The following is a 144,179-nucleotide window of genomic DNA, read 5'->3' as shown; positions in this document are numbered from 1 at the left end:
ATGTATGTAAAAACTTCCAGGCAAAGATCCTAAATCTTCTAGACTTTGTTGCATATTTGTGAGATATACATATATCCCCCCATTGTCTCTTTGTGAATTGCTTATCCAGTCTCTCTTCCCAAGCCTTCCTAAGCTCCTCTGATTCTTATAATTATCATGCAATATTTTATATGCTTTACTAATTATTCCTTTTTAATGGCAGCTTCTGTTCTAGATTCTATTAAAAACTCTACCAATGCTGGTCTTTCATTTAGAACCCCCCCCCCCAAATTTCTTTCTCTTTGTCTGATATCAATCCTTGATATGGAAGGCAATCTCTAACTTGTAGTCCAAATAAATTATTTGCCTCTTCCCATTCTATTACCTTTCCCTTTCTAGTTATTTGCTCCCAGTACCTTGGATCCTTTGCCAGTTTTCACCAATAAATTCCAGCCCCCTCTTGCCTATTATCTGTATCCCTAACCACAGTCATCCCTATCAGCAGAATCTCTTTTCTCCATTCTAGTGCTGGTTTATTTCTTAGAATACTCCCTGCTATTTTATGAATATAAAGTCTGCATCCAAAATCCCAGTCTCTCCTTATTTCTTGAGCTTCCTGCCTGCATCATCATCATCATTCCTTTCCATTTTGAATTATAGTTTTCTGCATCTGCTATGTATAAGAGCTTTAACTGTGTTGCTCTAAAATACCCTGTCAAATTGGGTAATTTTAGTCTGCCTTGTTCTACTGGAAGAATCATCTTATCCCACTTGACCCTTGCTGTCTTCCATTCCCAGATAAAATCCTTCAACTCTTTTAATTGCTATCCCCAGCTTCTCCTCTGGTTGATAAAAATGTCTGAACTGTGTATAAGACTAAAGGGGCTAAAAACATTTTAAATGCTTGTGTAATAGTATCCATATTCATATGACAAAGCTTCAAGTTTCTCAATTGTTGCATTATCTTCTGTTTAGTCTCTTCCCACATATCCTTAGCTGCCACAATAGAATCATTTCTAATCCATACTCCTAAATACTTCATTTTATCATGTACCTATAAATATGGATATTGTTGGACCAATTTGTGTGTGGGTACATAATTTACCGCTATTGCCTTTGTTTTAGCTTCATTAATTTTGTATCATGAGAAGATCTGAAACTGTCTTAAAATGTTCCAAAACATTATAATGTCCCTTTCTGGTTTTGTCATGTATAAAATTATATCATCTGCAAATAGCCCCAGCTTTTCCTGACTACCATAAAAAGCTATATCCTTGAATTTCTGAGTGTCTTATTTTCTTTAACGATGGTTCTAAACATAATGCAAACAACAAAGGGGAAAGCAGACAACCCTGCCTTTTTTTCTACTCAAGCAGAAGTTATCAGAGAGGACCCCACCCACTTTATTTTTCACCGACAGTCCTCATATATACTTCTAATCAACCATATAATTGTATCAGGGAAAGCAAATGCTTCTATTGCCCTGCTTATGACGTCCAAGTCTACTCTGCCAAATGCTTTCTCTGCATCAAGACCCAACAATAAAAGTGGTATTTTATTACTTTCTGCTTTCCTTTAGCTCAGTGTTCTGTTAATATTGTCAAATGTTTGCCCCACTCCACAAAACCACACTGATCCATATCTATCAGTTTTGGTGTCACTTTGGCCATTTTTTAGCCATTATAGACATAAAACTTTATAATCATGGTTTAGTATAGAAATGGGCCTGTATGAGGCTGGATCCAATGGATCTTTACCCTCTTTAGGTATTACCATTACCACTATCACCATCTTCTTCCAGGATGCTGGTATTTTCTTCCTCTTAAAATACTGTCAAACAAAGCCTTCAAGATCTCTATAAGTTTTTTCCCTTCAAACTTCCACAGGAATACCATCTATTCCTGGGGACTTTCCTGTAGATTGGTTATACATAGCCATTTTTATCTCACCTCTTCCTATCCTAACTGTTAGTAATTGAGCCTCTTCTACCTTTAACCTTGGCATATTTAATTATTCCATAAACATTTCTATTTGTACCTTTTCTTGATTACCATATTTCTCTGCTTTATAAAAACTTTCATAAAATTTCCAAAATATTTTTAATACTTCTACAGGATCTCTTGTAATCTTCCTTGTTATATGCTCCCTAAGCTTGGTGACAGCCCTTTCTACTTTCTGTTGCCCGAGTCATTGTGCTAAACATTTTTGTGCTCTAGTATTATCAAAAAACAGTTGCTTAACAGCAATCTTTCTAAACTCATGCATATTATCAAGGTAATCCTTTATTTTCTGTTTAGCGTTCTGCAGTTGCTCATTTTCTTGTTCTGAGAGATTCCCCCTATTTTGCAATACTTTAACACTTGTCAGTCCTTATAAATAATTATTGTTACTTCTTAACCATATCTCTTTCCTTTATTTCCACCCTAGTTTTAAATGCTACTTTAATTTTATCCCACTCCTTAGCTATATTTTCAGAAGCAATTCTATCTTCTGTAGTAGCTCCTGAATTAATTCCAAAGCCCATTCCTTAAATTCCTCTCTTTTCAACTGATAGGATGGCATAGGCGCCGGAAGTTGTTAAAGACTCGGGGGGGTGGAGGGTGACAGGGGCACTGGGTGAACTAAAAAGGGTAATTTTTTATAACTACTTGCTACCGCAACATAGATTCACTTGGAGGACATTTTAAGCTTAGCCAATTCCCTTTTGGTGCTTGAATTAACATTTTCTGATTGGTCTTAGCTATCCCCATGGCTGATAATTGTATATTAGCCCTAGTGAGAATAACTGTGATCATACCATAGATAATTTGAGGGGACCATGTAAGGGATACAGCATTTAGGAACTGCCTCAATCCATTAGTGGCATGAGGGGAAATCCTGGAGTACATTTTCTATTACTCATCCTTAGATCCAAGTTGCATTTGAATATGGATGGATGAGCTTTGCTTTATTTTTATGGATAGTCTGTTCCGGAACAGTGGTAGCCTCTGTGATATATATCCATCTCTCCACAACATTCAGTTTAGATACCTGAACTGAGTATTTCTGATGCCATTTGACTTGCTGATGTTCAGTAGGTCCACCTGTATTATGCTGGAGCATGCTTTGTATGTCAGACATGTCACCTCTAAGCACTCTGTAGGATACTGAGTATAGTAATAAATCTTTGAGGTGGTCCATGCAAGAACTATTGTTTAGGACTTGTATCCTTTTAGTAAGGTATCTCTGAAGGTATTCCAGTTGTTGCATGGGGTTGGACAGATACATGCCAAAGTGGGCATTATACAAAATGATTGACATAGTGAGAGCTTTGTAAAGGGGGACAACAACATCTCTAGATCTAGTCACAATCAATTTGTTTATAAGCTGTGCAATATAGAAAGGCTTTCTTATGACTCTGGGCACGTTAGTCAAAAGTTAGGTCACTGTACAAAAGTTCCCAAATGCCAAACAATTGGATCAGTTCTCAGAGGGCATTGTCATGATTTTGACACCAGTTATTTGGGACAAACTGTCCTGCATGATGGTTAATTTGTTTGGGGATTCAATAACTACTCCTAGCTTGCAGTCATCTCAGACTTAGCTGGCCAAAGCTCTTTGGTATTTCCTTTTACTTTTGAAATGTATATGCCAAACAGAAAAAGTCTCAGCACCGAACCCTGGGGGACTCCATTGGTGACTGGTCTCTTCCCCTGTTTTGATCTCCTGCAGCCTGTGAGCCAAGTTGGCAATGCATCTGGTGATATAAGTGTTTGCTCCTACATTATTCATCTTTTGTACTATACTTGAGAAGGGGATTGTGTCAAAATGCTTGGCCAGGTCAAGGTAATGTTGTGTGAACTTTTTTACCTTCATCCATTGCTTTGGTAACAAGAGTAAAGCTTAAAATTTGCCCATGATTTTGAGCCTTTCACACTTTCCTCTGGGCTGTTTTCAAACACATTTTTAGGGCCATGCATACATGTATGCATTCCTTGATTCACCTTCCTGATTGTATTAAATTATATTCCTTGTATAATACAGCACACTTGTTAGACTTAAGTTAGAGCACATTTTAAATTTATTGTTTAACCATTTTTCCAGTAGGCAATGAAACAAAAATGCATTAACCAATAATGACAAAACTGCCCTATTCAGAACATTTCCATGATAACAGTCTACTTCTACACACAATATATAAATACAGAATCACAGTAGTGTAAGCCATAGGCATGTTGCACAGCTTCTTGAACTCATTTTCAATTGGGGTGGGGGAGGGGGGGGCAAAAGGCCAAAAACCAGGGACACATTTTTAAACATTGCTTGTATAATTTTGGAAAGTTGCTTGCATAAAATGTTGTGTTACCACCATGCATTTCACTGCCAAGTCCTGAACCCAGAACTCTGTGCACTACAGTCAGAGCAACATACCACTAAGCTAAACCAGCAGTTTCTTGAAAGACAGGAAGACAAACTTAAATGGCTATCATATCATTTAGTGAATTCAGTTCTCACTTCTCACCATAGCTCTCAACCTCTTAGCACAAAAACAACAAAGCCAATAATGGGGGCATACAGCCACAAAATAGGGACACATTTCAAATACTGATTTTATAACCTTAGAAAATTGCTAGAATAAAAGGTTTTGTTTTCCCACCGAGGCATACATTCACAAGTGTTGGTGGCTAGCAACTTTAGGCTCTTTTTACCTGTACCCAAGGTACAGGGTTTGAGCCTGAGTACCTCTCGCCACCAGATGTATTCTGTTGGGGGCATTTTGACACAAACACACCTTACTTTGTACATCCCAACAGCCACTCCAGACTCCAATAATAATTAGAATGGGACAGTTGGGAGGTGATCTGCAAAAGTGGGGGGCTCCACTCCCCCCTCGCTCCATAGTTCCGGCATCCATGTAGGAGGGACAGTGCCAGAGTCTCATTTTTATTTCATTACCTTGCATTTTTACTTTAGTTATTATTGGTGCATGATCCGAAATAGTTATTGGGTGCATTTCAAGACCTTCAATTAAATCCACATGTTCATGTGAGATATAAAATCTATCTAGCCTAGCCCAGTTTTTGTATCTCAGTGAATAATATGTAAATTCACTCTGAACTCCTAGTACTGAATTTACATACATCTTCCATGCCAAACATTTTCTTAAATTTCTTCAAAAATCTAACCTCCTTTGTTATATTTTCCCTTCTAGGCCCCCCAGACACATCTTCACTGTTGCAATCCAAATTCCAATCTCCACCTAAAAGTAGTATTCCTTGCTGAAAGATGATTATTTCTCCCAGAATTTCCTTAAGCTCCATTATAGCAGTTTTAGGTAGAATATAAATGCATGCCAGTGTAATCCTCCTCCCAAGCCAGTAGGACCTTAGAACTATGTATCGTCCATTATTATCTTTTTTTCCCTTTTCTATCACTATTGTAGCTCCTCTTGCAATTAATACAAGTACTCCTCTTTTCCTCTGCCCCAGATATTCTGCTGTATAACCATCCTGAAAGCCTTTCTTTATCATATTAAATTCACATGCTCAGTTCTTTCCAGGTGTGTCTCCTTTAGCATAGCTATTTGCACTCTACATTTTTTAATATAGTTCACTACTCTTTCTTTTTATATTTATCTGTAAGACCATTCATATTGAAAGACATTACAGAAAGCATCATTTTCTTATATAGTTATTATTACTACCAGTTATGTATAACTTTTTTGTTAAATGTCTAGTTCCGACTTTTATGTTACATGCATATACTGTTCGGAGGGTTGGTCTTTTATACAGTTGTTTCTTGTCATATCCATTTCTGCCTATGCCATGTCTTGCATGACTGTTTATTTTTTGAAAGCCCTCAAACAGAACAAACAACCCCCCCTAAAAACTATTAACTTAATAAAAACACACAAAACTATGTACATCTTCAAATATTGAAGTTTTTACTTCCTAATAAGAACAAAAGTTCTAAGTTGATAGCCACACAGACAGGCTAGAATTAACTAACAAGAAAGATTAGTCAAGCTAAGCTGCATGGTACAACCTGTGCTATTAGTAAGTGCTATTTGATTATGTCTATCATTATAGCTCTACCAGCTGAGAAAACACTTGAATGTTTCCAAAAAACACTTTCTCCAAGCCATTTCTCTTTATCAAATTGTCTTCTAGTGACATGTAAACCAGACACAAAACTGCTAAGGGTACCTTGTATACCAGAAAAAAGTCTTATAATATTCAATATTCTTTTTCATTTGCATGCTTTGTAATAAACTTGGTACTGGATAATGCCTAGGGGTTTTAACCAAATCATTTCTCTATGCAAGCCTGGGAAAAGCACACTGATTTTTCTTTTTCACACTCTCTTAAACAGACCCTTCCTCTCTCCCCACTCTCTTCCTCTTTTTTATTACAGTGCCTATGTTTCTTAAAACTGAACAAAGAAGAAGAGAAAAGAAGGGAGAAAAAGAAAAAAAAGCACATGTTAATATTAGTATCCCCATTGCATTAAAAAAAATGAGAAAACTTTATTTCAAATCAAATTGGTTTTGTGTTATCATTAAAGCTCTCACAGCTGGGAAAACCCCTGATTGTTTTCAGAGGCCATTATGTCGTAGCCAATTTCTCTGTTCTTTTTTTCTTTTCTCTCAGGCAATCCCCTTCCACCAAACTGTCTCTGGTTTCTCTTTATCAGATTGCCTCCATAGAGACATAAAAACCAGCTGCAGAATTGCTATGTAGTATACATGCATTTGCTATTAACAAAGCCTAATTATATTTAATATTCTTTTTCACTTACATGCTCTTTCTTAAAACTAAATCTAAGGTCCTTAAGCCAGTCATTTCCCCATGCAAGAATGAAAAAAGCACATTAATTTTAACTTTGATGCACCTTTTTAATCACACTCCTTTTTTATGGCATTGACTATATTTCTCAAAACTGTACAAGAAGAAAGAGAGAAGTGGGGAGAAAAAGGAAAACAACAACAACAATACCTGTTTACAATCCCCGTTACACTTAAAAATATGCAAAGAAAACCATGCACCACAAATACAGTACTATTAAGGATACTGATTGGGTAGGTGATTGAATTAGCAGCCAGTTTGAGGTAGTGTGGTGGAAGATTATCAGCTGAGGTAGACCAGGATTTTAGTTTATGTACCAGTTTCTTAATGGTGTCAGTAGGTATGGGTTGAAGTGAGAATCGGGTTTGTATGACATTTTGTTGTAGGGGGGTTAGTAATGACAGGGTTAGAAGTAGTTGATGGTCTGGGGTTGATGTTTGAATAGGTTGAAGGGTGGGGGGGGTCCAGCATTAGGGGTGTTAGTTAGTAGGTCCGATATTGACTTTATGAAGTGCTTGATAACATTTTTGGCTATTTGTGATGGAGGGGTATCAGGTGATAGGGTGTGGTCTCTATTTGTTCCAGGGTTAAGTAGAGAAGATATGGAGTACCAACATGTATTGGTTGAAGCTGAGAATAATATGACTTCTTATATATCTTGTGTTTTGAAATTAACATGATTTTGTTCATTTTTATTCTGTTTCCAGGTTATCCAGGCTAGGTCCTTTGCTTCATCAGGTGTTTACATTCCTTAGAGAGCCATGGAGCTGAGTTCTTTTTGATTCTTTTCATATGAATGGGAGCTAGGGTATTAAGTATGTGAAGGGAGGAAGGTGTTATTAAAGTATAGTACTGCATCATTAAGGGGTAGTTCCTTAAGGGGTGTCCAGTCTATTTCATGTAGGAGATTGTTGAATTTATGCTGACAAAAATTAATTGAGTTCCTAACTGATTTTACAGTGAGTACCCTTAGTTTTTGGGAGTTCGTTCTAAGGGAATACGCTGGCAGATGATCGCTGAGTGAGCTAGACAGCATACCCGGAAGAGGGGTAATTGGTGGGGTGGGATACTAGGATCCAGTTTAGGGTGGATTGGCAGGTAATATCTTTGCTGTATCTTGTTGGAGTATTGATAAGCTGAGAAAAGCCATACAGATTTATACTACTGGGGGGAGGGGTTAAGCTATGGTTTGCCAATCTCTATTTACGTCTCCTAAGATTATTGTTTTGAGGTTTATTGTTTGTGATGTGCAGGACAAAATATTTTCCAACACTGGTATATTGTTACTTGGTGGGATATATATTACCATTATGCAAATTCTTTTTGATATGTTGAGGTTCAAGAAAGAGATTAGTACCTCGGCATTGGAAAAGGTGGATATATTACTGGTGCAGGGTGTGATGTTGAGCACAGAGGGATATAGAAGAGCTATCCCCCCCCCTTTTTTTAGATCTATCTCTTCTGGTTATTGCAAAGTTTGGAGGTATTATTTCTGAGTATTTTACACCAGGGTGTAGCCATGTTTCTGTAAGGGCTAGTATGTCAGATTTAATTTGATCCGTAACAAAAGTAAATAAAAAGTTCCTAGAACACACGAAGTGCAAATAAAATGAATTAGAAATAAAAAAGATAAAAAGCACTTCGACACAGCGGAAAAAGGCAACTAATTTAATCACAACAGGTTAGCGCTTTCACGGTCACTCAAACAACCGCTTCATCAGACAAATATTTCATAAAACAGTCAATATTTAAAAAAACTATGCACCAGTGAGAATGCCATACTAATTAACTATCTTATAAAATTTAAAGCAAAACAACATATATAAAAAAGCATATAAAAAACATATATAAAAAAATATTAATCAATAAGTTAATGTTAAATACATCTCTGACATAAAAATGGTTTCAAAGAAACCATATAATTGATACCTGGCTATGTATCAGCTTTAAAAAGGATAATCCATTTTTGCTCAATGGCTTCAGTCTTATTACAAATATCACCACCTCTCTTGCCTTCATTTATTAGTTCCAATACAAAAAACTTAAATTCATGACTTATGCCATTACATTCTACATGTTTAGCTATTGCATTAGTAGTCTTCCTATTACTGACATCCCTAAGATGCTCTACCACACGTTCTCTAAGGGACCTGTTGGTCTTACCAACATAGAAAACATAACAAACTGTACAGAAACAGTAATAAACTAAATTACGACTAGTGCAATCAGCATAAAAAGGAAACTCGACAAAGCAGTCATGAAAGGGATGTCTAAACTGGGAGGTACTATATAGAAATTTACAGACATGGCAATGTCTACATGGATATGTACCCTTACGTTGTGATTCTAGTACTACATCATCATCTTTACTATAAGAAAGTTGTTTCTTTAAAGACAAGGTATTCTTAAAAGACAACAGTGGAGTCTGAGAAATACATTTTCTCAGCTTATTATCTGAGTATAGAATATTCCAATGTTTCCTGATAACATCACAGAATATATTGACATCACTTGTATAGGTTAACAAAAACCTCATATTCATATTGTTACTATCAGATGACTCAACCACATCTGGATACGATTTTTCCGAAAAATAAGGTTTACCTATGCTGTGCCTTTCTTTCATAACTTGATCTATGTAGTTATTAACTTCTCTCTCAGAATATCCCCTGCTGAGAAAGTCTATTTTCAAAATATTAAAAGCTTGTAACAAATCATGTTCATCACTATGTATTCTCATCGTCCTAAGGAATTGACCTTTAAGCACATTCCTGGACACATGCCGTGGATGCATACTACCTTTATGTAGTAAAGTATTTTTTCTAATCTTTTTCCTATATAGAGATGTTTTAAAGCCACCTATGTCTTTCCTCTTAATATAAACATCTAAAAAGCTTACCTTTTCCACTGAATATTCATAGGTAAATCTCAAAAACGAAGTGGTAGAATGCAACCACTCTATAAATTCAGATAGACTAGTTCCATCACCTTCCCATAACAAAAAACAACATTGCCAACAAAACATCTATACCAAAGCACCCTAGGATGAGCTAAAATCCCTATTTCGGACTCCCATTGAGTTAAAGCTAAGTTGGCGTAGCTATTGGCACAAGACGTACCCATAGCCACGCCAACTTTCTGCAAGTAATAGTCATTACCAAACATAAATACATTGTTATCAAGGATGATATCAAGTAAGTCACAAATAAGAAAAACTTTATCATTCGAGTAACATTTCATACCATTAAGCATAGTCCTAATATTCTCAATACCCCACTCATTGCGGATGACCGTAAACAATGAGCCTATGTCCAGGGTAACAAGTAATAGCTCTCTAGTGCTATCCAATCCTGCAGTCCCCCTATACAGTTCTTCTAGAAATTTTTTTGTGTCCCTTAAAATAATAGGTTGTTGATCAACAATAGGTCGTAGCAGCTTCTCTACAAAAATAGAGAGAGGTTCAGTGACCCAGCCTCTCCCAGACACAATCAGATGCATTGGTGGATCCACCAGACTTTTGTGTAGTTTAGGCAAACCATATATTAAGGGGATATTTGGATTATCTACACTAAAATATTTAAACAAATCCTCATTAATGACTCTAGAAATCAACAAATCAAAAATGAGAAACAAAACGTTCTCAATAAGTGCTCTAACCGTAACTTTAGAAATAGTAACAAAAGTATCAGAATCACTCAAGAGCTGAAGCGTGCTCTCAACATATTTATCTCTACTCCCCCTCCTTTATCTGCAGGATGAAAAGATATTGTTTTCAAATGTTTAAGTTCCATTAACGCATCATTTTCATCTCTAGTTAAATTAAAAAAATTACATTTACTTTCATTATCAAAGCATTTCCTAATATCCTCTTCACAAACATTACTGAAAACAACAAAATATGAAAAAAAATATATAAAACTCAGCAAAATGTGCATAATCATAACACAGTAAATGATATAATACATTCTATTCAGTCGGTTTAACAGCACATTATTAACATTTACTTCTGTATGTAATTTCTAGGTAATCAACACACAGGAAAATATCCATAACAAGACATATGCAAATGAGTAGATTGGAAAATGCTTTACTCATTAAATTATCAAGACAATGATTTCTAGCTACACATTTTATCTTTTAGCAGTGAAATTGGATACCAGACATTCATTAGTACTGGTTAATGCATATAAAGCATTTATCTCAAAACCAGACACTAAAGAATGTACCAATATAACCAAAACCTAAAAACATTAGGTCAGTCCACCGAGAATGTTGAAAAATTGAATTATTTAGTGCTTTTGTCCACTCATGGAATGTAGACTTCTTTAGAATGTTAAAGCAATTAACTCAGCCATGGTCAGTTAACTTTGTCTAATTCATAAGCCCAATAAGGCTCTCTAGTGATGTGTCATACGCAGTTTTGATGAATGGCTTGGGAGATTGGACTCAACTTTCCAGTGGCATTTTTACCTTATATTTTCCACTCAGACCATACACCTCAGTCTAATGCATAACCTGTTATGTTTTTTTTAACTGACTGAAAATTAGATGGAAAAGGTAAATGTTCTGATTTCCAAAAATGACATTGCAGGAAACAAATACACTGTTTTAGCATGGAGTTATAAGGTAAATATGCCACTACTAAGAAGGCAGTCCAGATCTTACATATGTATTTTCCCAGACGACTCAGTTTTTTTACAAGTGCTGTAAAAACCAAGTTTAACACACAAACATGTTCTTTCCCACAGAAGGCTTTCTTTATCAAATTATTGGACTTGAAAACTAGTCTCCATCTGAGAAGCCAGTGAAATTCCATTAAGAATACAGATAGTGTCATATAATTAAATGTTTCTTGTAACTAATCCCTTTAATTTTGAACCAGTTCTGTCTTTCATTAATTGCTAGTAACAGACCAGTTTTGTTCAGATGTGACAAAAGGATGCATTATGTTAACCTGGTCCTTATGACAGTGCAAATGCACAACATTCCTGAGAATAAAACCTGAAACTATAGAACTGGTTGTTGAAGAATCAAGCCATTGTTTTTATAATGAAATCAGAGTATTTTGCCCAGCTTAGTGCTTCACTGCCTAGCATCAAATTTTAAACTGTGAAAAACAGTACAAGTGTCCTCAACGGTTAGTTTTCATTTCATTTTCAGACATATAAATTGGAATATCTTGCAAAAGTTTTTTGATTATATGAAGAAAGTTAGGGATGTATATCAAACAGATTTAAATGGAATAAGTGCAATAATGAAAGGTTACACCATATTTGTAATAAAGTTGCCTCATACAAGTATAAAACAGCCACCTATTCTCTCAGTGTTTTGCTTTCTGTTAGTGGCTTTGGTGCCAGGGAGGCATTTGTGAATGACTTTTCTTCCATTATGACATGGGTGAAGACTTACCTAGCAATAGCTGTAAGTGTCTCCATAGAGAATGAGAGAGGTCACCATACAATTGAAACCCTGCAGGAGGGTGAGATCTCCAATAAATGAATGGGGTACATCACTGAGGGTGAAGTAGTTGCTGAGGTACATCACACCACTCACTTTTTGGGAATGCATGTTTAAAAGCTAGAGAAACCAAAACATACAAGCCTTCTGTGTGATGGCACCAGGATACTGCTGCCCAATTTTCACTGTCATTAATAGGAGTGGATGAGCATGTGAGTAATATATATGATCCCAGTGTGCTTGAGTTTATTGAAGCGGGACCAAAGAGAGAGAAAATAAAAGTAGTGACACAAAGTGATAGCGTGCGTGTGTGTGTGTGTGTGTGTGTGTGTGTGTGTGTGTGTGTGTGTGTGTGTGTGTGTGTGTATATATATATATATATATATATATCTATAGATATATATATGTGTGTGTGTGTGTGTGTGTGTGTGTGTGTGTGTGTATATATATCTATATCTATAGATATATATATATTTTTTTACACACAACAGCACTGACTAACTTGAGCAGGAGAATGTTTTCATTTGTGACAGTGGTAACCTGAATTTATCCTAGTGGCCCCAGTATGCCACAACAGGACAACTGGCTGGGAATGGATCCATTGGCCAAAGATTAACATTCCTAATGAAGTAAGGGTTAGGGTTTTAATGATGTTTACAACCTCTTTGTGGAGACCATTGTAGGCTACAATAGGAAAAGACAATGAAGGTCAATGCTGGCAGACATGTACAGTAGGAACGTGTGTGTATATTCTGACACCACTGCTTGTCATGTATTTTATGGGGCTAACTTGGTCACACATAATTAAAAAAATGCCATAAACCTGCAGTGTGATAGCATCATGACCCACTGCCTATAACCTGACCTCACTAAGAGCATGACTATGAGAGTTGGACAATGGGGAAGGGGTCCCAAAAATCTTGCAGTAAATGGAGTGGGAAGTATAAAAAAAATGTATAAAAAAAATTACAAAGTTCTATTGTTGTTGTGTCTTTTGGCTTTTCCCGGTTAGGGGTCGCCACAGCGGAACTCCGGTCTGCTAATGATTGGCAGTAGATTTTTACGTGCCGAGTTGCCAGCTTTGACGCACAACCATCAAGGAAGGTACGCCCATTCACGCATGTCTCCACAAAGAAGACGCTCTGGCTGAGAATCGAACAGGACAACGTCTTACTGTGAGGCGACAATGCTACCGCAGCACCACCACCGCAGTATTATACAAAATCAAAAAATGGGATGGTTTCGTGGTAGACCAGGTCAGAGAAAAAAGCAAAGCAAATCCAAGAAAAACTCTGTCCTTAGAAATGCCAAATTATTTTATTAAAACAAAACAAAAGATGCAAAGCTTTCAGGCAAAAGCCTTCCACAGTGATTTAGCACTGAGGAAGGGTTTTACCAAAAGCTTTACATCTTTTGTTTTGTTTTAATAAAAGAATTTGGTGTTTCTAAGGATGGAGTTTTTCTTCTATAAAATTCTATTGTACCCACATTTTACTGTTTTGGGATCCTTAAGACTCTCCAGACTTTAACAATTTCTGAACAGTTCCACTTTATCACACCTAGTTTGGAGTGTTTTATTAAAATGTCATGGTCTGCAATATCAAATCCTTCTGTCTGTTCATGAAAACTAAGAATAATGCAGTCTCCTATTTTAGGTAAGATGGATAAAGGATGTAATCAACATAGAAATATGAAGTTACAAGAAGAAAGCAACACCTGATTCAGAAATCGCAAGAAAATAAAACTATCTAAACATGTATTAAACACTGAAACAAAGATGACAACATCAAATAAGGACTAGAACACTGAAACAAAGATGATGACCTTACACAGGACTAGGTATCTAACTTAGTTCACATGCTTTCCAACCTGCTGAATAAACTGCAGATCGCAGGTACCCTGCAGTATCTTTCTGCTTAGCTTTAGGTATAATTTAGTTATGACTGTCCAGTACATTCTTCAAGTTAATACTAGCTGATACTAAATTATATTAGACAAGGCTGCTTTATCAACATTACTGGTACAATAAGTCTGAGCTCTACTTCAAAATTAAACCAGTTTCCTCCACTATAAGCTAAAACCAAAGTTGTTATAGAAGAAAATAGAGGCATTAACTTTTCCTACTGGCAAAGTAGCTAAAACCATAGATATGTTTAAATATCTATGTCTATTTAAGTTACAGATGTCACGTCTAAGTGGCCTCTAAAGAATGACCCTATATCTATGTGATCTCTTTAAATATTTTATTTATTTATTAGTCCCTCTAGGCCAGTGTCCTTTATTCAGAGGACAACCAAGGTGGTATTCATGCTTACTAGGGGAAAATTTGTCCATGCCACCAGGTAACTTCCCTTCTTTTTTTTTTTTTTTTTTTTTTTTTTTTACAAGTGTCATGGGATCTTTTACATCCACCTAAGCTACCACTATTTCAGACAGATGGGACTATTGTATAACATCTCGTCTGAACTGCAGATTTGAGAGCAGCACCATCTTATGTTGCACTGCAGTGTCAGAAGTGGAAAATGAATCCAAGTACTTGGCATGGGAGTAGACAGCATCAAATACAAGTCGGGTACCTGTTGAGCCACTGACACTTAATACACTTTTGTGTATTTATTCCTGCCTCACTCTCATTATAACATGTGACTGGAAATCTCAGATGAACAAATGTAGCAGTAATGCCAATCAGGTAAAAGAAAGCATAAAATCTATTTTATCTCTGCTTAGATTTTAAAATTATTCTCTCTCTACTGATAATTGTTCATATAGAGGTTTAATAGCAGCATATAGCTGCCTGGTTTTAGCATTTCAGTACACTGCTTTATGTTACTGTGCCTTTACGACACCATGCTAGAGTTTAACAGAGTTACTTTCAATTCTTTAAACTTCTCAACAAAGAAAAATGTGTTAAATTGAACAATTTCCTCATCAAAACTGTTTACTTTCTGCATTCTGACCATCTACATTTTGTAAACCATGCTTGGTTTAACAAGCTGTGCTTTTTTCCTTAAAGACGCTTGGGGGTATTTAGACATTTTAAATGGGTACTCTTTTTATGTACTCGTGTCTAGGCAATCTTTAGGCAAAGTAAATGGTTTCCACATCTTGCACAACAGTGTGAGTGTGTGCACACAGCTATTGTGTGTGTGTGTGTCTGCCATATCTGCTTCCTGACTTGCAGGTCTGTATCACCTATGGGCAGTAGGTGCATGCCAAAATGGAGGGCACCCAGTAGAAAATTATTCATTTGGCTTGTGAATTATTACTGGTGTATCTGCCAGTGGACGTACCCACACGTGCACAGCTGCAGACAAAATTTGTCATTTAATGAGTGTATGAGCTCTGCAACAACATGTATATGTTACTGTTCATGACTTCTCTCCACTGTATCCAATTGAGTATCACCTGCAGTTACCAGTTTTAGCCACTGTGTATAATACTCTGCAGGTATATTGGATCATGGCTATCACCCTCAAAAGGAAAACACAACTGCATGTGACATGTGTGCATGTCTAGGTGCCTCTGCACCTATATGATTTCAGATGACTGTGTACTGTGCTGTGCTGAATTTGAGGTGGAATACCCCCATGTGGCCCACTTTTGCATATGTCTCAGCTACACAGACTACACACACTGACCCTCTCTCTCCCCATGAAAGGTACCACAGTCTTTCCAGGGGTGTAAAAACTATACTATTAGCCAAGTTCTCCTTCCTTGTCTCTAATGCTACAAATTCCCAGCACTGTCAGCTATTCAGTTAAATTCCATTCATTTGATTCAAAGCAATCTTGTGCAAGATGGTACTGAAGCCTTATATCATGGTAATAAAGGCTACTTAGTGTGGTAAGAATGCCAGTGAGGTCAGAATGCACCAGTGTCTGTAAACACTTAGCCTGTACACTGGATTATCCACACCTGGCACTGCAACCTATGCAGTACTACTTTGCATGAAGCATGCAACGTCTACATGCATCCAAAAGACAAAACAGAAAATGGCTGCTGAAGTGGGAGGAGATGAGAGAAACCTTGATGACTGCCATTCACTTCCTTGCAGCAGTGTCAGTCTGACCCAAAGACTTTGGCTTGCCAAGAGACACTAGGTGAGATGGAGTGGCTATACTTGAAAGTCCAGGTGGTGGTCTTGGTGGGGGGAGGGATGACGTCATGATTCTTGGCTAGGGATAATTTCTCTAAGAAATAAGTATCGGACTCCTCTAGTCTTCTTTTCTTTATTTTCTGGTCTCTATATCCTTTTACTTTTCTTTGTCTTTCATCATTTTCTTTAGGGAGATCACCTTTTAACATTTCTTTAAGGACTGCTTTGTTGCTTTGATCTAATAACATCCTTGCACTGATATTATACCTATAAAACCAGTTTGAATCCTGCAGACCAGTTCACCTAACTGGTTAACAAATGAAAAATTAAACTAAAGATCAACCTTTGAAAAAAATCACATTGCTCAGTTCATCAACACATACCTTAAATTCTATAAATGGATTAATATAGATTCCAAAAAGGAAATGAACAGTCCAGTCAACTAATGTTTGAGCAAATCATATAATACTTTCATTAGGTAGATCAGAAAAAAAGTGATGTCTTACTGAAATTTATTTTCAAATTATATTAATGGGCCTAATTTGCATAACATCAAGATCATCATGCAATGAACGTATCACAACATCCAGTGTTTGTTCAGTAACAAATTTATATTTTCTGCATAAACTACTATAGTAGATTTAAGCACAAAATGTTTGCTTATATTAACTACTATAGTAATTGACAGAGATCCTAGTATGGAACCCCTGTGGCAGACTGCATCCTTGAATACAATATATCACATGACCGACTGTACTGAAGACTTTTGGTAGTTCAATATACACAGCTAAACTATACTCTGATCTATCATTTGCCCTATAGACTTCATAAAGAAGGGCTTTGATGGAAGATAGCAGTTCTTAAAAAAGACACGTTGGAAACTGGCCCATAAATTATTGATTTCTAAATAATACATTATTCAGTTAGACTAAATAATGCTTTAAAATATTTTGACATGGGTTTGAAAGTGCTATTGGCCACCTTTTTTCACTCAAGCACTAACATAACTATTTTCCACATTCACAAGAAGGTATCAATTATGAAAGCTGAATTAAAATGTGTTTGATTGGCCAGCCTCATAAATTCAGATTTAGTTTCGTGAAGCTCAGAATAGTGCTATCCACTGTAATAACAGGTCAAGTCCTGGTATGGGAAATGGCCTTGAATACTTGCTCTTCAGATACAATAGAAAAGCAAAAAGGCTGTGATGACATGGCTTCCAGTTTTAACTCTGCTACCTTTCTATTAAAGTTTGATTTCAATTATTTACTGAACTCTAATATTCCATTAATTTTTCTTAAGGTTTTAGCAATACCTTTTATGCTGTTCATAAATGTTCCCTTGTTTTTATTCAAGTAATTCAAAATATTCCAGGCCTGTGACACATTTCTGTAAACTTTATTTTTCATATCTAAAACTTTTTTTTGCACTGCATAACTGTTTCAATAAATTTATCTGCTTCATGTATGCTTTCACTTTTATTGTGTTCTCCTTGATGTATGATTTAAAATATTTATTTTAACTAGTATGTGTGATAATATATCTAAATCCAGCCAATGAGTTTTTTCCTGTATAAATGTGTCTTTGTACATAATGTTTCCAATCTAGCTATAGTACTTGTTATAAAATTGTTATAATGGAAACATTTTCATGTACAGATTTTATGAAATGCATCATAGCCCAGCCCATGCCTTCTAGTACCTTTCATACAAATTGCTTTGTTAAACACTTGAAATTCTTTCCTATGAAAATTTTGTGAAAATACAGGGCCTGTACACAGGGGTACTTTACATAAAAGGGATACACTGCTACTCATTACATCAAACCCAGTTTTGTAGTTTGAAATTTATATTCTTTGATTAAGCCCTAATCAATAACTGAGCAGTTCCTAGAATTATTGTCAAGCTAATTTTGCAACCCACTGCTGTAATCTCAGTGTTGGAAGTTTCTCCAATAGAGTTACATCAGGTATCAATCAGCTCTGATTAAAATCTCCAGTAGTTATCCACTCTCCTTGTTCACTTGATCATAAACCTTCTTCAAATAACTTAACCCCTAATTTAGTGTACCATGAAGCAAATAAACAGCAGCCAGCACTACAGATTCCCATATCCCATATATTCTCAAAGTAAAAATATTAAATCTGTCAGCATCATGCTAAGCAATCAAAACAACAAAAAATTATATTCAGTTTCAACAATTGTAACTATAACTATCTCCAATTTAAACATGCAGAAAAGAAGTTTCAGACAAAAAACAGTGAAAAAATGCTTAAGTTTTCTTTCTTTATTTACCATTGTTGTGGTTTAAAGATCAGGAAAGCACTGTGATGAGAAAAACAGTACATGGGCTCAGTTTCTTCTAAGAGTACGTGGCAATTTTTAGGTTGAATTCTTTGTTATTGTTTAGGATTCTGAAAGGCTAGCCTGTAGCTCTATTCCCTTTTGCTGGTCTACTTACTATCAAAAGAGATGTTAAGGAACTCTTTCACGAACACCTTTGCATTCACAGTAGGGTTAAACAGAAGAGATACTCTGGATTTATATTTTATAAAACCCTCAATCCCATTAAAGGCATATGAATTTGTTCAGGTCATTTGTGAATGTATTCTGCACTTTCACATATGTATAGCTGTAATGGTATGGAGTCTTTAGCATTTTACTAATGCTTGTTTTCAGTCTGAGGCTCTAAATATTTCATGTGCTCTCTGGTATCAGTATCAGATAACAGCTATTATTATTCCCATTTTAATACGAAATGCTCCATTGTTCTTAACACAGAAATAACCTATTACTAAACAAAACTCTGTTTAGCAGAGTGGTGAAGATATAGTACCCAAGTGTCTTTGCATATAGAAGATTAAAGTCAGTTTTTCTTTGACCTTTGCTTTAGTGGGACAATTGCCCTTCCTGAGGTTTAGATATTTCTGATTTGGGATTACAGTAGTCAGTGTTTCTTTAAAATGGAATGCACTTCCACTAGATATAGTACATGGGCATTTTTGAGTAAACGTACATCATTGGTGATTCAATAGACATCTAACTAGTCTGGGCTCATCTTCTCTGCCAACAGAATCAACCAAGTAAAATAAAAGTCTGCAATTAGGATGTCACGTTCTAACAAAAGCTATATGTAAAAGCAATCAACCTGCCAGACATGAACTAAGAATTGCTACATTCAGTGTAAGTTCACTGAGAGGATGTAGCTTGTAAGTGGATAACATGATGGTAAGGAGGAGGCTACACATCCTATGTATCCAGGAGACAAGATGGAGGGGCAGTGCAGCAAATCTATTTGGCTTGGGATCTGGGGTCTACCACTCAGGAGGAAGACAGGTTAGAAATGGTGTGGGAATTTTGGTGAGTGAGAGGCTTCAGAAGGCAGTGAGAGATGTTATCAGCATTAGTGACAGATGCATGGCAATCAGACTCCAGCCTAATGATAGGGCAATATTCATAATCTCAGCCTATGCCCCACAGCAGGGTTGTGATCCTGCATTTCCTTAGTCTCTACTAGATAAAGCAGGGCAACATGAATTGGTGTTAATAATGGGTGAATTGAATGCACATATTGAAACATTGGTAGAATTACTGCAAGCTATGTATAGGACCTAATGACTCAAATATGAACGGTGTCCAGTATCATAGAGGGGTTTCCAATGGGATTGGGAGTGGGTGTGCACCAGGGTTCAGCTCTGAGCCCACTGCAGTTCATACTGGTGATAGACTACATTAGCAAACAGTTCAGAGAGGACAGATTAACAAAATTTCTGTATGCAGATGATGTAGCATTACAGGCAGACTCTGAGCAAGAACTTCAGCAAAGGATATGGGCACAGAATGCAAAACTGAAGGCACATGGAATAACACTGAGTACAGATAAGACCATTGTAATCCTAACAAATGGGGGAAAACAAAAGAAGCTGAGAAATGAGATAGAATGGAAAATAATGGTACAGGTTAATGACTTCAAGTATCTGGGAGGGGTGGTTGAGGATAGGTTAATGGCTTCAAGTATCTGGGAGGAGCAGTTGAGGAGAAGGGAAGTCTGAATGAGGATATCAAAGCTAGAAACAGAAGGGCTGCAGCCAACTGGCACAGAGTGTCAGATGTAGTATATTTGAGAAGAATGCCAAAGAAGCTGAAAAGTAAGGTGTACAAAACAGTGATGCAACCAGTACTACTGTATGGTACAGACATTTGGGATGTAAAAGCAGAGCAGTTGAAGAAGCTAGAAGTGAAGTAGATAAAGTGTCTGATATGGATGGCAGGATGTACACTGTGATACAGATGAAGAAATGAGGATATAAGAACAGAAGCCAAACTAGCTCCAACTGTAGAAAAGATCAAAAAGAACTGACTGTGGTGGTTTGGGCACACATGCAGAAAAGCAAAAGACAATCTGATGAAGATGATTTGGGACAGACAGAAGAAGGTAAGAGGAAACCAGGGTATCCAGCAAAGAGGTGGATTGATTGTGTGGGAGAAGGCCTGCAACAGTCAGGCATAAGTGTCAAAGAAGGCAGGAAAGTGGGATTGAAAAGAGAGAGAGAGTGAGAGAGAGAGAGAGAGAGATGGCAACAGTTGATACAACCCCTGATCCCTTGTGGAAAATGGGGAAAAGGGAGTTCAGGGGTGCATGATGATGATGATGATGATGACACTGCCAGCCTAACAGCAGTGGCAAGGTAAGTCACAGAGAATCCTGTGGCAAAGACTCATTGATCTCCTATAGGACCTGTAAAGCAAACCTTATCCAGTTTGAGGAAGTTGCTTTGAAAGGTACAGTGGCTGAAGGGCAGGACACAGAGGGCTATGGAGGCATGAATCATATTAGGAATAAAGCAGGTGACTACAGAAGTACTGCAGCTGTCAGTCCTGGGCTCTTCAGTGTTTGTTTTAGACATATCTGATAAGAGTAGAGAACAGATTCAGTTTCTTTGCTTATTAGACAAAGGTAAATGCAGCAGCAGAAGATGACTAGAAGAATCTAAGGAATGATTTGGAAAGGCTTGCCAAGAAGGAAGAAAGGTAGAAGTTTTAGTTTACAGCAGAAAATACAAAATACTTCATTTGAGTCACAAGGGAAACTGATGGCAACAGTGTAGGAAAATTATCTAGAGGTGCTGATAACCAGAATGGACCAGCTGGAGCAGGGTGAAAGAAAAACAGCAGCAGAAGAAAGAATTGTGGAGTGCATCTTTGGGGGTAGACAAAGATAATGCTCCCACTCTACTGGTTTCTAATCAGGCCACACTTTGAGGAGTCTCCATTGTCCTCAAGACTGTACAATGAGAGAGACATAAGGTTGCTATCCAGAGTCCAGAAGAGACCCAAACAGAATGGTATGAGGGGTGAAGAAGAATGATTTGATTCACAGAGATGATTTTTTTATTTTATTTGTCCTTTGTTGACCAGGTTAAGTGGTATTTATGCTACTAGGGAAATTTGGCCAGGGCCTCCAGGAACTTCCTTTACTCATTGTTACAAGTGGGACCCATTTTGGAGGACCACTTCCTGTTTCCATTCCAGGTGCAGATGTGGCCTGGAGAATCAGGAAGGCAGTTGGAGACAGAAGGAGTTGATGGTGTGGTAAAATAAATGAAGGCGAAAACAAATTTTGAGACCAGATAATATGTGCAGGATTCTGAGGAAATGTTTCAAACAAATCTGTTTGATGGAGATAAGTCAGCAAACGATGGATGTATAATTACAACCCTCCAGTCAGGAGGGTTTCAGTATGATTTACATAAAGAAATGGTGATGCAGAGTGAGCCAGATAATGAAGGAGATGTTTCCTGGGGATGGGGAACATTTTGGAGAAAATACAAAAGGAGGATGCAGAGACAATCCTGAAGAATGAAAGTGAGATGGAAAAGAAAACATACAAAGTAAAATAAGGAAAAAGTGGAGTAGCAGGAAAGGCAACAGAAGAAAATGAAAAACAGAAGTACATGCTAAGGATTCAAAGTAAGGAAGACAAAGAAACAGACAGGTATGAAGTGTGCGACAACTTAATAGCTCCTTTGGGTGTAAAAGCCCATGAGGTAAGAACATTTATTCTTATTAACAAAGACATTTTGTGACATTATATTTGAGACATTTTTTTTCAACAAAAGATTTTCTTGGAGAATATGAATAAAAGGCTGTAATCCATGGGATCTTTATGTGATAAAAGCATTCAACAAGGAAACAAAAAAGAAAAGTCATGTACAATTTCTAACAGAGGTAGAAAGAGAGACTTTGAAAGGACATTTGAAAACTTTATTTAAAGAAGTACTGGACATTAACAGTTTATGACAAAAAGGGTTTATGGACTGGTGGCTGGGACTGTAATATTGTGTTAAAAATAGAAAGAAAAAAATATATACAGATACCAAGCATGATAAATATGGAGAGGAGTAGGAGTGTCATAACTGGGGACAACCCAAAACATTTTGTGTGTTTGTGTGTGTAAAAGAAAGACATTTAATAAGCAACTGTAACAAAAGGAAATGTTATATTTGTGGGGAAATGGGACACAATGCAAAAAATCAAATCAAAGTCAAAGTAAACTTTATTGTCATACAGATCAACACAGAGGAAAAAGTGTGTATCACTGCATGAAATTTCAATATTCAGGCTTGTACCATATGAATGACAGTTTACAGAAGGAAGATAGATTAAATTAATAAAAAATGTAAATTAAATTAAATTAAAAAAATATAAAAAACCAGTAAATAAAGTAAAACAAATTTGAAAGCTAGATTTACATCAGAAATACAACAGCAGGAATAGGCTCACTTGAAATATAAGGATATGCAAAAAAAAAACAGTACTATAATAAATGAGAGGCACACATGTAAACTTACCCACTACCAATATATACCATAAACGTACAGTTCACAGTTTTCCTAGTGCATAGAGAGAGAGAGAGATATGAAGTATGCATGTAAACTGAAATGTTATAAATGTAACAAAATTGGACATTTATTGATGGATTGCAAAAAAATAAAATAACACTAAGGAAAAAAAACAGAAAGAGAAAAAAATGAGCAAAGAGAAATTTTACAAGTAGTAGAAATCGAAGAAAAAATAAATGAAAAAAAAAGAGGACATAGAAGAAGGTTCTGAAATAAGTGATGAAGACATAATGTGGGGAGGTAGTAAAAGAAAATTCTATTGGTAAAAGGGTAAAGACAGAAAAAGAAAATTTAAAGGGATAAGTATAAAAGAAAAAGAAGGGAAAGGGATGTGAAAGAATTTATACACACACACACACACACACACACACACACACACACACACACACACACACACACACACACACACACACATATGTACACAGCTTATGACTGGGGGATGATATAATGATTAAAATGTTTGACAAACAGAGACAAGGTACATGTTTGATTCTCACATGTGGGAAGAAAACTGGCTAGGCTTATTAATAAGAAATCTAGCCTAGTACTTAGCTATGAAATTAGAAACCATGAATCTAAGGAAAAGGGGAAAATTAAAATTTTAGAGTGCTTTCTGTAAATATGAATAGTATTATGAATATAGTAAGAAGAATAAGAATTTTGGAGTGATGTAATATATGTGATGTAGATGTAATTATATTAGAAGACACAAGAGCTTTAGCAAATGAAGAAAGATTACAATCAGAGAAACTATGGGAAGGAAAGATAATCTGGAATTTGGGAAACGAGAGATTTTCTGGAATAGCTATATTCTGTAGAAATACAATAAAGATAATGTAACTTTAGCAAAAATGGGAAGATTAACCATTGTAGGTTTAAAATGGAAAGAATAACTATACAGAATTATAACATTATATGCTTATACTAACTGTAAAGAAAGAGAAAGCTTATTTAATCAGATTTTAGGCTATGTAGTGATAAGTATAAATATAATAGCAGGATATTTTAATTGTGGTTTAAAAGGCAAATGTAAAAAGAATGGAAATGATATAAGAAAATGTTAGAAGTTGTAAGACTTGGTGAGTTAAACCTCTGGGACAAAAATTCATAGACTTACAAAAGGGGTATGTATAGAACTGAAATAGATTATTTTATAGTAATAGAAAGTTTAATGACAGGAGAAAGGTAGGTAGTTGAAACAGGATTTTTTGATCATCTTGTTATATAGCTAGAGATAAAGGAAAACAAGGAATATATAAAAACAGGCAAAAGAATAAAAGGGATAAATGAGAACGCACATAATGAAGAAAGAAAGAGATTAGTAATACAGTTGTGGAAAGATCATCCGCACCACACCACCATCCCCAACCAAGAAAACCACAGTGAAAAACTTTTCCATAGCAAACTTCACCTTACTTAAGACAGAGGTGGTAAGTTTCACAGCCCCCACCCTAAAGGATAACAGTGTCCAAGATGCAGGAACCTTTACAAATGCACTCTATGAGCACCTACAAGGATGCATGGATCGTGCCATCCCTAGCAAAACCAAGACTCACTCCTCTAAGAGAAGGAAACCAGTCTGGTGGACCCCTGCCATAAACAGGCTATACAATAGAAGGAGGAAACTAGTTCAGAAAAAAAAGCAAATCCCAAGAAGGAGACATATCCCTGATCAGTATCAGTAAGAAACTAAGGTCCCTCATAAAATCATCCAAGGCTAACTTCGAAAGAATAATAGCCAATGATTCAAAAGATAACCACAAAGCCTTCTTTAGATATGTCAAGAATCTAAGTGGCAACTCACAGATATGCTCTGAGCTAATGCAAAGTAGCACAAAATATACTGAACCTACTGACATTGCCAACATCCTGGCAGATAGATTCAGTGCAAACTTCACCCCCAAAAGGGCCCATAACAATACCGGAAAAGTGTAGTGTCCCAGAAATCACAGACGCACAGGTGAAAACAGCCCTTTCAAAAGTCAAAATCACAGCGTCAGTGGGGCCAGATGGTATCCCAGGCTGTGTCTTGCATGAAATACAGAACAAACTAACCCCCCACCTAAACACACTGTTCAACCTCAGACTCTCCACAGGCTATGTGCCCATAGAATGGCACACAGCAATGGTTATTCCGCTCCACAAAGGAGGGGCCACAACTGACCCTGGTAACTATCGCCCCATAAGCCTGACTAGCCTGGTCTGCAAGGCTATGGCGCGCATCATCATGGAACTCATTAACAAAGACATTGGGAACCTCCAAACACTTGACCCGACCCAGTTTGGCTTTGTTAAGGGCAGATCATGCCTACTAAACCTGGTTGACTTCTTTGAGACAGTCACCAAGGCCATAGATGAGGGGAAGGTGGCTCACACAGCCTACCTTGACCTCGCCAACGCTTTTGACACCATTCCCCACTCAGGAATTATAGAAAAGCTCATCAGCCTGAACATAAATCCCTATGTCACGAGATGGGTTGCCAACTGGCTTACAGACAGAACTCACACGGTAAGAATAGTGGGCTCCAGGTCCAACTCTAAACCAGCCACAAGTGGTGTCCCACAAGGCTCAGTCCTGGGACCCCTACTGCTCAGCATATACTTCTCAGAAGTACAGGCAAATGCAGGAGGACTATGGCTAACCAAGTTCACCGATGACTGCAAACTGGGAGCCATAACTGACTCTATGGCTGACATGGACATTCTCCAAAAGGGCCTTACTGAGATGGACACCTGGTGTCAAAGTCATGGTCTCAAGCTAAATGCCAAAAAATGCATATTCATCCCATTTTGGAAAAACAAAACACCCATGAATTACCACATAGGTGGCAGCCCCCTTAATACAGAAGAGGTAATAAGAGATCTGGGGACCCAGGTAGACAGTAATCTCTCCTTTGACAATCATATTGCCAAAGTAGTTAGAAAATCCTTCTATGTAGCCCATCTAATTACTAAAGGGTTCACATCTAGAAATAAAGAGGTTATACTGCCCCTCTACTCGTCACTCATCAGACCCATCATAGAGTACAATGCCCCATTTGGGATGTACCTCACAAGACACTTACAACAGCTGGAAAGACCACAAAAGTACCTCACCAATAGGATTACTGGCCTCAAACATATGTCCTATGCAGCCCGACTTGGAAAAACTCTGGCTGTACTCAGTGGCATATCGGTTACTCAGAGGTGATCTCTGCCTGACTTACAAAGCCATGTCCAACTCAGAATTGATGGACATACTCCACCTAAAGAAATCCAAGTCACTGCGAGCCACTCGCTCTAGTGAGCTAAACCTCGCCACAACAATAAATAGAGCATGCTGGAGGGATAGATTCCTGTTACAGAGACTCCCCATGCTTTGGAACAAAATTCCTAACTACATTAGGCACAGCCCCTCACTAACACTCTTCAAGAGAAACCTTGACGAGTGGATGTGTAACAGAAAATACACCCCTGGGATCACTTCATTGGCTCTTCTTGACAGAGGCTCAGTTAATTAATTAATGGGGCGGCAAAAGCTGACACACTCTGGCTAGGCTTATAAATGCCCTCGGGCAGATAGCCTAGTACCTACCTATGAACCTATGTTATTATGAAGATCATTTTATTTAAAAAAGTGGTCTATTGGTAGATGATATTTAAGGAAAAATATAAAAAAATGTTGTTTACAGTGGCAATAAGATATGAGAAAATTATGGAAAGAAAAATATAAAAGAACATATAATGATGTGTTGAAAGATTTAGAACATAATGATAGAAAGTACTTTGACAAAGAAAAAGAATTATATGAAAAAAACAAGAAAAAAATATAAGAATTGTTATATAAGCAAATACATTCTTTAAAAGGAAGAAGAAAAGTAGTATCAGTTTACCTAAGAAGATTAGTAAAGGAACATGGTAGTGTAATGGGAGAAATAAAAAATGCAAAAAAAGAAATACAAAGAACTCAGGAAAAGATTATGAATAGTGTAGTATAAGATTTTCAAGAAATGTTTAAAGAAAAAAGAAGGTAGTGAAAAAATGGAAAGTAAAAAAGTTAAAAGAAAAAGAGAATATAGAGATGGAAATTAAGATTTCTTTAAATGAGCAAGATAAAGTATTATGACAAGTAAATATACATCCAGCTGCAGGTCCAGATGGAATAGTGTATGAAATGTATACAAAATAAGGGATTGGCAAATAAATTATTTTTTAAAGATTTTGAATGAATGATTAAATGAAGGTTTTAAGTATAAAGAATTATGTACTGGAATACTTAAATTCATATCAAGGAAGGAAGACAGAAGACAATTAAAAAAACGGAGACCGATAGTATTGAATAATGATGATTAAGATCTTTATGAAAACAATAAAAAAACATTGAAACTAAAATGGAAAATATTATGGAAAATAGTATATATGAAGGGTTGTCAGGAATTATTAATGATAGAAAAATTGTGGATGATATTAAGAATAGAAAAGCAGCAAAAATCATGACAGGAGACCTTAATAAAGTATTTGAAACAATTGGTATAGGTAATAATGAAAGAATATAAGTGAGAAAGTTAGGAAATTATGTATGTCAGCATGTAGTAATAATAAAGTAAAAGTACTTGTAAATGGCTGGTTAAGCCAAGAGATAGATATGAAGAGTGGTGTAAGACAGGGGTGTCCAGTGAGTTGTATACTCTTTGTATTAGTTATGAATATGATAGCATGTGAAATAAATTACAAAATGATGGGGTGGGGTATATAACACATGAAGCATTAAGAATTCCAGTTCTGTTAACACATGCAGATGACATTATAATAATTGCAAAAAAACAAAATGTGGATAAAGGAAGTAATAACTTGCATAAATGAGTGTCTAGAGATGACAGGGATGGATTTAAATAAAGAGGAAAGTAAAGGTTTGGGTGATGTAGTAAAGACTGGGGGGTATATATTCTGCAATGAATTAAATTTTTGTGTTAGGTGTAAAATTTTGGAATAAATGTAGATAGAAGTAAGCAGAATTCAATCGTAAAAAAATAATAGAAGAAATAAAACAGACCTGCCTTTTCTGGAGATTATACAAATTATCATTTAGAAAAAAAGACTTATTTGATAAATTCAGTACTGATGGGGAAATAGCATATTTAGCAAGTGTATTTATGTTGCCAACAGTATTTGAAAAAGTATTATTGCAAATATTTTTTCATTTAAATGGGAGTTCTAGATTAAACCCAGTAAAAAGAGGAGTTTTGTATGTAAATAAAGATAAGGAAATCATTATTTGTTGCGCAACTTATAAACAAAGGTACGGCATCTAAGTCCAAGGAAGTCATTGTTCCACTGCATTCAGCATTCATCAGACCTATCATTAAGTACAATGCCCCCTTTGGTATGTACCTAACCAGGTATATCCAACAACTGGAACATCCACAGAGGTTCCTCACTAAAAGAATACAGGGCATAAGTAATATGTCCTATTTAGACCGCCTCAAGGCCCTATCCAAGTATTCTGTCTCCTACAGGCTTTTGAGGGGAGATATATGCCTGGCATAAAGGGCATTGTCAGACCCCACTCTGATGGACTTCCTGCATATCCACAAAACAAACAGTACCAGAATTAACCATTCTAAAGACTTAAACCTTGCCTGTGATATAAATAGGGCCTGCTGGAGAGATATGTATGTATCCCAAAGACTACCCCCCATGGAACAGGCTCCCCCATCAATGTGAAGCAGAGTTCCTCCCTAATCCAATTCAAGTGCAACTTGGACAATTGAATGGGAAACCGTAAATTCATCCCTGGTTTGGCACCTATGTCTCTGATGCAAACAGGTAACCTATAAATGGTTCACCTTCCAGGCCCATGGTTACACTTATCAAGGGTATCAGAACTTGTTAGAGATTTGGGATGCATGGCTAGTCTTAAAAAGGCCCTTATGGTCACCTATGAACCTATGAAGAAGGATGTTTAGGGTTATTCAGTGGTATATGCTGTTTTATTAAATGTGTACAAAGTGTTAAAATGAATAAATGAAAAAGATGAAAGATTAGTAGTAAATTGGTATAAATATAAGTATGATGGATTTTGGGGTATGGTGAAAAATAGTGAAAGAGAAAAAGAGTGTATAACTGAAAAAATAAAATGCTGCCAAGAAATTTTTTTTTTTGTGGAAAATAAAAATTGAAGATATAGAAAAAAGAAAAGTATGGTACAAAGTGTAATGATAAAATATTACTATGTAAAACAATGGGAAAATCTAACAGATGAAAAAAAATAGAGCTATAATATAAGAAGCAAATGGTGTAACCAGAAAGTAGAAAGCAAGATTTTTTTGTGGAGATCGGTAAAAGATAAATTGCCAATAAAAGGAAATATCCCATATCAGAAGAAATGTGACAGAATATGTTTACATTGTCAAGAAGAAGAAACTATGGAACATTTGTTTTTGAAATGTAAAAGAGTAAAAAAGTTATGTGGAAAACTATGTAAAGAAGAGTTTTTTGCAGATATAAAAGAAGTAGATACAATAAACATAGATATGATTTAATATGGATGTTACAGAAACAGAAATAAAGAATATGTTATAAGAATAGCTAAAAAGTTATTTTATGATATATGAGCTATAGGAATTGAAAGAATAAATTAAATTATGCTAAATGGTAAAATGGATTTTAGCAACAACATTAAGTAAAATCAAATGGTGGTTACAGAAAAAGGAGTGGGGATTTAATAGGGATAAAAAATTAGTATGATTGTGTAAACAGATTTGTATATCTATATTTGTACATTTGTAAATATTTTGTAAATAAGACTTATTTTCATATATATCCTACTCTTTTCTACAGGTGTCTTGGGATCTTTCACAGCCAAATGAAGTACCACCAATTCAAGCAGATGGGACCTCTGTATAACGTCTTAACTGAAGGTCAGTAAGCTCAGGAGTGGAGCACTCCCACTTATGCTGCACTACGGTATTATTAATCAATCTACCTGGTGTAGGAATAGAACCTACAGCCGTGTGCTACCTGCTGCACCACTGACACTAACAAACTAGAGAGAAGTGAGACAAAGGACATAATTGAAAAACAACATGACAGGGAAATGTGAATTTGGTCATCCTGAGCAGATAGGACACAGTGAAGCAGGAGAGAAGGGATTAGCTTATTTTTTGCTCTGAAAAAGTATTCTTATACAGAGAGGAGAGCTATACTGGGCACTGGAGAAGGAACACATAGAGACATTTAATATGGTATGAAATGTGACAAAAAGGTGTGTGGGGGGGAGACGTGTGGGGAATTGGGATGTCAAATGCACTTAAACTCCTGATTAGGTAGGCTATCTCCTTCTACCATTAAGCAAATTTCATGTAATACACAGTTGTTTCTGAGCTAATGTTTACTTAATCTTTAAATGTGCCGTTACATTTTTATTACACACAAAGATGTATGTTGTCACATATTGTACCCGTTCTCTTTTTTTGTGTTCTTTTTTTTTTTTAAACAAAGGTGGCAATTTAAAAAAAGTTATATCTTACCATAACGTTTCATCTGTGTTGTCGATCTTCACTTATCCTTAACTGTGGGTTTGGTTTCATATCTCAGAACCTACTCAGCCATTATTCCAGCTCGTGCCTTCCAACAACTCTCGTACTTAACCTTACCCATAATGCTCCTCTAAGGATTACCACAGATCGAGTTTGCTATAGATAGTAACAGACAGGAATAACAGATCAGAAACCATATCTGTAATCATAAAAAGAAAAAACAATCTATTTGGAAAAATCCATTCCACCAAGAAGCCCAAAAGGGAGGGGGAAGGAGGGTGGGAATGTCAAGGATAAGTGAACCTTGACACCACAGATGGAACGTTATGGTATGACATAACTTCTTTATCTGATGTTGTCGATCTTCATTTAATCCTTGACTGTGGGACAGAGTCCCCAGCTACCTATATCTTGGGAGGTCTCATGGAAGTATATTCCTTAATACCACTGAACCAAATGATGCTCATCCTCTAGAGACCAGATCCAGCTTGTAATGAGTAACAAAGGTATGTGGGGATGCCCAAGTAGCCACTGCACATATGTCATCATTAGAAGCTCTGAAATGAAAGACTGCAGAAGTGGCAATTACCCTAGTTTAATGTGCTTTTAAGGGTCCTGGTAGTAGTCACAATTTGTTTTTGTTATAAATGAAGGTTATACAGTCCTTGAGCCATTTAGCCAGAGTAACCTTAGAAACTGGTTTGTCCAGAGTAGCAGAAGAGAAGGAAACAAACAACTGATCAGATTTTCTGATTTATTTTGTTCTGTGAAGGTAAAAATGTAATTGTCTATGAACATTCAGCAAGTGTAGGCAATATTCACCCTTGTTTGAACATTTTGGGAAAAATAATGGAAGCTGTATAGTCTGGTTGATATTAGACTCAGAAACTATTTTTGGTAGAAAAGAAGGGTTTGCTCACAGGGGCACCCTGTCCTTATGAAAAATTAGGTAAGGAGGCTTTCAAGATAAGGCTTATAGCTCAGATATTCTCCTAACAGAAGTAATAGCAATCAAAAATAAGCTTTTCCAGGATAAATACTTCAACTCACAGTTTGCAGATAGTTCAAATGGAGAATTAATTAAAGACTGTAGCACCAGATTTAAGTCCCAAGGTTTATTTATTTATCTTTAAAAATAGGTCTGAGCATTAAAGTTTCTTTCAGAAAAGCTTTACAAAGTTTCTGGGACATTAGAGCTGTATCATTTAGACCATTATGAAAGTTTGAAATTGCAGCTAGATGCACTTGTATATATATATAGTCAAGGAAGATGCTCCTGTATCAAAAAATGATGCCAAAAACTCCACGACCCTATCAACTGGTGCAGAATAAGGGTCAGGTTACTCTCTTAGCCCATTTTGAGAATTATTGCCACTTGCCAAAGTACAGTCGTCTAGTGGAAGGTGTGTGGGAGGCTAAAACAATTTGTTGAACTGAGGAAGTGAGCGTAGCATGCCTGGAAATCACTGGAATTGGAAAAACCATGCAGTGAGCTTGAGATTTTGAAGATTCAGATTAACTAGTCCCTCCGGATGGGACAATAGGTCTGGACCTGGGTCCAATGTCCAGGGCTTCTAAATTAGGTGAGGTCAAAGAAAGGGAAACCATATTTGTTAAGGCCAGAGTGGGGCAATGATAATTATCCTGCTCTTTGACCTGTTAGCTTTCTTTAGAAACTGGGATATGAGAGGAATCAGAGGAAAGGCGTACAATAGACTGGTGGGCCAATTGTGAGTGACAGCATCTCTCTGTGACTCCCCTGGAGGGGGGATCAGGGCAAAGTAGCTGCTGCACTTGTTGTTCAGTGGGGATGCAAAGATATCGCAGCAGGACTGTCCCTATTGGTGGAATATCTCTTCTATCACCATAGGATTGACAGCACTCGTAAGGCATTAGGATGCTCCTACTCAATTTGTCCACAATCACATTGGAGCTCCCCAGAATATGTGTTGCATTTAGAAAGTGGTCAGATGAAATCACCCATTGCCAAACCCTGAGTGCTTCTCGACAAAGAGGGTAAGATCTGGTACCCCCTTGCTTGTTGATGTAACAGACCACTGACATGTCTGAATCACAATCATTCTAAAGGGTAGGATTTCCTGGAATGCTCACAATGCTAAGAGCACTGCCATCACCTCTAGAACATGGTTGTGCAAACTGGCCTCCATCTGGGACTGCCTTTCCCAGATAATGCCCTCCCTACCCTATCTGAGATGCGTCCATGGTCACTATGGCTTGGGGTTGAGGAGGGACAAAGGGTCTGCCTGACAAAATTTCGTTGAGTGAAGCCACCAACTCAGGTCTTTCTTGCATAGACTGGTGATCATTACCAGATGGGACATTGGATGATTCAGTAAGGATCACTGGGATGCTAAGAGCCATTGAAGAATCTGCATATGATATCTCACAAGGGGAACTAAAGTGGTGGAGGCTGACATTGATCCTAAAGTTTGTAACAACAGTCTTGCAGTCACCTGTTTGCTATGAATAATCTGACTGAATTGCAACTTTATTCTTTGAAGTCTTTCTGGGGGAAGAGAAGCGATGCTGGTGTTTGTATTTAGCATCACTCCTATGAATTCTAACTGCTGTGTTGGATTTAAATGGGACTTTTCATAGTTTACAGTGATCCCCAGTGAGAAGCAAGTAGTTTCTTGCCTGCAACAGCAGATACCTGGTGGGAGCAGTTGTGAGCCAGTTGTCTATGTGTGGAAACATGGGGAATCCTTGCAATCTGAAGTGAGCTACTACCACTGACATGCATTTGGTGAACACCCTGGGAGCTGTGGTGAGACCAAGTGGCAGGGCTCTGAACTGATAATGACTGGCTCCCAGCCGGAAATGCAGGAATCTTCTGGAGCTCTTCTCCACTTTTATGTGACAATATGCATCCTGAAGATCTATTCAGCACATCTAATCATCTTTTCCTAAGAACGGAAGTATAGACTGCACCATAACCATCAGGAATTTGGGTTGTTGAACTGACTTGTTCAATACACTGAGATCCAGAATGTGTCTCCAGTCCACTGTTTTCTTTGGCATTAAAAAAACCTTGAGTAAACTCTGGATCTTATCTGGTCTGGTGGGACTGCTTGGATGACTCTTTTGTCAAGCAGTTTTTGAATTTCTGAGACTGCTGCATCCTTGTGACTGTGTGGAATGTCTGGGATTATTTTTGATTATCTGGGTTTTTTTGAAAATGGGATATTGTAAACTCAGGTTATAATCCTCTGCACCCAATTGTTCGTTGTTATCTTTAGCCAGGTAGGTAGATGCAGGGATAATCATCCCCCGACAGTCTCCAGAGGACAGCAACTGGGCCTCCATTCAGGAGCACTGATAGGAGTTACCATGGAAAGAATCCCTGGAACCTTAATTTAGTGAGCCACCCCTGCCTCAACCATGGCGTCTTCCATTATAACTCCCCCCCTCTGCCCTGGGGGGAGTCGTTACCACATGAGTCATGGAAAGGTCCTTGGGACCATAGCTTCCCCCTTCTCTGGTTAGTGGACCAAGACTACTGAGAAGTGGAAAAGCATATGCCCAGGGGAGAAAGGGTCTTTGCATCCTTCTCACATCTGTATAGGGTCTCTTTAACTTTGGGGCCAAAAAGGGATGTTGCAACAAATGTTGCATAGACAAAAGAAGACTTGAATGGCTCCACAAATTCACATACGCACATCAAGGTGTGTCTCCTCATGGTTACTCCATAATCCGCTGCCCTAGTTGTCCCTTTGGCTGTGTGCAGAATGAGCCTCATGGACAAAATGCATATTGAATCAAGAGTAGGTTGCCAGATGGAAAGCTACTTTGTCCTGAACCCCCTCAGCTACTGCTCCTGTCAGAGTATCTGCTAGTTTCTTGAGCAGATCTCATTGACGTCTCGTGAAATGTGCCATGAAGTTCAAGGACCTGAGAGTGAAGCTCGATGAAGTGTATATGCACTTCCCGAATCTATCTGTCATCCTAGACTCTTTATTAGGAGGGTGGATAGTAGGACTTTCATCAGCAAGTTCCTTCTTGGTGGCTGCCATTACCACCATAGCATCTACTGGTATCCCTTTAGCCCAATGCTGCTGATCCTGAGGAGCTGACAAAATATGGTCTGGTCTCTTGGGAACTGGCTAAGGGAATCAGGTATTTTCCAAGCCCACTGCACAATCAATTTAATCAGATCATCAGCAGATGGAGAAATCCAAGAGGTAGATGGCCGGGCACGGAAAGCCTCCAGGTATACTGATTCCTCTTAGGAAAGCTGTTGGAAAGTCCAGCTACCTCTCTGTTTCAGGATCTCTAATATGTCTCCAAAGGAGATATCTTCTGGGGGTGACATTGGAGAATCTTCTCCTTCTTCAGTATCTTCTGTGTAAGACTTTTCAGAGAAGTCTAAGTGCTTCCTCTTCCATTTCCTGTTCAGAGGTACCTCCTCAGTGGGATGAGCCAGAGAGGTGTCTGAAGAGGACATGACCACCATGGTTGGATCCTGAAGATCCTGTGCCCACTGTCCTAGGACAGAAACTGGTGGGAGCTCTGGGCAAGGGGTAGGACAGGGGCTGTTGGTCCAATGAAAGTGGTATCGACTGTGACCCCACAGTGGACAAGGCCCTCTCCATGGCCTGGAAGCAGGCCCCCCACATAGAGGAATGGGAGCCAGGAACCGAAATAGACTCCTTCAGAACCATGGTCCCATCCCACACCAAGGAAGCCACCTCTGAAGCTGGAGCTGAGCTCATGTCTGCCAAAGCCCCGAGAAGCATGGACAGCTCCAACAACAGCGGAGTGGAACCATGCTCTCCGGAACTGACAATGAAGCTTCAACTTCGGGAGGTCTCCAATTCCGATAGCTTCGATGGTATTCAAATGTTTAGAAAAGGGAGAATACAGGAACTGGGTAAGTGAAGATATAGACAAAGAATAACTAATGAAAGAGATCTGAATAAAGAACACTCTACAGTTTGAAGAAAAAAGACTTGCTCGAGAGTTGGCAGGATAAACACATCTAACACTAAAAGTGGCAAATGAGATCTGAGATAATCCTTAGAGGAACATTATGGGTAAGGTTAAGCTTGAGAGTTTTTGGAAGGTGCAAGCTGGAATAACAGCCGAATTGGTTCTGAGATACAGAACCAAACCCTCAGTCAAGGATTAAGTGAAGACTGACAACATCAGATCTTCTCTTAGGGAAAAAACCCTACAGCAGTATTATAGCAAATTTATCTCAGTTCAGGATCAGTTGTTATCTGACAAAATTTTAAAAGGTAACTGCCTTTTATATTCTGTTATTATTCATCCAGCATTAATTTGTATAAGCTTTGTGTAAAAGCAGCATTATCTTTCACCATCTTCTTTTCTATTCATTGCTTTAAAATAGTTAAGCTGCTTGACTGTGCTTTCTATTTGCAGGTAATTCTGTTTGCAATTTTATTCCAATTATCAGTTGTTGAGGTATTACAAAATACTTTTTGTTTACAAAGAAAACAGGATTATACTGGTGGTGTTCTTTGATATTTTTGGAGAGTAGAGCCATTTTCATTTAAGCAAGTGAACAAGTGTCCCAAGAGAGACAAACAGCCCATAAGGTTTCCATTTGCACTGTGATGGAACTTTGTCATTGATGATTGTGAATATCATACTAGATTTAACAAAACAGCTGTGACAGGAGTTGCAAGATGGCTGCATGCTGAACAGGTTGATTGGAGCTCTCCCAGTCTGAAAATTGCAACTGCAGAAAAGAAAAGTAAAACTATCAAATATGATGCATATTAAGTTACCAGCTTATAATAACGCTACCTATACACAATCAAGGAAGACAGTTTGTAGAAAGTTAGAGAAAATCAACCAAAAGGGAGAAAAGAAAACTCTAGCAGGGTAGAATCTTGCAGCTGTTCAGCAAGGGGAACAGGTTTTGGCACAGAAGACTGTTTCCAATAATTTAGAGGACAAAAATAGATGTGTTTAATTTAAATGAAACAATAAAGGATTAAATGCAGTCAAATAACAAAATACTGGAAAAATACAAGAAGCTTTAACTACCTATTCAGAAAGTACAGAGTGAAATGAAGAAAGGGCTTCTCAACAGCAGCTTCAAAATAATAGCAGAGTTAGAGAGCACATAGAGAAAAAATGAAGTTATGTACTCACCATAATGTTCCGTGTTGTCCATTTTCATTCTTCCTCAACAAGTGGTTCACATCTGACTTAGCTGCTTTTTACTGCTTGTGGATACTGAAAACCTCATGACCTCTTCCCTTACCCACAATGCTCTAGTCCCCTACCAAAAATCAGATCTTGTTTGCTCATCCTTTAGCTTTTTAGAAACTCAGAAACAATCATAATATGAGAAACCAATATCTGGAGCTCAAAGGCAGGAACATTGGTTCCTTAGTATTTTCTCATTCTTCCAGAAGTCATAAAACAAATGGTAGGGGGTTGGGAGGGAAGGGAGCTGAGGAAGAATGAAAATGGACAACACAGATGGAATGTTATGGTGAGTACATAACTTCTTTATCTGATGTTGCCAATTTTCATTCCTTCCTCAGCAAGTGGGACCGTCCCTAACTACATGAATACCGGGAGGACTCTAAGGAAGGATATTTCTGAGCACTGTTGAGCCAAAGTTTGCTGTTCCCATCAAGACCAGATCCAATTTGTAATGTGTAATAAAGGTATGAGAATTAGCCCAAGTTACAGATGCACAGATATCATTCATGGAAAACCTGGATAAAAAAACTGATGAAGTTGCCATGGACCTCGTTAAATGGGCTGTTAAAATTTTTGACAAAGACAATGCCAATTTGATGTAGGCACAGGAAATGCAATAATTAAACCATGTGGATAATATTACATTGATGACCAGTTTGCCCAATTTTGATTCTGAAAAGAAAACAATTGATATTTTTCTCAAATTTTTTGTTCTATGCAAATAGAAATGTAACTATCAGTGAATATCCAACAAATGTAGCATATATTCTCCTTTGTTCATGACATTTAGAAAGAAAACTGTAAGATTAATAGATTGATTAATGTTCAGTTCATTTTTTTATTTTTAATCACCTTTATTGAATTATCACTTATGACATAGGCATATTTACATTTCTATAAAAGTAATCAAACTGTATTAACAAGTTAAAGTTAACAAACATTACATATTCCTATATATCATATAATTTAAGCAACACTATATAAATTATTCAATTCCTGCCCTATTTTTAAACAAAAAACATCTTTATTAAACCATCACTTATGACATAAGCAATCATACAGTTATATAAATGAAAACAAACTACACCGACACAAACCTAGTTGCAAGCATTTACATCACAAACCCTACAGACACACTCCCAGTTGCAAACATTATACATCACTTATAATCTACTCAATAATTTTCAGTAAAACATTACATAGCTTATTTAAGTCCTGCCTTCTTTTAAAACTCATTCTTCCCCTGAATGTATTGTTCCCATAGTTCCAATTTTTTCCTATGTAGTTTGCTCCTACTTTTTTCTAAAGATCTCAATTCCAAGTTGTTTTTTCTCTGTTACTATATTCACTACTTTTAATATAGTTGGTTTAGATTTTGATTTCCATTTTCTAGTAATTACTTTTTTGGCAGCCACCATAATTAGAGACAACAACGCCTTATCATGTTTAGGCAGTTCCGATTCTGTATCATAGCTCAGAAAAATCTTCCTGTCACACCAAATCTGCCCACCCAGTATCTCTGACAGTGCATCCCAAAGGGAATCCTTAAAGTCTGCCAATTCACTGCACTTCAAGAAAATACATTCTCAATTATCACTTTCTTCCCCATCACACCTCCAACATTTGCTATCTACCTGAGGAAACATTCTCTGTAGTCTACTTGAGGTATAAAAATATCTATGTAAACATTTCCAAGCAAAATTCCTAAATATTTTAGATTTTGTTGCGTATTTGGGAGACATACATATATCCTCCCATTGTTTCTTTGTGAATTGCCTATCCAGGCTCTCTTCCAAATCCCTTCTAACCTCCTCTGATTGATTCTTATAGTTATCATGCAATATTTTATATGCTCTACTAATAATTTTTTTTTAATGGCAGCTTCTGTTCTAGATTCTACTAAAAACTCTACCAGTGCTGGTCCTTCATTTAGGACTCCACTATTTCTTTCTGTTTGCCTATACTCTGATATCAATCCTTTATAGGGAAGGTAATCTCTAACCTGCAGTCCAAATAAATTCTTGGCATCTTCCCATTCTGTCATCTTTCCCTGTCTAGTTATTTGCTCCCAATACCTTGGTTCCTTTGCCAGTTTTCTCAAATAAATTCTGCCCCTTCTTGCCTGTTGTCTATATCCCTAATTGCAGTCTTCCCTATTGGCAGAATCTCCTTTCTCCATTCCCGTGTTGGCTTAGTTCTTAGAGTACTTTCTGCTACTTTATGGATATAATATTCTGTATGATTATTGTTATTCTCCTTAAAGGCCTGCATCCAAAATCCCAGTCTCTCCTTGTTTTTTGAGCTTCCCCCGTTTCAACATCATCCCTTTCTACTTTGAATTATAGTTTTCTGTTTGTGTTATGTATAGGAGCCTTAACTATGTAGCTCTGAAATACCCCTTCAAATTGGATAATCCCAATACACCCTGTTCTACTGAAATAATCAGCTTATCCCACTTGACTCTTGCCATCTTCCCCTCATAGATACAATCCTTCAACTCTTTATTAATTGCTATCCACAACTTCTCCTCTGGTTGATAAAAATATGCCTGACCTGTGTATAAGACTAAAGGGACTAAAAACATTTTGACTGCTTGTATCTTACTATCCATATCCATATAACAAAGCTTTCATTTTCTCGGTTTTTGTATTATCTTTTATTTAGTCTCTTCCCACATATCCTTAGCTGCCACACCAGAATAATTTTTAATCCATACTCCTAAATACTTCATTTTATCATGTTCCCATAAATAAGGATATTCCTGAACCAATTCATGTGTGGGTACATAATTTACCGCTATTGCCTTTGATTTGGCTTCATTAATTTTGTACCCTGATAGATTTGAAACTATCTCAAAATATTCCACAACACTGTAATGTCTCTTTCTTATATTGTCATGTGTAAAATAATATCATCTGCAAACGGAGCCAGCTTTTCTTGACTACCATATCAATTATATCCTTGAATTTCTGAGTCCCTTACTTTCTTTGCCAATGGTTCTAAATACAATATAAATAACAAAGGAGAAAGAGGAAACCACTACCTGGTTCCTCTGCTAAAGCAGAAATTATCAGAAAGGACCCCACACACTTTAATTTTTGCCTCCGATCCCTCATATATCCTCCTAATCAACCTTATACATTTTTTCAGGAAATGCAAATGTTTCCATTGCCCTGCTCATAAAGTCCCAGCTTAGTCTGTCAAATGTTTTCTTTGCATCAAGACCCACCAACAAGGTATTTTCCTATATTCTGCTTCCCTCTGGATCATCAATGTTCTATTAATGTTGTCAAATGTTTGCCTCTCTTCCACAAAACTGCATTGATCCATATTTATCAATTTTGGTATTATTTTTGTTATTCTTTTAGCCATTATAGACATGAACCCACTAGAATCATGAAAATCAGAAAAATAGTTACCACTATAATCATGGTTTACTATTGAGATGGACCTGTATAAAGCTGGGTCTGATGGATCTTTACCGTCTTTAGGCATTACAGCTACCACTGCTTTCTTCTAGGATGCTGGTATTTCTCCCCCTCCTCTTAAAATACTGTTAAACAAAATCTTCCAGATGTTTATCAGTTTTTTCCCTCCTATCTTCCAAACTTCCACAGGAATACCATCTATTCCTGGGGACTTTCCTCTAGACTGGTTATACATCATGATTTTTATCTCATCTGCATTAGTAATTGAGCCTCATATACCTCTAAACGTGGCATATTTAATTATTCCATAAACATTTCCATTTGTAGCTTTTCTTGATTTCCATATTTCTCTGCTTTATACAGACTTTCATAGAATTTCTGAAATATTTCTAAAACCGCTACAGGATCTCTTTGTACCTTCCTTGTTATAAGCTCCCTAAGCCTAGCAAACAGCCCTTTCTACTTTCTGTTGCCTGAGTCATTGTGCTAAAAGTTCTTGTGCTCTAATCTTATCAAAAAACAGTTGCTTAACAGCAATCTTTCTAAACTCATGAATATTATCAAGTTAATCCCTGATTTTCTGCTTAGCATTCTGCAGCTGATCCTTGTTCTGCGACATTCCCCCTATTCTGCAATACTTTATCATTTGTCAGTCCCTCTAAATAATTCTTGTTACTTCTTAACCATAGCTCCCTTTATTTTATTTCCACCCTATTTTTAAACTCCACCTTAATTTTATCCCACTCCCTAGCTATATTGTCAGAAGAAATTTCTATCCTCTCTAATACCTCCTGAATAATCTCCCCTACCCATTCCTTAAATTCCTCTCTTTTCAACAGATAAGTGGGAAAGCACCAGCATCTTATTTTTATTTCATTACCCTGTCTTTTTATTTTAGTTATTATTAGTGCATGATCTGAAATAGTTTTTAGGTGTGTATCAAGACCTTCAATTAAATGCACATGTTCTTGTGAAATATAAATTCTGTCTAGCCTAGCCCAGTTTTTATACCTTGGTGAATAATATGTAAATTCACTCCTAACTCCTATTACTGAATTCACATCATCCATGCCAAATATTTTCATAAATTTCTACCCTCCTTTGTTATACTTTCCCTTCTGTCCCCCCCAACACGTCTTCACTGCTGCAAATCACATTCCAGTCCCCAACTATAAGTAATATTCCTTGCTGAAAACTGATTATTTCTCCCTGAATTTTCTTAAGCTCCACTATAGCAGTTTTAGGTTGAATATAAATACATGCCAGTGTAATCCTCCTCCCTTCCCAGTAGCCCCTAGCACTACATATCTGCCATTTCACATATTATACTTATTTGACTGCCTGCACTTTTAAAAAGTAGTTTTTTCTATAAATAATTTGTTTAACTGTTGTAGGCTACATACTAAAGTGCTATAGCCTTTTCTGATCGTTTGTAGTCATTTAAAGCTGTTTTAAGTGTATTCTTTTACTGTTTTTGCCTTATCTTTTAAAAAAAAAAAAACAAAAAAATTCCTTGTTTTCCGCCTTTCTAAGCTAGTATAGTCCAGTTTTCAGGCTAGTGCTGAATTCAGGGCTGTGTCACAAGTTTCTGAGTTGCCCATACCTTACTTCTATAGAAGGGAGTTTCTTTGTTCACCTGTGAGAGAGGGGAGCTTTGAGCAGCCTATCTGTCCCTGGAGGAGTGGTTCCAGCCCAGAAGTTAGTAGTTTATTGGCCATTTTGGGCCAATTTCTATCTCTTTCATTTCCCTGCTATAAAAAAATGTGTTTGCACGGTTTTGTGCACCGGGCAGTGCCGGTTAGCTAGGGTTAAATTATTTCCAGCTCCACTAAGCCTCCTCTTCAGTTTTTCCCTTGAAGCTAGTCTAACTCTCAACCTAAGCACTCAAAAAGCATCCTACAGCCTAGCACTTGCTCAGACCTAATAGCAAGCATTAATATACCCTGACACTTGATTGCCCAGCAGGGCAAGGCTCTTTATTCACCCTTCACCAACCAAGCGACTAAGCAGCTCACCCTACTATTCAGGCATGACCAAAGGGCAATTTCAGGTGTACTCTTCAGTCCAGCTGGTGAATCTGGGTATCCTGAGGCAATGTTACAACTGCCTCATGTACACAGACAACCCTCTCCTCCTACCACAAAACACTAACATATGCGAGAGATGCAATTATACAGCCAAACTGGAAACTAAGCTGTCTCCACCCAAGACTGGAACAAACAGTCAAGAGGAGAAGGTTAACACTTGCACCACACCTCCAGCCACACATAAATCTACTAAACCAGCAATGGCAAAAAATACACATAAATACACAAAATCATACTTGGAGGCTCTAAATAAAAACCTGCAAAAGCATCAGAGACCTCCAAAGCAGATACCCAAACAACCTGCACCTCCTGTCACAAACCAGACAACACATAAAACACAAAATCAGTGTGCCGCACAATCACAGCCCTTAAGGCGAAATAACATACCTAACACACTAGTAATAGGTGACTCTATAGTCAGTCACACTGACGTCCCACTGACTAGGCTGGACAAGCAGAAGGTTACTGTAAGTTGCCTGTCGGGAGCCAGAATCCACCACATAACACAAGCACTCAGGTCACTCCAGAACAAGTACAAATATGACTCTGTCATTGTTCATGTTGGTGTGAATGACCTGAGATGTACCTTCCTGTACTACATGAAAAGAGACATGGAAGAGCTCTCTGATCATGTAGCCCAGGCTGGTATGATCCTGACCCTGAGTAGCATCCTGCCCTCACCAAGAATGATACCTCAGTATAAAGAAAAGATTAATTTCAACAATTGGCTAAGCTTCTGGTGTCATTCAAAGGGGATCCAGTGTCTGTCAGCCTGGGATGACATGCTCGACAAGCGGCGTTGCTTCGCAAGAGATGGCTTGCACCTGTTAGCCCTAGGCTTTCAAATACTGGCCAAGGCTCTTGCTGCCCCCATAGTGCCTTTTTTAGGCAAGGCTCAAAAGTCAAACCCACCTCCGTAAACAGCACAATTAACAAAAAATTGACGGTTATGCTACTCAATGGCAGGAGTTTAAATCTCAAAATGCACGCACTCGAAGCACTCCTCAGTATGGAGAACGTCGACATCTGTGCAGTAACCGAAACCTGGTTCAAGGCTCCAGAGAGCACCCCAGCACTACCAGGCTACAACCCGTACCACACGTTTCGGCCACAGAACATGGACTGAAACACAAAAGGAGTGGGTGCATCCATATTCATCAAGGATACCTACACCTCCAAGGTTAGTGGCGCAGCATGATACCTCTGAGATCATCCATGTGCAACTAACATTGGACAAATTTGCAATACAAATTGTGGCCTGCTACAGATCACCCTCCATGACCCAGAACCACCACTCCACCTTTCTGGAGACACTGAAAAACATGAAGGTCCTACCGAACACCCTGATATTGGGCGATTTCAATTACCCTACCATTAACTGGAAAAACTACTTGAGTACAAACTCCCAGGCCCAGCACTTCCTGGAATTCATCAACTCAAATGCCCTGGATCAGCTGGTAAACTCCCCTACCAGAGGTGAAAACATATTGGACCTGGTCATCACAAACATGGGTGACAGGTGTTCCACACTGGAAGTCAACCCGTCACTGGTTAGATCAGACCATAAACTAATCACTCTGGATGTCCACACCCCACCACCACCCCCAACTAAGGAAACTACAGTAAAAAACTTCTAAAGCATACTTCAACTTAAAACAGAGGCGGTAACATTCACAGCCCCCACACTAAAGGATAACGCTGCCCAAGATGCAGAAACCTTTACAAATGCACTCCATGAGCACCTACAAGGATGCATGGATCATGCCCTCCCTAGCAAAACCAAGACTCACTCCTCTAAGAGAAGGAAACCAGTCTGATGGACCCCTGCCATAAACAGGCTATACAATAGAAGGAGGAAACTAGTTCAGAAAAAAAGCAAATCCCAAGAAGGAAAGACATCCCTGATCAGTATCAGTAAGAAACTAAGGTCCCTCATAAAATCAGCCAAGGCTAACTTCAAAAGAAAAATAGCCAAGGATTCAAAAGATAACCACAAAGCCTTCTTTAGCTATGTTAATAATCTAAGTGGCAACTCACAGATATGCAATGAACTAGTGCAAAATAGCACAAAATATACTGAACCTACTGATATAACCAACATCCTGGCAGATAGATTCAGTGCAAACTTCACCCCTCCCTCTCACCCCCAAAAGGGCCCACAACAATACCGGAAAAGTGTAGTGTCCTGGAAATCACAGATGCACAGGTGAAAATAGCCCTTTCAAAAGCCAAAATCACAGCATCAATGGGGCCAGATGGTGTCCCAGGCTGCATCTTGCACGAACTACAGAACGAACTAACCCCCCACCTGAACACGCTGTTCAACCTCAGCCTCTCCACAGGCTACATGCCCATAGAATGGTGCACAGCAATGGTTATTCCACTGCACAAAGGAAGGGCCACAACTGACCCTGGTAACTATCGCCCCATAAGCCTGACTAGCCTGGTCTGCAAGAATATGGAGCGCATCATCATGGAACTCATTAACAAAGACATTGGGAACCCCCAAACACTTGACTGACCCAGTTCAGCTTTGTTAAGGGCAGAGCATGCCTACTAAACCTGGTTGACTTCTTCGAGACAGTCACCAAGTCCATAGACAAGGGAAAGTTTGTTCACACAGTCTACCTTGACCTCGTCAAGGCTTTTGACACCATTCCCAACTTGGGTATTACAGAAAAACTCACCAGCCTGAACATAAACCCCTACATCATGAGATGGCTTGCCAAATGGCTTACAAACAGAAATCGCACGGTAAGAATAGCGGGCTCCAGGTCCATCTCTGAACCAGTCATAAGTGGTGTCCCACAAGGCTCGGTCCTGGGACCCCAACTGTTTGGCATATACTTCTCAGAAGTACAGGTAAACACAGGAGGACTATGGCTAACCAAGTTCACCGATGACAGCAAACTGGGAGACATAATTGACTCTCCGGCTGACATGGACATCCTCCAAAAGGGCCTTACTGAGATGGACACCTGGTGTCAAAGTCATGGCCTCAAGCTAAATGCCAAAAAATGCATAGTCATCCCATTTGGGAAAAACAAAACACCCACGAATTACCACATAGGTGGCAGCCCCCTTAATACAGAAGAGGTAATAAGAGATCTGGGGACCCAGGTAGATAGTAATCTCTCCTTTGACAATCATATTGCCAAAGTAGTTAGGAAATCCTTCTTTATGGCCCATCTAAGGGTTTGCATCTAGAAATAAAGAGGTTGTAGTGCCCCTCTACTCATCACTCATCAGACCCATCATAGAGTACAATGCCCCATTTGGGATGTACCTCACAAGACACTTCCAACACCTGGAGAGACCACAAAAGTACCTCACCAAGAGGATTACTGGCCTCAAACATATGTCCTATGCAGCCCGACTGAAAAAACTCCGGCTGTACTCAGTGGCATATCGCTTACTCAGAGGTGATCTCTGCCTGACTTACAAAGCCATGTCCAACTCAGAATTGATGGACATGCTCCACCTAAAGAAATCCAAGTCACTGCGAGCCACACACTCTAGTGAGCTAAACCTCACCACAACAATAAATAGAACATTCTGGAGGGATAGATTCCTGTCACAGAGACTCCCCATGCTTTGGAACAAAATTCCAAACTACATTAGGCAGAGCCCCTCACTAACACTCTTCAAGAGAAACCTTGATGAGTGGATGGGTAACAGAAAATACACCCCTGGGATCACTTCATTGGCTCTGCTTGACAGAGGAACAGTTAATCAATGGGGCAGTGAAAGCCGACACACTCTGGCTAGGCTTATAAATGCCCTCAGGCAGATAGCCTAGTACCTACCTATGAATCTATTATTATCTTTTTAATCCTCTTCTATCACTATTGGAACCCCTCTTGCAATTAATATAAGTACTCCTTTTTTCCTTTGCCCCAGGTATTCTGCTGAATAACCATCCTGAAAACCTTTGTTTTTTAAATTCACATGTTCAAACCTTTCTAAGTGTATCTCCTGTAACTGTTATTTGCACTCCACATTTTTAATATAGTTCACTGCTCTTTCTTTTTTTGTAATTATCTGTAAGCCATTGACATTTTAAAGACATTACGGAATGCATCATTGCATTAAAAAGTTATTTTTCCACCTTTTATGTGTAACACCTTTTTTGTTAAATGTCTAGTTCCAGCTTTTGTGTTACATGCATTCACTGTTTGGCAAGTTGAACTTTTATGCAGTCATTTCTTGTCATATCCATTTGAGCCTATGTCACATCTTGTTTTACTGAAAACCCTCAAAAACATACCCCAACACTCCCTAAAACCTATTAATACTAATAGAAAAACTATGTGCATCTCCAAATATTGGTTTTACCCTCCTAATAGGAACAAAAGTCCCAAACTGACAACCACACTCACAGACATGAGATAACCTAAAAGAAAGACTATGCATGCTAAAACACATGGTGCACCCTGTGCTTCTACTAAGTGCTAATTGGTTTTACCTTATCTTTATAGCTCTTGTAGCTGGGAAAACCCCTGAATGCTTTCAGAGAACATTATGTCCTAGATGATTTCTCTTGTCTTTTTTTTCTCAGCCAAAGCCAATCACTCTCCACCAGACTGTAGTCAGTTTCTCTTTAACAGATTGTCTCCATGGAGACATGAAAACCAGTTTCTCTTTATCAGACTGTTTCCATGGAAACATGAAGACCAGCTGTAGAATTGCTGTTAAGCAAACATATATTTGATAGAAAAAGCCTCATAATATAATATTCAGTATTCTTTTTCATTTAATTGCTTTGTCTTAAAATTTGTTACCAAATCAAAGGTCCTTAATCCAGTCATCTCCCTATGCAAGAATGAGAAAAAGCATATCCATTTTTCTCTTGTTGTGCTTTTTGACCAAGCTTTTTATTTTACAGTGCAGTGCTTACACTTCAGGATAAAGAAAAGAAAGAAGTGAACAGCAGCACCTGTTTGCAATCCCTATTACACTTAAAATAACTGAGAAAACTTTTAATCTATAGCATGTAAAGAAAACCACAATCCACAAAAATGTTACTATTTAAGGAAAAAAATCTTAACTTACAGTTAACTTTCTCCCTCCTCTTCCCCTCTCTAAAGCAATTTTCCAAACATTAATGACATGAAGTAGGGTATATGCTTTAGAGTCCCCCACAAGTCCAACAAATTCTGAAAAAGTCCAATATTTCCAGATTTTCTTATGTCATATTTCACAAATATAATTATTGCATTGTAAACCCACATTAAGTTACTGGTTTTATTCCTGTTCATCTCCAACTCCCAAATCCTGTCTCTGCATCATTTCCAACATGCTATCTATTCTTCTAATTAACTTTTGTGCTCCCTTCCCTCTCTCCAACATTTTCCATTGAAACATTGGATAAGGTTTCACAGGTACAGCCTCTCTGTGGTCTGTATTACCAGAAGAACAAGAAGCAGAATCATCTTCTGTTTCACAGCTTACGTTTTGTTGAACAAACTTTTGTATTTCCTCCTTAGCAGGTACTTCATCAAAAAAATGATTTTGTCCCTCCAGGGAAGAATACCTTGAAGACAGCTGGGTACAGCAGTTTGAATGTCACACCTGCATCTTGACATTCCTAATAGTGGAATACATTTGCTCCTCTTCTGCCTGGTGTACAGTGAGTAATTATTCTCCACAAACCATCTGCTGTCTCCCACATTTAATACTTTGTCCTTCTGCCACAGTTTTGTCAGAATCAACTCCTTCTGCTGGTAGGATTGTATTTTTACTATTAGAGGTCTAGGCTGCATTCTTATGGCTAGATTTCGAGCATACACAAGATGTGCCCTTTCAACTAACAACTCCTGTTGTGCTTTCATAAAATTAATGTAGTCTGTTCCTACCAGCTTCTATGGTACAGCTGAAAATCTTATGTTTTGCCTACATGCTCTGTCCTCTGATTCTGTTATTTTTTAAACATCTCTTCCTGAGCAGTCTCATAGTCAGACAGTCTTTTCTTCTTTTCAACCTCTGATGTTTTAGTTTTATCACCTCATCTCTATATTTGTTTAAAGCTTCTTCCATTTTTTCCAGCCTTTTGTTGTGTTGCTATACTCCATTGGTGTTTCATTTATTTTAACCAGGTCTGTGTGCAGTTGTCTTATCTTCCTGTAGGTTACTGGAATTCATGTGTGGAGGTTGCATTGTTTTTTGCTGAACAGCTGCAGAACTTTCCCCAGTCAGTGTTTCTTCCTCAATTTTTGTAGCTGATTTTTTCCAGGTCCTCTGTAATTCTTTTTCTTGGCATCCAGGCAGTACACTACTAGCTAGTTACTGAAATTTACTCATAAACACAAGTCTACTGACCTTCTCTGCTGAGTTTCTGATTTCACACTGGGGAGCTAGAATTAAGCTGTTACTCAATGGGCAGCCATCTTGGAAGTGATTGATGTTGAATTCTGACACCACCTTAGGAAGGACAAATGGGTTGGTTTATAATGCTAACCTGTCTTTATGGAAAATTAAATAAACAGGCTTAGAAGATAGAGCTTGAGGTTCAGATACTCTTAGAGCAGATGTTATAGCAACTAAAAGATAGTTTTCCAGGTTAAAAATTTTAGTTCACACTTTGCTGATGGTTTAAATGGAGATTGACTTAAAGCTTGTAATACTAAATTCAAATCCCATCGCAGAGTTGGATCTTTAAAAGGAGGTCTAAGAAGAAAAGTTCCTCTTATAAAAGGCTTTGCAAAGTCCTGAAGATGCTAAGGAGGAATTGTTTACTCCTATGTGGAAATGAGAAATGGCAGCTAGTTGTTATTTAACAGTCAAGGAGCTAGCCAATTCATTAAACATTGCAACCAAAAACTCAAGAACTTTAGGTGCTGGTGCTGAAAAAGGACCAGTGTCTCTTTGTTGTTCCCAAAAAGCAAATCTTTTCCATTTACTTCTGTATATTTTCCTAGTGGAAGCTTTATGAGAAGACAAAAGAATGCAACGTACAGGGGAAGAGATCCTTGATTATCTGGCTATCAATGGAAATGAAGAAACCATGTGATGAATTTTAGGCCTGAAATGTCCAGGTGAATCATGCCTATTGGGTGAGACAGAAAGTCTGGAATTGGATCCAGAATCCATGGTGGGTTAACTAGATAAGGCCAAAGAAAGGGGAACCAAATCTGATGAGGCCAATAAGGTGCAATGAGGATAACTGTGCTCTTCAATTGAGATGCTTTCTGGAGACACTTAGTATTAGGGGAGTTGGGGATAAGTGTAAAGAAGACTGGGGGATCAATCATAGAGGAGAGCATCTTTCAGTGATTTCCCCAATGGGGGGATCGGAGCAAAGAACCTGCTGCACTTGTTGTTGTGGGGAGATACAAAAAGGTCACAGCAAGGTTGACCACTCATGAAGCAATAAAAAGTACCTGGTCAACTTGTCTGCTATCATGCTGCCCTTCCCTAGAATGTGCATTGCTGTCAGAAATCGATTGGATGAGATCACCCATTGCCACACTCTCAGAGCTTCTCGACACAAGGAGTAAGGTCTAGTTCCTCCTTGTTTGCTGATGTTCCATACCACTGACATATTGTCTGTCTGAATCACAATACTCCTGGAAGGGAAAGAGTCTTTAAAGGCCTGCAATGCTAGGAGTGCTTCTCTCATTTCCAGGACATTGATATGCATGTTGGCCTTTTTGAGGGACTATCCTTCCCATGAAGTGCTGCCCACACCCAATTTAGAAAGTGCCTGTAGTCACTGTAGCTTTGGTTTGAGGATGAATGAAGGAGCAGCCATGTAAAATCTGATCTGATCAAATCCACCACAAGAGATACTTTTTGCATGCCTGAGTTACTCTGATCTGGGTGGACATAGGCTGGTGCAGAATAGACCACTGAGTTGCTAGGGTCCATTGAAGAATTCTCATATGGTATCTTGCTAATGGAACCAGAACTATCACAGTGGACACTGACCCCAAGGCTTGTAGAATCAATCAAACTGATAGAGAATAATTTTGGATTATCTTTCTAACTTGAAACTGAATAGTCCTTGCCCTTGTTAAGGGAAGGGAGGCTGCCACTGATACTGTATTGAACAAGGCCCCTATGAACTCTAATATTTGAGATGGTTCTAAATGACATTTGTTGTGGTTGATGGTGATCCCTAGATGAGAACAAAGTTGGAGTGCATAATCACATGCATTTATCAGAAGGTGGTTATGAGCCAGTCATCCAAGTATGGAAACACTCAGAATCCCTGCAGTCTCAAGTGAGCTACTACTACTGCCATGCATTTGGTGAACACCCTCTGGGCTGTGGTGAGGCCAAAGGGCAGAGCTCTGAAATGGTAATGACTGGCTTCCAGCCAGAAATGTAAGTATCTTCAGGAGCATCTGTCCATTTCTATGTGATAGTACACATCCTGAAGATTTACTGAGCACATCTAGTTGTCCTTGTTCTGGAAAGGCAAAAATGGACTGAACCATGACCATCTTGAACTTTGTGTACTGAACTGATTTGTTCAGATTGCTGAGATCTAAAATTAGGCTCCAGTCCATTGTTTTCTTCAGCAATAAAAAGAATCTTGAGTAAGTTTCAGACTCTATCTGATCTGGGGGGACTTCTTGGATGACTCATTTTTCCAGCAGCTTTCTTATTTCTACTTTTCTGCTTTCATCTGACTGAGTGAACATTGATAATTTTGTTTACTGTTAAAGGGGAGGGGGAGGGTGTTATATAACCTCTGGAAATAATCCTGTGCACCCACATATCTTTTGTAATGTCTAGCAAGGCTTTCTGGTGTAGGTTTTGCTGACCCTCAACTGCCTCCAGAGGTGGATAATTGGGACCTCTTTTAGAAGTGCTGGTAGGATCTGTCAGAAAAAGTGTCCCTAGATCCTTGGTTTTCTGGGCCTCCTCTGCTATGTGGATGGCATCTTCCATTAGCATTCCCCCCTCTGCCCCTGGGGGAACTGTCTCCACATGTATCATGGAAAGAACTCTGGGATTTTCTGAACTACATTTTTGACCATCTCATTGATTCCTAGAGAAGGTTCTTTGAGGGGTCAAAAAACATACGCCCACTACAGACAGGATCTTACAATCCTACTCACACCTGGATAGTGGTCTTTAACTTTGGGGACAAACAAAGAACTTCTGCATATGGACCATTTATGAAGGAGGATTTGAAGGGGTCTGTAAAATCACACAGGTGCATCCAAACATGTCTCCTAATGGAAATACCTGAACCCACCATCCTTGAGGTACCTTCAGTTACATATGAAATGAGCCTCGTGGATGAATTCAAACTGGACCATAGGGAAGCCAACTGTGAGGCAATAGAGGTCTCTGCCTCAGAATTAATGGTTCCAGAGAGAGAGATTTGGAGAGCTCTCTAATCAAATCCCTCTGAAGTCTGGGTCTGGTGAAGTGTACCAAATAATTCAGCAACCTAATTGCAAAAGTCACTGAAGCATATACATGCTTCCCAAATCTGTCCAGTGCCATATAATCCCTGTTAGTAGGATGCACAGATGAACTCTGTTTTGTGACTTCCTTCTTTGTGGCTGCTGCTATGACTATGGCATCTGTTGGTACGCCTTTACTCCAAAATTCTCTTCCTTTCAGGGGTGCCAGAATCTTGCCTGGTCTCTTGGGGTTTGGCTCAACAGAGTGGGGTTCCTTCCACACCCACCTAGAGATCAAATCAATGAGCCCATCAGCAAGTGGAGTCACCCAGGAAGTAGATGGGCCAGACCCAAAGGATTCCAGGAATACAGATTCCTCTTTGGAAGTGTTATCGACAGACCAATTACCCCTTTGTTTGAGGATCTCCAGAATGTCTCCAAAGGAGATGTCATCAGGTGGTGATCTTGGGTACCCTTCCCCCTCATCAAAATCAATATCTTCTGTAACTGACTCTTGAGGAGAGACTAAGTGCCTCCTCTTGCACTTTCTCTTCCTAGGGACTTTTTTGGCATGATGGTCTGGAGAAGCATCAGAAGATAGGAGTATACTCTGCTGGGTAGTCTGAAAACTTTGGGCTGTCTCTGTGGAGTATAGTGTTAAGGCTGAAGGCACAAAGACATATGAGTTTGGACAGAGGGATCCAAGGGAGGGATCATCCTTTCCCTAGAAGTAGAGAACACTCTCTCCACTAACTCAAAAGCAGAATTCCCCAGGGAGAAGAAGGCCAATGGTGCCAAGAAGACATGCTTCCTGACTGTCTGCTCCCTCTGACCTGAAGACAGCCCACCTGAGGCAGAGGTCAGAGTCAAGCTATCCAAAACTGAGGCTCTGAGTGGGAGAAATGGCACCAACAACTTTGCAGTTGACTCCAACACCTAGGGTCCAGCAATGGTGCTACAGCTCTGTGAGTCATCCAGCTATGACACACATGGAATCAGTCCACTTAGATAAGGTATTGGAGCAGAAGATACAACAATCTTCAGATCTGACACTGATGGTTCCAGAAGTCTCAGATCCACAAGCTCTGAAGCCAAAGGTTGGATCGGAGAAGGAGCCAAAACAAATGGAGTAGTACTGGTAAAGGTCTCTGGACCCAATGGGTAGAAGCAGTGGAAATTCCCATCTGAATTTGTGTTGAGAGGAATCTCTTCATCATTCTATCCACATCTGCTTCTCTCAGACTCCAGGATGAATGGGAAGAAGAGACCACTGAAGAGGCCCTAAAATGATGGCATCTGTCTAAAAAGGGTGCTGGAAGACAGGATGGAACAGGATCTAGAGGTGACAGATATTGGGTCCTAGGAAGCTTCTAAAGCTCCGAGTGTGTCAGATCTGATTCATACCTCTCAACTGTACATCTTTTTGCACAATATTCAGATTTTTGCCTCATATTTTTGGTCTGTTTTCAAAAAAACTTGGTTTTCTGGCAAATTAGTGGCAAATTATTAAAAACTGAAGTTAGAAAATAATGACAGTGATTTCAGTTTCAGATTTTATACCCTTCAGAAAAGTCATGCTAATGCAAAACCTGTTATTCTATCAACTTTCTAAATTTGTAAGATTATCCCTATTTTTGGGCCTTTGTCCCACTTTTATCTATGCCTTTGTCCAGAATTCTTGTTCTATGAGGTTGACAGGTATGCTGATGATGTAAATAGGTTATCAGAAGCTATCAGATCTGAGGGTTTAGTCTTTGGATCTGACAAAATCAGATCCAACTGAGTAGACACTTTGAGAGGTGGTTCAACAGTAGGACCTGAGCTAGGAGTCGAGAATGCAGACAGATCCAATGGATGCTTTCTGGACTCCCTTTTCTCTGATTTCTTGGAGGTTTGAGCTCCAGATAAAGATTTAGAAAAGGAAGTCCACAATAAACCTTTTAAAATAAGTTTCTTTTAGTGGTCTACTAAGGCCCACAGATTAAACGCCTTACAAATGTAGCAAGAATCTTTTAAAAGACCTGGGCCTAAACAATACACACAAGAATTATGTGCATCTAAAAGAGGGATTTTATGCCCACAGCCTTTACATTTTTTAAATCCTAAAGCTTTTTCAGCCATACTGTGAAAATTACAGTCCTAATAATAGAAAGATTTTTTTGTTTTTCTTTAAGGGGAAAAGAAAGAAAGAAAAGAAGAAAGTGAAAAAAATTGCAGTAATGATAATTGAAGAAGTTACCACAAGGGTATAGTTTAAGAGCAAAAGAAAGATAAGATTGTCAACAGTGGTAAGCTAAATTACACTAAGTGCAGGAAGGATAAGGGATGAATATATTACAGAGAATAACTAGAAAGGAAAATAAAATGTAACTATCCTGCTTTACTCACAAAAAACAACAGTAAAGCTCGAGAGCTAACAGCAATCACGTTAGTACGTGAAGGTGGCAAATGAGATCTAAGGGATGGTAGGGGACTACAGCATTATGGGTAAGGGAGGAGCTCAAGAGCTTTCCAATATCCATGACCTGTAAAAAAGCATCAGAGTCAGATCTGAGGGTTGGATCTGAACCACTTTTTGAGGAATGAATAAAAATTGACAACATCAGATCCTGAGATTTTCTGCTGTACCACATAAACTGAAAGGAACAGACTGTATTAATTTTATGAAAATGTAAACAAGCAACTGGACTGGTATTCCACAGCAGGATTTGTTAATTGAAAGAGCTCAACTCAATTATGAGAAAATAGTCAAGAGCTACATTAGTAAATATGTAATTATTCCAGCAGAAAGGGTTGCTCCTGACAAAACTGTACAAAAGAAAAGTATTCAAAATTGGGGACAACAGAGTGGTTGTGGAAATGTGCACTCACTGTACACCAAGCAGAAGAGAAGCAAGTTTATCCCAGCAATTTGTGAACATTAAGAAGCAGATATGAGATTCAAGCTGCTGTATCTAGCTGTCTTCAGAATATTTTTCTTGGAGCATAAAAAAACATTTTGGATTCAAAACAAGCTAAGTAGGAAACAAAATAATTTATCCAGTAAAGAGTGTGCTAGCAAGCATAAAGGGGCTTTGTTTCTCATTCTTCTGAAAACAATGCACATACAGAGATTATGGCAAGGAAACAATTAACATTGTAATGGAAAATGCTAGCCAGACAAAAAAATCACAGGAACTAACAGAATTAGGGGTATCTGGGACTTGAACCAAGGACTGATGGTGGAAGATGAAGGTGATCAGGAAGAAGACCAGCAACACTAAAATTAGTGAATAAATGGGAGACTATAAATCATCAGTCACATTTATGAAATATGACTTTCAAGAAAAACACTGGAATTTTGTTTATTTAGTTAAACATGTGGGCCAACTGTACATCATATAACCCAATTTAATGTTTAGGACACTGGAAGGAATAACACTGGATAATGTCTGTGGGTGCAGGCATCAATTTGGGGCAACTGCTCCTTCCTACAGGGATAAACTTCATTTGCTACACAGTTTTATTTGTTTGCTCTAAGTTAAAAATGGATGAGTGGGTTCTGAAAATGTATTTAGTTTTTTTTAATGCTTTCTGTGATACCCCTACACTGGCCCAGTAATCAAGGAGCCTCAATCCTCACCACTAGCACCAGTGAGGGATGTACACATTGGGAGGATTACAAGTACACACACAGTAAAGTACAATTTCCCTTAAGAGCACACAGAGATCACAGTCAGTCTGGGGCTGGTTTCTCCCTGTTTCTCCAGCCAATAAGATGCCCCACTGGCACAGCTATAGGATTAAGATCTCAGCTGAGTGGCCAAGCTAAGACCTCCAGCACCCTCTCTGTCCAACCAGTACTTCGTGTTCCTGCCCAAGTTGCTGACACACACACATTTCAAGATTCAATTGATACGCAAACACACACACACACACCTGGGAAAGGCTGGCATAGGTTTACTAGCTATGCTCCCTTCTGCCCAGACTATAAAGTAGTACCAGCTGCCACCAGCCACCCTTACTTATCAGCTACTATAAGGCCCTTAGCAAAGGGTGTCCAATCCTACTGTATAATGTTACTATTATCCAAATGGTAAGTGTGACCAAGACTAAGACTATTGGAGTGGCCTACATGGTGTCACCAAATACATATGCAAGTACTCTAAGAGCTTAACTATCTATAAACAAACCAGCCACAATTCAAAGGTTTAAATATATTAAATAATAAATAAAAAAGAAAAAGACAATATTCAATAACTCAACACAGTGACTACAGAGTTCAGAATCATAGGAAATATTTTAAAACATTGCAGGACAGTCTCAAATAAATACAGAAAACATCTAAACTAATCTTACTATATTCCTATCTATCTCTAAGACAGATTACTGTACCCTGGTTACTTACTATTAGCAAGGCAAGTGCTGATGAGAGCATGTTTCCAGGTTGAAAGACAAATACAAAATGGCAAATCTGTCTCTGACAGAGTTCTTAAATTACTATCAAACATTACTGCTGGGTCAGCTGGATGACATCACTCTTTGGCACCTGCCTTCAGTTCTTAGGCTAACCAGATACTTAACATAATTTAACACCTCTGTGTGAGAAATACATATTTCTGAACTGTACAGCTGCCAGGAAGTCATAAATCAATAAAAACACTATACATTTTAAACCTAGTAATTATTAATGCTTCAAGAAAATAGAAAGAAACTTCTAGTTCTAGACATCCTGTCTCCTCGCTGAAACTGAGAGATAACACAACCGTAAACAATTTTAGCTTATTTTCTCGAGGGTTTGCAAGTTAACTCTATGTTCCGTTGTCTACTACTAAAACATATATTTGCACAGGTATATAGTTTATATACATTTCTGTTCTCTTCCAGTAGGGTACACTGTGGCTACATTCTTGAAGTTCGTTACATAACAAACAGTTCAACACACACTTCTGCACCAGTAGTTAAATATACACATAACATAAAGTTCTCTTACATTTGTAAGACAAGCATATGAATCATATTAATATTCACAAATGACATATGATTATTTACAACATTCCAGATAGCTGGACTGGCAGTATTTTCCTGGTGTCACATTTCTCCCCTCCCCGAAAACTCAAGCTGGTTTTTCAAGTGACCCTTGAAAAACATTGCTTGAGAGGGTTGACTGTCTGGGGGGATACCTTACTCCATTCCCTGTCTTGAGATTCCAGCTGCCTTGGCATTGCTGACTCCAGTACAGTGGTGCATTGCCCTATCATATGCCTACAACTCTAGGCTCCACCATAGTAATTTGGGATTTGGCTGGCTGGTTCCCTGTAGCCATAGCTCCCCCTCAGACTCCTCCAGCCACCTATTGCCAATACTTAGTGCAAGGGCACCCCTGTCATGGTAAGGTTTCATCATGTTAACACCATACTCTCTAGCTTGAGCATTCCTGTCATACTAGACCTTTTCCTGCTATGGGCTTCTGCCAGGTTCTCCTGGCCAGGCCCATGAGTTCCCTGAGCCTTGTCTTGAGGTTTGGGACATATGCCACAACAGAATCCTTGAGAGTTTCACACTCATCCTCCCACTCATCTTGAATCAAATCTAAAGGTCCCCTCAACCTATGCCCATACAGCAACTCAAAGGGTAAAAATATTTGTCCCAGTCCCTCTTAAACTGGTCTGCAAATGCCCATAACATGGACTTGAGTGTAGAGTTTAACCTCTCAACAAGACCATTAGTCTGGGGATGGTAGGGGGTGGTCTTAAGGTGCTTCACCCCGCAGTACTTCCACAGACAAGCCAGCAGGTCTGACATGAAATTGGCACCTCTCTCAGTCAGTATTTGTTTTGGGAAACCTACCCCGCTGAAAATCTCTAACAAAGCATTTGCCACCTTTTCTGCCTCCATGGGGGACAGAGCCACTGCCTTAGGGTATCTGGTAGCATAATCTACTACCACTAGGATGTACTTTTTCCCTGTGGAATTTGGGGTACTCAGAGGCCCCACAACATCCATAGCTACCCTCTGAAATGGCTCCTCAATCACAGGCAAAGGCATCAAAGGAGCTTTCACCTTGTCTCCTGACTTGCCTACCTTTTGGCATTGCTCACAGGTCCCGCAGTACCCTGTTACATCTCTGAAAATCCCAGGCCAATAGAAGTTCTACATAATATGTCTCTTTGTACATTTTATGCCCATATGACCTGCAAAGGGAATATCATTGGCTAGGGCTAGAAGTGCCATCTGCCTTGCTTCAGCAACATATTCACATACACTTTCATCTGCCTTGCATGTATGCTCATGAAACTTTTCCCTATAAGCTTCAGGTGTCAACTTAAAACATTCTAGCAACAAATTCTGACTGTATTATAATTTCAACAATCGGTATCAGACAGTTTGGAAAGAACAGTTACAGTTTTGCCATGGAGTAAGGGGGAGAGAAACCGTACCCAGAGCCCTTGGTCAACATTATACTGTTTACATACCCTTTCAAATATATGAATGAAACTATCAAAATCATCCCCCTCTGTAAGTTGTGGAAAACATTTACTGACCTTTGTTGCTTCTGAGGTTCAATTACTCCCTTCCCCATTACCTCCATGACTCTGGCAAAGAGTCAGCATCTCCTTTTCATGATACCTCTACTTATCATTCTCCTCAGCCTGTAGACGTTGCAGTTTCTCATTTTCCTCAGCTTTCTGATGTTGCAGTTTCTCATTTTCCTCAGTCTCTAGATGCATCAGCCTCTCTGCTGCCTCTATTTCCAAACGCGTAGCCTCTAGCTCATGTCTCTTTAACTCCAGACAGATTTTTATGTCCTCTGTGGAAAGATTGAGCTATCCATTTTCTGAGAGTTGTACATCTCCATGGCCAGTCTGATTGTCTTCCTCGTTGCTGTTCTGTGATGCAGCTGTGATTAAAGCTGCAATCATGTCTGCTTTAGTCAGGTTGGCATGCACCAGTCCTTTAGCCTGGCACATCTCAGCCAACTGGTTCCTTGTGAGCTTGCCATACTCCTCTGTTGACATGCTTGCCTGCTCTCCCTGACTAACTAAGCTAACAAAAAAATAAAACAATTGTGATATGAACTCTGAATGTTCACTCCATGGCTGATTGAAAGTGCAAACACCTTCAGTGACCACTGAACACAGGCTACAGGAATTCAATATCCACATCACTACAAGCCAATTAATATGTGATGTGGCTATCTCACCACTATCACCCAATTAATATGTGATGTGGCGATCCCACCATTGCTAACCAATTAATATGTGATGCCCCTGCACTGGCCCAGTAATCCAGGAGCCTCAATCCTCAATACTAGCACCAGTGAGGGGCCTCACACTTTCATTGAAGCAAAAGTCTTGAAAATGTGATACGGGTTCAAAGGGAGAAGAGAATAAGCAACTGCATAAAAAACAGTGTCAATCTGCCAAACATTAATGTGTGCATATAAGCCAAAAGGTAGAAAAACACATTCAAAAGAACTGTCATGTTTAATTGGTGGGACTAATAGCTATCATATTGCCTATGCTTTCCATATTATTATGGAACATAAATGGCCTTACAGGTATAGACAAAAAGCAAAAGGTATTGAATTATATTAAGAAATGTGAAGTGCAAATTGAGATGCTGCAGAAGATGCATTTGGATGGAAATTAACATGTACATTTGACAAGGAAAAGATTTCAGAATGGACATTCAGTAGGGAGAAGGGAAAAGGAGGGGTTAACAATACCAATTGCTAGTGAGGCTCCAATTGTGATAGAAGAGGGAATAAAATAGGCAATAACAGTAAATTTGTGATGGTAAGCAGCTATTGGCAAGGAAGGAGGATTATGCTGGCATGTATTTTTATATTACACTAAAAACTAGTATTATGGAGCTTAAGAACATTTTGGAAGAAAATCAATTTTCAGCAGGGAATATTATTTACAGATGGGAACTGGGACATGTTTTCCAATAGAGAGGAATGTATAAGGGGGCCTAGAAGGGCCAATATAACAAAATAGGCTAGATTTCTGAAACAAAAATATATGAGAATCATTGGAATGGAAGATATGAATGCAGTAGTAGGAACTCAAATTATAATTTACGTATCCATTCCCCAAGATACAATACCTGGGCTAGACTGGATAAAAATTATATCTCATAGGAGCATGTGTATTTAATTGAAAGCTTTGACACACATCCAATAACTATTTCAGATCATACACCAATAAAAAAGCTAAGATAAAGATGGAGGGTAATTACGTGAAAATGAGACACTGACCTTCCTACTTACCTTTTAAAAAAGGAATTTAAGGAATGGAGAATGGAAATTATTCAAGCATTATTAGGGAAGATATATTTTTTTTCAAAAGGGAAAGCTAGTGAATGGAACAAAATAAAAATAGTTTAAGAACAGGTTAGAAATAAAAGAGAAAGATATGGGAAAGAGGTAATTAGAAAAAAGTACTCCAGAATAAGAGGAATCTCACAGGACAACAGGAGCAACTGCAGAGCACTAAAGGGAAAATAAAGGAGTATCTGGACAATATGCATGAATTTAAAAAGGTTGCTGTTAAGCAACTATTTTTAAACACATAATTATCATGTAGGCACACATACATTAACAAAAAAGAAACCAAACAATATTACATTTTTTCATTTACATACATTATACATAACACGTTTAATTTTTTTATAACAAATGTCATTCAGTCCAGCATTAGACAGATTTCTCAAACTGTCTTCCTTTAAACCTCACTCCTCCTCCTGAACATTATTTTGCATACAGTGTTCCATTTACTTCTATGTAATTTGCTCCTTCACTCTTCTAAAGATTCCACTTCCCGTTTATTTATCTCTTTTACAACATTCAATACTTCGACAATAGCTAGTTTAGATTTTGATTTTCATGTTCTAGTAGTTGCTTTTTTTTGCGGACAACTGAATTAAATTTAATAAGGCTTTACTATGTTTAAGCAATTCAGATCTTGTGTCCCAGCTCAAAATAATAATTTCCTTAGTTACAGTTACTTGTTCTCCCAAAATTTCTCTGCAGGGAATTTTTAAAATCTGGTAACTCATTATACTCCCCAATAATATGCTCTCAATTACCCCTTTCTTCCCCATCACAACTCCAACATTTGATGTCTACCAGAAGAAAAATTATTTGAAGTCTGCCTGAGTTATAAAAATATCTCTGCAAACACTTCCAAGCAAAAATGTATAAACTTTCTGGACCGTGTTATAAACTTGGGAGTCATACATGTGTTCTCCCATTATTCCTTTTTAAATTGATTTTCTGGTCTCCCTTCCCAATTTTCTTCTAACCTCCACTGATTGATTCTTATAGTTATTATGTAATGTTTTATATGCCTGACTAATTATCCCTTTTTAATAGCAGCTTCTGTTATAAATTCAACTAAAAACTCTACCAGAGCAATCTCACACTCAGGACTCCCCTATCCCTTTCTCTTTGCATATAATTAGATATCAGTCTCTGTTAGGTAAAGCAGCCTCTAAACTGCAGTCGAAATTCTTTCCTGGATTCATCCCTCTTTATTACCTTTTCCTCTCTAGTTATTTGTTCCCAATAGCTTGGCTCCTTGCCAATATTCTCCAGTAAGTTCTATCCCCTCTTGCCTATTTTCTGTACCCCTACCTGTAGTCATCCCTATCGGCAAAATCTCCTTTTCTCCATCCCCATGTTGACTTAGTTCTTAGAATACTTTTGGTATCTTTATGAATATTCTGCATGATTATTTTTTCTTCTTAAAGAATCTACATCCAAAATCCCACTGTCCTTATTTCTTGAACTCCCCCCAGCTTTCTCATCATCTTTCCATTTTAAAGGAAGAAAAATAGTGTCTGTAATGACAAACAATGCCACAACCACGACAAAACAACTCAGTAGAATAAATGAACTGGCAACGAAACACAGCTGAGCAAATAATCAAAAAACAATCCAACAGTAAAAAGATTTATTCAGTAAGCGCTTTTGCGAACCAGTCGCTTCTTCAGACAGGTTTTAAAAAACATCACACACATTTTATACATCTTTAAAAATTCAAACACTAATCAGTGACATAAACAAACAAACACAATCAATTTAAAACACAATCAATTTAAAACCTTATTACCTCTCTTCAACCTATGTTTCTTTAATATTGGTTTTAAAGATATATATTCATTTAGCCCGCTACCTTGATGGGCTCGAAGTTTAAAAATCCAACGTAATTCACAATCTTCAGTATAGTTAACTAAATCGCCCATACGTTCATCTTCAGATAAAGCATCTATTGCTATAAATCTAAACTGATGCATCTCACCTTTCTTTAACATATGTTTAGCAAGTGCACTAAAATTATGTCCCTTTTTTTGCACGATACAAATGGTCATATATTCTCTCTTTTTAGCATTCTGTTCATCTTACTGATGTAGAACACTTGACAACAATCACATTGAGCTACATAAATCAAATTCCTGCTATTGCAGTTGGCATGAACTTTGAAACTAAAGAACTGACCTGTATCAGGATGTTTAAATTCATTACTAGTATCAATGTAGATACAATATGCACATTTAGAGCATTTTCAATGTGCCTTTCGTAGAATCCACATGACTAAACCTATTTATTTCATGGGCTTTAGGATAACACAATAACCTCTTCAAAAATGCATTATTTTTGTAATAAAACCTTGGGTGGTCTCCTATAATTTCAGACAGTTGCGAGCGAGTATTAAGTATATTCCAATTTTTAATAATAATCTGTTGTATCACCTTTGAGTCTGAGCTATAAACCATTGGCACATACAGAGAGTATTATTAAGCCCACAAGTCTCAGAGCTAGATTTATCTTGGCTACATGAATAGTATGGTCGTCCACTTCTTAACCGTTCTATTTTAACCTTAGACTTAGCGGAAGCTATTTCAGAAGAAAGATACCCGCTATGTTGAAAATGTTCACTCAACTGTGTTATATTGTTAAAAAAACTCAATCTCCAACATCTAATCTAGAAGAGAGTAAAAACTGACCATTCACTACGTTATTGAAAAAATGGTTTGGATGCATGCCTGATCTATGCAGCATAGAAAATCAATAGCAATCTTTCCTAAATAACTTTGTATAGAAATGTCCGCATTATCTCGGCAAAATCTAACACCTAAAAAAATCTATCTCACTGAAGGAACTATTAGATGTAAAAGATAAGAAAGATGAACTATGTTCAATATATTCTAGGAGTAAATGCAACCTATCCTGTGTACCTTTCCACAAGATATAAATATCATCGACAAAATGTCAATACAAAACAATGTTAGAGTTAAAGTCAGATGAAAAGACAAAGTACAGTTTTGTACCTACCATAAATGTAGATGTCCGAGAGGAATGCATCTGCAGTCTTTACAAATGGGTTGTCCTGTCGTAAGGCAGCCCTTCGGTCGGCCGGATTCCAAAGTCTGGGTCTGGCTTCGGCTGGTGTCGCACTTCACCCGACGTCATTGCGGCAGTTATTCGGGTATAAAGGCATCAGCCGACGCCATTTTCCTCAGTGTTTCTTGCCCCAGATGCCAGGTGCCCTCTTGGATGGCTAAATTTGGATAAATGCCAAAATTTCCAAATAGTAGAGAGCAAACACATAAATAAGCATGTATGTACATATATACAAACAAATACACCATAATAGATCCCCCCCAAGCTAGCTGAAGATTGGCAAATACCCTAGGAGTACCTCAGAGGGGAAGGAGGGTGGGTAATCCTGACTGCAGATGCATTCCTCTCAGACATCTACATTTATGGTAGGTACAAAACTGTACTATGTCCTTCAAGGATGCATCTGCAGTCTTTACAAATGGGTAGAATACCATAGCTAAACTAGGGGAGGAGGAAATGAGTAGAGATTATGGTGTAGTTAGGATCCCTTGCAAAACAGCAGTGGCAAAGCCAGCACGGGATCTAGAGTATAGAGATAAGTTATAATGCTTGGCAAATGTATGCACGGAGGTCCAAGTAGCAGCCTCTATAATGTCCTTGGTAGCCACTCCTCGTAAGAAAGCTGTGGTAGTGGCTGTAGCCCTTGTGGAGTGAGGCCTGATGTTCTCTGGAGTTTTCTTTCCATGGTAGGAGTAACAAAATCTAATGCAATTTCCTATCCATTTGGAGATTGTCTGTTTAGAAATTGGTTTTCCTTCCTTTCCTGCTGCATATGCTACCAGAAGCTGGTCAGTTTTTCTATTGTTTTTGTCCTGTCCAGGTAGTAGCGTAATTGCCTGTGTACATCCAAGGTATGTAAGAGCCTTTCTCCCTGTTCTGTGGGTTGGGGAAGAATGTAGGTAGGTGGATAGCCTGATTTAAAGATACTCTGGATACCACCTTAGGCATAAATGTAGGATTTGTTCTCATGGACACTCTATCTTGATGGAAGATTAGGAAGGGTTGCACTGCCATTAATGCCTGTAGTTCAGAGACCCTTCTTGCTGAAGTTATTGCCAGCAGGAAAGCAGTCTTCCAGGATAAGTATTGTAATTCTGCTGTTGCTGCTGGTTCGAAAGGGGGAAGAGTCAGTTTTTCTAGCACAAAGTTCAAGTCCCATGCGGGCAATGGAGGTTTCCTGGGAGGTTTTACATTTTTGATTCCTCTCAGAAACTGTCTGACCAGAGGATGCGAGAAAACAGGAGGATCCGAGCTGTACTCTGCTGAAATAGCTGATGCATGTATCTTGATGGAGGAGTAGGACAGGCCTGTATGGAAAAGCTCTGCCAAGTACTCCAGGATGTTGGCTATGTTCACCAGTTTCACATCTTGCCCCTTTGCAGTACTCCAGATGAGATATCTTTTCCATTTTGCTGCATAATTCTTTCTTGTTGAAGGTCTACGAGCCTCCGGGATTATGTCTTTAACCCTTTGGGATAAATTTGGGTTAATTGCTGTTATGTAATGTTCCAGGCAGTTAGCTGCAGAGTTTTTAAGTTTGGATGCAGAATGTTGTAGTTGTTCTGTGTCAGCAGTAAAGGGATCAGGGGCAGTGTCCATATTTGTCCCCGGGACATGCTCCTCAGAAGTGGATACCAATGTTGTCTTGGCCAGTCTGGGGCTATCAGAATGATCCTCGGACGTTCCTCTTTGATCTTGAGAAGCACCTTGTGCATCAAAGGAAGTGGTGGGAATGCGTATGCTGTCAGGCTTTTCCAATTGAAGGATAGGGAGTCCACCTTCCAAGCAAGTGGGTGGTAAGTTCTTGTGCAGAATTTCTTCAACTGGTGATTGAAAGGGGATGCAAACAAGTCTATTTGTGGTAATCCCCATTCTCTTGTGATGGTTTTGAAGATGTCCGGATGCAGCATCCATTCGTGGGCATCTGTTGTAGTTCTGCTTAATATGTCTGCCAGAATGTTTTCCTTCCCTGGTACATAAATTTCCTGTAACTGAATGTTGTAGCTCAGAGCCACATTCCATAGGTCCAGTGCCAACCAGCATAGAGGGTATGAGTGTGTTCCTCCCTGTTTGTTGATGTACCACATAACTGTGGTGTTGTCTGTCCTTATCATCAACTGGCCTTCTTGGAGAAAAGGTCTGAATGCCTGGATTGCCAATTTTACTGCCATCATTTCTTTTAGATTTATGTGCAGATGCGGCTGGTCTTGAGTCCATAGGCCTTGAAAACACTTGCCCATCATGTGTGCCCCCCAACCGAGGTCTGAGGCATCTGTCGTGATGGATTGTCTTGGTTGACTTTTGCAGAAGGGCAGTCCTGTGTTGGATTGACAGGCCTGAGCCCACCATAAGAACTCTTGCTTCAGGCATGGGATCATCGGAATTTTGGTTTCTAGGCTGTGCTTGTGCTGAGACCACAAATTCTTTAGGTACCACTGTAGCTTTCTCATATGCAGCCTGGCATGAGGTACCAGTATTATGCAGGATGCCATGAAGCCTAGAGCTTGTAGCACTTTTCTTGCAGTTAAATGGCTCTGCTTTGTTAATGCCAAGAAGTAGAGAGGAAGTTGCTCTTTCTTTTCTGCAGTTAGAAATGCCATTTGTTTTTATGTGTCCAGTTCTGCACCCAGAAAGGTTATTCTTTGGGATGGAATCAGCCTTGACTTTTTTGTATTGACTGTATATCCCAGGGCTTGCAGCAGGTATATGACTCTTTGTAAATCTTCTGTGAGTTTGCTTTTGTTGTCCGCTTGTAACAGGCAGTCGTCCAGGTAGGGATAGATTTGAATTCCCTGAAGTCTGCAATGAGCGATTACTGATGCCAGGCATTTCGTGAACACTCTGGGCGCAGTAGATAAGCCAAAGGGCAATGCTGAGAATTGATAATGCTCTGATCCTGCAAGAAATCTGAGGTATCTTCTGCAAATTGGTCTTATGGGGACGTGCAGGTATGCCTCCTTGAGATCTAGAGTTACCAGCCAAGACTCCTTGCCCAGCATGGGAAGAAGCTGCTGTAGGGTCAGCATTTTGAATTTTGGGACAATGAGGAATGTGTTCAAAGCGGACAGGTCTAGAATAGGTCTCCATTTGTTTTCTTTTCTTGGTACCAGGAAGAGTCTGGAGTAAAATCCCTTCCCTTGCTCCATAAATGGTACCTTTTCCACAGCACGCATTCTTAATAATTGAGATATTTGTTTTAGAGCTTCTGCCCTTTGAGAAGGTGGTAGGTTTGGCATTCCTCTCTTTCCTGGTAGTGTATGGAAATGGAACCTGTAATCTTTGTCTATAGTCTGCAAAATCCATTTTTCTCTTGTAATGCAGTGCCAGTTTCTTGAAAATAATGTTAGTTTTCCGCCTAAGGGTGCTTCTAGTTGTTCCCTGGTAGGCGGTGCCACCGCCAAGTCACTGTGATTGAGTTGTTGTAGTGGTGGTGGCTGTATCCGTGCCTCGTTGGTTGTTGCCCTGCCACTGGCGACCCCTGTAGGCACCTCTGGATTGGTTTCTGCCTCTAGAGCGCCTATTCCTGCCTCTTTGTGCTTTAGAGGAGTCCGGAAAGGACCAATTCTTGGAGGGCCAGTTCCTGCTAAACCTTGGAGGTTGAACTTGTAAGAAATCTTTCACTGTTTGCACAGATTTTGCTTTCTCTTCCATCTTTTTTAGTACCTGCTGTGCGGGGGCAACAAATAAATTGACCTTGTCCATAGGTGCATCCAAAAGCTTAGATTTGACATGGTCTGGTAATGCCTGTTCTTTCAACCATGCATGCCTCCTGATAACTGTGCCAGTCATGGCTGATCTAAAGGAAGCCTCCAGTGCATCATAGCCACATTTTAAAGAATGGTTACTAACCTGCTGTATGTTATGTAACATTTCTTGAACATACTTTTTATCTATAGATTCTTCTGTGGACAGCTTTGTAGTCAACTGGTCAAGCATAAACTCTTGATATTGAATCATATGAAATTGGCAGTTCAAAGCTCTAGCTGACAAAGTAGCAGAGGTGTAAACTTTTTTACCCCATCTCTCTAAGGACCTGGAATCCCTTTCTGAGGGGAGGGGGTTTTTAGAAGAAGTAGCTGCTACAGCTTTAGGGCCCTGGGAGATAGTCTCTGGATCTGCAAAAGGAGCCTTATATAAGTGGTGATGAGTGTCCGGGACCCTGTAGTACCTATCGGGCTTAGCAGGAGCCGGAGGTAAAGTATCAGGAGCCGTGCAAACATCATTAAATGCATCATCAACAACAGATAGGACTGGAGGTATAGCTAAAGGCCTATGCTGTGGCAAGTGTAGAAAGGTCCTAAGCCTTTTCCTAGAGTCTGAGAAATCTTGGCCCTGCCACTGAAATTGTTCCCTCATAGCATGCAAGGTTTCCCCAAAGGAAAATTCCTCAGGAGGAGAGGCTGAAGGGATGGACTCCTCAGCATCAGAGTCTTCGTAAGGAGAATAAGAAGCCTCAGGAGGGTCTGTATGATCGGAGTCATCAGAGGAATCATCCGTGGCTACTGGCTCAGGGGGCTCTGCTCTAGGCCTTTTTTCTGGAGGAGGGAGAGAGGCCCTGTCTGGATGTGGCTGGGATCCACGAATTAAAGAGATGAGATCCTCTGCCAAAGAAAGCATATGGGAGCTGGTGCTGGGCCTGTGAGAGGGGGGCTTGGCAGGCACAGGTTTTGATGCTTTGGCTGCCTTAGCCCTGGCAAAGGCCTTAATAGACATAGCTGGAGGAGGCCTAGCAGCTCCACGTGCAGGGGTAGAAATATCTAGGGGAATGGTGTCTGATAAATCCTGTGAAATCGCAACAGAAGGTTGGATTTCAGAAGCCGTTTCTACCATGATAGAAGAGGCCTCGGTAGAAGGCAAGTTATCGGCTGAAGAAAGAACCGCTTGCTCGGTTTCGGCTGAAACCGAGACACTCTTGGTTTGCTTAACCGCGGTTTCGGCCGAAACCGCGGACCGCGGGTGTCGGTCCTTTTCTTTGCGTTTCTTGGTTATTTGCATAGTCGGAGGATCCGACGGCATAATGTAGGCAAAATCTGAGCCGAAAATCTGTTCAGCAAAGTCCGAGCGACGTCTAAGCGTCCGCCGGTTAAAAGAAGCACAGGCTAGACAAGCTGCTACGTCGTGGTCTGGGCCTAAACAATGTATGCAATAGGAGTGGAAATCCTTATGAGGTATTTGTTTCCCACAAGATAAACAATTATTAACTTTCTCTGACATCGGCTGAGGCAAGAAAGAGTCCCCAACGGGGTACTTAGCTTTATAGAAGTCTTCGAAGTAGTATTCGGTAGTAGTAATCTCTGGATCTGACCGACCGGCACTTGCGAACAGCTTCTGCTTCGGGCACCACGCGGCAAGAAAGACTGGGGAAAATGGCGTCGGCTGATGCCTTTATACCCGAATAACTGCCGCAATGACGTCGGGTGAAGTGCGACACCAGCCGAAGCCAGACCAAGACTTTGAAATCCGGCCGACCGAAGGGCTGCCTGACGACAGGACAACCCATTTGTAAAGACTGCAGATGCATCCTTGAAGGACATCATCACTCTCCCATTGTCCCATTACCATGTTGGCATAGATATTGGCACACAACGTGCCTATAGCTATGCCAGCAGTCTGTAGATAGTATTTATTGTCAAAAACAAAAATATTATAATCTAAAACACATTACATTAATTTTCCCAATAAATCAATCATAGCAGGGCTATAGGTACTATGAACCTTCAGAAAGGACTTCATCATATCGACACCTTCAGTTTTGGGGGTGACACTTTCCATTTTAAATTATAAACGTCTGCTTGTGTTATGTATACGAGCCTTAACTGTATAGCTCTAAAATATCCCTTCAAATCAAGTAATCCTAAACAACCTTCTTGAACTTCTACCAACTTTCTCATCATCCTTCCATTTTAAATTATAAACTTCTGCTTGTTTTATGTATATGAGCCTTAACTGTATAGCTCTAAAATATCGCTTCAAATCAGGTAATCCTAAACAACCTTGTAATGTTGGAAGGATCAACTCACACCCCTTACTTCTTGTCCTCTTCCCTTCCCAGATAAATTCCTTCAACTCTTTATTAATTACTGCCCACAACTTCACATCTGGCTGATAAAAATATGCTGGACTTGTATATAAAACTAAAGGAAATAAAAACATTTTCTCTGCTTGTATCTGGCTATCCATATCCATAATTAACAGCTTCTGTGTTTCTCAGTTTTTATATTATTTTTTGTTTAGTCTCTGCCCACATATCCTTAGCTCCCATAACAGACTCCTTTTAACCCATACTCCTGCATACTTCATCTTTTGGTGTCCCCATAAATAAGGGTACTGCTGAACCAATTTGTGTGGGTACATAATTGTTTTATCTTCATTAATTTTAGATACCAAAAAGACCTGAAACAGTCTCAAAATGTTTCACAACACTGAGACTTCCTTCTATATATTTATCAAGTACAAAATAATATCATCTAGAAATTATATCCTTGAATTTCACCTTCCTTATTTTCTTTGTAAAATGCTCAAAAGATAAAGCAAATAAAGGGAAAAGAGGACACCCCTACCTGGTTCTTCTGTTCAAACACAAATTATCACTGAGGAACCTTCCTACTGTAATTCGTGTCTCTGATACTTCATATATCCTCCTAAACAATCTTATTTTTGCATCATGGAATGCAAATGCTTTCATTGTCCTACTCAAAAAATCCCAGCTTATGAAGTCATATGTTTCCCCTGCATCAAGACCTACCAACAACAGCAGTATTTTCTTACATCCTACTCCCGCTGTATCAGCATTGTTCTATTAATGTTGTCAAATGTTTGCCTCCCCTCCACAAGCATAATTGTGTAAAATTTTACCATAACAGTAGATGTTCTCCTCTTCATTTTTGTAGTATTCCTCATGTAAAGGATCTCCTGCAAAGGATGGTACAATGTCTAGCCAGTATACCAAAGCCTTTAATGTTTATGGGTGTGGTGTCGTACATCACAGGTATGCTTCCCGCATAAGGTGTAGGGCATAAAGGTGATGTACAGGCACACACACTTCAGAAATTAAAAGCTCCAGGAGGAATAGAATGCCCCTAGGGACCAGGAAGAACATGTGCGGGAGGGGAAAAAAAACATCCCTGGCCAAGAGGGCAAGAAGAATAGGGCAGAGCAGAGGGAGTAGGAGGGAGGGAGTGAATACTGCAACAGTGAAGAGAAGGACATCTACTGCTATGGTAAGATTCTACACAACTGTACTATTCCTTCCATATCATCTTTGCAGTATTCCTTACATAAAGGAGAGTATAAAAGCTCAAGAGGAAACCTTGGAGGAAGGCATTATAGAGCTCTCTATAAATCCTTGCAGGGAAGCCCTGGCACAGCCAGTTCTTGCTCTGGAAATAACATTTAACTTGTAATGTTTTGTGAAGGTATGTACAGAATTCCAAGTAGAACCCTCAAGGATGGAATTTCATATTCAGTCCTTTGAAAAAGGCACCAGAAGAAGCAACAGCTCTGGCAGAATGAGTCCTTACAGAAGATGAAAGACATTTTCCATGAAAAGAATAACAAAAGAAAATGATCATAGAAATCCAGGAAGAGATGGTTTGTTTACAGACTGCTAAACTCAAAGACCTAGGATGAAAGGAAACAAAAAAGTTGCTCAGATTTACAAATGTGAGCTGTCTGTGCAAATCCAAGGTGTGAAGAACCTTCTCACTGGCAGACTGCAGAGAAGGAAAAAGGAAGGCAAATTAGTAGACTGATTAAGAGATAACTCATTGATCACCCTGGGCATAAAAAGAAGGATTAGTACAGACTCACTGTCCCTGTGAAAAACTAAAAAGGGAGGAACAGCATGAGAGCCTAACCAGTAAAATTGTCAGCTTAGGTAAAATTCAATTACTGGCTACTAAGTAGTACACTGCCTGGATGCCAGCAAAGACGTCATTTGGAAAACCTGAAATAAAATCAACCAGAAAAGGTGAAGAAATAACACTTGAGATGAATCATGCAGCTGTTTAGCAAAAAAGCAGTTCAAATTTCAGCTATGGTACAAAATATGTATTCCAGTAATCTAGAGGAAAAAATAAATCACATGTACTCAGAAGAGATTAAAATAAATGAAACAGTGAAGAAATATATCAACTCGAAAAACAGAAACCTAGAAAAAAATAGAAACTTTAACTAGCTATTCAGATGAACTGATAAAACTGCAAAAATCAGAGGTACCTTTAGTTTTATTTAAAAGTCAGGCATATTTTTATCACAGGAATAGTTGCAGACAACAATAAACAGTTGAAGGAATTTATTTGGGAGTGGAAGAAGGCAAGAGTTAAGTGAGACAAGCTGATCTTCCCCATAAAACAAAGTGATTTGGGATGACTGGATTTGAATGCATACCTTAGAACTACACAGTTAATCCTCATACACATAATACAAGCCAAAAGGTATAAATCAAAGTGGATATTCATGTTGATGAAATATGGAGGACATTCGAGAAATAAGGAGAGTAGGATTTTGGATGCAGATCCTTAAGGAAAATAATAACCATAAAGAATATTAAATTCCTAAAGTAGAAGAAAGTAGTCTAAGAACTAAACCATCAAGGCAACAGGGAGAGGAGTTTTTTGCCAATTGAGATGACTATAAGTAGGGGTATAAAAAATAGCTATAAGGGGTTAATAGAGTGGGATGAGGTCAGGAAGTCTGGACTGCAGGTTAGAGACTGCCTTCCCTACCAGATATTGACATAAGAGTATATGCAAAAGGAAAGGGGTATGGGAGTGCTAAGTGAAAAACTAGCTCTGGTAGTATTCTTAGTAGAGTCTAGAACAGAAGCTAAATGTAAGACTAGCTCTGGTAGTATTCTTAGTAGAGTCTAGAACAGAAGCTAAATGTAAGACTAGCTCTGGTAGTATTCTTAGTAGAGTCCAGAACAGAAGCTAAATGTAAGACTAGCTCTGGTAGTATTCTTAGTAGAGTCTAGAACAGAAGCTAAATGTAAGACTAGCTCTGGTAGTATTCTTAGTAGAGTCTAGAACAGAAGCCAAATGTAAGACTAGCTCTGGTAGCATTCTTAGTCGAGTCTAAAAAAGGGAGAATTACAGGGTATATATGATAGCTATAAGAATTAATCAAAGCAGGTCAAAAAAAGACTGAGAAGTGGGACTGGAAAAGCAGTTTACAAGGGAACAATGGGAAGACATAGGTATGGCTCCCAAGTATGCAACAAAGTCCAGGATGTTTAGGATTTTTGCCTGGAAGTGTTTGCAAATGTATTGTTATGCCTCAAACAGACTTCAAAGAATATCTCTTTAGGTATATAAGAAATGGTGGATGTAAGATGGGAAACAGACAGGCAATTGGAAACATGTTTTCTGGGAGAATAACAAGTTGCAGATTTTAAAACTTCCATACAGAGTACTCTGTCAGAAATGCTGGGGGAGCAAATGGCAGTAACTAAAGTAACTAAGGAAATGATTTCTTGAGGTGAGACACAGGCTCTGAACTGACTAATTATAATAAGGCCCTACCAATTTTAATGCTACTGATGACCTAAAAAGCAATTACAAGAAAATGGAACTCAAAATTTAAATCAACTATTATTGCAGTACTAAATTATGTAAAGGAGATATAGGGAATGCAGGTGGGATCTTTAGAAATGGGTTGCAGCAAATTACATAGAAATAAATGGAATTTGTGAAAAAAATATATGCAGAATAATGTTCAGGATGAGCAGTGAGGTTTAATGGAAGGCAAAAATTAAGCAATTTAAGTAATTGTAGAATTAATGATGATTAAAAAGAAATAAAACATATATGTAATATATGATGTATAAGAATGAAAAATGTATTTTTAAAACACCTTTATTGAAAAATCACTTGTAACATATGTACACTTACATTTACATACAAATAATCAAACAATGTTAACAAGTTCACATTTATAAACATAATACATCACATATATTCATATGGATCCCATTTGCATTGCCGAAAGTACAGTTGTCAGAAACAGCACTTTGCCGAAAAAGAAAACAGTTAAAACACATTCACTAATGTTTCTCATATTTTTGCAGGGGGCAAGCCCCCCTGCACCCCCATACAGGGGGCTGTGCCCCCAACCCCCCTGCTAATTATATACACTAAGTCTGAGATTGCACTGCAGTGACAACAAGGGTATATTTGCTCATACATACTGTAGTGCGATCGCAAAGTGCCGTTTCGGACAAGTGTAATTTTGGAGATATGGTCTTGGCAAAGTCAGTTTAGGACAATTGTACTTTCAGCAATGCAAATGGGATCCATTGTTATATATTATATAATCTAAACAGGACATAAATTATTCAGTTCCTGCCTTCTCTTAAACCTTATTCCTACTCCAAAACGTTCTGCATGTATTGTTCCCACAATTTCCATATTTTTCTATATAATTTACTCTTACCCTTTTCTTAAGATTCACTTTCTGTTCTTTTATCTTTTACAATATTCACAACTAAGTAACTGTTTTTTGGCAGCCACCCAGAATTGAAGCCTTTCTATGCCTAGGCAATTCAGATCCCATATCCCCATGGGATTCCAAGATGGTGGTTGTCTAGAAAGCACCCTCTCCACGGAGCTTCTATCCAACTGCTAGTAAACCTGTCTAAAATGCCAGGAAAATTATCTAAGGAACACAGCTTTAGTGAGCAAATAGTAGCATAAATAGAGCCCTGGATCTTAGAGTGGAGTATCTCTCTTCTTTTCTCAGTTAAATGGCTAAAACCCTCTCCAGACTTCTCAAGGGTCTCTCCACCACATGGAAACTACAGGCCTAAGAGTCCTAGTAGGGCTGACAGAACACTGTTATCAAAAAGGGTAAGTAATACAATATGTCCAAGGAGTCGGAATTTATGGAAACCCAAACTTCAAAAACAAAATTATCTGCAATAGCTTCTCCGGAAAAAGAAGTTATATCCAAAAGGCAGAAAGTAATAAAAAAGAAGCAAGAGCTAACTAAAGCGAGTACTAAACAGAAACTTGACGATATTATACAAATAGATGAACACAAACTTGCCCTTCTACCCCTCCAAACAGCAGTGCAAGATTTTTCCGAACAGCTCTCAAAGTTTGGAAATACAATTAATCTAATTGCTGAATGCATGGATCATATTGAAGCAAAAACGCAGGCTAATGAACACCAACTTGATATACTGAGAGAGGAGTTGACTGCCAAAAACACAGTACTTGAGGATATCCAACAAAAATTCCTCGACTTAGAAGCGAGAAGCAGATGAAATAATATTGTCATAAGAGATCTACCAGAACAGTATGATCAAAATCAGCTCCTGGTAATGGTCAAACAAATATTTAGCACACTGTTAAACTCGAGTGGTAACAGTAATGACATGATAATTGAAAGAGTTCACCGTGCATTATATAAAAATTAGCTCTCTGACATCCCTAGACTAATCCATGTTAAACTCCTTAGCTATCAAGACATTCAGAAAGTGTTAGACGTGAGCAAGAAACAGAAGCAATGTATATGGAATGGCCAGAGAATATTTATATCTCAAGACCTACCGGTGGTTACTAAAGAAAAGCGTCGAAAACTCTCACCATTCTGTGCTGAGCACATCAGGTGAAAGATAAAATTTCAGATGCGCTTTCCAAATACTCTTTCCTTTTCACACAATGAATCAAGATATACAATGGGCTCTCCTAAAGAAGCAAAACCAATATTCATTAAATGCTATGGTAAGTGCCCGATCTATAAAGCTCCCAGCTGCATGAGTATCAATTCTTTTGCCAGTTCAGATGGCAGTGTAGTCAATTTCTAATGTGTAGAGTTGATGCTCCTTATCTTGTTGAAAACATGCTAAATATTTAAAAAAATAAATATATAAAATACCGGAAACTCGCACATGTGCGAGAAATTTTCTAGGATCTGTTTGCTTAGCTATCATGTGGGTGGTAGGAAGATCTCTGTGTAACAACTTCCTGTGATGTCTACCCTCATGAAATTTGCATAACAGCAGTATATACAAATCCAGTATGGAAGGAAGGCAAGTCTATGATTGTCAGCAGAGATCTAATTTTACAATATGTATAATAAGCAAGACACTATAGAAGGTATTTAGCTGCTTTTGGGAGAAGAGAGGTTTTAGTAGATAGTCGTTGGCTTACTTGACCAAAATAGCTTACCTCCATAAAGAGACATGGACCAAACTGGAACCTTTCCATGGTCTAACTGGGTTTTAACTGATAAATTCTCCTCCAACTGGTTAATCTGGGAGGAACTGTCTCATTATTATAGAAGGAAGTCGTTTTATATGCGAGAAGTTCATGATGTGGACCGATGAGTTCTTAACCTAGTGCAGACTGGTCTGTTGAACTTCCTATTCATGTAGTTAATTTGCGAATGATTTATCTATTGAATACTAAGTTTTAATGTGTTGGAGACTCAGTTATGAGCAATGCCTGATGTTGCAAATGATATAACACGTGTTGAAGCTTTGTAAATTATTCGGACTCTGATAAGATGTTCCTGTTGGTGTTGTTCCATATTGTTACTGTTTTGTGTTCTTCAAATTTCTGATTTTAGCACACATTTTAGGAGATTGATAATAACTTGCTTAAGGTTCCCCCCTGATATCTAAGGATTTAATGTTTCTTGCCATAAGGAAAGCTAGTTATCCCCTTTTTTTTCTTGACATGGTGAACTAGGCTCAACAGGATTTTGAGTAAAGATTGCTCATGTTCTTGTAAAATTATATGAGGGGTTCATATTTTGTTTAGTATAGTTTGGTTGTTTTTGCTAATTATATATTTCCCTCTATTTGTTGGAGAGAGCCAATTGAAGATGTTGAGTCACCAGCTGACATAAATGTCTATACTTATTTTAACCTCAGCTACGGGATAACTAAGTGTGCAATTCATGTTGGCAAGACAGCTGTATTTAGACCTCATGAGAAGAAACCTTATATTTTCATATTTGGTACATGAGATATGCTGAGTGTATAAAAGATTTAGTTTGTCTGCTTTAATTGGTAAAGATGGATTATGACTGATATGTTCTATTGTAACTTCTGGGATGTGAAACAAATGGCTTAGACACATTGCCTAGATGTATCTGATACTGATAAACTAAATCTGCTCCTCATCTCTGTAACCTTTGCTATATTTAGAAGTCACCTACTCTTATATTAACAAATTACTGTGTCATTGGATTGCATTATGAAAGCTCTACAAATCTGGCTGACTATACGAGGCGACACTTGGACAGTAACTACTGCTTCAGACTTCTCATAATCTGTCGTATTTTATATCTACAAGGATACACTATCTTAGAAACCAATTTATACCATTTTTGACATTCAGTCTTTTGGGACCTCCCCACACTGCCAACTTCAATTGGCTTATTGTTCATTCAGGAGCAATGTGGATCTCCTAAGTAGGATAGAAGGTGGCTACAACTGGGGTTAGGACAGTGATGTATATTGATTGTAGATATAGTTGTGCAAAAAAAAAGGATAGGTTCACCATTAGCTAGAAGTTACGCATCTACTTTTGATACATACATGAAAGATTTAGTTCTATGTGTAACGCTCCTCTTTTATACACATTCAAATAAAGTGGCTAAGTGGTTAGGCACAGGGGTAGTTTTGAAAGAGTTACGTGCTGCAAATTTGATAAAAGACCTTATCATACTCCTCAAAAATCCTTTCCTTGGGTCATTTGATATTATTTTCATTCTCGCCAATATAACACTTAGATTAAGGCCTTGTCCTTTAGAACTAATAAATGTGGAAGTTAGACTGCTGGAATGTAAGAGGGCTGCATGTCAAAAACAAGAAAAAGTAACTGATGCATCTCCTTTTGAAGTCAGAGTCAAATATTTGTTTTATTCAAGAAACACACATGGTTAAAGAAGATTGGAAAGGTGAGACTAACAGAAAATGGATAAAAGACATTATTGTATCTGGGGATAGCTCTAACTCCAAAGGAGTAGCAACCATACTTATAAGTCATTTCAAGTCCCAATTATAGGCTACGAGACAGATCCCGGAGGCAGATGGTGTTGTTTTTCAGCTATGAACCCTCTACTTGATAAACCTACCATATTTCTAAATATATACAGCCCATGTACAAGACAGCAAGACTTCATCTTAGAAATTTATAATATATTATCCAACTTCCCTGATCACTACTATGTCATTGGGGGGACTGGAATGTGGTAATAGACCCATGTTCGGATTGTTCCAGTAAATCAAAACCATATAACACACAAGCCTCTCTTCCTTTGGCTGAACTCATTTCAGATTATAGTCTCACTGATCCTATTTCTTTTAGAGATGATATTCAAAAAAGTAATATTTACACATACTATTCTAAATGCCACAATTCTTGGTCACGTCTGGACTTTCTTCTAATCTCAGAAGCACTAATAAAATGGGATGTAAAATGTTCAGCTGAACCTAGGTTTTTACCTGATCATTCAAGAATAAGCTTAATGATAATAGAGATAAAGGATGCAATTGGTCCGAAATAATAACCTCCTATATAACTCTGAAATAGTCCAAGAAATTCTAAAAACCTTAACAGAAGTTGAGGATAACCTTGACAACACGAATATTCCATATGATATTCAGTGGGCTGCATGCAAATTGATGCTCAGAGGAATATTTATACAGAAAGCTTCTTATTTTAAGAAATAAAAGGAAAACAGATTAATGTCTGAAATTAAAGAGCTAGACAAGAAATATCAAGAAAATCAAAGCTCTGTTTTGGAATATCTAAATATTGAAAAACAAAGAGAATTATTTGAATTACACCAATTCAACTATTCCCTACAGGAATTAAGATTTATAGCTAAGTATTCTGAGTGGACACAAGCCCCATCTAGAGCTTCAGCAAGATTAATAGAAAATAAACAGGAGGCTTCTAGAATAACCTTACTTTACCACCAAGATAAAGCAATCAAAACAGGCCTACAAATTATAGAGTTATTTCAACAGGTTTACACTGAGATTTATGCTAGGAGTGATCAACAAAACCCGATTTCGGAGAGAGAAGATTTCCTAGATAAACTCACATTTCTTAACTAAATGAAGATGAAAAAGCGCTTCTCTCTGCCCCACTGACTCACCAGGAAATTTCTCAGTGGCGGATTTAGGCATGGGCGCAGGGGCGCGTGCCGCCCCCTTTTTGTCCATTAGAACATTTGTTCTTCATTTTTTTTTAATCTGAAAAATGTACCCTTTTGGTACGTTTTCAAGTTACGTTTTTTTTTTTTTTTTTTGAGCTGTCATAGAGATGACCTATCATAATAATATGTATGGTCCCATAATTTTTTTTCAGTTTGGGTTCTTTTTCCTCACAACCAATCAATGCTGTCAAAACTCGCGCCTAACTCAAATACATCGGAGAAGCGACTGGAGGTTGCAGAGTCAGGTGATTTTATAATCTCCTCAATTGCTCCACCAAATATATCACTATTGTAGTTAAGTTAGGTGCGTTTTGGTAAAAACTTCAGAGCATCGATTTGTGTTGTGAGAAACGTGCGGAATTCTATTCAAGAACTGACTGTGCAGAGTTCTGAGCTCCAGCACCAAACTGGTATTGACAAGACGTCTGTGAGAGGTGTGTGTGTGTGTGTGTATATGTATATATATATATATATATATATATATATATATATATATATATATATATATATATATATATATATACATATATATATATATATATATATATATATATATATATATATATTTATATATATATACATATATATATATATATATATATATATATATATATATATATATACATATATATATATTTTTTTTTTATTTTTAGTTTGAACGTACCAAAGAGCCCCAATTAATTACTCAGTTTTATTTATTGTATTTTATATTTGTTTACCTGGAAAGTCCAACTCAACACAGGTCCTTTTAAAAAGGTCTCTGATAATATCATATCTGTTGAAGGCATGATGATTTGTTTTTTTAGTTTGATGGAAGCTCGGCAGGGTTTGAAATAAAGTCAAATGGCTGTAATTTATAGCTATGAATTTTGGTGGATGATAAACAGAAGTTTGAATGACCTTAGATCAGGAAGATGAATCTAAAAGAACATGTGCACTTATGCACGGTCCCAAAAGGTGTGTGTTTGGGGGGTCGGGAGTAGTATGTGGCACATGTCCTAAAAAACGCCAAGGTCTTAAAGTAAACATAATCTGCCACTGCACCAAGGTATGTGTGGCTTTGTAAAGATTAACTACAGGGACTTTTAATCAACCAATTGAAAACTTGATGGATGTATTCAAGGATTCTACTTCACTGATACTCCTTCATTTCCTTGATATTATGCTGTAGCTTGTGGGGCAGCATATATGGTTTCTATGTACCACAGAAGAGAGACTCCACATGATATGGACTTTGTATAGCTTACCATTTTCCGTGAGTTAAGTTACCTCATGGAAAATGGTATGCTATGCAAAGTCCATTAGTTGCAAGGATTTCCACTCCTTCACTTGCAAGTTGGTAGTAATGCTTAAAACAACAACATTTTCTAACCAAGTAGGGCAGTAAAACTTAATATTTCATGGTGAGTGGGTGCCTGCACACTAAAGTACATTTTTTATAGTCAACATCAATATCTTCTTAATCCGGCGATTACTGCTTATCACCTGTAAATCAGTAAAAAAGCGCACCTTGCCAAACTTCCGCAACAAGGGTTAATGAAGCTAGAAAATTGTAGTACTGTACTGCGTAAAAACTGTTTAACATCCTTTAAAAACATTTACGATCTTGGAAAAAAAGAGAGAAAAAACAAGATTACTTCACTGAGCACATCAAAATAATGGCTGAAAATGAATTATCACTTAACAACTGCTTGCCACTCTATGCAACCACATGGAATCTAGTTGTGACTGTTTCTACAGTAAGCAGCGGAGGCCTGAGAAATAAAAGTTATTTCAAAGAATCCTCGTTTCACTTTCTGATCAAATTTTATATCAATTTGATGTTTGCCTTAACGGAAATTATCTTAGTAAAGCTTTTGATAATCAAAAGCTTTACTAAGATAATTTCCGTTAAGGCAAACACTTGATTTTGTCCCTAAAACATCATTGCATTCTTCATTGGCCTTTATTTAGCAAGTAGTATTATGGGCTTATGATATAAAGTTAGTGTACAGTGAGAAAGCAGTTCTTTGGCACGCTGGTGAGAATAAGTTGGTCAGGATAGGCTCAAGTGAAAGATGCAGTGTCCATGTGATCCCATAAAGAAAAGATCAGATGGTTTCAGCTTTCAACACTCTAATGTCACATTTCATTTTTAAAGTGTTCCTGATTGTTTTTATCCCTGAATGGTTGAGAGCTCAAATTCTCATCGCTAGTGCACGCCAAAGAAGGTAATCTCTCAACTGTACCGATATGTTGCTAAACATTAATAACATTCATGAACAGCACAAAAATAAATATCTTAACACTGTGAAATGTCAGGTGTAGTAACTAGTAAGAAGGTACAGGAAGCTGGAACAGTCAATGATGTGCATGTCTGGCTATTGCACAGGTGACACAGGACATCACAGGGGCTTTATGACAAGGTTAGATAGGACTCAGCTTCATGATGGAGATGCGGGAAAGAGATAGATAACATTCATATGTTGGAGTTCTGTGAACGAGCTGAAAGATGTTGGAGAGCGGTGTTAATTACATGTACAGAGATTTATGGGAAGAAACTAGAGGATAGTTATTTGGTTTGCTTATCTAAGGTGGAAGAAAAGGGGAAGCATTGGATTAGGGAGTAAAGGGATGATTTGCCAATGACAGTGGAGCTGATAAAAAGTATTATTGCAAAAGGGTGGAAATGTCCCATATTGGAGGTAGTAGGAATGGAATAAACAAAGCAACGGGTTCCGTGTTTGGTCAGAGGAGGGTGTGCAAGTAAGAGATTTAGGTAAGAATACAGGTGATAGTGTCTTGGAAGAGGGGCTGTATATGTATTAGTGAGTCTAGCTGGATAATGGGGATGAGTATGAGGTTACCTGCATTATATAAGCAGAGCTGATGTGATGGGAGAACAGAAGGTATGATAGGGGAAGTTTTTTTTCTTCTTTATTATGTGGAGAAGCTGAGGCATCATCTGGTTGCAGGTAGGTTAGATAGGGGTTACAGGGAACATCTGTACTTGTTTGATGGAAGGCTGTGGTGTATGAAATTACCATGGAGTTATTTTTAGTGTTAGAAGTGGGATACTTAGTTTAATTCAATTTAGTTTATTCTAGATTTGTTTTTCCTTAGGGTAGATTAGCCATTCTGTTTAAGGTTTGAGAAGAGTTGGATCTCTTTTTATTATTTATAATGGTGCTTATTTGAAATAATGTTTTGTAATGGTATTATTGTTTTAATACATTTGCTTTCTGCTATTCAATAAAGATGATTTAGGGAAAAGAAAGAGATTTTAGGGGAGTGCATTATGTTGAACCTGGAAACGTAGGGCAAAGATGAGTCAGAGTCTTGAAGTAAATCTAGCAACTGAACAATGAAATAGGGCAGGGATGGAAAACTCACAGCTATGGTCAAGGATTTTAAGAAAAGGCAGACACAGAAAAAAGAAAAGAATACCAGTGAGGCAATGCAAGAATGTGAAGTTAGTGGTTGGTGTGAAGTACTGGACATACAAGCGGTGTTGGGGGGGAGACAGGTGGGGAAGTGATGAGTTAAAACACAATGATACAAGGAGAAGGGTAACAAAGGAGATGGGTTCTAGAAAGTGACAAGGATAACAAATGAGAGGAGTTCTGGAAAGTGACAAGGCAACAAGGAGTCAGCAGAAGGGGGTCAAATGGAGAATGAAGGCTTTTAGGTATGTGCCAGAAAAGAGAAAGGAGATAAACAGTCCTGGCTAGGTGGAATGAGGAGGAGAGAAAGATCATAGAAGATGAGCCTATTAGCCTGACAATAATGGCAAGCAGAGCTGGATCTAACAAAAGGATCCTTATGCAAATAACAAGTAACATGCTCTAGCTAGGGGACCACACAAGTGTTGCCAGCCTCAGCATTCTCTCCAATATTAAACAAGTTTACTAATGCACAGGCTTAATTGTTAACTAATTTCCATGACTGTATATCAGTAAATGGATTAAAAAACACACACACAGTGTGTGTCTTGTCTGCATCATCTTTATCCCAAAAAAGTTGCCTCAATTTACTTTGCCAGCAAAATATCTGGTTTGCCTGTATGACTTCATGATTGACCTTGGCTTTTCCATATATGGAGGCTGAAGTGAGAAGCATGTTCCATGTTTACAGTTTTTCCTGTAATTTAAGGGTACTACAGTTTACAAAAAAGTAGACATTATTTTTTTCAGTTTTGCATATGGGTTGTGTTCTTCCACTGCTTTTAAATTTTCCCCCTCCCAAACCCCATCATGTTCTTACTCATTGAGTGGAACAGATATCCTCTATTTTACCAACATGAACTTACCTGTCCTTTACAAAACCTGCCAAATATTACGCCCCTTAGTATGAGAAATGAAACTGAGTCAGGATGCGTGCCATTTCAATTTGTAACATGCACATTTATTTTTAATATGTATATGGCAGCCTATTTTTATTCATATGACCTACACTCCTTTGAGGTTCTTTCTGGTTACCCAGCACAAGCTTCCAGTGATTACTAGGTAATGATTTACTTTTAACAGTAAAGAGGTGACAGGCAGGCCTATTTAGTTGGGAAAATGAATAATTAAAAGAATCTCCTTCTACTGTTTACCACCCCCCAAAAAAACACACTTTCTGAAAGAATTGAATGTTGAGCTGGTGATTCCACATTCGTATGTTTTCTGGGTTTGTGACTGCAACATGTTCTTCACTCACTCAAAGTGTTTGGTTTGGAATTGTAGCCACATCATTGTTTAGGGGTATATATTGGAAAATGTATGAATGAGAAAGCATTGTATGTTTTGGCTATACAACCTGAAGGGCTGCCAGGCAGCAAGTTCTATAATATGAAACTGGACATGCTATTAAAATGTCCATGATAATGATTATTTGTATTGGTCCCTGACTGGTTGATAGAAAACATGTATTAAGTATGTGCTATGGTTCCTAAAGCACGCACACACACACTGTAAGCAAATCATTTAAAAACTGAGTCTTTAAAACATTCTGTTCAAGTAGATTATAAGTACAATATCATAGCTAGTTTGCTTAAATGACTAAAGGTGCTACTGCATGACTACAGTGACTATTTTTGCTCCCTAACAACCTGCTTCATGGGCAGCCTCCCCCTTCGCCCCAGTCCCAACTATGGCTTTGGTTTCTTTTATTTGATGGCAAAAAATAATCTGCAAGCATATTAGCAGTGTCTTTAGGGTTAGAGTAGGCAGCAGTCTTATGCAGTACTTGAGAGTGTTACTGATTATTATTTGTTAATCATTTGATGTAATTAAAGAAGGATTTGTGATTATTGACTGTCAATGCTGATTTTCTTTATATTAATGTTCAGATTTTTGCATACCTTTTTGGCAATTTTTATGTGGGTAGATTTTGATTTATTATACAGTTAATCGGCTTGGTTAGCTTAATTAATTAGTTTATCAATGTTGTGCTGATTGCAGTATTTCTTATACTGGAGTAAAATTCAAGTGATAGGTGAGTCTACATGGGGGCTGACAATTTTGCATTTGAATTTTGACAGCTCATCACAGTTTTAATAGGTTTCTCTTTTTAAAGTCATTGTTTTCACTGGTTTGTAGTGTATTAAATGTATCCATTTCCTAATACCTCACTCAGACACTGTCAGCAATCTTAGAAGCATGTATAAATCCCTTTATAACACACTGGATATCCCTTTACAACACACTGGATAGCTAGCTGGATCACTGATAGGATGCAGGAGGTTATAACCACAGAGAGACCAGTCATAAGTGCAGTCACTCAGGGCTCTGTGCTGGTCCACTTCTCATTAGCATCCAATGTCAAGGGCCTCTGGCTAACCAAGTTCACAGATGATTTGCAAACTGGGAGCAGTCACACCCTTCTATGATATAAAATAAGACTGTACCTTGTAATACATGCCCTTTGTTTGAACAGGTCAATTGATTTTAAAATCAGGAGTAGCTGATAAGCACGCTCCCCTTCCCTAGCTCTCCCCTATATGGAATCATTCTAGAATCCTGGACATTTATGCCCCTTCCACTGACTCATCACCCTGACTAAAGTAATACAACCCTCCAGACCCCCCAGATAAATTTCTTCAGATCTCTTCCCTTCCCATCTGGTCTACATAGGTTCATAGATTAATACTTGGCTAATTGCCTTTGTGGACTATTTTAAGCCTAGCCAACGACCCCATGTAAGAATCAAACCCTGCACCTTTGGTTTGTAAGGCAAATAGTCTAACCATTATGCCAACCTCCCACCCCCACATCTATGAAATCATTGCTGATAATGGTCACCAGCCCCAGCCTAGCTTCTTTCACAATGCCAGTGTGTTGCCATCTTCAACTTTGCCAGCCTCATAGACATATTTAAACAGGTTTTATTCTTGAATTAATATTCTTGAATATCATTGTTTCACTTTGAGACAAGTGAATGACCGTATCTATGATAAAGTGAGCAAATATTTCTGATAATGTGCTTTATCTAGTTTTGTCTTGACATAAGTGGTTATCTAATAACATAATAACGTAATAGTTCTGTCATGCAGGCAATTATTTACATCAGTCAGATCATTTACAGTTTTGATTAAAAATAACTATTAAATTGATTGCATTTTTAAAATACAGGGAGGTAAACACAGTGCTGTATATTTTACATAAGAATATGGACAGTGATCTTGATACTTGCTATGATGTTGAAAACTTTGCGATTGTTATCTTGCCTTGTAAATCTTGAATTTTGTGGAGCTGCACAAGATACATACAGAGATAACCTCAGCAGGGGGTAAGTAGTAGTGTTCATTATATCCTGGTAGGGAGGGTAAGTTATCATTGGTCTGAAACTGCTTCAATGCTGTTGTGCTCAGAGGAATTTCTTGCTGTCATGTTACAGCTTATGTCAGATTAAGAAAACTGAACAATATATGTCTGGGTTGTACAGTCTCTAGATATGCAATTTGTGAAAGTAACATTTATAGAAAGACTGTGAATGTGGAATTATCACAGTAAAGAATACTTCCCAGTCCTAGCATTGCTATTTGTACATTGTGATATCTGTCATTGCTTACAAAATGTTTACAGTTTTTCCTATGCCCTTTATTTCTCCAGAAAATGTTGTGTAATGCCAGGATGTCTGTAGGCTGATAGAAGTATAGCACCCATGGACACAGACAGTTTTGTAAAGCAATTGCAACATGCCAAAGCAAAGAACAGATCATGCATTCATTTGTGAAGTGTTTTATATGCGTTCTTTCTTCAGCATAATGAACACATGTTGCTGTGGCCATTGGCTAAGTCAGTAGTACTTGACATTGTTTTATTTTATACATTAGATAACAGAAGCAGTTATTTCTTGTATTGAAATGAGCTGCAGTATGTCAGGAGAAAGTGCTGCTATGTCTTCAGGAGCCAAGCGAGAACTACATCAACAGTCTCTCTTCAAATTTTTCAGAAAGGTCATAAAACACAGAGAAGGTTCAGTCTCTGAGGGTAAGTCATTGTGGGTGAGAGTAGTGCCAAAGTATAGAATTATGTCCCATTCTCAGGATGATTGTTAGATAGTTCAGATGTGTATGACACTATTTCCTGTGCTAAAGTATTTGTCTAGGATTTTATGAATGAGGGTATTCATAAGTTTTGCTGATTTAGTGTCGAAAGGAAGTCAGATATGGAATGGAAAATGAACTGAAAGATACTGTACTCTAAAAGTTATATATGAAGGCAGGAACTCATCGGTGAAATGGGACATCTTAATAATCCATGTTGTATACTTTGCATTTCTTTTGTGGGTTTGCAGGCATCCAGTGTATAGATTGTATTTCCCTATTTTTTTTTAGTTAGTGAAACTTTTTTTTTTGTGTAACAGTACGCTATTCAGTGGAGACAGATGTAGTTGTATTTGTTGTACTGTTACAGAAGTTATCTTCCTCTTGATATTTGTTTTCATTTTTTTAGCCAGCAGTCAGAGTCATGTGTGTTTGACACAGAGGACATGGTAAATGAATGCAGTGCCATCAGAGAAGTCAGTGAAAATAGTACTGTCACAGAAGTCAGCAGCTTAAGAGATAACATAGAAAGTGAGAGAAGTACTGTTAGTGAAGTCAGTAAGAAGCATTCGGATGAAGTTTGTGCCACAAAGTGTTTACTGACAGATATTAGTGAGTACATCACATGTACTAATACTGCAGATAAGGAGAAAGTTCATTGTCATAAATCATCACAAACTACGTGACGGTTTTCTTTTTCCACTCAAAGCCTTCACAGACAAAAGAAGAACATCAGGAAGTTCCCTTCGCCAATGTCAGCTGTCATGGCTAGACCAGTTTAATTTTCTGGCATATTCAGTGAAACAAGAAGGGCTGTATTGTTTAGCCTGTGTGTTATTTCCAACACAAGCACAGACAGAACGGGCAAAGTTATTCATTGAGCAGCCATACTGTAATTGGAAGCATGCCAAAGCTGATATCCAGCGACATTCAGAATTTGATTACCACAAGAAATCTGAGGCAAAATTACATGCTTTCCGAATCACAAGTGACAATCCAAGTCAAAGAGTGGACTTTGCAATTCCAAATGCTTCACAGCTCCAGGTGGCCAAAAACAGAGCTCTACTAACCTCTATTATAAAGTGTCTGGAGTACTGTGGAAGGCAAAGGATAGCACTTCGGGGACATAGAGATGACTGCGCATCTGACTGTACAACCAACAAAGGAAATTTCAGATCTCTAGTTGATTTCCGAATTGATACTGGTGACAGAGAGTTAGAAGCCCACTTGCAGACATGCCAAAAGAATGCACATAAATTTCAAAAACAGTGCAGAATGAATTGCTAGACTGTATTAAGGAATACATTCAACAGCAGATAAAGGATATTAAACAACAGCCTCTTGGACCCTTTTATTCCATCCAAGCAGATGAAACTGTAGATATAAGCAACTGGGAACAACTTGGGAGTTGTACTACAATATGTGAAGAATGGGCATCCTGTGGAGAGATTCATAGAGTTTATTGCCTGTGAATTTGTGACCGGAGAGGAGATCTGCAATAAGTTGGGCACATGCCTAACAAAGTTAACGTTGAATCTTGAGCACTGCAAAGCTCAAGGGTACGATGGTGCTGGAAACATGGCTGGAGCACAGAAAGGCTGGCAGCTTTGTTTCAAGAAAAAATACCACATGCTATTTTTTTCCATTGTGCTTGTCACCAGTTGAACCTTGTACTTTCAAAGGATTGCCAAGTTTCAGAAGTACGAATAATGTTAAATATAGTGAAGGAAGTTGGTTTGTTTTTCAAATACTCCCCAAAAAGGCAAAGATACCTAGAGGAATCAGTGATAAATTTACAGCAAAAGGCAAGTGGCAAAAAAAACTATAGAAAAACAAAAGCTTAAATTGCTGTGTGAGACCAGATGGGTGGAGAGAAATACAGCCTTTGAGGACTTCTATCATATGTATGAAGCACTCATTCACTGTTTAGACAAAATTATGAATAACATAGGGCCACACTGGGATGGAAAAACATTGACAGATGCCAGTGGATTTTACAGTTCAATTACTAAGTCTTGCTTTATTGTTTCCTTCCCGTCAGCAAGGTTCTTGTTTGGCTTCACTAAGCCCCTTAGCAAACATCTGCAAGGATCATCACAAGACGTACTGTATGCATATGAGCAAGTCAGCTGTGTGCTTCATGAGCTGCAGGCTGTTCGTGCAAACATTGAGAATGAGTTTAGGAATATCTTCAAAGATATGTCAGAAATGGGGAGCTTCTGCAGTAATGCTGAATTACCCCTTCCACATGTCTGTAGCAAACAGACTATGAGGAACAATGTTGCTGGAGAGACTTCAGAAGAGTACTGGCGAAGAGCAATTTTTATTCTCTTTCTGGATCACTTCATTCATGAACTGTCCAGACGATTCACTACAATGGCATCAACAGCTATTCAAGGACTCTCACTAATTCCATCAAACTTGAACAGCTTAACATTAGATAGAGAGAGTTCACTTAAAAATTTTTTGACTTGCCTTCACCGACAACATTCCACCAAGAGCTCAGACTGTGGAAAAGGGCATGGGAAGCTTTATCAGACAATTCTACAATGCCAAATGATTTGAAGCAGACATATTCACGAACAAACGTCAAAATGTTCCCGAACATTTCCTTTGTATTAAATACACTCTTGCTCACTCCAGTCACAACTGCTCGAGTAGAGAGGGCTAATTCAACCTTAAAACTGCTAAAGCCTGAACTCCAGAGTACCATGGGACAACAGCGTCTTAACAGTTTAGTGTTGCTGTTCATGCATAGGGACATCCTGATAGACTACTCTTCAGTAATCAATTTATTTGCATAAAGACATCCGAGAAGAATGCTTATTAATCCACTTAATTAAGATTCGAACAGTAGTATGATGAAGCTTGTGACATATACTACAGTACAGTATGGGAACATTGAGGCCGTCACAAAACGCTTAGTGTTACACTCACAAAATATCTGTTAGACTTGTCTCCTGTCATGTATAGTTTTCTACATATCTTTAGATGGTATAACATATTGACTGTGCTATTTTATGCTGTTTGCATCAGTCATACTAGCCCAGGATACCTACAAGAGAGGCTGTGTTGGACAATAGAAATTTACACTCGTTACATGGATGGTAATAGGGAACAAATGACATGGGTGCAGCACTTACAAAAGGGAAATTTCCTGTCCTCAGAGTAAATGGAAAGTTCAGCATCTAGTGAATTGTGTGTAGAGGGAGAAAACCATTGAATTACAGTAGCTTAGCTTTTTGAAGAGGCATGAATTTTGGAAAAATATCATGGTTTATAAAATCAATAAATGACTAAGTTTGGACTATGACTTTAGAAGGATGAAAGACAAAATCCTTATATTAAGATTGATGAAGTCTTAAACATTCTTGTCATTACCTCAAGGATCTGTTGCTAAGAACAGAAAAAAAGTAGATACAAATTCTGGGTGATTAAAGGTTTTGTAACTGAAAATGAACTTTGATTTCAACCAGTTAAAGAACTCATCTACTCCAAAGGCAATATAAACAGGGAGAGAAGTACCATCAGAGTACTACCATCGCAGAAGTCATCTACTCTATAGGCAACACAAAGAGAAGTACCAGTAGTCAGTCAACTCTACCATCACAGAAGTCCTCTACAGGCAACATAGAAGGTAAGATAAATACAAGTAATCTACTTCACAGGCAACATAGTCAGTCAAAGCTCTACCATCATAAAAGTCATCCACTCCACAGGCAACATAGCAATTGATAGAAGTATCACCAGAGAAGTCAGAGTACTACCATCACAGAAGTCATCTACTCCACAGACAGCATAGAAAGTAAGAGAAGTACCAGTAGTCAGTCAGAGCGCTACCATCATAGAAGTGATCCACTCCATAGGTACTCCACAGGCAACATAGAAATTCATGGAAGTACCATCAGAGAAGTCAGAGTACTACCATCACAGATGTCATCTACTCCCCAGGCAACATAGAAAGTAACAGAAGTACCAGTAGTCAATCAGAGTGCTACCATCACAGAAGTCCTCTACTCCAAAGGCAGCAAAGAATGTAAGAGAAGTACCAGTAGTCAGTCAGAGCTCTACCATCACATAAGTCATCTACTTCACAACATAGTCAGTCAGAGCTCTACTATCATTGACGTCATCCACTCCACAGGCAACATAGAAAGTCATAGAAGTACCATCAGACAAGTCAGAGTACTACCATCGCAGAAGTCATCTACTCCACAGGCAAGATAGAAGGTCAGAAGTACCATTAGTGAACTCAGTCATGGCAGTTTAGTCAGCATAAAGCATGCAATTGAAATCAGTAACACTAATTGTTCACTGAGGTATATTAGTGAGTAAATCACATGTACCAGTATTACAGGCAACTATAAAGTTGTCATACATCATTGCAAACCACACACTTTCTACTTTTCACACAGTGTTCACAGAAACGTTAAGTGACTCTGAAAGTTCCTCATGGCAATGTCTGCACTTATCAGTAGACCAGTTGAATTTTGTGGTATATTATGTCAGAGGGTGATGCAGCCACCTTTTGGGGGAAAAAACAAAACAGAAGACATTACATTCACTTTAGGTGATTTCTACTTTTCACACAGTGTTCACAGAAACGTTAAGTGACTCTGAAAGTTCCTCATGGCAATGTCTGCACTTATCAGTAGACCAGTTGAATTTTGTGGTATATTATGTCAGAGGGTGGCTTGTATGGTTTAGACTATATACTGTTTTCAACACCACCAAAAGAATGGACAAACACAGATGCAGCCACCTTTTGGGGGAAAAAACAAAACAGAAGACATTACATTCACTTTAGGTGATTGAAATGCTAAGGTTGTTTACAAACTAAAACTGAATATCAGCCGGGTTTGGCATCAGTATATAAAAATGAAGCGGGCAAAAGACTGTTTATTTTCTTCCAAGGTAATTCAAAAGTCACAGCAAACACTACTTGCAACAGCCTGAGAGATGGCTTTACATATGCATATCCTCAGATGGACATTACCACAATATACTTGTCAATCAGAGATGAAAGAATTCTATTCAGTAAGAATCAAGATCCAGAGCTAACTGTGTCAGAGACCATCAAATTCTTACTGTAAAGTTTAAACTTATAGAAAACAAGAAACGTTTTCAGCTGAGCAATACTACAAATGAACATCTACTGGAGGTGAATAGATATAAGGGATTAGGCTTGCTGGACAGAGTACATGAACTATGGACAGAAGCTTGAAATATTACCCAGGAAGTGGCAAAAATGAATTGTAAATAGAAAGATTAAGAAGGCAAAATGACTGTCTATGAAGGCTTTAGAAGTGGCTGAGAAAAGAAGGATCTGTAAAGATAATGAGAGCAGGTACATTATGTAAAACTTTAATGCAGAGTTTGAGAGATGATAGCAAGAGTAGTTCAGGAGGGATGTATACATGAGCAATGCAAAGAAATGGAAGACAACAAAAGGTGAACAACAGATATGTTCAGGAACATGAGTTGTATTAAGGGAAACTTCCAGATACAAATGGACATGGCTGAAGAAAGAAATGGAGAAAACCTGACAAACAGAAGAGAAAAGATCACAGAATTCAGTCAGAGTAGTAACACTGCAGAACTCAGTTGCTCCAAAGACAATATATTAAGTTAACCAGGACACCAACATCACTAACATGTACAATGATGTGTTCTCTAACTAGAGCCAAACATCATGAAGAGTGAAGTTAAATGGACACAGAAAGCTTTGTTAATAAGGCTGAACCATCAGCTGAATTGTTTAAAATCTGGCAAAATGATAATGTAACACTGCTGCATTTAAGTTGCCAGCAGCTGTGGAAAACAAGGTAGCAGCAATTGTATCGGAAAATGTCAGTTTATATTCAAGTCCCAAAAATGGTCATTGCTACAGAGACTATTCCAATTATAAATCACACTTGAAGAAAGTACTGCATTCTCCAAATTAGAACTATTTCCCCAGTGCTGAAGTTGGGGTGACTGCAATCCAAGCTGAGTGAAAGTTCAACAGGACAGAAGTTCACTGTCAAAGAATACATGTTGGAAGAAAAAAGTACTCAAATTCAGATGGCCATGAACTTGGAAATCATTGAAATAAAAAAAATTAAAGTTTCATTGGACTTTGACTTGCGAAAGAAGACAACCAACATTGGCATTTTTGAAATCCTGGAGACCAGCATTGCCTTCCTCTCCTTCACTCACTCCAGAATTTGTTGAAAGGAGAGAAAAGGTACAGTAGGACTTTTGTTAAAGAAAATTAGTTGTGCTTAAACCCAGAGAAAGAACAGTAAACAATCCAAAAACATAATGGTCAACTAAGGAAAGTTTTATGAGTTTAGTTATTTGGTACATCAATTAAATGAAGCTTTGACTAATTTATCCAAACGTGTCTGTGGTATATATTTTATGTTTCATAACAACAAAGTAGATTTCACTGTGGATATTTCCACCTTCAGTGGGATTCTTCACAAGTTTATAACAGTCCATATGCCCACTATGCCATGGAAGGAGAATGTGAGTTGGTATGATCAACAAATCTTTTCCAGGCATGCATTGAAAATAGATGTGCTGTGTGCTGCACAGGAATTACTTTTTTCTGCTACCACATTCACAGCAAAATCATGTGTAACTGAATGTAAAGTGATGTCTTTCCACACATGATATCAGAGCTTCTTAAGGTGATCTTTTCACAACCACCAAACCAAGTGTCCCACTTTCTTGCTTCCACCCCGGTAGTTAACTAACCAGACTGCACCCCCCCTTTTGCAAATTCCCGAATCCACCACTGAGATGTCATTGGAAACCTAAGCTAGGAAAAGCACCAGGTCCAGATGGTTACACTCTGGAATTGTACAAAATTTTCAAGCATAAACTGGTGCCTATCCTTTTTAAGGTTTACAGTTGCATTTCCTTAGATGGCATTTCTGATCTTTACCTAATAATTCCAAAACTATATCCCCAAAAGTAACACAGATAAATCAAACCTGAATAACTATAGACCAATCTCCCTGATTAATGTGGATATTAAAATCCTATCGTCTCTGCTAGCAGAAAGACTCAAAAAGGTCATGCTCTCCTTAATATCTCCTGAACAATCTGGTTTTATGTGTAATAGGCATACTTGGGACAACACCTTGACTCTATAATCCATGATAAATATTACCAAAAAAGATAGAAACCCGATATATGCACTGACAATAGATGTGTGTAAAGCATTTGATAGGGTTAACTGGAGTTTTCTGTTTGCAGTTCTGTCTCATTTTAATATCCCCAAAGACTTCATTAACATAATAAAATGCTATACAGTAGCTCCTATACATACCTATACATCAACAAAAAATATTCAAATCCAATAAAAATTCCCAATGGGACAAGGCAAGGATGTCCACTCTCCCCTTCTTTTCAATTTATATATAGAACCCCTCTTCTTATATATCTCACAAAAAAAATTTCACTCAATTCCCAGAGTCTTTCACACTAAAATAACTCTGTCCGCTTTTGCAGATGACCTTATTATTTATTTAGAACATCCAAACACAGATTTAAAGAAACTGGTTTCAGCTTTAAATACTTTTCAGTTGTTTCTGACTATAAAATTAACCAAAAGAAATCTCATATTTTCTCCATCAACCCCCTTAGTCATAAGGAGAGCTATTTCCCGAACTCCCCTTTTGACATGGTCTACTCCTTCAAATATCAAGGGATTTATTACGATCATAATCATGTTTCCATTATGCACTATAATGTGCTGAAGTCATGGTCAGGTATCTCACAGGACATGCTTAGATGGCAGCAGATGAAACTACCCATGCTGTCAAAAACAGCAATCATCAAAATGAACATCCTTCCGAAGTTATTATATCATTTCAATGCATCCTTTGCTATCATTCCAAACAACTTCACTAAGATATATAAAGAACTTGCCAGATTTATCTGGTTCCCCAAAGCGGTTAGAGTTTCATATCAAAAACTTATATATTCGAAAGACAGAGGGAGTTTAAGTTGACCAGATTTGCAGCTCTATTACAAGATTATATGTGCTAAAAGACTAATTTTAATTGAAAATTACTACCTGGGCAATGAGTTGTGAACCCCCATATGGGTAAAGATGTGGCACAAACATGTTTCTAGCAACAATTTTAACCCTAAAGCTCTTCCCTTTATAGAGCCAACAAATCGTAGGAATGCTAACATAAACATTACTTTAAAGTACAAAATTAAAATATTTCAAGAGATGTGTAAATTATTAAAACTAGATAAGGCTTTACATCTCCTTCAACCTATCTACTTAAATCAAAACATAAAAATGAATAATAAAATGGTAAGTCTTACTGACTATCCTCAAATAAAAGACTGTACTGTTTGGGACATTCATAAGTATATGGATAAACCAATGACAGAACTATGGAGAATGTTAAACCTAAGCAAAAAAATACACTATTATACTACGACAGTTAAGAGAAATTATTACAACTCTGTTAAGGAATATTGACATCAATGAAATTGAGGTAAATAATGACAGAGCTGTTGAAAGCTCTATCCAGTAAGGAAAATATGCTTGCCTCATCTTATAAATTGAATTCTCTCATTATATACCAAAAGATTTATCTCTAGTCTAGCTTTTGGGACCAACAAGGAACTGCTCTCTCAGAAAACCAAAAACTAACAGCAATCAAATCTACCCACAAAATGTCCCCATTTAAAAAAACTCTTATACACACAAGTTATGATCAATAATACATATTATACTTCCTCTATTTTAAATAAGTTTAATACTAAAGTCTCCATGCATGCCCTTGCTGATCCTATCCTCAGGCCGATATCCTTCATGTTCTGTGGTTCTGCAGATACTCACATAATCTTTGATGCTCTCTCAAAGTACGCTTAGATAAAATGGGATACCACAAATCAATCCTATCTTGGAAAATAGCGGTACTCCATATTACTGATCTCAAACTCTCAAATTTGAAACTGCACATCCTAATTATTCTCTGTTTATTAATTAAACTTTATATAACTAAAAATTAGCTCGATCGCACCAAGCTTTCTTGGGATGGTTTCAGAACCATGGCAATTAAGTATATAACCTCTCAAAAACTTATATTAAGGAGCCTTAACAAACGTGTCTACTTCCAGAAATTTTGGAAAATTCTCTTCGATCATATTTTAAAAGATTAGACAAAGGATGGAATTAAGTACCAAGTTACTCGTGGAATACTTCTAATTGGGCCCAAGGAATTATTCATTTGTTTTCCTTTGTTGTTCCCCCCTTTCAGTGCTCTTTTCACTACAGGTGCATCTTAATGTTCTACTCTGTTATAAACTCTTACTTATGTATGCTCAGCTTTTTAGTGACTCCAAGCAGCACTTTTGTAAATATTGTATTTAGTTAGCAGATTTAGAGCTTTGTAACTAGTTTGGTAGTGGTTCCTTTTTGAATTTCTTAAGAGTACTTATTAATGTTCAGTTCAATACTCTGAATCTACCTGGTATGTATATATTGCATAAAACAATAACATTTTTATTGAAAAAAAAAAGATCCCATATCCCAGCTCAAAAAATAATTCCTTTAAGCTCATTTGTCACCCAGTATTCCTGACAGAGTACTTTGTAGGGAACTTTTAAAGTCTGCAAACTCATTACACTCCCAAAACATATTTTCCCAGTTACTTCTTTCTTTTCCATCACACCTCCAACATTTGTTATCTACCTGAGAACATTTTTTTGGCATCTGATTGGGGTATAAAAGTATGTAAACATTTCCGGGCAATAATCATAAATCGTCTAGACTTTGCTTCACATGTCCTACCATTGTTTTTTTTTTCTTTTTTCTGAATTGCATATCTAATCTCTTTCCCCAATCATTTCTCACCCCTTCTGAATGCTGAATTATTCCAACAGTTATTGTGTATTATCTTATATGCCCTGCTAATTATCCCTTTTTTAACATCAGCTTCTGTAGATTCAATTAAAAACTCAACAAGTGCAAGTCTTATATTTAGGATTCCCCTGTCCCTTTCTATTTGACTATACTCTGATATCAATGCTTGATATAGAAGGCAATCAGTAGCTTGCAATCCGAATATCTTCTTTGCCTCTTCCTATTCTATTACCTTTCCTTTTCTAATTATTTGTTCCCAGTACCTTGGTACCTTTTCAAGCTTCCTCCAGTAAATTCTAGTGCCCTCTTGTCTATTCTCCGGACACCTAATTGAAGTCATCCCTACTGCAGAATCTCCATTCTCCATTCCCACGTTGGCTTAGTTCTTAGTTTCTTAATATACTTTCTGTTTCTTTGTGAATATAATATTCTGCATGACTGCTGTTATTCTCCTTAAGTGTCTGTGCCCAAAATACCATTCTTTCCTTATTTCTTGAATCCCCCCACATCATCATCATCATCCCTTTCTACTTTGAATTGTAGCTTTCTGCTTGCATTATGTATACGAGCCTTAACTGTGTAGCTTTAAAATAGCCCTTAAAATAAGACTGTTCCTAAACCTCCTTGTTCTGTTGGGAGGATAGTACAGCTGCGTAAAATCTTGCCATATAAGTAGATGTCCCTCTTTTCATTGTTGCAGTATTCTTTACCAAAGGGATTACCTGCAATGAGTAGACCAATGTCTGGCCAGTATATTAAAATTTTAGGATTTTGTAGATGCTGTACATCACATGTTTGCTCCCCACTCAAGGTGTAGGGTATAAAGGTGACATACGTAACTACATACATCAGAACTGAAAAGCCCCAGGAGAAACAGCAGTCCAAGGAATTAGAAGGAACATGTGTATTCAGAAGGAGAAAAAGAAAAGGATTTCCAGGCCAGGAAGATAAAAGGAAAGGGGCCGAGCAGAAGGGTGAGGAGGGAGGGAGCAAATACAGCAACACTGAACAGAAGTACATCTATTGTTATGGTAAGATTCTACATAACTGTACTATGTCCTTCCATATCACTGTTGCAATATTCTTTACAAAAGTGAGAGTACAAAAGCTCGAGAGGAAATCTGGAAGGAGGAAGGCACAGAAGAGCCCTCCAGAAACTCAAGCAGGATAGCTCTAGCAAAGCCAGCTCTTGTTCTGGAAACAATATCCAATTTGTAATGTTTAGCAAAAGCATGAACAGAGATCCAAGTAGCAGCCTCAATGAAGGAACTGGTATCCTTTGAAAATTCCTAGAGGAAGCAACAGCCATGGTAGAATGAGCCATTACAGAGGGAAAAAGGCATTTTCCATGAAAGGGGTAATACAAAGAAATGGCCTTAGAGATCCATGAAGAAATGGCTGGCTTAGAAACAGCCAAACCTAGAGATATGGGTTGAAAGGAAATAAAAAAATTGCTCAGACTTGTGAATGGTCTTAGTCTTATCTAAATAATACCTGAGCTGTCTATGCAAATCCAAGGTGGGTGGGAAGAACCTTCTTACTAGCAGAATGCAGAGAAGGAAAAAAGGAAGGAAAATTAAGAGACAATTTATTAACCACCTTGGGCATAAAAAAAGGATTATTACGATGAGACACCCTGTCCCTCTGAAAAACTAAAAAAGGAGGAACAGCAACAAGAGTCTGGTGTTCAGACACTCTCTTAACAAAAGTAAGAGCCAAAAGAAGAACAGTCTTCCATATACAATACTGTAAGGAAGCTGAAGCTGCAGGCTGAAAGAGATCCTGAATTAATTTTTCAAAAACAAAATCAAGGTTCCAGGATGGTGAAATAAGCTTCCTGGGAGGTCTGAAATTAAGGATGCTTTTAAGAAATTGCTTGACCTCAAACCTAGAGACCAGAGGAGGAGTTACTGGCAGACAAATAGAAGTAGCTGAAAGATGAGCTTTAACAGAAGAATATTCTAAGCCAGTATAGAACAATTCACATAAACAAGAAGTGGATCCTGGTTAAGAGCAAGGCACTAAACAGAAACATTTCTTCTATTTGGAGATATAGGATTCCCTGTTAGTGGGTTTCCTGGCCTCCTGCAGAACTCTAAGCATGTCCTCAGAAGAAAGGTGCCTAAAAAGGGATTAAAACCCTATCCCCACAATGTCAGTTGAAGAGTGAACAAGTGATGATGGATGGGAGAGAGACCCCCTATCTTGCGTGAGTAGGTCCACCCTATGAGATAACTTCTTGTAATTGTCCTTGACTAGGTGCAAAAGAAGAGGGGAAACAATGCTGTCTGGGTCAAAAGGGAGCCACTAACAAGATTTTGGGGGAGTCTTACGATATCTTGAGCAGGACTCTCGGAATTATAGGGAGGGGAGGGAAGGTGTAGAGAAACATCCCCTTCCAAGAAAAAGATAGGTCATCCACCTTTCAAGCCAGAGGACTGGGGACTCTAGTGCAAAAAAGAGGAGGCCGTCTTTTCAAAGGGGGGGTAAAAAGATCTACCTGAGGAGTACCCACTAATGGACAATGTGCAGATACACATCTCTGTGAAGCACCATTCATGAGCCTTTGTTTTAAAGCTGCACACAGAGTCTGCCATTATATTTTGCTCGGAAGGAATGTATGCAGCCTGAAGAGTCACTTGATACTGGATAGCTAGATCCAAAATTTGAAGAGCTAGCCTGAAAGAAGTTAGGACCTCATCCCCCTTTGCTTGTTGATGTACCACATCACTGTGGTATTGAGTGTAAAGATTTCGAGAAGACCTGGAAGAAAAAGGGAATGAAAAGTCAAGGGTGAAAAGGAGAGCTCTTATCTCCTTAATACTGATGTGTTCTGACCTCTGATGAGGGGGCCAGTGTTCTCGGACCTTGAGGGGACTGAAACAGGCTCCCCATACCATGTCTGAGGCATCTGAAAAAGTTCCTGAAAGGGAACTGGGGGCTGTAAAGGAAGTTCCAGGTTGAGAGACAGCTAATGATTCCATCACTGAAGCTCAAACTTGAGGCATTGAAGAAGAGGGACTAGAAAAGCTAGAGGATGACAGTGTTGGAGCCATACTGACTTTAGAAACCACTGAAGCTTTCTCACATGAAGCCTGGCAAGAGGTATCATAGGAATGGTAGAAGCCATGAAACCTAACGCCCTTAGAAATTCCCTGGTTATAAGTGAAAGTCAAGGAAGAAGGGATTGAAAAAAGGTGATTAGAGAAAGAACCTTGGAAGGAGGCAGGGAAGCCAGCATAGAGATGGCCTGGAGCCTGCAACCAAGAAACCCATGATCCTGAGAAGGAACTAGGACTGATTTCTGGGAGTTTATTGTAAACCCCAGGATTTGCAAGAGGCAAACAGTATAGTGGAGGTGCTGGAGCAAGGTCTTGTGGTAAGAAGCCCGAATGAGCAAGTTGTCCAGATAAGGAAAGATGTGAATTCCTCTCATCCTGCAAGAAGCAATCACAGGAGTGAGGCATTTGGTGAAAACCCTTGGGGCAGTAGAAAGGCCAAACAGCAAATCAGACAACTGAAAAAGCAAGGAATAAACAGAGAAATGCAAAAACTTCCTGAAAAGGGGATGAATTGGGATGTGAATATAAGCATCCTTAAGATACAGAGAGAGACCAGAAAAGCCTGGGGAAGAAGACGAAGATGAAATGGGGTCTGAAGGAATAACATCCAAAAGGAAGGGATCTTCTGAAAGGTGTTGAGTTGATATAGGTCCAGAATGGGTCTCCAGGTGTCTTCCTTTCTGGGAACCAGAAACATTCTGGAATAAAACCCTTTCCCCTCCTGGGAAGGGGGCACAGCTTGAAGCTTGCCTTGTGCCTGAAGTAATTCTGTGAAGAAAGGAAGCTGTTCCTGAGGAGGTTGAGGGATATCCTGAAAAGGTGGAAGGTATTTCCATTCCATGAAGTATCCCTGACAGATGACGGACAGAACCCAAGAGCCTTGATTGATCCTTTACCAATGGGGAAGTGATAAGGAAAGGCAAAGAGATAAAGGAACCTGACTTAGGAAAGACAGAAGCAAACAAAAATGGCTTGTATTGAAAATGTGGTTTCTGGGAAGTGGGAGTTTGAGTAGACTTAGCAAGAGGAACCTGCTTTGGGAGAAGGTCGAGCCTGACTGCAAACAAAAGCAAGTTTAGATGGATAGTTCTTCTGGAACTTAGGGATAGGAGAATCAAAAATATGCTTCAATTCTTGCAGGGCCTTCCCCTTATCCTGCACATACTTAAACAGCTCAGCAGCTGCAGAACTAAATAGGTTCTCATTAACCAGAGGAGCAGCCAACCGTTTAGCCTGAATATCATCAGGCAAAGGCTGGAGATGAAGCCAAGAGTAATGTTGCATAACAGAACCAAAAGCAGTTGCTCTAGAGGAGGCATCAGCTGCATCATAACTACATTTAATATAGTGGCAGGCTATGTGAAAAGAGGAGCCCAGTAATGACAAGACTGAGGCTTTCCCTTTAGAATCAGGAAGGTTAGAGATATCCTGGAAAACCTGAGAAAGAATGTATAAAACATTCCTGGTTATATGAGTCAGGTAATTAATAGCCCGAAAGGCCAAGGTGGCAGCAGTATATACCTTTTTGCCCAGCCATTCCATGGCTCTACTGTTCTTGTCTGAAGGAAGCAATTTAATAGAAGGCAAAAGCTTAGAGAATTTGTCAGAAGAGACAGACACTACATAAGGGTCAGCAGCAAGAAATCTGTAAGGAAACTTACAGAGATCAGGCAACAAATCTAAAGCAAAAGTAAGACGGAATGACTAGCACAGCTAAAATGACAAGTGTTATTTATTAAATACAAGTAAGCGCTTTCCTGCATAAGCACTTCTTCAGACTAAATTCAGACAAGCCAAGGAACAACTTAAACACAATTTAAAATGAAAACATCCAATCAGAATTCACAATAAAAACAACTGACATTAAGTCCTATTAAATACTATGGTAAGAAATAAATGCTTAAGCTTGTGTCCTTCTAAATAAGGTCCTAGTGATGTTTTCATTCAAACCATAATTCCTATCTGCTTGCAAAGTTAGAATCCACTTAAGTTCATTAGCCCCAGTTTTATTAAGGAGGTCCCCAACCTCTAGTATTTTTAGTAGTTAACTTAATCACTTTAAAGGAAAGCTATGGTCAGAATACAGATTAATATGCTTATATAAAGCATTCATACTACCTTTCCTCCTGATGTCTCCAACATGCTCCAACACCCTTTCACTCAAACTAGGAGTCATCATCCCTACATAAAAACTGGGACTAACTGTGCAAGTCACTAAATATACCAAGTTTGTAATTCTACAGTCTGTGTAAAACTTAAAATCATACCTAATATATTAGTAACATGATTCAGAAATAAAAGAGCAGACTTTACAGCCATGACAAGGGTGCGTACCATCTCTTGAAGATTTATCACAAGGCTCTGACATAAAATTGCATTTAAAACATAGCCTCTGTTTCAAATTCTTTGCATTCCTAAAATAAAATTGAGGTTTGTCTCCAATAAACTTATTTATACCTTTACTGGCCAGCAAGATTGGCCAATTTCTCTTAATAATGTTAAAGACATCATTCACTTCACTGGAATAGGTGAAACCAGTTCTCAGACAACCAGAATTTTGCCTCTTGTTATTCCTACTATATGGAACATCAGAAAAGTAAAGTCTCTCTTCTGTTTGATGCAAGCCTTTAACCTGTTCTAAGGTATCGATAACCTCTCTAAAACCATAACCATAGTTAGCTGTTGAGCCTCATCTACCTCTGACCTTGGCATATTTAAGTCTTCCATAAATATTGCCACTTGTGCTTTTTCTTGATTTCTCCACTTCTCTGCTTTATACAAATTTTCATAAAATGTCTAAAATATCTCTAATACCTCAACAAGAGCTTTGTGGTTATTTTTCTTGTTATAGACTCCCTAAGTTAGGAAACAGAAAGGGTTGCACTCAAATTCATTGTAGCAACAGAGTGATGTAAGGATATACTGCCATCACAGCAAGCTGGAATTTTGTAAATAATTATATGTCATTTGTGAATATCAAATTAATTTATGCAAGATGCTGGTGTTGCAAATGTATTAGAACTGTATGTCATATAAGATGCTTGTGTTATAAATGTATTAAAACTGTATGTCATGTGTATATCAAACTGCTCTGTGCAGACGTTTGTACTGAAAAGGTATTTGCAAAGTGCTGTGTTTAAAATGCATCCACAGTATGCCCTACTGGAAGAGAACAGAAATGTAAATACACTAGTGTAACTGTTTAAATGTATATATTTTAACAGTGGAAATTGGAATACAGGAGGTTAACCTCAGTCCAGCAAACTTTAGAAAAATATCTGAAATTAAATTACTGTATAGACTATGCAATAAAGATGGTATCTTTCAGTTCTCAATGCAGCAAGAGACACAAATTCTGCAGTAGGAAGCTTTCTGTATTGTCTTTAGGGTGAACTAATTACTAGACTTGAAATATGGAGGAATGTAATTATTTTATGACTTCCAGCATCTGCCAAAGATCTGAGCAAAAGCCCTTGGATGAGTATTTTTTCAGGTAGATGCTAAATGCTACCAAGTGCCAGCAATGGGGGTTTTGGCCTGGGAACTAGAAGTCAGATGACAAGAAGTGATGTCATTCTGCAAGCTATCTCAGCAGTAATATTTAAGATATTATTTTTGAGAAGTCTCTTAGTGAAACAGAGCATTCTGTATTCTGTCTCAGACCTGACAACAAGAACCATTTACCACACATCTGCCTTGCTCTAATTAAGTTTTTAGGGTATAGTAATTCTCTTAGATACAAACAGGAATGTAGCAAAGCTTAGTTTATATTTTGTTTTTCTTTATTTCTGTGAGCCTGTACTGCAAAGTTATTTTAAATATTTCCTGTAGTTTTGAACTCTGATGTCACTGTGAATATATATTTAGTATTGTCTTGTTCTTTTATTATTTATTATTAAATATATTTAACCTTTCATTGTGGCTGATCTGTGTAGAGATATTTAAGTTTTGAGAGTACTTGCATATTTATTTGGTGACACTGTGTGGGGCCACTCCTAATAGCTTTGCTCTTGGTCAAACTACCAGTTGTAATATTACACAAAAAGATTGGAAACCCTTTATTAAGGGCACTAAAATAGCTGACGAGTGACTGGTGGCAGTGGAAACTACCTTATAGTCTGTGCAGAAGAGGGCATACCTAGTAAACCTGTGCCAGCCTTTCCCGGGTGTGTGTGTGTGTGTTTAAATCAAACCTCAAAGAGTGAGTGTGTGTGAGATACCTGGGCAAGGCCATGGAGCACTGGTTGGACAGAGAGGGTGCTGGAGGTCTTGGCTTGGTCACTCAGCTGAGATATCAAATCTATAGCTGTGCCAGTGGGGAGTCTTATTGGGGATCTGGAGGAAGAGGGAGAAACCAGCCCTGGACTGACTGTGGTCTCTGTGTGCTCTTAAGAGAAATTGCACTTGATGCAGAGAGCTGCATCTGGAAATACTGTGTGTGTACCTGTCATTCTTTCAGTGAACATATCCCACAGGTGCCAGTAGTGAGTATTGAGGCTCCTTGATTACTGGTCCAGTGGTGGGTCATTACATTTTTTGTGCTCCTTAGTTTTTATCAAAAACAGTTGCTTAACAGCAGTCTTTCTAAACTCATGCATATCATCTAGATAATCTCTTACTTTCTCTTTAGCATTCTTGTTCTGTGAGATTCTCTTTATTTTGTAATACTTTAACCTTTGTCAATCCATCTAAATAATTCTTATTACTTCTTAACTAGGCCTCTTTTTCTTTTATTTCTACCCTATTTTTTTAAACTCCATCTTCATTTTATCCCAATTACTAGCTATAACTTATTTATTTATTTTATTTTACATTTGTTGATTGGGTTTGCCCGACTGAGCTGAAGAGCCCTTTTTCAGCAGAGGCCCGGGGAGAAAAGCTCCAACATATTATACAAATTTCATTATAAATTAGCATTAAACAGCAAATATGTTACAGGATTATTACAAGGCATTAAGTAGCAATATAATGTTATATAGTATCAATAATCAGGAGTATAGCAAAGCTGTTTCAAGATGTATAAAAATAAATAAATATGTCATTAAGATGAATATAGTTTTTGTGGTAAGTGGTTACAAAACCCAGTTTTATCATAATGTAGTTGCATGAAGGCAAGACAATTACTATAGAATGTTTCTCTGAGGTGAGTAGCTTAATAGGTTTTAGAAGACAGTAGAAAGAGTAGTCAAGGAAGATTAGAGAGAGCTAGTGAGAAGGGTGAGTTAAGGGCAGAAAGTACATTAATGTATGGGAAGTAGGGGATGTTTAAGGAGGGAGAGTGCAGTGACTTTTAAAGTGCTCTTTGGTAGCTGTCTTAAATTGTTTAGGGTGTGTAAGGGTGTTATTTCTAGTGGGATCCTATTCCAGGTAATAGTGGGGTGATAGTTGTACATGTTATGTCTAAATTTAGACTTGGGTTTGTAGATTTGCAGTAGGTCTTGGTTAGAGCTTAGGAGAGGTCTGGAGGGACAATAATGGGAGATGAGTGGGGATAGTGTCAAGCGGTAGGAAGGCTGGTATAGGACAGAATGGACGATCTGGAGCTGAGAGAGAAGAGGCCGGTGGGGTAATTCAAGCCAGTTTAAGTGTTTTAGAGAGAGACAGTGATGGGATTTGTAGGTTTGTTGGGCAGCAAATCTAGCTACCTTGTTGTAGGTAGATTTGAGTTTGGTCAGGAGTGTTGAGTTAAGATTTGTGAGAATTTGAGAGTTGTACATTAGACTGGGTAGAAGGTAGGTAAGACAGAGAGTAACCTTGGCTTCTGAGGTAAGGAATTTCTTATTATGGTAAAGGAACCCTAGTTCTGAATAAGTCTTTTTGATACAGTTATTAACATGCAAGTCAAATTTAAGCTGATCATCGATGGTGATGCCTAAGAGCTTAGTGTTGGATTCTACCTGAATGGAAGTGTTATTAAGGGACTGTATGGAGAAGGAGAGTTTAATATTGCTGAATTTTGTAGGTAGGAAGAGTAACAGTTTTGTTTTTTTAGGGTTAAGGATGAGTTTGTTGTTGGAGAGCCATGTTTCAACTAAATTAAAAGATGCCTGAGTAGCTGAGAAGAGCTTAGAGGGAGAGTTGGCTATGGTGGTGACTTCAGAGTCATCTGTGTATTGCACTAAAGATGACTGAGGACAGGAGGTATAGAGCTGATTAGTAAAGATATTAAAAAGTAAAGGCCCTAGGACAGACCCTTTGGTACACCCATTTTTACAGGGGGGGCAGGACAGAGTTCCATCTCACTGATTGAGATCTATCAGTGAGGTAGCTGGAGAGCCATGCAACAGTATCAGAAGAGAAGTTAGGTTATGCAGTTTGCGCAGCAGAAAAGAGTGTGAGATGGTGTTGAAAGCTTTTTAGAGGTCCATGAATAGGTAAGAAATAAGTTTATGGTCATGCATGGCTATAAAGACAGTGTTGAGGAAGGATAATAGAACTGTAGTGGTGCTATGTTTGGGTCTGAAGCCATGTTGTGTGGGTGTAAGCAGATTTCCTTGTATTAGATACTGCATAACTTGTTTATGAATACATTTTTCTAATACTTTAGAGAGAGGGGATTGGATAGAGATAGGTCTAAAGTTGGAGATATCAGAGGAGTTACCTCCTTTGTGTATAGGTAGAGTGTAGCATTGTTTCCAGGTGGAAGGGACTTTAGATTCAAAGATAGAGTGATTAATTAGGATAGATACAGGGAGAGCAAGAGAGCCAGCTGCTAGTATAAGAAAAGTGGAAGGAATATTGTCAGCTGATGCTGAGCATGGTTTTAATTTAGAAAGTAGAGTTTTGATGTAGCTAGTAGGTACAGGTTTGAGGGAGAAGGTATTTGAGGAGAAAGTATTAGGAGTAGGTTCAGAAAAGTTGGAGATGTTAGTAATAGTTATGGTAGAGTAGCTTAGATATTGAATCGATAAAATAGGTATTGAAGATAGTGGCAATTTCTTCAGATGTCTTGTCTGGACATGGATTGGAGGAGCTAAGATTACCAGGATGCTATATTTGGTTAATAGTGTTCCAGAATTTTTAGGATTAGATCTTAGGGCTGTGGGAGGTTTGTTATAGAAGTCTTTTTTATCTTTGTTTGTTTTTTTGTCACATTTCTGAGTTCTTTATATTTCTGCAACTCTGCAAGGAGCTTAGTTTGTGACCATTTTTTCCATAAGCTGCCTCTAGTTATCATAAGGGTATGAGTGGCTTTTGATAGCCATGGAGAAATGTTGGACTTAATTCAGACTTTGTGAGGGGGAGTAAGTGAGTCTAAGATGCTAAGGAAGGTGCAGCTGAAAGCTAGGACTGCTTCTTCTAGTGGGAGTTGGGTAAGGAATTTCTAGTTTACTTTAGAGAGGACGGCATTAAAGGTTTCTGGATGGAAGTTAGTTTGCGGCAGGTAATAAATCTAGGAGGTTTTGAGAAGGAGGGAGTGAACCTAAGCACTTTTATAGGGGAGTGATCACTCAGGGTGTTTGGTAAGGTTTAAGGGTTATATTTAACTTCTTGTATACTTTCTTCTCTAATAACTCCTAGATAATTTCGACTACTTATTCCTTAAATTCCTCTATTTTTAACAGGTAGGTGGGAAAGTGCCAGTGTCTCATTTTTACTTCATTATCCTGCATTTTTATCTTAGTAATTATTGGTGCATGATCTAAAATAATTATTGGATGTGCATCAAAGTTCTCAATTAAATAAACTTGTTCTTGTGAAATGTAATTTCTATCAAGTCTAGCCCAATTAATGTACATTAGGGAATAATATGTAAATTCTCAGTTCTTGCTACTGAATTCTCATCTTTAATACCAAATATTTTCATTAATTTCTTCATAAATCTACCCTGTTTTGTTATATTTTTGCTAAGTCCCCATTTACATCCTCATTGTTATAAATCAAATTCCATTCCCTACCTATACGTAATATTTTTTTTTTTTTTGCTGAAAGCTGATTATTTCTCCTATTTTTTAAGCTGCAAATCAACAGTTTTAACTGGAATTTAAATACTTGCCAATAACCCCTACTACAAATCTGCCATTATATTTTTTCTTTTCATCTTCTATCAATATTGGAGCTCCTCTAGCAAATAATATAAGTACTTCTCTTTTCCTTTTTCCCTGGTATTCTGCAGAATATCCATCCTCAAATCCTTTCTTTATCAAACTCACATGCTCAGTTCTTTCCAAATGCGTCACCTGTAGCATTGCTATTTGCACTCTGCTTCTCTTAATATAATTGAGTATTCTTTCCTTTTGTCTATACCTGTGAGACCACTCACAATTCAAGAAAATATGGAAAAAGTAACCATTATGGCAATAATCATTATTCTCACCTATTACCTATGTCAGCCTTTTAAAATGTCTAATTCCAGCTTTTGTGATACATGTACCCATTCATATTTGGCAGGTTAATTCTTTATACAGTTTTTTTATCAATACTGAAATCTATGTCACATTTTACAAGTCTTTTTGTTTTAATAAAAACCCACAAAAAACACGCAGAACACCCTATAACCTATTAACTTAATACAAATATGCACATTAACTATGTACATCTTCAAATAATTAAATTTAACCCTTCTAATAGGAGCATTTGTGTCAAATAGACAGCTGCTAATATAGACTCTACTTAACCTTAAACTGAGGTTATTCATGCTATTTCACACAATTTTTTTCATCTTTATTCCCCCTCCACCAGATGTGAAAACTACTTGCATATTTTCAGAAATCATTAAAAAAAGTTAGTTCTCTGTTATAGCCTGAAAGATAAGCTGAAATGTTTATTGCTAAAGGAAAATGTTTCATAATATTTGATGTTCTCATATTTACTTGTTTCCACTTAAAATTTATTAGATTAAGCCAATGGTCTTAGTTCAGACATTCACCTATGTAAAAATAAAAGAAAACATATCCTCTCTACATATATTATCTGTGTACTTTTAAACCCCAGCTCCCACCTCAACCACCCAAGATTACAGCCTATTAAACATGCTTTTCTTCTCTCTTTTTTTTTTTTTTGCACTGTAATGTCTACATTTCTTAATTCCAAAAAAGAAGGGAGGAGGAAGAAAAAAGGCATCTGTTTACTTTAATAACGTCATCATATACAACTAAAATACTTTACTGTAACATATGCAATTTATAAAGTGAAATATTTTATAGAAATACTGCTAAGAAAAGAAATTGTTTTACATACAGTTAGCGTTTTTTCTTCCTCCTCCCTTCTCCTCAGAGTCCTTTCAAACATTAATGACATGAAGTGAGGCAAATGCCTTTCAGTTTCTCCAAAGTTTAAAAAAGTCAACAAAATTCCACTCTTTCCACTTATTCTTATACAGATAGTTAACAAATGCAATTGATGCTTTGCAGTCTCATGTTTACTCGTTAATTTCCATGTTGCTTGTCTTTCTGTTACTCTCCATCTCCCAACTTCAAATTCTGGTTCAGTTCCATGGTGGTCCTGATTCTTCTGGTCAACTCCTGTGTTTTCCCTGACTCTCAAGCATTGAAAAAAGATTTCACTACCAAAGTTTCTCCATGTGTTTTATTATCAGAAGAATAAGAAACAGAGTCCTCTTCTGTTTGATGGCTCATTTTTTTTGTTGGACAACTTCTGCATTTCCTCCTTAGCCTGTTCTGTATCAAAAAATGACTTTGGTCCTCCAGAAAAAAATATTCTGGATATAGCAGCTTGAATATCACACCTACCTTGTGACATTCCCTGATTACTGGAATATTTTTTTCTCTTCTGCCTGGTGTACAGTGAATAAAGATTTTCCACAAACACTCTACTCTGTCCAACTTTTAGTACTTTGACCTTTTGCTACAGCTTTATCAGGATCAACTCTTTCTGCTGGTAGGTTTGCATCTTTACTAATAAAGGTCTTGGCTGCTTTCTCATGGCCAAACTTACAGCGTATACATTATGTTCCCTTTCATAAGTTCATAGGTGTGTACTAGGCTAATGGCCCTGGAGCCTTTACAAGCCTATCCCATAGGATTACCCTGGCATCATGCCACCTGACATTAGTTTCCAGTGCCTCTGTCAAGTAGAGCCACTGGAGTGATCCTCTGGGTGAATTTTCTATTTCCCATCCACTCAAGATTTTTCTTGAAGAGGGCCAGTGAGGTGCTCTGTTTGACATGTATGGGAAGTCTGTTCCATAGCATGGGCAGTCTCTAGGTTATGAACCTGTCCCTCCAGCATGTTCTGTTGATTGTGGCAATGAGGTTGTGGTCTATGCAGCATGTGGTGCAGAGGGATTGGGATTTCTTTAGATGTAGCATCTCTAACAGAGCTGGGTCAGACATGGCTTTGTATGTCAAGCAAGAGATCACCTCTAAGTAGGTGATATGAGACCGAGAATAGTTGGGAGTTTTTTGAGTCTGTCCATATAGGACAACTGTTTAAGGAATAGGATCATCTTTGTGAGGTACTTTGTGGCCTCTCCAGTCATTGCAGGTATCTAGCGATGTACATGCCAAATGGGGCATTGTACCCGATGATTGGCCTAATAAGGGAAGAGTAGAGGGAGACAATGACCTCTTTCTTCCTGGATGCAAAACCCTTAGTAATGAGATGTGCCACATAGAAGGACTTTCTTACCACAGTGGCAATGTGGTGGTCAAAAGAGAGGTTACTGTCAACCTGTGCTCCCAGATTTCTTATAACACCTTCTGTGTTCAGTGGACTACCATCAACATGGTAATTCATGGAAACCAAGTTTTTCCCAAAGGAGGACACATTTTTTGGCATTGAGCTTAAGGCCATGGTTCTGACACCAGTCGTTGGTCTCAGTGAGGCCTTTCTGCAGGATGTCAACATCACTTGGGGAGTTAATAATAGCTCCCAACTTGCAATCGTCTGTGAACTTTGTCAGCCAGAGTCCTTTTGTGTTAGCCTGGACTTCAGAGAAGTAGATACCAAACAGGAGAGGACCCAGGAGCGAACCCCGTGGGACTCCACTCATGACTGGTCGGCAGTCTGACTTGGAGACAGCTACTTTCACACTGTGGGTTCTATCTGTGAGCAAGTCTGCAACCCACCTAGTGATATAGGGGTTGATGCCTAGCTTAGTGAGTTTTTCTATGATTCCTGAGTGGGGGATGGTATCAAAGGCCTTGGCCAGATCAAGGTAGGCTGTATGAACCACCTTGTTTTCATCCACAGCTCTGATGACTGACTCAAAGAAGTCGACCAGGTTGAGCAGGCATGATCTACCCTTCACAAAACCAAACTGTGTGGGATCCAGAGTTTGGAGATTCCCTATATCCTTGTTTATTAGTTCCATGATGATGCATTTCATAGCTTTGCATATCTGACTCATCAGGCTAATGGGGTGATAGTTCCCAGGGTCTGTAGTCGCTCCTTATTTGTGGAGAAGGATGACTATAGCAGTGCGCCATTCAGTGGGGACAAGGCCTGAGGTGAGGCTGTGATTGAACAGGGCACACAGGTGAGGTGCCAGTTCACTCTGTAGTTCATGTAGAACACAGCCAGGGATATTGTTAGGTCCCATAGAAGCTGTATTCTTGGCCTTGGACAGTGCTGTTTTAACCTGTGCAGCAGTAATACTGGGTGCCTAGCAATCTACTGGTATTGTGATTGGTCCTTGGGGGGGAGAGAGTGGTAAAGTTGGCATGGAATCTGTCAGCCAGTATATTGGCAATATCTGTTGGCTCAGTATAGGAGGTACCACTGTGCAGTAGCTCAGAGCAAATCTGGGTATTGCCATGGAGATTTTTTACATTAACTATAGAAGGCCTTGTAGTTGTATTTACAATCTGCTGCAATTCTGTTTTCATAGCTAGCTTTAGAGGATTTGATGAGGGATCTCAACTTTTTGTTGAGGCTGATAAGGGAGTTTTTCCCAGTCTTGGGACTTCATCTTATTCTGCATCAATTTCTTCCTTCTGTTGTAGAATTTGTTTATGGTAGGGAACCACCAGATTGGCTTCCATTTTTTTTTTTTTTTTGGAGGAGAGCGTCTTGGTTCTATTGAGTATGGCGAAATCCATGCATTTGTGTACGTGTTCATACAGTGCACTGGTGTATGATTCAGCAGTCATGCAACTATTCTCCAATTGCATGGGTGCCGTGAAGTCAGCCACCTCTGTTTTTAGGAGCATAAAGTAAGCTTTGGAGAAGTTTTTCATGGTGATTACCTTTGCAGGAGAGGGGTGGCAGGGATGTGGATTTCCATGGTGATTAGTTTGTAGTTGGATCTAACCAGGGAGGAGTTGACTATTGGTGTAGAGCAATGGTCGCCCATGTTAGTAATGACCAGGTCAAGGATGTTGCTGCCTCTAGTGGGGGTAAGAACAAGCTGGTCCTGGGGATTGGAATTACTGAATTCCAGGAAACTTTGGGCAAGTGCCTTGGTACATGAGTAGTTTTCCCAGATAATGGAGGGGTAGTTGAAGTTGCCCAGTTTGAGAGTGTTAGGTTGGACTCTAACATTCTCCAGGGTACTTAGAAACATGGAGTGTGAGTCTTGGGATATGGTTGGGGACCTATAGCAGGCTACGGTCTGAATCGTGGTCTTACCCAGAATTAGCTGCACTTGAAGTACATCTGAGTCATTATGTTGGGCTACCAGTCTGGAGGTGTGCACATCCTTTATGAATATGGAAACACTACTGCCTTTGGAGCTTCGGTCGAAGTTCTGGGACTGAAAGGTGTGGAATGAGTTATAACCTGGTAGTGCAAGGGTGCTTTCTGCTGCTTTGAATCAGGTCTCCGTTACAGCAAAAATGGTGATGTTCTCCACTTTTAAGGAGTGCTTCGAGTGAGTGCATTTTGAGATTTAGACTTCTAGCATTGAGCAGCATGACCCTCAGATTGCATTTGTTTGTAGCTGTTATGGTGGTAATTTGGTCTTTGGAACACAGATTAAAAAAGGCACTATAGGGGTGGCAAGAGCCTTAGCCAGTTTCCAGAAGCCCAAGGCTGACAGATGCAGGCCACCTCAGGCAAAGCATCTAGGTCTGTCAACCATGTCATCCCAGGCAGACAGATACTGGATCCCCTTGGAGTGACACCAGAAACTTAGCCAATTGTTGAAATCAATAATTTTCTGCTTGTACTGTGGTATCATTCTGGGTGATGGTAGGCTGTTGCTCAGGGCTAGGGTCATACCTGCCTGGGCTACATAATCAGAGTGCTCCTCCATATCTCTTTTCATGTAGTACAGGGAGGTATGTCTCAGATCAGTCACACCCATATGTACAATGACAGAGTCATATTTGTACCTGTTATTGAGAGACCTGAGTGCATGCATTATGTGGTGGATCCTGGCACCTGACAGGCAGCTGTTAACTTTCTCCTTATTCAACCTAGTGAGTGGGACATCAGTGTACCTCACTATCGAGTCACCTATGACTAGTGTGTTGGGCATGCTGTTTTGCCTTAGGGGCTTTGGTTGAGTGGCACATTGTTTAGGAGAGTTGTGTGTCTCGCAAGTAGTAGTGTGTTGTGGTGGTCGAGTGCATTTCTGCCTTGGAGGCCTCTTTCAATTAACAAACCCTGCTGTGGAATATCAGTCCAGTTGATTATTTGTGCCTTCAAAAAATGAATACAGTCTGTTCCTTTTAGTTTCTCTGGTACAGCAGAAAATCTCAGATTTTCTTTATGTGCTCTAGCCTCTAATTCTACCATTTTTAAACATCTCTTCTTGAGTAGTTTCATACTGATCCAGTTTTTTCTTCATTTCTAACTCTAATTTTTGCAGTTTTATCACGTCATCTGAATATCTGTTTAAAGCTTCTTACATTTTACAGCGTTTTCTTATTTGAGTTGATATACTCCTTCAGTGTTCCATTTATTTTAATCAGCTTTGAGCACATTTGACTTATTTTTCCTCCAGATTACTGGACACCACATCTTGTACCAAAGCTGGAGCTTAAACTGCTTTTTGCTGAACAGCTGCAGGATTCTTCACAGTCAGTGTTTTCTCTTCACTTTTTCTAGTTGATTTTCTTTTAGGCCCTCTTAGTTTCTTCTTTGAAGGCATCCAGGCAGTGTACTTACTAGCCAGTAACTGAATTTTACCCAAGATGATAGTATCTCAGTTTCTGTTTTCACAATGGGATTGCTGAAGTTAAACTGTTGATTAGTGTGCAGCCATCTTGGAAATCCTAGAATAAAAATATCAATATAGCATGTTTTCTATTAAGGTATGTGCCTATGTCTTAAGTGATAACTTAATAAATGTGTTTTAAAAAAAAAGAATTAGACTGTATGGAGAGTTCCCCCATAGATTCACTTACAGAAACCTAGACACCATCTATTAGAGTCCCCTCACATAATGAATCCTCTTTAATGTCTATGTAGAATCCATTTAGAATGTTAAACTTTGCCTCATACTGAATCCCCCTTTGGACTCATCTATCAAATATCTACAGCCTCAAAAAAATCTTTACAGTCAACTACAGAATTCTATTTTTAAGTCCATATAAAAACCTTTACTATTACCTATACACTGGCTAACAGAATCCCATTAAAATAAACTACTTATTCAAGAATAAGTCTCCTGCAGATTCCTGCCTAGATCACCTTTTTTTGTGTGTCTACCAGAATCCACCACAGTGCACTTTAAATCCTTCAGAGTGGCCAAACAGTTCCTCCAAGGTTCCCTCTGACTTCCTAAACAGTTCTCTAGACTCTTCCACAGAGGGCCCTACAGACTCAAATTTGAATCCCTTTTTAAAATAACAGTTAACTACCAGAACAATCTACCAGAAATTCAAAAGCTCTCAATAAAATCCCCTCTAATAAAGTCCTTTTTTTGGCTGTGTATGGAGTACACTACAGTCTTCACAGAGGCCATGTTAGTCTATGGAATTCATTATGACATCATGTAGAGTCTTCTGTTTTATTCCCATTAGAGTCTTGTATAGAGTTTCCTGTAATATTCATTAGTCCTCAGAGAATCCCCTTCAGAGCCTGCTACAGAGTCCTTATAAAATTGCCTGTATGACTTCCTAGAGTTCCACTGGAGGTTCACATAAAGTCCTAATATATCTACAAAATGTTCTATACAGTTCAATCTAGAAACATCCTTATATTCCCTGTAAGAGTCCATCAAAAGAGTCTGTTATAGGCTACCATTATAATTCGCTGTGTGCTCTCTTCTTGCTTCTCCTTAGAGTCTACCATATTGTCCTCCCCAGAATTCCATCCAAACTGCTACAGAATTCTTTACAGAATCTCATTTGCACTCTCTTAGGGAACTATTTTAGAATCTAGTTTACAGACTGTTTTAAATAGCCTATATAATCAGTTTGAAATCCCCATACGTCACATATACAATCCGCAATTTCCCCACAGAATCTTTACTCTTTTATAAGGTTCCTCATAGACTCACTTGTAGAGCCCTATACAGACACCATTACAGAGTCCCCACGGAATGCCAGAGTCAGCTAAAGCATCCCAGCTAGAGTTATAATCCCCATTACAGTCCTCTACATATTCTCTCAAAGACTGTCATTTACAGTCCCTTACAGGGACCTTATTAGAGACATTCAGTCATTTACAGCCAGTGATAAATTTCACTAAAAAAAAAACTTTTATAGTCCCTAATGAAGTCCTCTTAATTGTCTGATAGTGTCCCCAAATCCTCTGTACAATCACATATAAAGCTCTTTTACAATCCAATATTTAGAGCTTCTTTTAGAGTCCACTGTAGAGTCTTATATCTAGCTTCCTTTAGGGAATTTTTTAAAGTCAGGTGGGGTACCCTATCCCTATATAACACTGCACAGACTCTTTTACAGACTCACAGAGTACCTTGTACAGTCTCTATATAGTCACCTAGAGACTCTTTAGAGTCTGCTAGAAGTACATTCTTAACATCTTTTAAAGTCTTAAAACAAGCACAATATTGGCTATGGAATAAAGAAAGAGTCGTATCTTATGTTAAGTGCTTTTCATTTACTGCATTAGTAAACTTCATCAGACAAAATCAGTGAACCACATTTACAACAGTTAAATAGTTTCAAATTTGGTGCCTTTTTTACTACAGGAAATGAAATCACGAACCTAAATATGCTACTTCCCCTATTGCATGTACCATTTTATATATATATATATATATATATATATATATATATATATATATATATATATATATATAAAACTAAACATTCTAAATGCACTAAATACACACAATATATACAACTATAAAATTAAAAAATATAATTAGCTGCCTAAAGATACTAGATGGATGTACATTTATATACATAAATAAAATATTCATTTATTAACTTAAACTAAACTTCTTATAATTACTAAAGCAACCCTTATCTACTTAATGCTTTTAATCTTAAAATACTGCTAATACTGCAAAGATCATTAAGCCCAAGCCATGCATAAGAGTGAAGCATAAGCTGCCATATTAACTTTGCCTTTTCCAATTGTAATTCCCAGGGACCACCTCTATCATTACTAAGCACTTGCTGCAATATTCCAAATCTAAAACGATAATCATGATGTTTATGCACATATTTGGCTAGTGCATTATTTAACTGATCTTTCCTCATTGCATACATATGCTCATAAATTCTTTCTTTAAGAGACCTGGTGGTTTTTCCTATATAAAATGCTGGGCAGAGTTGACATACTGCCACATATTTTTACCCCTTGCAATTATAATTAAATTTACCCTTAATGGTATATTATGTGCCTTTTATCTGTATCTACAGTAATTGCACATTCCACATTTATTCATACTACCCACTGATTTATTGGCAATATAACTTGTCTTGCCATTCTCCAACAAATTTTTAAGATTACTAGCTCTCCTTGCTACCATTTTAAAACCATGACACAGTTTTGTTCTAATATTCAAATTCTCATCCATAAGTATCCAGTTTTTCATCATAATAGCCTTAATTTCATAAAGATGTGTATTAAATGTTGTTATGAAAAGTGCAGCCTTATCCAGGCGGCATTCGCTAGCACCTAAAGGTATTGAGATATTACTATATGTTAAAATAGGTACAAAATGACCATTTGATCTTTTTGTTTTAACTTAATTGTACACTTCTTTAAGAATGTGATTACGATAACCTCTCTTTCTAAACATATTCATCATATTATTGCATTAAGTAGATAAGAGTTGCTTTAGTAATTATAAGAAGTTTAGTTTAAGTTAATAAATTAATATTTTATTTATGTATATAAATGCACATCCATCTAATATCTTTAGGGAACTAATTATAATTTTTAATTTATATAGTTGTATATATTGTGTGTATTTAGTGCATTTAGAATGTTTAGTTATATATACAAATATTTACCTATTTGTGTATAATGGTACATGCAATGGGGAAGTGCATATTTAGGTTCGTGATGTCATTTCCTATAGTGAAAAAAGGCACCAAATTTTCAACTATTTAACAGTTGTAAATGTGTTTCACTGATTTTGTCTGATGAAGTCTACTAATGCAGTAAATGAAAAGCACCTAACATAAGATACGACTCTTTCTTTATTCCATTGCTTGTTTTATAGTAGTTTGAGCATTTTTATTTAATGTTTTCACCTTTTTAAGTCTTGTTGGAGTACGCCATAATATTGCAAAAGTTCTATGTAGAAATTCCCCTAAAAGCCCCATATAAAATCCTCTATAGGGTCTAATATACCCAGCAGAATATTATTCAGGGGGGTCCCTGTTAGAATCACCAGGGTCTTCTTTAGTTTCTCCTACAGAATTCCAACAGATTCCAAACAGACACAGAGAGACATTGGAATCAAGTATAAACTCCTTGATAGATTCCTCCTTAAGATTTCCTAAATCATACTTCAGCATTACCCACTTACAGTCCACTATGGCATCAACTACAGACTCTCCTTTGGCGTCCCTATACAGTCTCATATAGCAATTCATTCAAAGCCTCCTTTTGCTTTCCCTACAGACTCAGAGTTCTCTAAAATCCCTCTTAGGGACATTACAGATTTCCATATACAATCTCTTTACAGATGACTACAGAATCTTAGAGTCCCCTAAATTATCTGAATCCCTATTAAGAGTCTTGTGCAGTCCCACATTGAATACCCTTTAAAGATCCATACAGAATCACTTTTATAGTACCTAGAAAATCCTCACTGGAATTAATTTGCATCCCTTATACACACCATAGAATCCCTATAGAATTTATCAATACACATCATTAACAGATTGGGGTTGGTGTAATGGTTAAGGTAAATAAACTCACAAAGATAGCAACACTGTAAAAACCAAACTTAGCCAAAAAACAGTGTTTGCAACAGCTGACTATAAACTGCACACTGGATAATAAAGATATGTAAATATGTTTTAAAAGCAGTTCATGCAGTTAGACCTTATTATGATTGAGCACTTTCATCCAAAGAAATTGGACTTCATCAGAATCAAAAACCTTTTCAATTAAAAACATATATATATATATATATATATATATATATATATATATATATATATATATATATACCCCTAATGATATAATTATTAATTAATTAAATACAATGTATTTAAAGGGCAAGCATCACAGATCCACTTAAGACAAATATTAAAAGTTAAAACATCCATTGTGAAAAAAAAAACTATGCATTCTAACCTACAAATATGCAATTATTTAATATAAAACCCTTATTTTCTACACAAGGAGAATATGATAAATAACACATTGATTACACTAAAATGATATATACAAATAACCACAATAAAAATTTAACCCATTAATCCCTATGTTCTAAAACTGGTTGAAGGGGAATATTATCATTTATTCCTGGGGCACAAGTGGCATTCAGCAACAACTGCCACCTCACTTCTCTTTCTTCTAAAAGTGTTTTAACATCACCATCCCTCAGGTTAATATTTAACTTCTCCAAAATAGCGAATTTAAGTGTCACATTCTGGACTAGATACCAAATACCTAAATAGGGCATTATTACTATTCTGCTTCTTAATTTGGTACAAGTACTCATATATTCTGCTCTTGAGGGCTCTGTCCATTTTCTGACAAAAAAGCTGGACAGAACATACATTTAGCCAAATAAATAACATGTTTTGTACCACAATTGCAGCTTTTAAAATAAATTTTAGTCTTGGTAATATTGTCCAACAATAAGTTCACCTCATCCAAAATAAAATAACATTGGCTACATGAGCCATATTTACTAGTACCAACTAGTGTGCTTTTATTAGACTTCCGAATAAACTTTCCATATTCAAATTTTTTTTTTAAGTTAACCCCCATTTTATACACAAAACTGGGTGTACCACCCTACAAGTTAAAAACCTCTGGGTTACTTCTAATTATATTTCAGTTTCTTATAAAAGCACTTTTAACCTCCTTAACATAAGGACTATATTCTAATACTAAAGCCTTGCAGAAGTTATATTTGGATGTATCAACTGAGGGTTCCATCTCCATACATAATAAGGGTTTGTTCATTTTACCCCATTGGGACAACACATAATCAGTGACTTCCTTAACCAACCTGACAGGGTATCCCCTTTCCAAAAACATACCACCCAAAATTTCTTACTCCTTAACATCATCATACATGAAAGTCATCCTTGTTGCCCTAATACACTACCCCTTAAGTATACTTTTTTTCTGACTAGGGGGATGGCAGTTTGAATACTCAAAATAAGAGTTGCTGAAGGTTGGTTTTCGATATGTTTGATTTAAATCCAATATCAGAATGCGAGATATAAGTGTCTAAATAAGTTGATACCGTGTTGGTTAAAGGTATGTGTAAACTTTAAAAATGAACTGGTACTATTCAAATACTCAACAAAGTCCACTATTTCCAGGGTAGTTACTTTCCATAACACAAAGATGTCATCCAAAAAATGGGCATGAAACTTTAAACTTCCAGAGAACTTACTTTTGAAAACATAATTAGTTTCCCATTCCAGGACTAAATTTGCAAAAAATGGGGGCACGAGGCCCCCATAGCCACATGTGTGTGTGTGTGTGTGTGTGTGTGTGTGTGTATATATATATGGTTTTAATTGAAAATATTTTCAATTCTGATGAAGTCCAGTTTCTTTGGACGAAAGTGCTCAATCACAGTAAAGTCTAACTGCATTAACTGCTTTTAAAACATATTTACAGTGTCTTTATTGTCCAGTGTGCAGTTTACAGTCAGCTGTTGTGAACACTATTTTTGGCTAAGTAATGGTTAAGGTCTTTACCTCAAAGGCAAAAGGTACAAAGTTTGATTTTCACTAAAGGATATATGCTAGGCTTAAAAAAGTCCACAAGGGTAGCTTACCTAGCACTCACCTATGAATACTCATTACAGAGTTCACTTTTAGAGTATCCATAAAATACTTTTAACAGCACTTTGTACAGTGCCCTCCTGGATACTCTGCAGAGTTACTAACAAATATCCATTTGTGGTCCCCTTTAGAGTCCTATGAAGTTCTCTTTACAGACCCCTTTAGAATCCCCAACAAAAGCCAATGAATCTCCTCTGGCTTCCACACAGAATGTCACTAGGAGCCTAAATAGACCCCCTATAAACTCCCATTTACTGCCTCTGAAGATGTAATAATAAAGGGTTCTCAACAGAAACTGCTACAGCCCCTTTTGGAGTCCCCTACAGAATTCTCTAGAGTCCCCTTGTAGAATCCTCTAGAAGGTTCTCTACAGAAGCTTCATGTAGCTCCCTACAGAAACACTCTCTCCTATACAGTTTCTGGTAAAATGTTACCTTAGGGCCTTCCACAGTATTTCCAATATATTGCTTGACATAATCTTCATTGTAATCCCCTACAAAGTTACTAATGGCAATCCTTTACAGTACCTTAAAAGTCAGTAACAGAATCTTTCTTATTGCCCTTTTTATTTTCCTGGAGAATCCCCTTGGGTTCTTGCTGTAATTCCCTATTTGTTTTTATTCCTTAGAGATGTTTATAGAATTTAGCCATTTTTTAAAGACCCCTGCAGAATCTCCCCTATAAAAAGCTGTGTAGACTCTGCTATGGAGCCTCTGATAAAACTCACCTACAAAAACCTTTTGATTCTCCTGTAGAGTTCCTTGCACAATCCCTTTGTCGACTAGAATCCATGTGTTCTGTATGTATTCCTATGCAGAATCCCTTTAGAGAGCCTAAGTCCCATGCAGTCCACATAAAAGATTTTAGTGAGCACCACTGAATTGCCTTTACAATCCTGCTTATAATCTTCTGTGAAATATACTGTGTAGGTGAAGTGGTATCCATTAGAAATCTTAATGGAATACTCACTATAGTTATTTTTTGACTATCTTATGAAGTCTTTATACAGACCACTCAGTTGCCTTTAGATACTTCAGAATCTGCTATAAAATCCAGTCTCCCATATAACCCCATACACAACCTCCTTTAGAGTTTGTGATAGATTCTTAAACACTCTCCCAGAAGAATTCCATACAGAGTGTTAAAGACAGAGTCCTACAGGTTCCCCTGTAGAATCTCCTTGACATTTCCTTTTGGAGTCACCTTGAGGGTTGCCCACAAAATCTCCCTAGGAATCCCTACACAAGACATTTATACATTCCTCCTCACAGTCTCTTCTTGAATCCGTTGCATAACCCTCTATACATTCCCCTATAAAGCCCCTACAGAATCATATTTAGTCCTTTTTAGAATCACCAATTGTGCCTGTGACAAAGTCCTGATAGACTCCCATGCAGAACTGCCATCAAGGTCCTTCATACTACCCTCCATAAATTTACCAATAGATTTCTGTCTAGATTCATGCTTGGAGTCCTGTCAAATGTTCAGCATTGGGACCTCTTCACAGTGCTATGGAATCTCAGTCTCTCAGTAAAATCCATATTACAGTTTAGTGTCCTCTACAGAATCCCACATAGAATCCCTGTTAGACCTCACTATGCGTTATCCACAACAGTTAGACTCTTATAAAAAAGCTTTACCTTAGGGTACCTATGCTATTCCATGTAAAGTCTCATGTAGAAACAACATGAAGGTACCTTTAAAGAGTACACAAGTTCATTATGAAGTCCTCTATATAGTCCACCAAGAAATTTCTTCACAGCCCCCACAGATTCCTATATAACCTCCCTCAGAATCCCCTGTAGTAAACCACACAGAATTACTTTAGAACCCTTTTTTTACAGAATCTTGAGATACCCAATGGATTCCTTGCATAATTGAATTTGAACTATCCCTCCTCTACCAAAAAAAATCTCTGTAAACATGTAAGAAGCCTATCTAACTTCAACCCTCTTACATTCAGCCTCATCCTTAAAAGCATTAATTGGAATATCCTAAAACTTTACCCCTAGATGATGCTCTTCAACATGTTAACACTACCCTTCTTAAAATACTAGACAGCCTAGCACCCCCATATAAAAAAGTTAAAAACTAATCATGCTCCTTGTTAACCAAGTCTACTAAAGAAATGTTGACAACTAGGGTCAAAGCATGGAAAAAATGGCACAAGCATAACAACACAGACACACAAAACTACAAACAACTATGCAACCAGGATAAAAAACTTATAACTAAAGACAAGAAAGAACATTTCTTAAAGTTACAAAATAACCACAAAAATAATCCCAAACAATTCTGGAACTCTACTGGTAATCTCCTAAACCCAGGCACAAAAAGTAACCCCTGTCCACACCCTGACAAATCTCCAGATCAAACTGCAACTCTCATTAACACCTACTTCATAGGCACCACTGCCAGTCTCTCAAAACCAATCCCCACATCTAACACACCTGGCCAATTTACCCCCCCCCCCAGTATACCTCTCAAAAGCTCTAGTCCTCAACACAAACATACCTAATCAAACCAGTCCAACAATACATAATCAGTTTCAGCCCTCACCTAGCTCACACAGTTTCTAATACTAAAACCTCCCCATATGCTCCAGTTCTTACCATAAACACACCACTTCCAACCAATCTCACAATGCAAAATCAGTCTCAGCCCATCCCTAGCTCACCCTCAAACTCTACTATCACCAGCTCCCTCTTTGAGTTCACACTCAACACTCTCTCTACAGTGACCATAAAAAAATTCTCCTAAATCCTAAACCTAGCTCCAATGAAGCAGACAGTTTACCTTGAAAGTATCTAAAAATTGCTGTGGAAAGTATTGCCTATCCCATCAGCACAATCATTAACAGATCCATCCAAGAATCCTCTGTACCTAAGCTCTGGAAAAAAAGCATACATACTTCTTCTACAGATATTTCCAACTTCCGCCCTGTAGGTATACTGTCCACCATCTCCAAACTCCTTGAAAAATGTATGCACATACAGACTTCTCAAAAAAATCCTTTCTCAGACTCAACATGGTTTCAGACCTAGCCACAGTAGCTCCTCTGCCCTAATTTCCTTTATGGATATAGTCAATAAAGCCAGTGACTCTGGTAAAATTGCCTACACTCTATTTCTGGACCTATCCAAAGCGTTCGATACCATCTCTCACTCTCTCCTTCTTTCTCAACTTTTCAACATCAGTCTATCACTTAACTGGTTTAAAAGCTACTTATCCAATATATAGGCCGTAAAATGGAAACAATCCATTTCACTCTATATGCAGAACCCTGCAGATGTCCCCAAAGAATCTATATAAGGATCTCTTCTATTTAACATTTTTATCAACGACCCTCACTCATCCTTCTAACAAGGGTCTCTTGCACAGTGGACTCCACTATTATTTACTCTGCTGAAAATCCTACTCAACTGGAACACATCACCCAAGCAGCATTCACCGCCATTGAGACTTGGCTCCACAATAACCACCTGTCCTTAAATCCCAATAAGACCAAGCTCATATTTATTCCAAAGAAAAATACTTCAAGCCAACAATCTTCTAATTAACATATTCTCCTTAAATCACACAAAAATAGAATTAGTCTCTCATACAAAATTGCTGGGGGTCATAATCGATGAAAACTTATAATTTGACCTACACATTCAAAATAACATCAGTAAAACTCACAAAAAACTAGGCATTCTCTACAAACACAATCCATTCCTATCTCTCCCTACTAAAAAAATCCTTGCTTCCACATTCCTTCTACCTTCACATCTCTACGGTGCCCCTTTACTAACCAGCCTTCAACCATCACTCAAAAATAAACAAGAAATGTGCTATAATAAAATAGCTAAATTTGCAACCAACACTCATCTTTCCACTCACCACTGCACTAAAAATGTTTAATTGGCCTGAACTGCCCCACTACCTCACGTATCTCCAACTAACTATTGCACACAAAATACTGACTAAACCATATGCCTGGCCTTCTCTAACTTCCATATTCTCCACATATAATCCCAATAGGTCACTGAAATCAGAAGACCATCAACTACTGCAAGTCCACAAACCTAAGCTGCCAGCTGGCCAACTCCTATACTCTTGGAACATAGCGAAAATCTGGAACCATCTCCCCCTAAACAGCCACATTACCCAAAATACTGCTGCCTTTAAACTAGTCCTTCATACTTACCCTCACTCTACCTGTAATTGTAACTGTATACAGCCTCTTCCTCCCATAACCTAGTTTTTATTTTTCCTCACTTTTCTCCTAGAAATTTCTCTAATCACTTGTAGTTATTTCTTTTATTCCTCAGTAACTTCCCCCCTATCCATAGATAATAATCTACCATATCCTGCATGCCTGGCATAACTATAAGTACTACTAAGAATCAAGTTTATTGTATTGTAATTGCATTGTATTAGTCTTACTTGTTGGAGCTTTTCTCCCCACGCCTCCACTAAAAATGAGCTGTGTTTCTCCCAGTGGACTATTTCAGAAAACAAATGCCAATAAATAACCAAATAAGAATCAGCTTCCTGGCTCTTTTTAGCATCTCTACAGAGTGCCCAAAAGAATCCCCAGCAAATTTAAAGAATCTTGTGGATTCCCTTCTAGAATTTGTGCTTTCCCTTACAGTCCTTTAGATTTTCTTGCTGATGACTCCAGCATGTTCAAAGATTCCTATGGATTCTCTTCTAGAATTCTTGCTTCCCCTTAAAGTCCTTTAGATTTTCTTGCTGAATTAAAGTCCTTTATAGAACTTTCATTACAATTTCAAAAATTCCTGTGCAGAACCACTATTAAGTCGCTTATACAACTTACTGCAGAAGTCCCTTTGATGTCTTCTGTAACATCCCCCCCCACATGCATCCCTTTAGAGCTCTCTGTGTAGTCATCCACAAACTCCCAAGAGTCCCACATACACAAACCCTTTAGATTTTACTACTGATTTTGCTAGATGATCCTTTAAGGAGCCCCCACAGTATCTCATTTATAGTTTTAGACAGATCACTACAACTCTCCTCCCCACTTAGACAGCCTGAAGTCCTGAAAACAAATCTCTTTACATAACCCTATAGAGTCTTCTTCAGAGCTGGCCACAATTCTTTACAGAATCCCCTTTAAAGTTCCTGATGCAATCCAGTGGAGTTCCACCAAAAACCTGTCAACACCTCCTAGAGAATTACCTGCAGAAATATCTTCTGACAGCATCCTAATTTCCTACACACAGTCCCCTTTACAGTGTCCCACAAAGTCATCCACATAATCACAAGATACAGTCCTTATAAAATCCCCTCTGTAGTTGCCAAAAAAATCTCCTTTAGTGCCTATTAGATTTTGATTTTTTCAGAGATTTTTCAAGTCCCAGAACTCTACCACAATCCCCTACAGTCTACTATTATACACTTAGGGACTCATGGAATCACCTTTACTCCACTGGATTTCCCTACATTTTACACTTTGTTTTTCACAAAATTCAGCTTAGCCTGTACATTCCCCCATAAGATATCCTGTGGAGTAGCCCAAGTAATCCCCCTACAGTCCAATATAGATTCTACAGAATTCAATTCATTGTCCACCACAGAATATGCTAAGGAGTACCCTACAAAACCCTTTGAACCACCCAACAGATTCCCTCAAAAGAGTATCCCTTTAGTGTCCCCATTAGAACAATTTTACTTTCCCCTACAGAATTATCTACAGAATCTGCTGTAGAAAGCATAACTGTGTAATTAAACTTTCCATTAACAGTAGATGTTCAAATGATCACTTTTGCAATAGCCTCAGCTACATGCGTTATATCCTGCACGGGATATAACAGCTGGCCAGCTTCCAAAGCTTAACAACACCTTCCACATGCCCAAACAGTTGACAGTTGAAGTAGAGCTGTAGGAAATCAGGAGACTGGGTGCCAAGCCTTTCAGAGCTTTCATGACAGCTGTAAGAGGTAGGCTACAGCCCTGAAAGAGGACAGCACTAGGTAAATCAAATTCAATATCCACACCCTGGAAGAAAAAAAAAACAAAGCAAAAAATAGGTGGGGTGTAGGGAGGGAGCAGCTACTGCAACAGTGATCATTCGAACATCTACTATTATGGTAAGTTAATTTACACAACTATACTGTTTCATCATTTTATGTAGACTACATAGCTGTAAGGTTTGGGAGGAGGAATGACAAGGGTGCAGAAGCCCTGAAGAATGGTCCTTACAAAGCCTGCTCTAGACCTAGAAAAGGAGACTAGTTGACAGTGTTTTCTAAAAGTATGTACAGAGGGCCAAGATGCTGCCTAATGAATACTTCAAATCCACCCCTTCCCAAAGAGCCACTGAAATCAAGGCCCTAGTAGTTTGTGCTTTGACCCTTCCTGGAACTGACTAAAGGTGGGGAAAGCTAAAGGGAACAGCATGGGACAACCATAGGACATTGTCTGTTTTAACAGTAGTTTCCATTTGTGAGGGCCTGCTCTGGTCCTTCTCAGCTTGTATGTCACAAAATTTTTGCTCTGACTGAAAGTAAAAAAGCTTGTAGAATGAGACTGTGTAGAACTGTTTTATCCAACAAAACAAAACACACAGGCTGGGTATCTATCAATGCTGTAGTTAGTATAAAACCAATTTTAGTTAAAAGCAAATGCAATATAGGTAGTGTGTATATACACTTTTAGGGTTTTTATAAATGTTATTTTTATGAATGTATTTAAAATTGTGAATTTTGTTTATTCACTGTTAAACTAAGTAACATTATTGGTGGGTTCATATGATTTTTCTACTGCAAGTATTTAAATGTAATTGAGTGAGTTAATCATTCAATATGCACTGAAGAGGGACTATGCCCGAAAGCTTTGGATGCTGAAATCAGCTGTCTATTAAATTTAATTGTGTGAGATGTTTTGTCAGCCTGAGTATTTTGTTTCTTAAATTTGTCATGTACTTGAGGCTGAGTTCACTATGACATTGTTCCAGTCTTTGTTGCTGTTAGAATTGTTATATCCCAAGCTACCATGGCTTTTCTGCACAGAGGGTTAAGATCTGGATCCCCACAAATTTATATGTACCACATCACTGTGGGGTGGTCTATATACACTTGTAGAGGTCCAGGGGACCATAAATGACTGAGTGAGTTGAATTTATTTACAACTGCCAACATCTCTTTGACATTTAGATGTTTTGGTGTTTTTTTTTTTTTTTTGCTCCAAAGGCCATTTACATATGCCTCAAAAACAAGGCCCTGGAAACAAAGTCTGAGGTATCTTTTGTTAGACTACAGTGGAGCTGAAAGGTAGAATGCAAGACCTGGATTCAGCTAAAAAGGTGCCTCCAACTAAATAGTTTCATTTGTATACATCCCAAAACTGGTATTTTAAAGGTTAGGGTATTGATGGTGGGACTATACAAGTTTTAGGTACCATTGATTTTTTTAAATATATATTTTACATGGAGTCTAGCAAATGGAATCATAAGAATCACAGATGCCATGAATATTAAAATCATGAGAAATTTGTATGGTGAAGAACTGGACTGAGTGGAAATACACAGGAAAAGACCTAGAAATTGATAACAAGGCTCCACACAAACTGTAATATCCAAAAAGCAGACAACCAGGATCCAATCCACACAAACATTTATTGAGCAATTTTGTCTGTTGAATAGAAACTTCTTCAGAATAACAGCATATTACCCAACAGCCTTATATATGCTATTCTAACAAATTACTCATCAACTAATTAATAAAATAATGTCCTGAAAGGACATAGAAGCATTTAAAGAGCAACACACATATATATTGCACTCACAGTAAAAAAGAAAAAAATGTGACTAAAAACATATAAAAGATACTTGACAATTAAATATATCCTATAAGTTAAAAATAATCATAGGTTCATAGGTTCATACTAGGCTATCTGCCCTAGGGCATTTATAAGCCTAGCCAGAGTGTGTTTGGCTTTCGCCACCCATTTTAAATTAATTTTGCTATGCCCTTTTTTGAGGTTAGTATACTGTGCCTCTGTCTAACAGTGACACAGAAGTGATACCCGGGGTAAACCTACGATCTCCCATCCACTCATCAAGATTCCTCTTGAAGAGAGTCAATGAGGGACTTTGCCTAACCTGGACTGGGATTTTATTCCAGAGTGAAGGGAGCCTCTGAGTTATGAATCTGTCCCTCCAGCATGTCCTATTTATTTCAGTGCTGAGGTTCAAGTCTCTCGAGCGCGTAGCTTGATGGGATTTAGATTTTCTGAGGTGCAGCATGTCCATTAATTCCAGGTTGGACATGGCTTTATACGTCAGGCACAGATCGCCTCTGAGCAGGCGGTATGCCACTGGGTAGAGCTGGAGTTTCCTTAACCGGGCAGCATATGGCATCTGTTTGAGCTCTTTGATCCTCTTGGTGAGGTACTTTTGGGGTCTTTCCAGTTGCTGCAGGTGTCTGGTAAGGTACATCCTAAAAGGGGCATTGTACTCAATTATGGGCCTGATGAGGGATGAGCAAAGAGGCACGATGACCTCCCCTGATCTAGACATGAATCCCTTCATGATTAGGTGGGCTATATAAAATGTTTTTCTAACCACTTTGGCCACGTGGTTGTCAAATGAGAGATTGCTATCAACTTGGGTCCCCAGGTCCCTAATTACTTCTTCTGTACTTAATGGATTACCACCTATGTGGTAATTTGTGGGCACTTTGTTTTTGCCAAAGGGGATGACTATACACTTTTTGGTGTTTAGCTTGAGGCCATGGCTCTGGCACCAGTTGTCTATTTCTATGAGGCCCTTTTGGAGGATGCTTGTGTCGGCTGGAGAGTCAATTATGGTGCCCAGTTTGCAGTCATCTGTGAACTTGGTCAGCCACAGTCCTTCCGTCTTGGCCTGTACCTCCGAGAAATATATACCGAACAAGAGAGGTCCCAGGACTGAGCCTTGTGGGATGCCACTTGTAACTGGTTTGGAGTCTGACATGGCTCCAGCAATTCTAACCATGTGGGTTCTGTCCTTGAGCCAGTTTGCAACCTATCTAGTGACATAGGGGTTTATATTTAAGCTGGTGAGCTTATCTATAATTCCCGAGTGGGGTATTGTATCGAAGGCTTTTGCAAGGTCCAGGTAGGCTGTGTGGACCACCTTCCCCTCGTCAATGGCCTTGGTGACTGTTTCAAAGAAATCAACCAGGTTTAAGAGGCAGGATCTGCCCTTAACAAAGCCGAACTGAGTAGGATCCAGTGTCTGTAGGTCCCCAATATCTTTATTTATGAGGTCCATGATGATCCTTTCCATAGCTTTGCAGACCAAGCTAGTCAGGCTTATGGGGTGATAGTTTCCAGGATCCGTTGAGGCACCACCTTTGTGGAGAGGGACCACTGTTGCTGTACGCCACTCTTTGGGTACATATCCTGTAGTAAGGCTGAGATTGAACAGTAGTTTTATGTTTGGGTTTAGCTCTTCTTGGAGTTCATGTAGGATGCAGCCCGGGACACCGCCTGGTCCCATTGATGCTGTGTTTTTGCTTTGGAGAGGGCAGCTCTTACCTGAGCATCTGAGATGTCAGGGGCAGCACTCTGCTGGGATAGATATTTGCCCTTTGGTGGGGGAGAAGTCTGCGCTGAACCTGTCAGCTAGGATGTTGGCAATGTCTGTGGGTTTGGTGTATTTTTGTCATTTTGGACTAATTCTGAGCATATCTGGGAATTCCCACCCAGGTTCCTAACATAACTAAAGAAAGCCTTGTGATTATTCTTAGTGTCCTGTGCAATTTTTCTCTCAAAGCTGGCCTTAGACGATTTTATGAGTGCCCGTAGTTTTTTGCTAATACTGATCAGAGATGCCTTCCCTTTTGGGGATTTTGCTCTATCATGTAGTAGCTTCCTCCTTCTATTGTATAGTTTGTTTATGGCTGGGGTCCACCAGACAGGACGTCTGCCTTTGGAGGATTGGGTCTTGGTTTTATTTGGGATTGCATGATCCATGCATTCTTGAAGGTGTTCATAGAATGCGTTTATAAAGGATTCTGCAGTCTGGGCCGTATTTTCCACAGGCACAGGGGCTTTGAAGGATTCCACCTCGGTTTTGAGGAGTGTGAAATTTGCTTTAGAGAAGTTTTTCACTGTGGTTTTCAGGGCAGGGGGTGGAGTCGGGATGTGAATATCCAGTGAGATTAGTTTATGGTCTGATCTTACCAGTGAGGGATACACTTCTGGTCTGGAGCATAGTCTCCATGTTGGTGATGATCAGGTCCAGTATGTTTTCCCCTCTTGTGGGAGTGGTAACAAGTTGTTCCATAGCATTTGAGTTTATAAATTCTAGGAACCTTTGGGCTACGGTGTTGGAGCTAGAGTAATGCTCCCAGTCTATGTTTGGGTAGTTGAAGTCACCCAATATAATGGTGTTTGGAGAGACCTTCATATTTTCCAGTGTACTCAGGAAGGCCGAGTGGGGTTCCTGGGTTTGGGAGGGTGGTCTGTAGCAGGCTATAAACTGGAAGGCAGTTTTACCCACTGTTAGTTGCACATGGATAGTCTCTGATGCTTCGTGCTGTGCCACCAACCTGGAGGTGTGGGTATCTTTGACGAATATTGATACTCCCCCTCCTTTTGTGGTTTGGTCCAAGTTTTGGGCCGAAAAGCATGGTATGAGGTATAACCTGGTAGTGCTGGGGTGCTCTCGGGAGCCTTGAACCAAGTTTCTGTTACTGCACAGATATCGATGTTCTCCATGCTAAGGAGAGTTTTGAGTGCGTGCATCTTGAGGTTTAGACTTCTGGCGTTGAGTAGCATTACTCATCAAAGCAACAGATATCAATATTTATGCATATGCAAGTATATATGTATTTGTTGTTCATTAGCATCCTACTACCCTAATAGTAGGTATCAATGACTGTCATATAAGAAATTGTGCCTTGAGCCTGAGAACAGAGCTGATGGATACTGCATTATTAAGACCCGGTGCTTCAGATGCATTCGTCCTAATTTGGCATCTAAGCTCAGCCATTTCTAGGTAATCGTCGAGTGGCCCACTTCTTTCACCCATCCTAATGTGCTCAATAATAAGGAATCTGAACCCATGTCCTTCATTGGTTGCTATATGTCCTGCTAATGTATTTTTAACATCTTTCCTACTGATGTCATAGTAGTGTTGGTAAATTCTACTTCTAAAAGCATTTTTAGTTTTACCAATGTAAAAACTCGGACATTGGATACATAAGGCGAGGTACACCACTCCTTTACTGCTACAGGACACTTTCCCTTGTATAGTGTCTCTCCCATAACTGGGAATGCAAATCTCCTTGGCTTCAATGATATATTGGCATTGTAGGCAATAGCATTTAACCATCCCTGCCCCTATTATCAGGATCACATTTCTGCCTTTCCAACATATTTTTGATGCTACATTCCTTTTTATAAACAATGTTGGGAACAGGGCCTAACAACTGTGCCTGTTCTTCATCAGTTCTGTGTCGATTCTGCCTGTCCTTGAGGCCATGGAGAATGCATTTGTAGTAGCATCCCAGGCCTCAGACTCCCAAGCCCCAGCTCCCCAAAAAGTAATATTCTACAAGGTGAAAGACATCAAGTACCTCAACAAAGAATCCACTGGCTGACTATGCTGTAGTTTCAGTGAATTCCAACAAGGGTTCAAAGATAGTAGTCCTTATCAGTTGTACAGAAAGCAGAACTGAATAGCTATCTAATTAGCTGAACAGGTAGCACACTGTTGTGGGTTCTATCCCCACAACAAGATTAATTTTCCAATACTAACAATGCAGTGCAGCATGGCTGGGGGTGGAGGGACTGTGTGCTGCCCTTCAGATGAGACATTAAACCAAAGTCCTATCTGCTTCAATTGGTGGTAGCTCAGGTCGATATAAAAGACCCCATGGCACCTATCACAAAAAAAGGGGAAATTCCAGAATGCCCTGGCCAAATTTCTCCTAGTAATATAAATACCTCAGTGTCACCACTGAAAAAAGGCTATCGGCTTAGTGGAGCTAAACTGGTCAACAAAGGATAAAAATAATTAATAAATAAGCTTTGGCACAAATGTTTATACTTTAGCAACCTTGTCCCTCACAGCAATTAACTGCCAAACCTGTGTGACCAGATTCCTTTTGGCTCTCCTGGGTCATTCTGGCCTAAAAATTGGTGAGTTCTCAAACTATTTTTTCAGTCCTTTCCAGCTGCTGCTCTGCTCTTTTGTTTTGCAGCACTGCATTCCCCAATGAATCCTCCACAGCCACGTATGCAGCATTCAACAGATAACTCATCGGTGTTCCCTTCATGAGTGAAGACAGTTCAGCGAGGGAGAACCGGAGATCCGCCATAGCTGTTTCACACAGGTAGGTCTTTACTACTTACTGATGCTGCCCTAACCTGTGCAACACTGTAATTCTGAAGGCTTTTACCTGTCATGAGACATGGCTGCTGGGAAGATTCAACCGGAGTCTGACTACATTGACGTCCCAAGCCTATTCACAGGCTCTTAGCCCCGGCTACTCAGAACTATGAAGCTAGGTGCACTTTAGCTGCTCACATCCTGCCACCCCCCCACCACAAAAGGTATATTCATCCTCTCTGCCAGGACCATCAGGCACCCATGCTACTAATTGAACTCAGGTGGTCTGGGTTGTAGTCATGGCTTTTTCCTCTATCTCACTGGGCTGGCGAACTTGGGGATAAAATTCCTGGAGCTCTGTCAGACAGTGAAAATAGAGGCCAAAAACAGGCAAGTGTGAATAACACATTGTAGATGCAACAATCAGAGGAACAGCCAGAGACTCTGTTATAAGAAGGCACACCAGTCTAAGGTTGAAAACTTTACCTAAAGATGTAAAAGCACAGTTAATGCTCCTTCCAACAGGAAATTGCTACTTGAGGAATATGCTACTGCAATATTTAAGAAACTGTTTGAAAGGAGTAAAATCATGCAAGATGTAAGGGGAATTTTTAATTTTCCTTTGTCATGTATGACAGGAACTATCCTTCTAAATCAGGTTCCTTTGACGGGAAACAAGAAATATTCTGCGGGGAAATCACCATCATAAAAACCTCTGTTCAAAACAAGATGGAGCAGTGACAGGAAAGCCTCTAGGGGCTAGTTCTGGCAGACAGCAATCATGACTATGCCTTGTTACCTCCCTCTCTTCCTTCCCTATTTCATCACAGTCCAGCCTCTCCCACATCCCATTTGATAGCAGGTGGGTTTGCTTTATTTAAAATACTCCGATGTAAAAAAAAAAAAAAATTACAACAGAGTCACAGATTCTACGTATTATCAAATAAGTGTACAGACTTGGCAAACCCTGCCTTTCAATGATCCTGCATGTCACCAAAGAATATGAAAAGGAGCGTATTCCTCCTATCTCCTCAGTCACGACTAAATACCTTCCTGAAGGTTCCACGTCCAAGATGACAACCATGCAGGGTTTGCTACCTCTTCTACACCTAGATATTTTGGTCAAATTGGATCTTAAAAATACCTAACTTAACAGCCTCATCCACAAAGAACACAGATGCTTCCTCAGACTTTTTTGCTGGGATGGCATTTTCAGTTCATTTCACTTCACTGCCCTTTGGACTTGCCACTGCACTAAGTGTATTCACCAAGTGCCTAGTCCCAGCTATTATTTACTGAAGAGAGAACATTTTTCCTTACCTGGATGACTGCCTCATCCAGGCAAGCTTGAAAGAGGAAATAATCAGATCTCCTGCCTTCACTAGGGATTGCAGGGTCTGCTGGGTTTACCTTCAACCTAAAAGTCACACTTGTCAAAGCCAGCTCTGTGCCTAGAGACATAAATCTTGATTTAGTAGCGTGAGCATCTGAGGAGCTGGATGGGGATGATGGGTTTACCCTTCCTGAGAGGAGAAAGGAGGGATGCGTGCTGAGGAAACATGTCATGGTTTGATTTCAGGTGGAGAATGGGAAAACAACCTTAGAGTACTGTCTGAGGGTGGATGGGGCACTCTTGATGATGTCAGCCCCTGGAAAGTGACAGGCAGTCCAGGATGGATGCCCACTGCATGTCCCACTCTCAGGGTAGGTCTGAAATAAAATACTCCCACAACAGCAATGTGATGCTATACCTGAATGCCTCAGTCTTCTTGCTGGCTTCAACCCAATACTGAATTATTCCAAGGGGAGTAAAGGAGGGGTAGATAGACTCAGCAATTGCAGATAGGCACTGGAGTCTGCTGATGGTCGGCATGACAGAAAAAATAAAAGAAGAAAGTCATGCTGTTGCCATCCCACAACAGGAACAATTAAAAGCAAGGATGTTTTTAAAATCCATGACCTTTGTCCATCCTCAGAAAACCAAGTACCAGTTTGCATATGAAAATCTAATGGTATCACTACTTTGTGGAACCATTGACATTACATAACATACAGAACCCCTCCCTGAAGCATCTTTGGTTGGGTTCACCCTTTTCACCAATTTGAATTCAGCAAGTTTCTGGAAGATTCCACACATTGTAGCATGTGAACACTCATTCCAATACACATACTGACATCACAAGCTGGATACATAAATGTTCCCTTTCCCAACACCTGCCATTTCATTTTGTCACTTCCCAACTACTAGCAAATTTCCTGCTTGCATGTCTTATGAAGTGTCATCTGCCCATTAAATAAGCAGTCAAGACCTACATCAACCTTACCTGTATTGTCACAGTGAGGAACATGACATGAGAAATTGCTGGAAAAAACACATCCAGGGTACAAAGGTCTCTTCTTTGGTTTCTATCCTGGCAAAAGATACAGGGAAAAAACAGTTCATGGACAACTTGGAAATTGCCTTCAGGAGGAAATGGGGGCTGATTTTAAGGGAAAACCAATGGTTCTATAGAATGAGGGCCTGAAGCTTAATGATTCTGTGAGCACAAGAGATGGCGACAACACAGAGTATTCAAAGAATGAGCTTCGATGCTGCTGAGAGAGGGGGGTCAAATGTCTGACCGTCAGTCACCACACTCAAATCCCACATAGGGGAGGGGTTGTTTGAGGGAAGATGCAGATGGTAGCACTCTTTTAAGGAACTGCTTGACTACACATTGCTAGGTCACAATCCTGCCTTCCGCAAGATCAGCATGAGCAGACTTCCAAGATGGCTGCACATTGAGTAACAACTTAATTCTAGTTGTCCCAGTTTGAAAACAGAAACTTAGCAGAGAAAGCCTGTGGACATAAATTTCTGGGTAAATTTCAGTAACTGGCTAGTAAGTGCACTGCCTGGATGCCAGAAAAATAGAAATACAGAGGACTTGAAGGAAAATCAGCTACAAAAGGTGACGAAAGACTGACTGAGAAAAGTACTGCAGTTGTTCAGCCAGAAAGCTAGAGGAAAATATAAGGCAACTGCACACACACCTGATTAAAGTAAATGAAAGAAGCTTTAAACAGATATTCAGATAAGGTGATAAAACTGCAAAACTCAGAGGCCAAAAAGAAAAAAGGCTGATAGAATGAGACTGCACAAGAAGAGATGTTTCAAAAAATAACAGAATTAGAGGACAGAGCATGTAGGGGAAGAAAAAAAGTTATGTAGTCACCATAACATTCCATCTGTGCTGGCCATTTTCATTCTTTTTCAACAACTGGGTTCGGATCCTACTCAGATGCTTTTTACAGCTTTTGGCCACGAACTCTGGAGCACTTCCCTTACCCATAATGCTCTATTCCCTGACATACCTCAGTTCATCTTTGCTGGCTTATAGTTTCAATGGAAAAATTAACACACTGGTAACAGAAACCAATATTTGGAGTTCAGCCGAAGGAACATTGGTCCCTTATAACCTTCTCGTTTTTCCAGAAGTTATTAGCTAAAACGTAAGGGGTTGGCAGGAGGGGAATTGAGGAAAAATAAAAATGGACAACACAGATGGAACATTATGGGGAGTACATAACTTCTTTATATGAAGTTGGCAACTTTCATTCATTCCTCAAGAAATAGGACAGAGTCCCCAGCTACATGAATTCGCGAGAGGACTCTAAGGAAGGATATTCCTGAGCATTGTTGGGCCAAAGGCTACTCTTCCCTTCAAGGCCAGATCTAATTTGCAGTGAGTAAAAAAAGGTATGAGGATTAGCCCAAGTTGCAGCCACACAGATATGGTCCATGGAAGACCTGGACAAAAATACTGATGATGTTGCCACAGACCTGGTTGAATCGGATCTCAAAGGTTTTGGCAAAGACAATCCCAATATGTTATAAATAAAGGATATGCAATCAGTCAGCCATTTGGCTAAAGTTAGTTTTGCAACTGGCTTGCCTAATTTTGATTCCGCAAAAGAAATGAACTGATCTGTTTTTCTGAAATTCTTTGTTCCATGCAAATAGAAATTTAACTGTCTGTGAACGTCCAACAAACATAACATATATTAACCTGTTTGTGAAATTTGGAAAAAAATGGAAGATTAATAGACTGATTGATGTTGGATTCTGACACCACCTTAGGAAGAAAGGAAGGATTGGTTCGTAGTTCTACCATATCTCTATGGAATATTAAATAAGGAGGCTTAGAAGACAAATCTTGAAGTTCAGAAAGTCTGAGTAGAGGTTATAGCTACCAAGAAGATAGTTTTCCAGGTTAAAAACTTTAATTCACATTTTGCTGCTGGTTCAAAGGGAGATTGAGTCAAGGCTTGTAACAGTAAATTTAAATCCCATGGCGGAGTTGGATCTTTAAAAGGTGGTCTCAGAAGAAGGGTACTCCTTTTAAAGGACTTACAAAGTTTTGAGGAAGCTAAGGTGGAATTATTAACTCCTATATGAAAATAAGAAATGGCAGCTAGCTGTAGTGTAGCAGTTGATGAAAGTACAGTTGTGTACACTTACCATAAATGTAGATGTTTGAGTGTATTCATTGTTGCAGTCATCACTTGTGGGTTATCCCTGCTGGGTAGCCCTCGGCCGGCCCGAATACCAGAGTAAAGAATTTCCCTCCTGCGTTGGCTGTCATTAGGACTATAAAGGGAGACAGCCGACGTAATTACATCAGTTTTTCTTGCCCCCAACAGGTAAGAGCTCCAAAGAAGAAGTAAGCAAAGGTGGGAGGGGAAACAGGACAGCAACAGTGACTACACTCGAACATCTACATTTATGGTAAGTGTACACAACTATACTATGTTCTTTATGTTTCACTGTTGCAGTCATCACTTGTGGGAGGATTCCCAAACCTGAGAGAAAAGGGTGGAGGAAGGAATAAAGGGAAGCAGCCTATTAAGGGGATGCTAGCATGCCCTGCAGGACTACAGAAGCAAAGGCTGCTCTAGTCTTGGAGAAAGTAGCCAGCTGGTAGTGCTTGGTGAATGTGTGGATGGATGTCCAGGTGGCAGCTTCCAAGATTTCCTTAGTAGGAACCCCTCTCAGGAAAGCAGTGGTAGTAGAGGCTACTTTAGTGGAATGAAATCTGATAGAATTAGGAAGACACTTTCCATGAAAGGAGTAGCAGAAGTGGATGCAATGGCAGATCCATTTAGAAATGGTCTGTTTAGAAATGGGCTTCCCCTCTGCCCCAGGAGTGAAGGAAAGCAGAAGCTGGTTGGATTTCCTGATTGCTTTGGTCCTATCCAGGTAATATCTCAATTGTCTGTGTACGTCAAGGGTATGCAAAATTCTTTTCCCTTTTATTTTGGGGGGTTGGGGAAGATGGTAGGGAGATGGATGGCCTGGTTGAGGGCAATCTCTGAGACCACATTAGGCATAAAGGAGGGGTTGGTCCTAAGAGACACCCTGTCATCATGGAAAATAATGAAGGGTGGAATGGCCATAAGGGCCTGGAGTTCAGAAACTCTCCTGGCTGAGGTAATGGCCAGTAAGAAGGCAGTTTTTGAAGATAGGTACTTCAGGTCAGCTGCAGCAGCTGCTCAAAGGGAGGTAAGGTTATTTTTTCCAAGACAAAACTTAGATCCCATGCTGGAGCAGGTGATGATCTGGGTGGTCTAATGTGTGCCACCCCCTTAGGCACATTTTTAACAAATGTTGGGAGAAGATAGGCGAGTTTGACTGTACAAAGGCAGAAATAGCCAAGGCATGTATCTTGATGGAGGAGTAAGACAGCCTCTGATCTAGGAGCTCTGCCAGGTAGTCCAGAATCAATGCTAGAGAGGCATGTGAGCTGCTGACAGCCTTGCTGTGGCACCAGATTGTAAATCTTTTCCATTTGGCCGAGTAGGATTTTCTGGTGCCAGGTTTTCTAGCCTCCTTGATAATGTTTAAAACCTGACTGCTGAAGGGTGTGGAATCATCAGCCTTTGGGGAATTAGCCATGCGGACAGCTTGAGGGTAGGAAAGTTTGGGTGCAGTACCATCCCTCTCTCCTGAGTTAGAAGGGTTTCTGAAAGGGGCAGGTGCATGGGGGGCTGTTTGCTCAGGCTGAGGAGCAAGGGGTACCACTGCTGCCTGGGCCAGTCTGGGCAATGAGGATAGCCTTTGGCCCTTCCTCCCTGATCTTGACGAACAAAGTATTAGTTTAAGGTGTGCACACACAACAAAGTATTCATTTAAGGGTGTGCACACTTATGCAACCAGCATATTGTACGTTTTTTATTTTTTATATTTTTCCCTAACCAATTTGTTTTTAATTGAATTATACAGATTATAGGTCAAATAACGGTGGGAAAAGTTCTGAAATTATTTATTGTGGTCTAATTTTTTAAATCAAAAACCTGGCATTTTAACAGGGGTGTGTAAACTTTTTATATCCACTTTATGCATAAAGCAAGTGAGTAAACAACTGTAAAGAAGTAATTAAATAATTCACTTAGCTGACTAACTTAACCAATGCTTGAGAGTTCACAACAACCATGTACATAAGTGAAGGTGGCAAATGAGATCTGAGGAATGTTAGGGGATACAGCATTATGGGTAAGGGAGGAGTTTGAGAGTTCTAGTGGCCACAAGCTGTAAAAAGCATCAGAGTCAGAGCTAAACCCAACTGCTGAGGAATGAATGAAAACTGACATCATCAGACCCTGAGATTTTCTGCTGTACCAGAGCAGCTAGAAGGAATAGACTATATACATTTTACAAAAGCATAAGTAACTGGACTGGTACTCCACAACAGGAATTATTAATTGAAAGGGCACACTGTGTGTATATTCCAAACCTGGCTATGAGAAAGCAACCTAGACCTAAAAGTAAATACGCAATCTTATCAGCAGGAGTTGATTCTGACAAAATTGTGGCAGAAGGACAAAGTACTAAAAGTGGGAGACAGCAGAATGTTTATGGAAAATAATTACTCAATAATGTACACCAGGCAGAAGAGGAGTAACTTTATTCCATTACTCTGGGACTGTTGAGAAGCATGCATGAGATCTCCAAAATATTTTCCATGGAGGGGGAAAATCATTTTTGATGAAGTACATGCTAAGGAAGAAATATAAAAGTTTGTCCAAAGTGAGCTGTGAAACAGGAGATTCTACTTCTTGTTCTTGTGGTAAAAACCCAGAGACAGACTGTATCAGTGAAATTGTTTCCACTGTTTTAACAGAACATGTTTGATATAAGGAAAAAAAACACAAAGAGTTGACTAGAAGAATCAATAGTACATTGGAAATTAAGCAAAGACAAAATTTGGGAGACGGAGATGAACAGGAATAAGACTAGTAATTTGGAAATTGACAAATGTGGGATTACAACGCAATAATTACACTTGTGAAACATGTCAGAACAAGAAAATCTGGAAATATTGGACTTTCTTGGACTTTGTTAAACTTGTAGGGGATTCAAAAGCATATGCCCGACTTCATGTCATTAATGTTTGGAAAAATACTCAGGAGGGGGAAGAGGAGGGAGAACATTAACTAAGTCAAACAAAATGGTACTATTTTAATAGTGCATGATTTTCATTGGATGCTATAAAGTTTTCTCAGTTACTTTAAGTGTAATGAGAATACTAAAGTAAATAGGTGCTCCTGTTTTTTTTTTCTTTTTTTCTCCATGTTCAGTTTTAAGAAATGTAGGCAATGGAAAGTAAAACAAAATCTGGTTAAAACAGCATGACAAAAGACAAATTAGTGTGCTTTTTCTCATTCTTGCACTCGTTTAAGGCCCTTAGCTTAATCTAGTAACAAGTTTTACGAGAAAGCAAGTAAATGAAAAAGAATATTGAATATCATAAGGCTTTTTTTCTAGTAAACAAATGTATGCTTGCCAGTTTGTGTTCGGTTCTCATATCTCTAGGAGACAATCGGCTTGGATAAAATGTTTTCTGAAAGCATTCACATGTTTTCCCAGCTGACACAGCTCTAAAGATGAGACAAAACCAGAGAGCAAATAGGCTTTAACATGCGTTGTTGCATGGATAACCTTTCTTTTAGGTTATCTCAAGTGTGTGTGTATGGGCTGCCATTTGTTCCTATTAGGAGGATAAAACTTCAATATTTGAAGATGTACATAGTTTAGTGTGTTATTAAGTTAATAGCTTTCAGGGGGTATTGGGGAGTGTTTTTTTTTTGTCTGAGGGCTTTCAATAAAATAAAGTTTTATAAGATGCGACATAGGCTCAAATGGAGATAAGAATAAACTGTATAAAAGATTAACCTGGCAAACAGTATATGCATGTAACAAAAGCTGGAACTAGACATTTTAACAAAAAAGTGGTTATACATAAAAGGTGAGAATAACAACCTTTTAAGAAAATTATGCTTTCGCAATGTCTTTAAACGTGAATGGTCTCACAGATAAATACAAAAAAGAAAGTAGTGAACTATACTAAAAAATGAGCATGCAAATAGATATGCTACAGAAGACAAACTGAACATGTGGATTTGATAAAGAAAGGTGTTCAGGATGGTTATTCAGTGGAATACCTGGGGTAAAAAAAAGAGTTGTACTAATAATTGCAAGAGGAGCTCCAATAGTGATAGAAGAGGATAAAAAGATAATAATGGTAGATCTGTAGTACTATGGGGCTACTACCAAGGGAGGAGGATTACACTAGCATGTACTTATATTCCACTGAAAACTGCTATAATAGAGCTTAAGAAATTCTGGGACAAATAATCAGGTTTCAACAAGGAATATTACTTGTACATAGAGACTGGAAATTTGATCTGCAACACTAAATATATGTCTGGGGGGCCAGAATGGAAAATATAACAAAGGAGAGTAGATTTTTGAAGAAATTTATGGAAATATTTGGCATGGAAGATGTGAATTCAGCACTAGGAGTTTGGAGTGAATTTACATATTAGTGCCCAAAATACAAAAACTGGGCTAGGCTATAAGGAATTTACATTTCACAGGAACATGTGCAATTAATTGAAGGTCTTGCTACGTACCCAATAACTATTTTAGATCATGCACCAATAATAACTAAAATAAAAACAGGGTAATGATATAAAAATGAGAAACTGGTACTTTCCCACCTATCTATAGAAAAGAGAAGAATTTAAGGAATGGGTAGTGGAAATTATTCAAGAGCTATTCGAGAAGATAGAAATTTCTTCTGAAAATATAGCTATGCAGTGGGATAAAATTAATGTGGAGTTTAAAAAAGGGAGACATGGTTAAGAAGCAACAAGAATTATTTAGAGGGACTGACAAATGTTAAAATATTGCAAAATAAGTGGAATCCCACAGAACAACAGGTGGAGCAATTGCAGAATGCTAAACAGAAAATAAGGGGTTAACTCAATAATATGCATGAGTTTTGAAAGATTCCTGTTAAGCAACTGTTTTTGATACTAACTTAAGAGCACAAAAACTTATAGTACGACTCTCGCAGTAGAAAGCAGAAAAGGGCTGTCGCCAAGCTTAGGGAGCCTATAACAAGGAAGATACTATTTCAGAAATTCTATGAAAGTCTGTATAAAGCAAAGAAATATGGAATCAAGAAAAGGTACAAATGCAAATGTTTATGGAAGAATTCTGTGTGCCAAGGTTAGAGGTAGATGAGGCTCAATTACTAACAGGATAGAAGATGAGATAAAAATGGTAATGTATAACCAATCTACAGGAAAGTACTCAGGAACAGATGGTATTATTCCTGTGGAAGTTTGGAAGCTAGTAGGGAAAAACTGATAAAGATCTGGAAGGTTTTGTTTAAAAGTATTTTAAGAGGAAGAGAAGTAGCAACATCCTGGAAGAGAACGGTGGTGTCTATACCTAGAGAAGGTAAAAGATCCATCCGATCCTGCTTCATACAGGCCCCATTTCAATACTAAACCACAATTAAAAAATGTTTATGTCTTTAAAGGCTAAAAGAATGGCAAAAGTTATGCCAAAACTAATAGATAATGGATCAATGTGGCTGACAACACTAAAAGAACACTGATGATCCAGAGGGAAGCAGAATTATAGAAAATACCACTGTTGTTGGTAGGTCTTGATGCATAGAAAGCATTTGACAGAGTAAGCTGGGCCTTTATGAACAGGGAAATGGCAATATTTGCATTCCCTATTAAAATTATAAGGTTGATTAGGTGGATATATGAGGGATTGGAGGCGAAGATTAAATTGGGAGGGGTCCTCTCTGATAATTTCTGCTTGAACAGAGGAATGAGGCAGGGGTGTCCTCTCTCGCCTTTATTTGCATTATATTCACCATTGGCAAATAAAATAAGGGACTCAAATTCATAGGATAGTCAAGAAAAGCTGGCTCTATTTACAGATGATTATTATCTTATACCTGACAAAACCAGATAAAGACTTTACCGTGTTGTGGAACATTTTGAGACAATTTAAAATATTTTTAGGATACAAAATTAATGAAGCTAAACCAAAGGCAACAGAGGTAAGTTATTTACCCACACACAAATTGGTTCAGCAATATCCATATTTATAGGGACATGATAAAATGAAGTATTTAGCAGTACTTATTAAAAAGGATTCCAGTGTTTCAGCTAAGGATATGCGGGAAGAGACTAAACAAAAGATAATACAAAAACTGATACAATGGAAGCTCTGTTACATGGATATCTACAGTAAGATACAAGCAGTTAAAATGCTTTCAGTCCCTTTAGTCATACATATATATATATATATACATATATATATATATATATATATATATATATATATATGGATCTAGGACGTCTGCTCGAATGAGCAAATGTCTGAATCCAGAATAGCCGAACACACTAACAAAAGCGCTTTTATCAAAAAAGCGCTTTTGTTAAATCGTGTTACAAAAAAATAAATAAATTATACACTACATTACATTATGTGCCCCCCACACCCCCCTACTTTAATATTCTCCCTCCGAGACTGCACTACAGTAGGGAAAAGGGAAATTTCCCTAAGCTGCACCATAGTACAGCCTCGGCAACAGGCATACTTGCGTGAAAGTGCTTCTTTGGTGAAAAGCACTTTCGCGTAAGTAAGCCCGGCCTTTTGGGTTTCGGTCGTTTGCTCATTTGAGCAAACGTCCGGAACCCATATATATATATATATATATATATATATATATATATATATATATATAGGTCAGGCATATTTTATCAATCAAAGGAAAAGTTGTGGATAACAATAAAAAGCTGAAGATTTTATCTGTAAGAGGGAGACAGCAATAGTCAACAGGGCTAAGTTGATTCTTTCAACAGAAAAAGGCACATTGTGATTACCCAACTTGAAGGGGTATTTCAGAACAACAGAGTTAAGGCTCCTATACATAGCACAAGCAGAAAATTCAAAGTGGAAAGGGATGATGATGAAACAGGAGGGAAGCTAAGAAACATGGAGAGACTGGGATTTTGGATGCTGACCTTTAAGGAGAACAATAATCATACAGAATATTATATTCATAAAGTAGCAGAAAGTATTCTAGAATAGGAAGATGCCAAAAGTTTATTTGGACTGCAGATTAGAGATTGCCTATACTCTGATATCAATCCTTGATAGGGAAGGCAAGAAAGAAAGAAACGGAGGTACTAAATGAAAGACCAGCTCTGGTAGAATTTTTAGTAGAATCTAGAACAGAAGCTGTCATTAAAAAAAGGAATAAGTAGTAGAGCAAATAAAAAATTGCATGACAGCTATAAAAAGCAATCAGAGTAGGCTAGAAAAGATTGGGAAGACAGACTGGATAAGCAATTCACAAAGAAACAATGGGGGTATTTATGTACAATCTCCCAAATTTGCAGCAAAATCTAGAAGATTTAGTACCTTTTCTTGAAAGTGTTTACGTAGGTATTTTTATACCCTAAGTAGACTCCAAAGAATTTTTCCTTGGGTAGACAGCAAATGTTTTAGGTGTGATGGGTAAGAAAGATGTAACTGGGAATGCATTTTACGGGAGTCTAATGAGTTAGCAGACTTAAAGATTACATGTACACTGCTCGGTCAGAGATACTGGATGAGCAAATTGGTGAAACTAAGGAAATTTTTTTGAGCATTGATACAGAATCAGAATTGCCTACACATAGCAAGGCCTTGCTGAGTCTAATTATGGCAGCTGCCAAAAAAGCAATTATTAGAACATGAAAATCAAAGTTGAAACCAACTTTACTAGAAGTAGCGAAAATAGTAAGAGAGAGAAAACAATCGGAATTGTGATCTTTAGAAAAGGCTTGGAACAAATTACACAGGAAAAAATGGGAACTGTGGGGAAAAATACATGCAGAGAAGGAATGAGGTTTAAAAGAAGGCAGGATTTGAATGAGCTATGTAATGTTTGATAATGATTGGATAGATAAGTAATGTATAATGTTTGCAACTGCATTTACTTGACATTTGTTTACCGGGATAGTCCAAGCTGGATCAGAAAGAACACATTTTCAGTGGAGGCCCAGGGAGAAAAGCAATTACATACAGAGAATGTACAAACTTTATACAGATACCATAAAAATGACAAAAGTTACATGTAAGCAGGTATATTGTTATGAGGCAGATGGTAACTACAGATTTACATTAGCACAAAACCATTATTACACGATATACCAGTAAATAATGCAGGATGATGAAGTAAAGATGGAGAGAAAGTGAAAGCAGAGATTCTGTCTTTTTTGTCAATAGTGTGTCAATATTATTAATGTTGTTATATTGTCAAAATTACGTCAATATGGTTTGCTTTTATTTATATAAATGTGAGATTGCCTGCCATAAGTGATAATTTAATAAAGCTG

The sequence above is a fragment of the Protopterus annectens genome, chromosome 7.part0 (genome assembly GCF_019279795.1).
Source record: "Protopterus annectens isolate FY-2018-M chromosome 7.part0, PAN1.0, whole genome shotgun sequence".
NCBI classification, from domain to species: domain Eukaryota; kingdom Metazoa; phylum Chordata; order Ceratodontiformes; family Protopteridae; genus Protopterus; species Protopterus annectens.
Note: the sequence above shows the minus strand (reverse complement) of the source record.